General features: G+C 39.8%; 6 protein-coding genes across 21 annotated transcripts in view; 5 read left to right on the top strand and 1 right to left on the bottom strand.

Annotated features, from left to right (window-relative positions):
* The window catches only part of alpl (alkaline phosphatase, biomineralization associated), a 16340-nt gene extending 4228 nt beyond the window's left edge, over window positions 1-12112 (bottom strand). The window contains exons 1-9 of one of the 2 annotated variants that reach the window (XM_063473607.1): window positions 11949-12112; window positions 9724-9889; window positions 9158-9277; window positions 7470-7585; window positions 5057-5231; window positions 3620-3795; window positions 2308-2448; window positions 2082-2151; window positions 1814-1948 (exon numbers count right to left, since the gene is read on the bottom strand). In XM_063473607.1, coding sequence (XP_063329677.1) covers window positions 1814-1948; window positions 2082-2151; window positions 2308-2448; window positions 3620-3795; window positions 5057-5231; window positions 7470-7585; window positions 9158-9277; window positions 9724-9790 — 1000 coding nt within the window. In that variant the 5' untranslated portion in view covers window positions 9791-9889; window positions 11949-12112. Of the gene's footprint in view, window positions 1-1813; window positions 1949-2081; window positions 2152-2307; window positions 2449-3619; window positions 3796-5056; window positions 5232-7469; window positions 7586-9157; window positions 9278-9723; window positions 9890-10919; window positions 11203-11948 lie in introns of those variants that run through there. The other variant, XM_063473608.1, reaches the window with a different exon arrangement.
* Window positions 12113-23685: 11573 nt separating this feature from the next.
* On the top strand, window positions 23686-39952 carry ece1 (endothelin converting enzyme 1). The gene is made up of 18 exons (XM_063473605.1): window positions 23686-23814; window positions 26287-26422; window positions 30852-31064; window positions 31167-31291; window positions 31402-31548; window positions 31968-32033; window positions 32294-32482; window positions 33126-33268; window positions 33528-33642; window positions 35874-35984; window positions 36064-36162; window positions 36299-36376; window positions 36494-36597; window positions 36849-36959; window positions 37399-37466; window positions 37537-37727; window positions 38163-38258; window positions 38941-39952. Exons 1-18 carry the CDS (start codon window positions 23686-23688, stop codon window positions 39115-39117), a joined length of 2298 nt encoding a protein of 765 aa, XP_063329675.1. The 3' UTR covers window positions 39118-39952.
* Window positions 39953-41429: 1477 nt separating this feature from the next.
* Window positions 41430-110351, top strand: eif4g3a (eukaryotic translation initiation factor 4 gamma, 3a). Of its 14 annotated transcripts, none has more exons than XM_063473592.1 (35): window positions 41430-42037; window positions 55810-55882; window positions 60823-60987; window positions 63575-63667; window positions 66531-66563; window positions 71969-71989; window positions 74695-74874; window positions 76416-76527; window positions 76714-76874; window positions 79481-79606; window positions 80841-81099; window positions 81706-82473; window positions 83292-83380; window positions 85515-85803; window positions 86035-86159; window positions 88321-88440; window positions 89788-89943; window positions 90128-90325; window positions 90645-90791; window positions 90900-91136; window positions 94437-94541; window positions 96820-96958; window positions 97243-97355; window positions 100205-100295; window positions 101718-101835; window positions 101956-102179; window positions 103026-103138; window positions 103494-103666; window positions 104052-104177; window positions 104419-104500; window positions 104697-104837; window positions 105131-105277; window positions 106345-106426; window positions 106566-106712; window positions 109328-110351. In XM_063473592.1, the coding sequence occupies exons 1-35, from the start codon at window positions 41874-41876 to the stop codon at window positions 109507-109509; spliced, it is 5499 nt and encodes a 1832-aa protein (XP_063329662.1). In that variant the 5' UTR covers window positions 41430-41873; the 3' UTR covers window positions 109510-110351. The 14 variants fall into 14 exon arrangements, with proteins under 14 accessions (XP_063329662.1, XP_063329669.1, XP_063329666.1 ...); XM_063473599.1 differs by having other exon boundaries at window positions 41430-42049; window positions 60823-60927; XM_063473596.1 differs by having other exon boundaries at window positions 41430-42049; window positions 104739-104837.
* Window positions 110352-112309: 1958 nt separating this feature from the next.
* hp1bp3 (heterochromatin protein 1, binding protein 3) lies at window positions 112310-120400 on the top strand. Of its 2 annotated transcripts, XM_063473588.1 has the most exons (13): window positions 112310-112417; window positions 113367-113447; window positions 113980-114157; window positions 114770-114832; window positions 114938-115094; window positions 115180-115323; window positions 115422-115481; window positions 116325-116464; window positions 116875-116965; window positions 117377-117536; window positions 118242-118353; window positions 118520-118675; window positions 118870-120400. In XM_063473588.1, exons 2-13 carry the CDS (start codon window positions 113381-113383, stop codon window positions 119387-119389), a joined length of 1848 nt encoding a protein of 615 aa, XP_063329658.1. In that variant the 5' UTR covers window positions 112310-112417; window positions 113367-113380; the 3' UTR covers window positions 119390-120400. The 2 variants fall into 2 exon arrangements, with proteins under 2 accessions (XP_063329658.1, XP_063329659.1); XM_063473589.1 differs by lacking the exon at window positions 114770-114832.
* Window positions 120401-122420: 2020 nt separating this feature from the next.
* Window positions 122421-128183, top strand: sh2d5 (SH2 domain containing 5). Its single transcript, XM_063472871.1, has 10 exons — window positions 122421-122524; window positions 123229-123285; window positions 123362-123442; window positions 123521-123595; window positions 123689-123835; window positions 125175-125375; window positions 125626-125809; window positions 126210-126315; window positions 126406-126565; window positions 127266-128183. Exons 2-10 carry the CDS (start codon window positions 123235-123237, stop codon window positions 127437-127439), a joined length of 1179 nt encoding a protein of 392 aa, XP_063328941.1. The 5' UTR covers window positions 122421-122524; window positions 123229-123234; the 3' UTR covers window positions 127440-128183.
* Window positions 128184-128707: 524 nt separating this feature from the next.
* On the top strand, window positions 128708-140829 carry kif17 (kinesin family member 17). The gene is made up of 13 exons (XM_063473986.1): window positions 128708-128938; window positions 129146-129292; window positions 129424-129525; window positions 129761-129950; window positions 130264-130716; window positions 130875-130969; window positions 131073-131238; window positions 131289-131655; window positions 132138-132366; window positions 139364-139622; window positions 139753-139814; window positions 139896-140016; window positions 140430-140829. Exons 1-13 carry the CDS (start codon window positions 128708-128710, stop codon window positions 140597-140599), a joined length of 2592 nt encoding a protein of 863 aa, XP_063330056.1. The 3' UTR covers window positions 140600-140829.
* Window positions 140830-142151: the final 1322 nt, after the last annotated feature.

Here is a 142151-nt window from a genome sequence, read left to right as displayed (position 1 = left end):
TTATAGAAAAACTCTGGCTCACTGAAGTGTTCTCCAATAACTACAAATGGCGATCCAGCACAAGTGAACAAATCAAAGCTAGCACAGGGCAACAAAGCAGAAAAACAGACCTAACCCCCCAAATTCAGTTCTTCCTGTTTCACTTTGTAAAATGAATGGTTTGAAGAATGTTTTACTAGGAGCTAATAAGAGACTGACTCTGCTTCTGAAATCTCTTAGTATACTCTGTGTACTCAAAATATATGTTATTGTTCAGCATTTATGAATTCATTACTAGCTTCTACACTTCCTGAGAGCTGTACTGATGGTTAAAGATGGATAACATTTGCAAAGTGACCTGACCTCAATTGATATGAGCTACATACTAATAAGATTCTAAAATATAATATATGCCTGGCAAAGGGAAACCTCAGAAATATCAGCTACCTCGAATAATTTCAAACAGTGCAGACACAATGGTGTAATACTGTCTTGGAAACAGTATACAACCAGTTTTTAAGTACATAATAAGATTTTGGAAATGTTAAAAATACCTCACATACTGTTTCAGTTTACTAAATAGTAGCTTGTACGTTTGATGCAGCTGGAATTTTCCTCTCCAGGATTTGGTTTTCATGCTCCATGGATGCAAAAGCAAACCACAAACAAAACTATTTTTTCCTGATGAGGAGACAGGTATGGCAATGCGTCACTGTAATCACATTATGTCTTTCAGTAAAAGTTATTAATACGTTACCGTACTAAATTCAGTAACCGCACTGCAGATACAATTATGTACTTGCATTACAAATGTTCTGCACAATAGGCAGAAAAACACATCAAACATATCTTTTTCTTCTTGTGCACTTGTGCTACAATCAGCTGATGTTAGTTATTATATAAGGAGGAAGAAAAGGGTGGTGCAATCGGAGATTTGAGGTGTGGAGATACAGACATTACGTTTGCTTTTATTGCGCAAAAGGACAACTTGGTAAAGCTACAACGGTAAAGTTGAGCTAGCTAGTGTGTTAATGTCCAGTGTCTGTTAATGCCAGCCCAGCAGCCAAACTCTGAACTTCACCAGGTAACATTTTTGTTACCTGGCAATTATATGAAAATGCATTTCAAGTTATGTTATGGAATAAGGTGAGAGTAAAATTTACTTTTCCCAGTAAGTAATTAATGAACATACTTCATTACTATAAAGAAAAGTAACTAGAAATGTGTGAAACATTAGTTTTTGTAAATAATGACCCAAACACTGGTTATGAAGACCAAATCATATACAGTACTGCAACATACAGTCACAACAATGTATACCATATCTAAAGGATATTTAGTACAAAACTTTGACCTCCAGCTGCATTTTAAATGGAACCAGACTCAAATGCAGATCCTTTCATATTTATGAAGCTCGACGTTTCAAACAGTGTAAGATAACAAAAGTTGCAACAACAGAAACAGTTCCTAACCTTGCAAAAATAGTACATATACATGGCAAAACAATAGCTTAATACCATTCTGTCAAATATAATGGCACATGCTTTCTGAACTGCAATATACATGTCATGGTTTTCATCTGAAGACAGGATAAGTTACTTATAAACCCCTCTTAATGGTGAGAAATGCTAACAAAAGTGCTTCAAGTAGTAAGTAACACTTCAAAATAAGAAGATATTTCAGATCTCCCATTCACTCCCTTTTATAGTTAAAAGGGAGTGAATGGGAGGTCTTAACTACGTACAGAAGTCTGCTAAGTCTTGGTGAAATCAGCACAAGAACAAAAAAAACAACAACTGTGTAATTGTAACCATAACAGAGGCTTCAAACTCACCCTCTACAAGCAGGTAAAATCCACTGGGGTTCTTCTTTAGGATCTTGATAGCCACATCCACCATCTCTGTCAGTGAAGGATCACTCTCAGTGTTCCTCTCCAAGTCATATGTCATATCCCCAGGTTCAAAGAGACCTGGAATACCAGACGGCACAGCTCAATGTGTAACAAGGTATTACACACAGAAAATAAGCCTGCAGTAAAAGCAAACGCATATGGCTCTTTATTAAAACTTCAATGAAACTGTCATAACGAGACTGAGACTCACCCAGTAAGAAATCCACGTTGTTGGGGTTTAGGGATAAGAGCTGCGTCTTGTTCCATACATAATGTCCTTTCTGCAACAACAAAAAAAGAAAAAAAAAAGTACAGAACAGTTTTGGTGGTACAAATGGAGTCACTTTGAATTTCAGAATATGAAAATGCAATTAGGTAGATAAAGAGGAAATGAGGAAACAAGAAGAGCAAAGAGAAAAAAAAAGAGGAAAAATTACTTTGTTCTTCATTCTGTCAACCCACTCCTGCACCAGGTTTCTTCCATCTTTCCGTGTGCCACTGTGCTTCAAAATATTAGGATACTCTACATCCGACATGTTTTTGGGAAACATATACTTCCTTCCTCCACCCATAATCACCTGATTTTAAAAAAAAAAAAAACATAGATAATCTTAATCACAGTTTTTTTGGGGACCAAATAAAAACATGTCCTGTGTGAGAAACCATCATATCAAACATTTACTGTTGGCTTGTAAACACAGTGCTGATGTTCAACGACGCTATCAATTTGTAACTTCCTTTGCCTGACCAGAACTTCAAATTAAGCAGCATACAGGGGAGGAAGCTCTATGAGAATATTGAAGCACATTTCTAGCTCATTGCTAACATCCATGCAAATCTGAATCTTCAAAACAAAGAGCTTTATTTAACCAGGAAGGGAAATGTGCGAGATTAAGAAGGTCTTTTGCAAGCATGTCAAGCACTAGTACGAGATTACGCTAAAAAAGTTCCAAAAGTTTTAAATATCTTCGTGTAGATGTGTACATTGGTGTACTTGCTCATTGACAAACAGTGTATTTCCCGCAATAACAAAAGTATTTCGCCACTTAGTATTTCGCTTTTCATCTGAGGTAGCACATGAAAGTGCAACTGAAAGTCTGCAGCTGTAGCACATGTTTCCATTTTATCCAGGAATGCCACAAAAGACGCTTCGTTTTTATTCGTGCAAATAGTATAAATATTGCAAAACTTTGACAGAGACAAAGTTTTGCAACAAACAGAGAGAAGAGACTCAATCACCATCGTGTTACCTCACTGGCACGTCATAGGCATTTATTCAAATAATAAGTGTTATTTCTATCAGTTTTAGGCAGAGTTCCTTCATTTGGTGTGCATGTCATTTGTGTTGCAGCTCTTTGGTCACAGTAAAAACAGATAAAGAATATTTTTGAAATATCATAGAACAGTGCAAACATCAGTGATATTAGAGGATCATTGATGTCTCTTTGGGGGGATACTCCCACTGGGTTTAAATCTGGGACTCTCGGCCATTTGACCTTAGAACTGAAGAAGCTTCTCGGATGAGAGGTGAAACGTCTTCAAGCAACTTAAAGAAGTCCAGACGCTTTTCTTTGCAAACTCCTTTGACTTTCATGACAATCATTCAGTTGTTAGAAAAAATGTATTTCAGAGTGGAATGAAGTGATAAACCAACGAACCACAGTCTGGATACTGGAGCTGCTAATAACGTCCACAGACGGTCGATCAATTAATCTTCAGTTTTAATCTTAATCTCTACTTTTCACTTACATCAATGTTGGGAATGTTTTCAAACAGTTGTCTGGCGATATCCTTGCAGCCAGCTTGCAGTGCTTCTACTGGCATCTCATTGTCAGAGTACCAGTCTCTGTCCACACAGTGTGCGTACGCAGCACTAGGAGTCGCATGGTTGACACGTGTTGTTGTCACTATGCCCACTGACTTTCCTGTAAACAAACATGGATATTGAGAAACCCCTCAGATATGTAAATAACCTTTTAAGGATATGTTTCCATCTTTGTGTTCGGTGAGTCCTTTTAGTGCAGCAGTGGAATAAATTCATGGGTCAGTTGTTTTGTGTCTGCATTGGTAAAAATTGGATGCCACTATATTTGGGGGGGGGGAGAATCAGTGGTAAACAAATTACACAATTTACACCTTAATTATTAATTATGGTATAAAAAGCCATGGAAACAGGGTGTCAAATACTGCCTGTGATGTTCCCAGAGGAATGATTGGCTCTCTTATTGTCTGTGACCTGTGAACCATCCATAAACCAGTAAAGTATAGGTGATTAAAGTAAAACACAGAAATCAATGTCAATACAGAACAAGTATATATTGTAATGCCAGAAACAAAGGTAATAATATTAAGGCAAAACATTTGCAGCCTGATGAACAGCAACTGCATCCAAGCCATTTAAAATCACCTTAACTTCATTAAATTAGACCAGCTTATAAAGTTTTAGCTGATTCTGCGACTGATTCAGTGTGAACTATTGTTCACAGACAGAAATAATGAACCCTGAGACCTACAGGACAATAACTTCCCACACTTCGCTGATGAACATAAGTCAGTAAGTAAAATGGGATTAAGTCAAGAACAGCATTATAAATAAGACTTTACTAGTGGCTGAGTCTATGACATGACCAAGCAGACCAGCCAACCTAAGCATACACCATAGACTGAGTAAGAGCTTTAAACTTATCCCCACCACCGCCATACTGTAGCACTCATTCACACCTCACATCTGGCTCCTCTTCCGTGGTGCCTTTTTTTGTTTGGTGGCTAGTGTGAGTGTTGAGTGTTTGAAGTGCAAAAGTTAATACAAAATCTGAGCTTTGTTGGTAGGATACCTGGTAAAGGTAATCACTGATGAGACTTTAGACATGCTTCTCTAGGCTGATCAATATTTAACTTATTATGCAGGCGAAACCACTTAAGGGAAGAGAAAAAACTGCATATTTACTTTCTAGTCCACAGACACGCATGTTAGGTTAATTGGCGATTCTACGCTGGTTGTGGATATCAGAATCAATGTTTGCCTATGTCTTTGTGTTAGCGCTGTGGTGGTCCATGGTTTTCAATCATCCAGAAAAAAAATACACATGCGAGCCTAACACAATCCCCACTGACCCTTGTACTTAACACGGCTGGATGGACTTATTACCATGATCTGCATTTTTGAAAAGTTTGTTGTCACTCTACCTGCGTCCTTTGCCCATTTAAGGATCGAGGTGACTTCATTGCCCTGTGTGGTGTTACACTGGGAGCGGACAGCGGCTGCACTCACGCCCACTGTGCCCTCATTGGCCTTAACCCCGCATAGGTAAGCTGTGGCTGTGCCAGCACTGTCTGGCACCTGTGCATTGGTGTTGTAGGTCTGCAGGGACACAATGCAGGAGAATTTGTGTTAATATGATCTGACTTGTTTAAACTTGAGCATTAACTATGAGCACTGACAGCTCTATTTAAAAAAAACCAAATAAAAGTAAACCAGAGTGTCTACAATTCTAATGAGCTTGAAGGTCTCTTGTCTTGGGCTGCTGTCTTGTAATTTCTTTAAGTAATCTTCAGGAATAGTTCTCCAGGCTTCTTGAAGGACATTTAAAGCTCTTCTTTGGATGTTGACTGTGTTTTTTTCCGTTCCCCGTTAAGATGATCCCACACTGATTCAATAATGTTGAGGTCTGGGCTCTGAGGTGGCCAATCCATGACTGATAATGTTCCACTGTTATTTTTTTTATCAAAGTATGGTTTTACTGCACTTTCAGTATTAATGGTATCATTGTCATGCTAAAAAACAGTGTTGCACGGTGCATCAAAATCTGATTGTACTTTTCTGCTCTCATAATTCTTTCAATTTTAGCAAGATCCCCAAGCTGTAATGCAGCCCAGAACCACGACAGAGTCTCCACCAAATTTTACAAGTAGCTGTAGACACTCACTATTGCACCTCTCTCTGTAAATACTGAAGACTATTTGAACCAAAAGTGTCAAATCTGATTCTTCACGCCATCAGACCTGCTGCCACTGATTATCAGTCCAGCTCTTCTGTAATCTGGCATACCTTAGCCTTATCCCCCCAGCCTTTCCCTTCCTTAAGAATGGCTTCTTGACAGCTACATCCCGCTGAGATCATTCTATCTTCAGTGAACAGTACAGACTGAAAGGCCCACTGCATCTGTCAGGTCATGTGTCAGGTCTATGCTGGATTTTCGTTCCATTTCTTAAGAACAAGACTTATGAATTACACATACTGTTCATTTGCAATAAATATTGTTTTAGGCCTCCCACTCTCCTTCACTTCAGATTCCTCAAATTTCTTCCAGTTAACAGCTCTTTGGTTATCATCTTGTTGTTCTTTGGTATTTTTCATAGATTCAACTATAGAAATGTGAACAAATCATGTGTTTTTGTGATAGCCTGCCAGTACTAAAATGTTTAAAGATACCATTTTAAGTTGTTTTTCATTAAATAGTCATTCGTAGGCACATTTCTTGGGCTAGATGCCTAAATGTTGCCACGGTTAAGTGCAAGGACTGGACTGTAAATATGTGGAAAAGCAGCCAAAGGAAAAACATCTTTCTTGAGAAAGCCGGGAGAAAGATCTCTAATGACCACTTTAAAAATTACAAGAAATCTCGGCTCACAGGAAAGAAAACATATAGTAATTGTGGTGTGGTTCTCAAGACTTTTACACTTTTAACCCTCAAGCGACCAAACTATTTTAGCTACTTTATTGGGGTGACAAATAATTCTATTGGTTATATTTTAATGTAATTTTGAAGGCTTCTCATTATATTCATCACATCAATACTCTTTCTTTATCTGTGAAAAATATTCTAAAATGTTAAATAATTATGGTTTCCAATGTAATGCTTAGAGCTGGAAAATGAAAAATATCAAAGACAATATTGTCAAAACATTATGTAAAATATAAAGTAGGAAACAACTTGGTAATTAAAATGATCATAACGGCTCATTAAATGTTATTCAGGGTCATAAATGACCCTTCTTGGACACTTGAAGTTTAAAGAGTTAGGGCAAAAGGTTTTCGTTTTTCTTACTGTCATCATATCAAAAAAAGAACAGAACCAGTAATTCAATGGTACAATTCAAAACTGTCTAACTTCCCTTTGGGAGTTCTGTGGCTCTTAAGTCTAAACGGGTCAAAAATATATACTCAGATCTTTAGCAAATTGCTTGAGAATTTCTATGTCCTGCCATTTTTGGAGAATGTTACTGAAAGAAAAATATTTTTTTAAGACTCAGTGCAGGCAATTTCTCTCTTATCTGATTTCTTTCAAGCATGCATTTCTCAAACATGGAGAACTATGGCACAGAAGAGCAACATTTATCAGGTTAGCATATTAAAGGTATTTTTGAATTGAATACTAAAAGAATTACATCCTTTTACATTTTCTAGACTCTAAAACGAATAGTTTGCATAGTGAATTGTCATTGATGATTCAATGAGATAGAAATAATCAACCTATTTTTGTATATTCTTATATGTGACACACCAAACAGCCTTGTTTCCGGTCCCAGGCCTTTTCTGAAAGCCATTAATAGCCAAAGCACGATCAATACATTGTGTCATAGTGCACTTTAGCCAGACCTTGGATAAAGATACAAAAGGGAACTTGTCCATTTCCAACTGCGTCTCTTCTCCGCTCTGTCCATTCAGCTGACCCTTCAGTATGCGAGCAGCTGTCACCGTGGGAACACCCATCCCTAAACCGCAAAAAGCACCGAGTTTTATGACAGATTTTGACACAGCAGGGACAGAAAGGAAAACCCTGTGAAAATCAAAGATTAAAGAGTTCATTGTACTTCATTTGCAGCACATGGACATTTTTTTGTTGAAGCTGACATCCTAGAACAAAATGACTGCTGATAGGCAAAACATTTCTTCTGGATTCATATTACTTCAAAAGCAGATACCAAAAGAAAAAGAAGGTGAAAGAAAACAACTACACTTGCAGCAGATACTTTTTAGGTCACAGAGATGAAGGAGTCTTTTGTAGTTACAATAGAGAGAAATAATAATGTGCTCTACATACTCAATATATGTGCTATGGTCCAGCGTAGCTTCGTGCAAATAGACACTAAACACCTTTCCAGACACATTTCTTTATGCATTCACATCAAATCGAGAGAGTTGTGCAGTGGCACCATGTACTTAAACACTTAAAGAGGTACTGGAGTAAGATCTGAGCCGCTCTGATTACAATCCAGCATGGTCTGCTATGTGCTCAGCACTGCAGTGCCTTTTGGGACACTGATTTCAGCACAGTCCAGTACATGCAAGTCTTAATATTCCCCTGGGAATAGTAAGCACATAGCAAGCTGTTCGGTGCATACTAAGTTTTAACACATTAACAAGTTTCTTATGCTGTTTCACATACTAAATAGTATGCCAGTGTTGAATTCCATGAATAACTCCTAATGCATTTTGATGAATCTTTTACATTTTCAGTTAGAAAACTGAACTCAAAACACTTAATTGATCATTTCAAACACTCCAACATACGTGACCATTGTCATAAAACTCACATTTATAGTTTTCTACATAGAGAGCAAAACTAATTATTATGCTTTAGCCTTAGGTCTGGTTTTATTAGTTAGATTCATGTCAAAGGTTGCCCTGCATGTAGTTTAGCTTAGAGGTCCACAGAGGAAACAGCTGACTTTGGTGCTGAGTGTTGTTACTTAACAGAATCCTGTAATATTCCTGGTAAAGAGTAATCAGTAATCTCAATTCTTGGGAAACATTAAATAGTTAAACAATTGCGCACACCTTTTTTTTTTTTCATTTTATTAAGTTTTCTGTTATTCTATAACCCAGCAAACATAACTGTGAATGCAGCAGCATGCAAGAATGTCATGGTGTGCGCATAGAGCAAACAGAGAGGCTGAAAGCAGAGGCCCCCATGGAGGATAAAAGTTTTTGTGCAACCAGCGAGGAATCCAGCACAAACAGAACCCCAGTGATCCAGTGGCAGCACACTTGCTTTGTTTGCTCCCATTCATTCACCTCACACATTGGAAAAAATTTTAAAAATCTCAGTCATCTTCTACTGATCAACTGAATCCTCTGTAATATCGTTCAAGTCTAATTACAACATGGAATTACTTTTACCCTATCAAAGTGTCAAGGCTCTGCGCTGACCCCAAGTCTTTGGTGATGAGCCTATTGAAGAGCTAATGCTTTGGTAGCCGCAGTTGCATTTCACCTTTCATCTGCAGGCATTGATGTAACTTTATTAACATCTTGCCACAAATCTGTAATGACGTGTCGCTTACCATCTCCAAGGAAGAGGATGAGATTCTTTGCTTTGTTTTTATTGAGCTCTTGCAGCGTCAAAGCGTTCTTCAAGGTTTGCTGAGCCCATGCGTTCCAAAACTTTGGATCTTTCTCTTGCTCTGTGTATTGCAATAAACAAATCAGGTTATATCTGGATAGTCCTAGGAATCACCAGATGCAGGTCTGCTGAGATTTTGCATTGACACTGCACAAAATGCCAAAGGTGCATTGGTTCCAGCTTCTCCAGCTTAAATATTTGGGGATTTCTTTATTCTTTCAAGATAGTCAACCAACTATCTTTATCTAGTTATCAATCCATTATTTAAAACAATAATCATCGGATTTAAGATGAAAACACTTTCAAGCAATGTTAAAGCCAGAAAATTACTTTTTTTTTGTGGCAACACTAAACCAAACACAGCTTGATATAAAAGCTTCTTTTTAGGATTTTCAACCTTCCTAGTGTGTGTTGGACACCTACTGTCAAACTATAAACCATTAGACTGTTTCTGTTGTTCTATTTGTTGGGTTTTTTTAGCAGCTGACTACAAACACAGTGACTTACCCGGGAATTGTGGTTTCCCCAAGCTCCCCAAAATCAGACAAAAGCAAATGATTAGCAGGGCTGTCATCTTCCTGTTGTCGAGTGTGTGCGGGTGACACGTTACTCTAGACAGTCACCACATGCCACTTTGAGAAGCTGGAGAGGCCTGGCCACAGTCGTCTCACAGCTACAAGAGAACAAGGGCACAAACTAGTAATTTTGCATGTGTCATTTCATCATACACTGACTCTGACATACTGGTTTAATATTTATTTACTCCATGATAATGTGGCCAAGTGCAGCTGTTAATTGCAAGCTACACTTGTCTTTCTTCTGTGTTATGTGGAGACTGGAGTTATAGGCAATGAATACAGACGTTAAGCAAGAGAAAAAAATCTCATTTTAATTTTTCAGCCGAACCTCAGAATTTGCTTATTTTATTTGATCTTTACAATAAAGACAAGCTGATATGAAGCCAAGTCTTTTCAACATTTGGTCACCCTTCTATAACAAGAAAGTGTTGCGATGAAAGTCCTTTCTGTCACCGAAGCTTCCCCAAATGAAGAAACAGGCAAAAGGAGGCTGCAAGGGGGTGGGGGTGACACAAGAGGAATACAACCATCTGTGTTCATTTCATCTAAGCCACTTAAATGAAAGATATGTCTTTGCATTATTGATATGACTTGCTCAAAAGTGGAGCTTTCGGCCGCTGAACACTTTGTGGGCAAAACAAAAGAAGAGCTTGGAGAAGTTAAGCTTCAGGCCTCGCTGTGAATGTAAGTAGTCACAACAGGGGCCCTTATGGGTCCTGGCCAGTCAGGCTTTCAACTATAATTATCCACACCCTCTTCTTTCTTCTCTGCGCTTATAGTCAAGGTCATTTTAATGGGATTGCACTCCATGGCACTGAGAGGTTTAAGAGCCATGACAAAGCCGATTAACACTAAATGATTGACTGGACATGTCAACCCTTGAATGAAAACCTCAACATTAATACTTCTTGACACAGAAATCTTTACCTGGGGCAGCCTTATAATTACTTCAGTTACAATTATTTCACCACCTCCAAAAATAAGCTCAAACTTGAATCTGTCCCAGGTTCCAAATAAGAAAGATGTAAGTCTGAACATACCAGGTTAACTAAAAAGAAATTTCAACACCAACCAGGCAAAAAATCAGTTATATAATAATGTAGCATTGAAGCCTGTTAATTTTACCATTCCCCAGATGCTGCAGGCCAGTGGTGATTAACAGCCTCAAAATCTGCCAGGTCCACCCAGTGGCACTGAACCAGCCAGTCTGCAGGTAAAGTAGCAGAGCAGTGCCATAACTGCCACCAGCAGGATTCCTGTCAGCGCAGTGGTCAGTATCGCATTGGCTTCCGCTTCAGTCATGGTGTCACCAGACATTCAGATGCTCCAGTGTGTCCGAACCTGTGTCAGCTATAGCGAGGGGTCCCAGCACCAAACAGCTTCGCACCTCTCAGCCTTCTTAAGCTCCTATTGAAGCTTGAGGCAGGTCACGGGGGCACTTATATGTGTAATTCCAGCAGGCAGCTGCACCAAAGCATGGATTAGGTTTTTAATTCTGCTCAGAATTGAACGGCTGACAGATAGAAGCTATTACCTTCAAAATATTACATCAAAATAAGGGGATCAATGTGGTGGCAGGTTTTCAGACAGCAGAGATTGTGCTGTATTCTCTGTCTCTGTCACAATTTTAAAAAGGCAACTTGTTTTGCTTCTGACACCAAGCTGCCTCATGCAACCTCTTCTATGCACACAGAATAACTAACACTTCCGCTGCACTACACACAAATGTGGTGGAAAGCATTCGATTGCAATCTCTATACTTGAAATACTCAGACATCCACAAAACGAACTTTTGCAATATGTAACTTTCGGGGCTTTAAGGATTTTGCTACATCAAATCCTTTATTCATAAACGAAGTACCTAATCTCAGTGAAAATGATAGAATACGGAGCCAGTGTCTCTGCAACAGATGACCAAAAACATTTTTTATAATCCAGCACAAATCATTTTACATGGCTTTACAGCAAGCATTAACTGGCAGCAATGCCACAGCAGATGGACAGCGGGAAAACACGATTAAATAAAGGAGGGGGAACGAGCTGAACACCCACATTGCTGCTTGTACTCCGACAACGTGGTTTCTCCGAAAGCAACCTGTTATGTGTAGAAAACACGACCAAAAAAACAAAAAAGTTCATTGTAGTTTTACTTACTGCAGTTGGCTTCCGTGGGCAAAAATTACATCAAAATGTGCTTGCAGTCCACTCAGTCCTCCCTCTTGAAGCGCGTGTCCTGGTCGCTGCTTCCACGGTGCTTTTCAGAGGGCCACACTTGTTCGATTGAGGCTCCAGGATCTGAGAATAGCGGTCTGTATCCCACGAAGGGGAAAAAAAAAAACCCTGAGAAATAACGATGCCCTGCTGCTGCCATGGGAGTAAATGGACCGAGAGCTCCGCCTGCCTGGCAACCCTGGAGTTGCATCGAGAACAGAGCACAGTGGCACCATTACAGCGTTCAATATTCATACTTCTGCAGCAATCAGGGGCGTTTCCAGGGAGACCAACAACAAAGCAGTCCACAGGAAATCTGAAAATTTAATCAGAAATAAATTGAATATCGATAACTTTCGTAAAAAAAAAGACAATGGGCACAATTTTCAGGCTGTGTGCAGTACTAATACAGTTGCACTATGTGAAAAGTGGTACTGAAAAAGAGCCCATGGCCCTTTCCTAATACAGATACATCTATGTGATATGTTAATACATACCATAATATGTTTAAATGTAATCTCAAGTACTCAAACTTGAGAACAGCCTTTGTCAGAATTACTGATTCACTCCTGTGATTATCACTTTAGTGTTGCATGCTGTTAATCTTATATTACATATATATATTTATTTTGAAACTTGCTAAATAATACATGGTATGGAGTTCAAAGTACAACACTTGATACCAAAATATATGTGTATTTAAATATTAAAAAGGGATTTTAGTAAAGTACAGATTTCATCACTGAGCCATACTCTCATCCAGCGGTTCTGGGCAATTATTTTAGGTCTAGAGCAGGGGTGGGCAATCTCAGTCCACGAGGGCCGGTGTCCCTGCAGGTTTTAGATGTGTCCTCGAACCAACACAGCTGATTTAAATGGCTAAATTAGCTCCTCAACATGTTCTGAAGTTCTCCAGAGGCCTGGTAACGAACTAATCATGTGATTCAGGTGTGTTGACCCAAGGTGAGATCTAAAACCTGCAGGGACACCGGCCCTCGTGGACTGAGATTGCCCACCCCTGGTCTAGAGTGACCACATCCCTAAAGAAGTACATGTGGGACAAAGAGTGTGTTTGTGTGGGACACTGTGGATTACTAATGCTGAGGTGTGGTCTTAATTTTTTAAGAAACATGTACAAACTGTGCAGGGTAGATTTTTAGCATGTGAAAAACAAGTATGACAGCTCTTATAAACTAAGAGCGTTCTCCGTTATTTCGGCTGCTTTTCTGTTTGGTAATATTTTGGTTTAAGCAGTTACGCATCTGTATATGAGCACATTTCTTTTTGAGTCATGTTTCTTTTTTGGGCTCTTGTGTGTGCCACTTCACCCGCCACTTCATGTAATTATTATTCTTAAAAATTTAGGTATTATAGCAATATCATCATAAGAAAGGCGCATAATTATTTTATTATATTGTATAGGCACTTATTTTTGTTTAATCATATTCCAAAGAACTCTCCATATGTGAGACTTCATGGAGACTTTCTCTGTTGAACATAGGGATGGGTGATGAGGTGCAAATGCTGTGGAGACCCACATAAAGTGGAATACCTGCTCAGGGAGTATCAGTCACACTTATCATTTATGACATGAATGCCACAAAGCTAAAAACAAACAAACAAACAACAAATAGACAACCATTCAATTTAGAGTCACAAATTAACCTAACCCCACTAACTGCCTGTCTTTGGACTGTGGGAGGAAGCCAAAGTACCTGAAGAGAGCCTACAGAGAGAACATGGAAACTCCACACAGATGATGGAGTCTAACTCAGGACTTTCTTGTGCTGTTTAAAGTCGTTGGTAAGGAGTACTGCAGTTTCAGCTTGTGTGGTTTTATTTTGGATGTATGCTTCTTGCTGTTTACTGCGACCTCCTTTGGGTGTCGCTGTTAGACCTGCTTTCTCAATCACCATATGCAGTTACATTCTTTAACCAAATTTCCTAGTTAGCTGGTCTGTCAGGCTAAAAAAATAAATAAAATAAAATAAAAGATAAAAATCCATAGAGCCTAATGTAGTTCATACCCTTTCCTATCTTAAATAGCATTTGTTTTGGGGGTGCTTGGTGTATTTTTAGAGTATTTTTCAGTTTGTCAAGGCTTCAAAATGAACAGAGATATCGGTTAACATTCAAAGGTCATATATTCAGAAGTTCAATGTTGTGCGAATGTGTAAAATTTTAACTCTACATGTTAACAATTGATACAACATGATGTACATGTATCACTAAAGTAAAATACAATATGAGGACTACTGGGAGGAAAAAATGCTGGAACTGTTCTAGTTGTTACACCAAAGTGCTTCAAGGTGAGTAAAGCTGATATAAAGAGTACTTAATAATAATAATAATAATAATAATAATAATAATAATAATAATAATAATCACATTTTAAAAAATCAAACTTTTGAATTGGGATTTTAAAGTTAATGACGTTAGAAGAACAAGCATACATTTTGGTGGTTGTTTGAACTTTTGATACATTGTTACACGAGCTTAGTTAATTTATCACCAGTTATATTGATATCATTGCTCTGGCAAGTTCAGCATAACCAAAATGCTTAGTTAATGTTGGGTTAACTTAGTAATACAGGCTAATACTCCTTAGTGTTTATCTTTTACTAATCTATGTAGGCTACTGTGACAACTCGGATACGGGGAAAAAGAGAGAGGTCACTATTAAACCTTACGATTAAAAACCAATTTGATGTTTTTATGCTGAGAGAGCAGCTTCTTGCCGACGCCTCTCATTTCAGTTTGAGTGCTTCTATCGGAAACCTCTAGGCGTGAATGTGCCGATTTCCGGGGTAGAGGCGCAGTGGAGGAAAGTTTCAGAGGGACGTGAACTATCTTGACAATGAAGCGCAGGCTCTTTGGCTGTTTTAGCTGAAGATCGCTCACTGTCCGACGGTCAGAAAGCGCACCGGAGTCACGGCGGTGGCGGCAGATCAACAGAGAGCACGGTAAGACGTCCTCTGGCTACACGCGATACTGATTAAAAGTGTAATTACACAACTGGACTGTGCGCAGTAACGCATTAAGAGAGACTGATTATTACAAACTACTGTGAGGTTGTTGTCATTAAGGGAAGAAACCCTGTTTTTAAAGGAAATGTTAATGCAAATGTGTGGTTGTGCTTCCTATATAACTAAACAGCAGGCTGTATACAGAGCCTTGCATGGAGTTTAGTGGCCTTATTCCAGGTTAGCTTCATGCTGTGGGTTTTAATTTGACAGTAACTATCCAATAGAGACTTGGGGCTTTGCTGCCATATTCAAATATGTTGAAATAATAGTCTTGTTTGCAGCCTCTCAGGTTTTCACTCCTAACTTTGACACACATCACGTTTGAGTCATCAAAGTTATGTTCATAAATACCCAGGGGTGCGTTTAGTGAGTCAACCTCAACATCCTATTGTTCCATTTACCATTTAACATGCTCAACCGTCTGCACTGACCTGTGCAAATGTGACATTTTAGTCACCACAGCTGCTACTACTAGCGTATTTGAGATTAAATTTGTTAGAATTTATTATATAGAGAGAGGCAAAAAATTGATTGTTTTGTGCCTCTGCAGAACACAAAGAAGGGGCTCTTTGTGTTCTGTAAAGAACTAAATAGTGAAAACTATCTTTAAAAGACTATCCAGAATGTTTTCTGCTAGTGTTTAGGGACCAACGCGACCATAATAAAAGTTTCAAGTTATTACATCAAATTTATTGCAATTTCTTCCTAAAATAGATTGCTTCACCTTAACCTCAGCTTTAGGAGGAATTGGATTTCCTGATTTTCATATCCTTTTACTCTTTGCCACTTCCTTTTCCTCTCTGTTGAGGGCTACTTCTGCTTTTCACTGCTTTTTTCTTTCTAATTTATGAAGCAATTAACCAGTCCAAACTCAAGTTAAAATCAATAACTAGGTTGTTTGAAATACTGCTCTGTTGATTGCAGGCACAGAAGGCAACTATTTGTACAGTTTCATGCCTGGGTGATTGATTGCTTTAAAGATGTTTACAAGGCTCTGGAGGTGCTGCACTTGGGGAGCTTGGTTCACTCAGTTATTCATTACCTAGGTGTGATCAGGAGTGTGCTGCAGGATGCCATAACAACAGCAGGAACAGGTAATCTGCTGTTATCTGTTTGTGCTGGTGCAAGCTTCCATGTGCCACTCCTTTTAATCCTGACCTTATGCTAAAAAGGTCCCGCTTGGAGTGCTTTAATCATATATGAGAACTATATTGAAATATTGCAATATGCCATATTATATGTATCAGAGAAAATATTATTCTACCACGTTTAACTTGTGTGCATGCTGGGTCAGGATGACTGAACCTAATACTTTAGTTACTTGCAGCAGACACACAGCATGATGGCGAAACAAGACCTGGCTCACTGATATTTGATCACTGTACATACGTCAGAGTACCTGAAAAGTACACAGAATAATGAGTTGGAGTCGTACACTAACCAGGAATCTGAAGAATTTCAGAGCTGAAACCTGCATATTAAAAACCATGTGAGAGAAAATGCAAGCTCTTTATTTTGTCAAAGGAGGCATACACAGAACACTAAAAATAGGCCTGAAGTGTTATGATTCTCATAAAGCTCCTCAGCTTAGTTTAACAATCAGAGCTGGGAAAGCCTGGGAAAGTAGCTTTATTTCTTTTCTTTTTTTTCTTTTTTTTGGTGGGGGGGGAGGGGGGGTCATTATCAGGGTGTTTTCCCCAAAGGAAACATCGTCTCTGCACTGTGACAAAAAAGAAATTTCCACTGCTGTTTTGACATCAGGGATCAAGAGCTGCAGCCTGAGATGACTTTGTCTTATCAGCGGCCTTCAGGCAGAAACAGGAGACTGGACACAAAAGATTAAGTGGTTGGCGGATCCTTTTAGGAACAACTGCACCAGGCATTATTCCTAGTTTAATTTCTTTGCTTCATTTGCTACGTAAACATGCGAATATTAGGCGCAGGTCGAAAACTCAGCTAACAAGTTGAAGCCGCGAGCACTGAATTGCAGTACTCCAGTAAACACAGCCAGAGGCAGCTGCAGTGTGTTCAGCCAGTTTCTCATCAGGTAATATGTTGGACTGGATCAAAAGGTTTGTACTTGTTATAGTAGGATGTTTAGTCATGTTTATGTTTGACAGTGTGGTATTCCTGGAATGTTTTTCCTGAACTTTGGATTCACACCAATGGGTTAACAAAGAGCTTTAGGCTTGGAAAGAAGCCTGTTTTTTTCTCTGCTTCTTGCTGAAAGTCTTCTGAGATTCATCTCTGCATGACACAGCACAGCATGATTCAGATCTGATAAACAGAAGTCAACAGACACATGTCTCTTGCGCAGGATACTAGGCTTATATTGTAACTTGTTTCGAGCATGTAGTCATTAATTACTGATCTTATGTGGTCTGCAGCTGCATCCAGACCTAGCGTCTCGCTGGCTTACCACAGTGGTTGACCAGGGCACACTTCTTCCCGTGCCGAATGGGTGCACTGCCAGCTCATGTCAGACACAACTTTAAATCATCTCCCTCCTTCCGCTGACATTTTTTACACATTTTCTTTTTCCTCTCGTCCTACTCGCATTTGTTTCTTTGCTAATAAACTGTCAAACTCTGCACGCCACAGCGCATGCAGCACCCAATTCTAAACACAAACACACTGAAGTTATTATTGGAAGAATGCCCGAGCGCTACAAATAATCGTCTGGTTTGCAGGATCAGTGACGAATTACTGACGCATGGTTGAGGTTTACAGTCTCCCTCAAAGGCCACAGTCTCCCGTCATTTCCAAGAATTGGAGGATACTTACCTCGCATACTGTCGGCTTTACTTTGGGAAGACATCTTTGGGCCCTGTGGGACACCATTAGGGATTTCCTACAAAGTGTCCACAACTGACCTTGACCACAGACTGTTAGTGTAAGATTTGCATCATTTTATGTTTTCATATGCCTCCCACTTGTCACTTAGCGTGACTTCCTTTAAGAAAGGGCATCAACAGGAACTTGTGAGCAGGAGAGACCTAAGGTTCATATTTATAATTTATAACTCTTTCTTTCAGGTCTGTGTGGATGAGTGTATATTAGTATTGCATCAAGTATTAAAATTCACATTTCCTGAAATAAAAGAGGCCTTTATTGGTCACAAAATATTAACAGGAAAGGGGAAGTGGTATTGTGACTACGTAGTGATTCAGCTCATTAGGGGTCAATCTGTGTGGCAATCTGTGCGTACACATCTGCACAGACTCTAGCTGCCAGGAAAGTGTTCAGAAACAGTGAATGTGAATGTGCACAGGAATGCCTGTGCAGCAACAACATGGTCAGTGCCAGTAAATACTGCATTTTGTTATCCTGCACCGTGATCCAAAGCAGACTACATGATTAAACCAGGGTGTTTTTCTTTTTTGCATATAATTTTGTTGAGTTAAAGTCACTTTGTTTAATTCATGAGGCACTTTTTTTGTTAAATGGAACAGCTGTAATCCTTTAATGAGTTATAGGTCAAATATTGATGGAGCAAAATGTATGTGTGTCAAAAGAGAAAGTCAAACGTCAATGTCCCCATTAGACCTTTTGCTTTAAGCTATAGGCCATTCGAAACCATTTATATAATTGAAAGTGTATCTGTGCCCTCATATTCTGCCCTACCTCTTTCCCCTCATCATTTTAGTCTTCCATTTTTTCATAAGCTGATTGTATGACCCAGCAGGCCAGCTGCCAGCCCTTTATTGGAGTTCATAAACACACCAACACAGTGATGGTTTTTGCAAAGTATGTAGAATCGTCCTTTTTCCTTGTTTGTTTTTTGGCGTGCAACTAATCCTGCAGTGTTTGTCGCAGAAACACTCTGACGACTGCTACAACGTGGGTCTTGGTGTCAAATTTTCAAAACAAAAGCCCTCAGTTTCTTAATGTAAGCTCAATATGCTTAAAAATATATCCAGTTTCCAAAATAAAAGCCCCCGGTTAAATACAAAAAGGTATCAGTATGACCATATCTTTAGCTGTTGAATTTACCAGAATGCTTTAAAGTGTCACCTTTTCAGAATTAAAAAAGTTAGTTAGCAGATGTTAGAGATGCTTTACACTGAGTTTTGTTTTGTTTTTTTTAAAGAAAGTACTTTCCTTCTTAATGTAAGCCTGATATGTTTTTTTTTTAATAAAGCCCCTAGTTAGATCTAGGAAGTTATGAGGACAACAACAGCAGTAGTTGTTTTTCTGATTAAAAGCCACCAAACAGTTATTGGCTGGTATCAGTGTCTTCCCTAGTAAGTTTTATACTACTGATCAGAATGAAAGCCTTTTAATTTAATTTTTTTTTTCAGTTTTCTTCTGCTTCAGTAACTATTTCTTTTTTTTTTAAGTCGGCTTATTTATGTACAACTATTTAAGCAGCAAGCAGCCGACCAAGAACAGCAGTACCAACAAATCCAACACTCTTTCTCAACAAATTTTCAGTTTAACTTCAACTGACAGCTGTTCCCCTCCTCCCATTGGGGTTCATTTCATAAATCTCATCTAATAGAAACCTAGATTTAGTAGGAATCACAGGAATTTGTGCTCCTGGTTTGCATGGAATTCTCGAGGATTTTTGTGGTAGGAACATCAATTTTTGTTTATGAGAGACAAGTGGGAACTAAAAGAAAGGATCTGACCTTCTGGCTGTGCTTATGAGACAATCTAATAAAGTCTTAATCAAGTAAACATTTATTTCAGTCGCTGGTTTGGTTTTTGGTCAAAAGACTAACATGTGAACTGCCCAGAAGGAGAAAAACTAAGATTGGACAAAAGGGCTATTTTAGAGTCTGATTACATGCTTGATGATCAAAATACTCCAGGCAAAAATGTTTAATATTCCCCCTGTGGCGTTTTGCATTGTGGTGACACATTTACCGGGTTGACAGGCAGCTGAAGTTAATCATTGTCCTATTAACAGTGTTGAAATTGTAGCATAAGAAGGAGCTATATCTCTGGCCTCTTGTGCTTCAGCTGTTTACTAGTGAACTGCAGATATGTATATTTACTACCAAAAGTCTACAGTCTTACTTGTGTAAGACAAGCAAGATAACTTTTTGTGATGCGTAGTCTGGAGTCTTGCTGCAACAGAGTAGATGACTTTACACGTGGTTGCCTGGTTGGCAGAGGCAGGATGTAAACAACAACCAAGATGGCATTTAAAAACTTCCAGAGCATGTAATGTGTGTGTAACCGCACAGCTAGCAGTTCAATGTCAGAGCTGCTGAAAGTGTCCTTAATGGTAATGTGACCTGGGTGGCGCAGTTTGTTAATAAAAGTAGCAATCCATTCAACGCTTTCCTTGCCACTCTGATCTTTTCCTGTTACCAGAAACGCCTGAAAAGCTGTATCAATAGGAACCAGTAATTCCTCTAGCTCTCCCTGAAACAGTACACACAAGATTTATTGCAAAGGTTTTTTGTTTTGTTTTTTTTCTGTCCTCATTACTGAGGCAACAGGCTATGGGGAGTATTAGAAAACAAAGTTGTGTAATGTTAGTCGCTGTACTAAAAGATCTGTTTATGAATTGTAAGTGATAGGAAGTAGCTCCTTAGGTTTGGAAGTTTCAAATTAGCTCTTAAAAATGGATTGCACATTGCCTTTGAGAATAATCGGACCATTTGGAAATTGACTCTTTGAATTGCAAGCAAGAAACTAGATTGTGGTGTGTAGTTTAATATTCCCCAAAAATGATGTCCAATTATTCAAATATTTGAGATTTATTGTGAAATAGGCTGCTATGAATACATTCATAAACTCAGATGGGTTTTAAATTTTGCTTAATTTAAACACCATCACTAACCATTTTTTTGTGTTTTAGTTGTTTAAATGTGATTAAAGGTCAAAAATGTAGAACCCAAGAGACGGGTTTAGCTGCAACATTGACACCCAAAAAAAGAATTACAAGTCTAAACAAAGTCCAAAAGGCTTGTGCAAACACGACGGTAATACGGGAAACCACAAGGTGGGACACCAGGTGAAACAGCAGACAGCCTAACCAGTGACACGGGGCGAGACAGGAGTATATACACTCAGGGCTGATGGGGACAGGTGAAAATAAATAAGGACTGGTGAACCTAATGAGGGTGGGGCAGGGAATCACAAAAGTGGCAAAGCAACACACAAAGACACATATAACCACTCAAAAAGAGGAAGTGAGTGGTAGTGACACAGAGTGAAGAAAAAGGAAATACAGGAGACATGAGAAAGTAGTGCTTTTTAAGAAAATAAACGAGATAAATCTTAAAAACTAAATAAAAACCTAAACACTATATAAGCCATTCATGAAAGTTTCTTTATGTCCATCCATCATGTATCCAGTTTCGTTGACACTGTAGGATTTAACTGATATTCCATGTCCCCATTTGTGCACGTTCTACCAGGAGGAGCCATCCCACCCCTACCCACCTGGCTTGATTGGTGTCCCACTGGAAGAGGAGGTGGCTGGGGAGAGGGTGTTCTGGCCATCTCTGCTTAAATTGCTACCCCTGTGACCCCAACCTAGATAAGCACTGAAAAATGAAAGGATAGACAGTTATGGTTTAAATCTGTACCCTGCACCACATAATGACGTGCACCTTCACAGTAATATAACTATGTGTTTCTGCAACACAGACCACAACAGCTGTGATAGGGCTGTTTGGTAGCATTATATGGTATAACCTCAGTATATTGAGTAACACAGGGAGGATACCTCTGTGTAACAAAAGTTGTAACTGTCTCTTGCTTACAGTTATGCTAATAAAATAGCTAGTTTTCTGCATGTGTAGGCATTTTCTCATTTTCACAGTCATAAAAACACATGTATCAACTCAGCCTTCCTGCATTTTAGTAAAAGTAACTATTCCTGAAGTTTCATCAGCTCCAGATCCAAACAAAACCTGCTGGTAGAGCAATACACACAGATCAATACACACGTATAAATGCAAAAAATGACATCATCCAATTTTTCTTATTCAGTTCAGGGTCTTAGCTAGTCGCCAGTCCTTTAGAGAGACAGACAATCATGCACGCTGCCATTCACAACCACGGCCAACTTAGAATCAACAGTTAAGCTAGCATGTATGTGTTTGGACTCATGGAGGAGGCCAGAGTACCCACAGGAAGAACGTGTTCCAGCTGGGCAGCAGATTCAAACCTAGGCTACAGTGCTAGACACAATGCTATGAGAACCATATTGCTCTCCCTCCCATCATCACAGGTCAAAAATAAAGCAGCTGCTCGATAAAATCGAGCAGATTTTATCTTCTTCAGCAGATTAAAACGATTCGCAATATGATGTGTTGTCTAATAAACCAATGGATCCATGTGCAAGCCTCAGCTAATAGGGTTAAACTTCTTTGTCATTTGGTGACCAGCTTCCCACTCCAGCTCATAAAGAAAACTTTGAAGTGCTATTTCTATTCATTATTATGAAATATTCTTAGTATTACCTTACCTTTCAAGTTATTTTTCTTTTTATAATGGAAAGTTAGTGTGGTTGTGCATTATTGGTGTTTGTGTCGCTTACCCACTTAAATCAGCCAGACATTATACTTTGATAAATAGAGCCATGATACATTTTCTTTTATTTTTTACATATACTTCCCAAAGGAATTACTGCTGATGGTCAGTTGTAGATATTCTTTGTCTTATAACTATGTGTTTAGGTTATACCGGTGACAGGTTCCACTCACACGTCATGGTACAGGATTTCTGTTCTGTCACTTCCTGATTTATTTTGTAATCCTTGGACCATGTTCATTCCTGTTAGCTTTGCTTCTGGTCCTTCTTACGTTTCCCTCCAATTTTCCACCACACCTGTCCCCAATCAGATAATCACTCTTCCCAGCATATATACTCACAGCTTCCCTTCTGGGTGACTTCTTTTTAAAAATGCTTTTTCATGTTTGTGCCTTGTGCCCCTTTTTGGGTGAGGGATTAAACATGAGAAGAAGTGGCTATTATGACCTTCAGGTAACAATTGCAAAAGAAACTGAGCATGTATGTAAAAGATTTTTTTTTTTTTCTGTGCTCCTCCTCCCAGTCCATTGTGTCCTATAGAAAAGACAAAGGGCGTGAACTACAACTGCGCACTTGCCTCCCCAAATCTAAGTGAAACCACATTTGAGTATGTGCTTTCACACACACACTCACATAGACGCACACGCTCACACAATCAGTACCATACACTCAGTCTCAGTCATGTAAATTGCTGAAGTCAGAGCTGCTTCCCGTTTTTCAGTAGTTCCGGCTTCTCTGTTGCCATGTTTGCATAGACCGTGCTGAAAAGGAAGTCTACAGAAACTTTGCTCAGGAAGAGAGGGAGAGGAGAAGCGCAAGGAGATCGTACTTTCAGGAGGAGGAGGTTTTCCTACTGTTGTGAAGTTTGCTGCAGGGTCTCTCTGCCTGAAGCCATGGGGGCGTTTAGAGGTGTTGACAGAACTGGAGGGAGCAGAAAAGTGCTTTGAAAGGCAGACCAACACGTGTTGTTTTTTGTGTTCCATTTTTTTTCCCCCAAGCAGTTTTGCTGTGTGAGTGAAAGAAGTAAACCGGATCATTTTGTTTTCTCCTGATGGATTTTAGAGGGAAAGCCTACTCTGCCTTAAATTCCTGAAGAACAGACGCCGCACGCAAAAACTCTCACACACGTTAGTGGGATGTTATTAGATGCTTGAAGCAACATGGAAGCGCTGAGAGAGTCTTTTCTTAATTTGACTTTTCAGATGTCCGCATACAGGCGAGCCACCCTGGACGAGGAGGACCTGGTGGACTCCACCAGTGACGATATCTACCCATCAGCTCCCATGCAGGTAAGAATGCAAATGCCTGCGGCTAAAAATAAGAAACAGGTTGGTGCTGGTACTGGATTATTATAAAACGTGGGTAAGTGTGTAACTGTTGAGGTTTTGCACCTAGTGTAAGACGGCACTTTTTCTAAATTTCAATTACAGATGAACCAACAGCAGCTTAGGCTTATGATTAGATTTTTTTCTTTTTAATCAAGCTGTCCTCATTTAGTAGTTCAATAAAAGCTGCCACTCTAGCCATAGTATTAGTTTAGTATTAGTTTAACATGTCTATCCATAACTTTAAGATATCTAGTACTTAGAAATGTATTCCTATTCTGATTTATGAAGGAATTTGAAGTCTTCATGTAATGTTGCATTGGCCAAAACATCTAAATAGAGGCCTCATTCTGAACTGAGCCTGTGTATGAAATAGAAGATTATAAGATTAGTGAGTATATTTGCATGACAGTTGAACGAGAGATGGCCTAACCGCTAGTGAGCTGGGACATATCCTCCCCAGTGTCTGTAGTTCTCAAACTTAATTTGGATCCATTGGAATACTGTTAATGAATAAGTTTAAAAAAAAAAAAAAAAGACAGTGGGCTTTAAACTCTTTTTTTCTGAAGTCACCAGAAAAGGAAGACTGTGGTCACATCACTTGTGTGGGTTTCCTCCAGTTCTGTCCAGAGACAGCGTTTTGTTTTTGCTCAGTGATGGACGGGGTGCACCCAACTCTCACCCAGTATCAGCTGGTATCAGTCCACTGAAACTGGTTGGATAAGCAGTTAAGAAAAGGAATGAATTGATGGATAAATGCATAGCTGTCATTTTTATCATTTTCATACATGTTGGGTGCAGATTTCTGCCTCTTATTATTTATTTATTTTTATTCATGGTGGGGACAAAATAAAACACCTGTAAAATAAAATTGTCAGTGGTATAACTGAAAACAGTCTGTAGTGCAAACAATACTGAAACTTTACCTCCACTGTTTTGCTTGGCTTTCAGTGTGGCATCAAGCACAAATTAACCATGTCAACAGCAAAAATAATAAAGCTAGCTAAATTAAAGAATTCCCAACAGCATGTACTTGTATTTTACAGGAGCCTTACAGAAACATCCTGGAAATTTTATTCTCTGTAGTAAAAACAATGCAAAAAGCCATAGTCAAAACACTGTAAGAGTATGCTGTTGCTACTGCCCTTTCTTCTACTCATGTATTTGGTTGACAGCATTTTGAGATCATTTTACAGCATTTCTGAAATTTGGCAAATATTAATGTTTGGACAAATGTCTTAATTGTTACTTGTATAATTTAAAGATTTGTCGCCTGTGTCCTAAGAGAAGACCACAACGCAAGAATATTTCACAAATTGACTTTAGTTTTAAAACAGAATGAAATTGGTTGCTTTTTTCTCCCCATTGAGATGAAGTTGTCTTTATTTTTTTTATGATGGTTTTCACACAAGGAAGTTGTTGCGCACAGACACTGAAGCATTTAAGTGTGAAATCCTTTGTTTTTTCTGCTTTATGAAAGAACACAACATGTATAAAGGATTTCACTGAGACTGCAGATAGAGCATTTGGCCTCATTCCTTAAGTTAAACAGTCTGTTTAACTGTTCATGTCCATATAGTGCAGACACACACTGCTTTGTGCAGTTCATTCTTCAGTTCGTTCATTCTTTAGGTGCTTTATTTAACCAGGATTGAAACAGTGTTCAAACTGTGCCTAGATTCAAGTATAACGTGTCGGTTTTTTATTTTTGTGAAATGAAATGTAGCTTCCTAAGACTGTGGCAGACTACAGGTGAAAAAGTCTTGGCAGTGATTATCCCGATTGTGCTCAGAAATGCAGCTCTGCACCAAACCTGCTTAATTCACTAAGGCTCTGGGATTAAGAAGCCGTCTTTGCTTCGATCACACTTTAATTTGGCTTGTGAAAATGTCTTCTAATAGCAGCAAATCTGATCCCTATATTTATAGTTTGGGCATACCTGGCTTCAACACAGTGTAGTGTGTGGAATGAACAAAAGCCACCATTTATTTATAGGAGTCTCATTCAGACTGACCAGAGTTTGTAATGTGTCCATTGAAGGATATGAGTGACTCTTGGAGTCAAAGTCTTTGAGCCACTTTTCAGCAGATCGTTATCGGTAAACTCATCATTTAAAGGTGAACACCAAAAGCAGCAGATAAAGTTCAGCGTTGTCTTGTCTTATATTAGGCCAAAAGTAAACTGTGCTTTTATTAGTGAGGAAACAATGAAAGAATGCTTGACCTTTTTCCGTGTATGAGAGCTGAGGAGACTAATGGAGAAGCCATTGTGCTGTGAAACCATACCTGTCATCAAATCCCTGAGAAACTTTGTCTATACACAATATTTTCCAGTTTTTGTTCACAAGTAAATACACTCATTGTGTGTCATTCATGCAGTAGTGTCTGTGGCTTTGAATTTAAACAAGCCATCTAAAGGATTTGTGTATGTGTGTAGGTGAGTCTTCTGCATGGCCGTTCCTCATGTTGGCCGAGCAGGACACGGATGGAGAGCAGGCTAACGTGCTTGGTGTGCGTTTTGTCAGTGGGCCTGTTCATAACTCTCATCACAACTGGGATTTTCTACAAACAGAGTGAGTTCAAAGTTTTATTGACACCTCAGTATAACTATTATATTTGATCTTTCAGTGATTTTATATTTTTAATCTTATTTATTTTTTTCTGAAAGAATTAAAGAATCCTAGCCTGTAATTAACTTATACACTCAAGTTTTAAAATCAGCTGTTTCTAGTAACTAAGAAAATGATGCAGAAACAATCAAAATATTTGGATTACTGAAAATTTAATTTTCAAAATAAGTTTATTTCTAAAAAATAAAATAAATAAAAAATTGAATAAAAAATTACATTGAAAGGAGCCCAGTGCCTGTATTTACAAATTTCATAAATGACCCCACACAGCTTTCCTTTCTCCTTGCCACATCAACCATGTCTTGTGAAAGCTATAGGTGAAGTAGACAAATTATTGTTGGAGAAATTTTAGAACTGTCACAGCTACACTTACAAATATATAGATGGCTCAAAGGTGACCCTGCTTGATCCCTTGAAAGTTGAGGCCAATCAACAAATTTGTGCTTGATGTATTAGACACTCTTTTGCAATGTAGAAATGCAAAGGGTGACCTTGTGTCCACAAACCCAGAGCAAGACTCAAGAAAATCTAGCAAAACATACAAGCGCTACCCATTCATGCATTTTTCTTCCCTTTATCCAATTCAGGGTTGTAAGTGGGATTGGGAGATTCCCCCTGGACAGGTCTTGGGCTATTACAGGGTTAACACATGGACAATTGTTCATGCTCACATTTACATCTTCAGCCAGTTTACTGTAAAATCACCTAACCCTCTGAATTGTGGGAAGAAGCTGGAGTATCTGCCAAAAAACCATGCAGACACTGGGAAGACATGCAAACTCCATAGAGAAGGCCCAGACCCAGAATATTCTTGCTTTAAAGTGACAATGCTGACCACTGCTGTCCTAAGTGTTTTGAAAAGTCACCTCTGCAAAACATGAAATGGAAGGGATGCACAAGAATGGACTTGTGCATCACTTCCATTTTAATTACAGTAGTACCAGTTGGCCTCATTGCTTAATCAAAGAGACATGACTCCTAAATGTGAAGCTATAGCAAAAAGCTTACTTACTGCGCTTTTTTTCTTTCATTGTTCTGCACAAGGAAAGACTGTAAAACTGCAATTTGCTGGGGGGGTATTAAATAGGGAGTTGTGCAAAGTTTGTTCTTACTAGACTTATTAGATTCTTACTAGAATGTCTGGATTAAGTTTCTTCAAGTCTAAGCCAGAGACCTTATCGAAGAGTGAGGAGAGGCATGGCACTCAATGTTGTAAAAAAGTAAATATGACAGAATTCTATAATGGTCCAAATGAAGAGTGGGCAAATAAACTTCAAATTATATTAAAACTAAGTCTGTAAACTTTAAGCTTTTTTTCTATACATCTACATTTTGTCTTGGCATCCATTTAAAAAAATGTTTATGTTAATAACACTTCAAATAAACCCTAAGTGTTTGCTTGGGGGTATTTCCCAAGCCCAGAGCAAACCAGCTGCCAAGTGGCAAAATTTGTTTCTGGAAAGACTTTGGTATTGCAAAGTTAACTAAATACACTGAATGCAAATATAAATGCAACACTCTTGTTTTTGCTCCCATTTTTCATGAGCTGAACTCAAACATCTGAAAATTTTTCTACATACACAAAAGACCCGTGATTCTCAAATATTGTTCTCAAATCTTTATAAATCGGTGTTAGTGAGCACTTTTCCTTTACCAAGATAATCCATCCCACCTCACAGGTGTGGCATATCAAGGAGCTGATTAGACAGCATGAATATTGCATAGGTGTGCCTTAGACTGCCCACAATAAAAGGCCACTCTGAAATGTGCAGTTTGATCAAACGGCACAATGCCACAGATGTCGCAACCTTTGAGGGAGTGTGCAACTGGCATGCTGACTGCAGGAATGTCTACAGAGCTGTTGCCTGTGAAATGAATGTTAATTTCTCTACCATAAGCCGTCTCCAAAGACGTTTCAGAGAATCTGGCAGTACGTCCAACCGGCCTCACAACCGCAGACCACGTGTAACCACACCAGCCCAGGACCTTCACCTAGAGGATCGCCTGAGACCAGCCACCCAGACAGCTGCAGCAACAATTGGTTTGCATAACCAAAGAATTTCTGCACAAACTGTCTCAGGGAAGCTCATCTGCATGCTCGTCATCCTCATCGGGGTCTGGACCTGACTGCAGTTCGTCATTGTAACCGACTTGAGTGGGCAAACACTCACATTCGATGGCGTTTGGCACGTTGGGAAGGCGTTCTGTTCACAGATGAGTCCTGGTTTTCACTGTTTAGGGCAGATGGCAGACAGCGTGTGTGGGTGAGCGGTTTGCTGATGTCAACGTTGTGGCCCATGGTGGCGGTGGGGTTCTGGTATGGGCAGGCATATGTTATGGACAACGAACACAGGTGCATTTTATTGCTGGCATTTTGAATGCACAGAGGTACCGTGATGAGATCCTGAGGCCCATTGTTGTGCCATTCGTCCACGACCATCACCTCATGTTGCAGCATGATAACGCGCGGCCCCATATTGCAAGGATCTGTACACAATTCCTGGAAGCTGAAAACATCCCAGTTCATGCATGGCCAGCATATTCACCAGACATGTCACCCACTGAGCATGTTTGGGATGCTCTGGATCGTATACGACAGCGTGTTCCAGTTCCTGCCAATATTCAGCAACTTTGCACAGCTATTGAAGAGGAGTGGACCAACATTCCACAGGCCACGATCAACAACCTGATCAACTCAATGCGACAGAGATGTGTTGCCCTGCGTGAGGCACATGGTGGCCACACCAGATACTGACTGCTTTTCTGCCCCTCCACACCCCCCCCCCATAAAGCAAAACTGTGTACATTTCAGAGTGGCCTTTTATTGTGGGCAGTCTAAGGCACACCTTTACATTATTCATGCTGTCTAATCAGTCCCTTGATATGCCACACCTGTGAGGTGGGATGGATTATCTTGGTAACACTAACACAGATTTATAAAGATATGAGAACAATATTTGAGAATCATGGGTCTTTTGAAAATTTTTCTACATACACAGATGTTTGAGTTCAGCTCAATAAAAAATGGGAGCAAAAACAAAAATGTTGCATTTATATTTTTGTTCAGTGGTAGTTCCAGCTCCAGACATGGGCAGTACTGATATCTTACCTCAGGAATGGAAATCAACTTTGCTATAATGAGAGATAGTTTAAAGGAGAATTTTCAATAATACAATTCAATGATTTTTTTAAAAATAATTATAAATATAATTTTTTGTAATTATAAAGTAAAATTGCCAACTGAGGTAGAATCCCATGCTAAATTTTTACAAAAATCCTAAATGTATATTATTGTGGTCCTAATATTCCTTCACCAAAGTGCTGATATAGCTAGTGAAAGAGAAAAGGTAGTAAATAAGTCTTGCAACAGTGTGTTGTCGAATTATTCATTTTATTATTTTTGGCTAGTGGTGATTAGTTTCATGTATGTGAGAGATGAGGAAGAAAAAAGTCTAAAGTAGAAATTTGATTGTTAGATGCTTAAAAACAACCCTAGCTCTCTCTTGACCTTGTTCATTATGGAAAAAGGGGTTTATGGAATTGTATTGACATCCTGGTGGCGTCTCATCAATGGTAGCTTCCTTAAATTTACCATGGGAAACGTAATACCACTTCCTCCAATTCAGCACCACAAGTCAGATCACACTTTGAAATAATAAAAGGAACAAGGATGAAACCTCCTAAGGGTACTAACCTCATCACGGCACATATGTCTCAGTCTCTGACTCATACCTTATATGGACAAGCTGAAGGTCTTACAGGAAGTTTTGTAGTAGAGGTATTCACTGCTTACACTTCTGTAAATGCTAAAAGGTTTCTGTTCAACAGCTTTAATGTTTAGAACCGAGAATCTATAAGCCTCAGTGCTCTGCTTGATTCCTCTTTATTATTCTAGAGAACTAGCACATATATTCTGTATGGGAAAGTGTCATCTTAGATTTGGATGTTAAAACAGCTCAAAACACATGTTTGTGGTGTTTGTATAAAAACTGTACTTGACTCTTGAAATAATGAAATAATTGTTGAAGTAATCCTCAGTCTTCTGCCCTTTTCTGTTTAATATATTCATCTATTAATCAGACACTTTGATTAATAATTATTTATTAGTGGAACATGCCGCTTCCTCAAAAAGACCTGCCACGTATCACTTTTCAGCTAATTATTTCTAAAGAATATTGCAATACACAGTCCCTTCAGGTTGTATAAGATAATGGATTCCAGATGGTCAGAAAACCCTGGTTTTCTGATCCCACAATGAATTATTTTCAGATTATCCATTTTGGTTGTTTCCCACAAGCTGATAATGCTGAAAGTGAATTATCCATGAATTTAATATGTTTTAAAACTGTTTTTTGCTTTTTTTGTGCAACAGCACACCCAGGGTTGTGCCTAACAGAGCCATGCATTACTGTGGCCAGTGCGGTTCTGGGAGCAATGGACCGATCCGTAGATCCCTGCCAGGACTTCTATAACTTTGCTTGTGGGGGCTGGATAAAAAACAACCCACTATATGAGGGCAAGTCCCGCTGGGGTTCTTTCAGCAACCTGTGGGAACACAACATGCTTGTAATGAAGCAGTTATTAGGTAAAGATCCTTTATTTGAGTGCAGTTCAGTGTTTTTAGCTGCCTTTACCCCCATATTTTTAGCTTGTTTTTCACTGGTGTGATTTCATTGTATTTGGGCAGAAAACACAACAATGAAAGGTTTAAGTGATGCTGAAGAAAAGGCCCAGCGATATTATGAGGCCTGCATGAATGAGGCCAAGATTGAGGAGCTGGGAGCTAAGCCACTCCAGCAACTAATTGACCAGGTATGGTTATTCAACTTTAAAAGAAATCATTTTTATCGCTTTTAATAAAAGAATTGATTTTCTTGTCTCCATTAGTTTCTGAAAGTGTGCGTAATTCCTGTCTATTCCAGATCGGAGGATGGGGTCTGACTGAACCTTGGGACAAGGACAACTTCCAAAAAGTTCTGCGAACAGTGTCTGCCAACTTGCGTACTTCTCCTTTCTTCACTGTGTTTGTCAGCACAGACTCCAAAAACTCCAGTACTAACATCATCCAGGTGAGAAGAACAGAAGTTACAGGTTTTCATTGGCTTCATCTGTCCATGTTTTACTCATTTATCGAAAGCTATCCCTAAAGGCACTTCCTGAAGATCTATATAAAATCTCATCCAACAGAAGCATTTTTTAACAGCTTCCTCGAGGACAGGTTTTATCTGTTATTCTTGGACCAATTCCTTTGTTATTACTACAGTATTAGTCTGTCTGCTTTCAAAAGAATTCATTCCTTTTGTAGGGTGTCACAAGACCATGACAAAAAGGAAAAAGTGGGATCTCTGGCAAGTTTCTGCATTAGCCTGCATGCTGGTAACTCCAGCATGCAGGCTAATGCAGAAACTTGCCAAATGAAAACAAAAGGGCTGATTTTGAGCTTATACAGAGGCCGAACAGAGTCATAGGCTGTTTCTCTTAACACTAGGTGGATCAGACCAGCCTGGGACTACCTTCACGTGATTACTACCTCAACAAAACTGCAAATGAAAAGGTATTGTCTACAGTGTTAGACTGGTTTTAGTTATGAAAGTTTGCATGCAAGGGTGCACAGTAATTTAAACACACCCTGAGCCTCGTTGCCTTTTTACAAAAGGAAGTCAAATATTTAATATTCCTATTTTGGCCTCAGGGGATAACTCTGCGTAGTAGCATGTGGTTCCATAGTTTGAAATCTTTCCTAATTTAAGTTTATAATGCATTCAAACATTTTCTCCATACAACCCTGCCTCAATGTGCTGCCTTTCTTTATAGTATCTGACAGCATACCTCAACTTTCTAGTGGAGTTGGGAGTTCTTCTGGGTGGCACAAAGGAAAGTTCTCGGGCCATGATGGAGGAAGTTGTAGATTTTGAAACCACCCTGGCCAACATCACGGTCCCTCAGGAGGAGAGAAGAGATGAGGAGCTCATTTACAATAAGATGGAGGCAAAGGACCTGGCAGTGAGTGTCTCCAGAGATCTCTTCTTCTAACTTCAGGTTTAACCGCATGTTGCTGGGGTTCCAAAGCTGTCTCCGTTCCTACTGCAGACCTAACAGGCCCTGGAGCATGTCTTTGTTAGAGATTGTGTAAAGTCTTTCCCAGTTGAGTATCATCTTGAGATGTGGATTGCTACAAGACACATTTATACAGCACTCTTGTGTAACAACAGTACTGGTTAGTGAGAGCGATTCTGTTGCTTCAAGCTTGGAGTAAGCATTTCATGTTTTTCCTAATATTATAGGTTTCTTATGTCTAAGTTATGTCTTTGTTCTATTTGTGGCTGGCTTTATGCTGTACACTGTATGTTTGCATGTGATACCTCGTAGCTAGATCAGGAAATGCTGTGGTTTACTGAGAACCTTTGTGTGACTGCCATTTAGATTTTGGGGTGAGTGAAGTCAGATAGGCAAAGTATGCTGAACTTCCAGTGTTGGCCTTAGTTTTGATGGTATCGGCGAAGGGAAGAACAAATGTTTGCAGTATTTAAACTTTCTTCAAATGTCAACTGCACCGTGATGACCATGAATGTAAGTTTTTAAGATCACTATAAAGAAGCCCAGACTTTTCTCATCGTGCCTCAGTTGCTTGTTTTGTGTGTTGCAGAGTCTGGCTCCAGCAGTGGACTGGATGCCATACCTCAGAGAAATGTTTGCTTCTGTGTCACTTAATGAATCAGAGCCAGTGGTGGTTTATGCCAAAGAATACCTCCAGAAAGTGTCTGACCTCATAACTAAAACAAATAAAAGGTGAGATGCAAAGAAACTCTTAATCATTTTTTTCTTTAATGTGTCAAAGACAGGTTGTATAACGCTATGTGAACACAGCTATGTAAATATCTGTCCCCTTAGATTTATTATGCAGTCAAATAAATAAAATGGAGCAGAGGCGATCAACCGTCTACAATAAATCTTGTACATTTACATGATAAGACCCAACTGCTTGGATTTATTATTGTGAATTGCCCCTTCTTCAATTAACAGATATTTTTATCTTTTTTTTTGTAAGCCTTCTCAACAACTACATGATGATGAAAGTAGTGAGAAAGATGGCCTCAATTTTGGACCAAAAGTTCCAGGATGCAGAGCAGCGTTTCCTTGAGGTCATGTATGGAACCAAGAAGGTAAGGGATGAAGCCTTAGACCTTGTCACTATGATCAATGTCTTGCTGGTTATCTCAACACTCGAAGGGCATATTGGAATGCATCTGGGCACTGGCAGTTAAATTGGATATAAAAACATGTCAAACCAGCTTTAACTGGTGTTAATGTTAAATCTTTGCCAGATCAATTTGCATTTATTTCTATAATACTGCTTCTGTAGGGATGGGCTCTATCCTTTTGTGATCCTAAGTAAATTAAGTGGTTAAAAATGGATAGCACAAGTTCACATCAGTAATCAGAAGGCAGTTTATATTGTAAAGACTCTACAAATTCTAGCAATTAGACAGCCCTTATATGCGCAACCATTTCGCAAACAGCCACCAGACTACGGGAGAGGAAGACAAACGTGAAAGGCATAGGGGGTGGGGGGGTCTCTTTAGTGCATAAGGGGAAGTCTCTCAGTGGTGAGCCTATAGCAGCATAACTAGGAGATGGTTTGAGGTCACCTGATCCAGCCCTAACTGTGTAAGCTTTATCAAACAGCCTTGCATCTAATCTTAAAGTAGAGAGGGTGTCTGTCTTCAGAATCCAAGCCAACCTTCTCAGAAACGAGTGGCAGTAACAGCTAGGGGCAGAAGTAAGAATAAAATGAATATGTAAAGTGTTCACTTCATAAAATGCAGACACAGTAACAGGAATCTGCAGTTTCCTGTTCTGAAAACACTCCAACTCCAAACTGCATCCTTCTTTGTTTTTACTTGCATTTGAAAGTTTCTGGGTTGATTCAGAAATGACAGCTTGTTGAGTAATTCCTGCTTTAAGAGTTTGCTCAGTGACATAATGTAAGCATACAGTCTTGTGACATTTAAATTCAGATCAAAGGGTGCATTCACAAATATGACAGCAAGTTTGCTCACCTCACTCATTATGTTGAACTTTGTAGAGAGCTGAGTTAAACTGTCCAGGTCTTGAGTTGGTTGCTACATAAATACAGTGGCAGTAAATGACGTCACACCTCCCCAGAAAGAGTACAGATAATCTGCAGTCTTGTGAATGCAAAGTATTCACACTACTTTCCTATAATTAAAAAATAAAAAAAAATTTAAAAAAATGGCTGACATACAAAGAGCAGTTAACATTTTCAACTTTCTGGAGAGCAAAGGTTGATATGAAGTTATTTTTACAGTAAATAAAACCCAAATGATTTGCTCTACTAAACACAATGATACTACAGATTTTATTTTTATATTTTTCAAACAAAAATAAAACTTTATGAAAGGTCAGCTCAATCTCTAAAGTTGTGCTTCCTATTTGACTGTGAATACTCCAGTGACTTCATCCCTTATTGGAGGAAGATCCTGTTCCCTGTCTCATTACCCACTGGGGTCAAGCTGAAATAACAAACCAATACTCTGTGTGCGTCTTTGTTTCTGTTCCACATCTCATTTTCCATCTGTATGCCGAGCGGATTTTAAAGTTTTCTTGCTCTGAACACTTGCGTCTTTTTTTGCCTACAGCTCTGTCATTTTCACCTGAAGATAAACTTATGTTAGTCTAGAGGTAGCAAAATTAGACTTTGCAAATACAAGGAAAATCTTTAAAAACAGTTATGAGAAAAATTAATTTTGTAATTGCAAAATTTAATTTGAATAACTGAGGTTTGTTTTAAAGTGTATTTTAGATTTAGGGGAAAATGACAAATGTAACTACTTAACCAATGAAAGAGTTTCTAGTATCAGTGTCTTGTGACTCAGGGCAGCATCAAAAATTGGGCGTGGCATGTAGAGTGCTGTGAGCTATATACAATCGCTGAGCCTAGAGAGATGGCATTTAAAATTACAGCACAAAGGTCATAGACAAAGCAATTTATCAAGTATATGGTTCACTTTCTATCATAGAGCTCTTGGCATCCTTCATAAAATTGTTCCCAAAAATAGTAGTGTTACGTCTTAATTATATATTGAAACAGCAGGAATGCAATAAGCAGGATGCAGACCTCCACTTCAAAATTGGTGAATTTATTTCTAGCCATTTAGATCGGTTTATTGTAGTCGGGGTTCTATGCAATTTAAATGCAGCAAGTTAAAACTTATGAGGATTAGTCATGTGTAATCTGGGAAATCTAGGAGGTGGTGACTAATCTGAAGCAAGCAAAATATGGCAGCCTAAAAAAAACACTCCAAGGCAAATGACACCTAACAACCAGTGAAGGGTGCATCGTTTTCTTTAACGTGTCTTGGGTTTTTTGCAGAGCTGCACTCCACGCTGGAAGCTGTGCGTCAGCGACACAGACAGTGCCTTGGGCTTTGCTCTTGGAGCTATGTTTGTCAAAGCCACCTTTGCTGAGGACAGCAAAGCCATTGTAAGTGTTTCAAGGTTCTTCCTTCAAAATAGCATCTGCGAGAGATCGATTGACGTCTCTTTGTCTTCCTGTGCTTCAGGCTGAGAAAATGGTTACAGAAATTAAGCAGGCATTTGAGGATGGATTGAAGTATGTGAGCTGGATGGACACAGAAACAAAAAAGGCAGCAAAAGAAAAAGTGGGTATAAAGCATCCCGCTGATGCTTTATGGTGACATCTGTGCATGAACTGTTTTCTGTGTAGAAGTGGCAGAGAAATGCAGCACTGCCATCTGCTGTGAAAATATGTCTCTTACAAATTGTCATCTTTCACAGGCAGATGCAATATACAACATGGTCGGGTATCCTGAATTCATCATGAATGGCACGAAACTGGATAAAGTGTTCAATGATGTAGGTAAATGCAAAAGTGGATTACCTGTCCTAACTTCTCACTTTTGTTTGTCATGGTCTCTTTTGCCTACTTAAAATGCTGAATTTTATTTTCTGTTACTTTGATTCCTCTTTCAGTTTGCTGTGGTGTCAGGCCTTTACTTCCAGAATGTTATGCAGTACTACAACTTCTCAGGCAGAGTGACTGCAGACCAGCTGAGGAAACCTCCCAACCGAAACCAGTGAGTTCCTCAGTTTTAACCCTCTTTCCCACCATCCTTCTCACAGGGGAGGTAGCACACGGTTATGGGAGTGAATTTCTATTGGCGCGTGTGTGCATTGCACTGACGTAGCAGAACCAAACTTTGTCTCTAATTGAGCTATGGAGGAGGGGTTTAAGGTTCCCATTCGTTTCAAACTGATCTGAAGTCTGTGTAGGAACAGGAACTTGATGTTGATCTCATGAGGTGCATTCTTGTGCGTTGTTTTGCAGGTGGAGCATGACCCCTCCAACAGTAAATGCCTATTACAACCCAACAAAAAATGAGATGGTTCTGCCTGCAGGAATCCTGCAAGTTCCATTCTACAGTCACTCTTGGCCTAAGTATGTCCTCCATGTTCTATCGGAGTTTGCTAAATAAAGTAATTAACACTAACTTTATTCTGCTGTGAAAGGCATTTATATTTGGCTGACAAACTGACAGTCACATTTACTCACATTCGTATACTACTGAGATTCAAATCCAGAACTGCTGCTTTGAGGCAACAGTGCTAACAGCTGTTCCACCCAAACACAATTTTCCACCTTTTCAGTCTTTGTGTTCACTTGAAGCCAGTGGCCACTTAGATTAACGTGAAATACAAATGACTTTCTCACACTTGAGACCAGCACCTACACTATTTAAGCCCCTGAGGTCTGAGTCATCATGGGTGATGATATCATAGGCGATCAAAAGTTGTCAGTTTTGGCTTTAAATCATTGTCAGTGACTTAAAACTCAGCAAGTTTGTTTAACAACCCTCTAAATTTTCTTTATTGTGTAGAGCTCTCAATTTTGGTGGAATTGGAGTTGTCATGGGCCATGAGCTGACTCATGCATTTGATGACCAAGGTAAAAATCTTAATTTGTATTTTCAAAGTGACTTAAACTTGACCTAAACTAATAATATTTGTATTCAAAGGCAGGGAGTATGATAAAGATGGAAACCTACGCCCTTGGTGGAAGAACTCTTCTGTCGAAGCTTTCAAGAAGCAGACCCAGTGCATGGTGGAGCAGTATGGCAATTACAGCATCAACCAAGAGTCTCTGAATGGAAGACAAACGCTGGGAGAAAACATCGCTGACAACGGTGGACTCAAGGCTGCTTACAAGGTCTGTCAGATAAGAAGCACGGCTCACCTTGAAACCTCCTGAAATATTTAAATGTGCAGAAAGGGGCTTTCTGTGAGCAATGCTGGTATAAGACTGTATTTGGGTTATAACCAAGTTTTGACACATTGCATGCTTACAAGGTCAGAAGAGCAGTGCACAGATTTGCCATTAAGCCCCTGTAGCAGTTTATCTCTCAGGCCTGCTGTGGGTCATATCCATTAATCTGTATTGGAAAAAGGTTGTCTAGTTTACAGTGAAGCCTGGAAATGCAACAGGTGGCTATGAGTGGCCTTGTCAGCCTCTAGTTACTACTTCACATGCACACATTCTTTCCATGTAATGAAAGGTCATAAGCTGTGAGGCAGATGACCAAATGCTATAGAAGCAAAAGTGATGCCCTAGAAGTAAATGGAGGTGCTTCTTTTTGTTTTGAAGGCTTATTTAAACTGGATTAAAAAGAACGGTGAGGAGGCCACACTGCCAGCGCTGGGAATGACGAACCATCAGCTGTTTTTTGTGGGGTTTGCCCAGGTTTGTACCAACCATGCTGCTTCTGCTTTAAAGCCTTAAAGCACACCTCCAGATGTGTATTGAGCTGTAAACTGTTCAGAATAACAATTTGTGGTTACCATCTTGGCTTGGTTCTCAGCGTCGCATTTACCACACTCAAAGGATACACAAGTTTGCCACACTTGTTCTTGTTTGTTTCTGACAGGCTCTAAGAAAGCTGGTATGTCACAGATCTCGATTGTATGCTTGTATGCAAAAACATGGCTGTAGGAAGACAACAAGACCTATTATAAGCTTTGTAGTGTAAAACTCTGTAATAAACACCAATGCTAAAACACTGCTGTGAAAATAAGATGGGTGGTGGAGGGGACAGGTTTGAATAGAGAGATTTTGATCTTAAAGTCTGTCAAGATATGCTGCTCAAAAATTAAAGGAACACTTAAATCACACACTGGATCTTGATGAATAAAATATGAAAGTTGGAAAGTACATACTAGTCTGTGGAACTGAAAATCACTCCAAAAATCAAAGTGGGAGGCAAATCAAACTTTTTGGGCTTGTCTTGTTGTTGCCTCTCAAATGTACCTGTTGTCATGGTAATTTGCACCAAAGCAAATTATTCTCAACAGCTTTTTGAATAACTCTGAAGGATTAGGTAGAAAAAGAACTCATCCTTTTTGTCTCATCTCTGTTCCTCTCACAGGTATGGTGCTCTGTCAAGACACCTGAGAGCTCGCATGAGGGCGTTATGACAGACCCTCACAGTCCTCCGAGATTCAGGGTCATCGGCACAGTGTCAAATTCACGTGAATTCTCAAAGCACTTTGGATGCAAAGCAGATACTCCCATGAACCCAAATCACAAGTGTGAGCTTTGGTGATGCCTTGTTGATCACGGAGTTTAACAGGAGTGAAACTGACACTGGGGGTGGGGGTTGTTTAAGATACCGACAAAGCCTCATGAGACTGGGATGCAGGTATCACTGAAAGTCCCCCCTTGATACTTAGTGCTTATCAGGCTGTTTATCGGGACAAAATGTGGCTGCGGTGTTGGAAGGATTGCAATCTTCACTACTTCTATGCAAAGACCGTTTTAGCAAACTGCATTCCCTGAAACTGAGATTTAATGTCGCTTTATTTTGTTTTTGGTTTGTTTGAACGCTTTGAAAAACCACCTGATAGTTACGATGGAGGAACCACTCTTCTGGCTTCATATTTTCAAATGAGCAGATTAATGGGACTTTTTGTTACTTTCCACTGAGCTTTTATCTGCTGCTTTTATTGAATGTTATATTTAAAGTTTTTGTTCTTTTATACAAGTGAACCAGGAATTTAAAGATTTTTAACCTGAGGAAAGTGCAGTTAACACTGTTTTGTTCTTTTTGTTTTTTAAAGCCGTTAAGGGGTAAAAATACTGTTTTAATGATGTAAGTGTTTGCCTTTTAACACTTAATATTCCAAAAATATGTGTACAGTTTGGTCAGTGTCATTCAGAACTTGAGTAAGCAAAGCCACAATGTGCCATACCCATTTATACAGTTTGTCACAAATTTTGTACATTAAAACCAATCTAGAAACATTTCCCTTGTTCAGTTTATTTGATTCATGCATCACTTTAATTCACAGGCAAGATTCTGACCTGACACACGGTGACCAGAGGCCCAGATTCTGCATAGGTTTTGTTTGGGTCCAGTGGTCTTCCCTGGGCTAATTTTGGGTGTCATTTGACTTTTTGCAAAATATTTTCTGCATCAGTTTCATTGAAGTGTCTATGAAAAGAGTTGGGCACAGGTGACACCTGCCAAATTCATAGACTAGAAGTTAATGCTGTAAGGTTCTTCCACTTTGGTGGGGTTTTTTTTTTCTTTAGCAATACAATCCTCAAGTTGTTGTACATTATCCCTCTTGACTAAACTTGATAATCTGGCTTTCTGTTATCTTCCATTTGCCTTGATTCAGTGTAATCTGAATTTCTGATATTGGGTTACTTTGTCTTTTACAGTAGTAGGTTATAGGTGTAAATGCATATGTTGCCTGATCATAAATCAGATTTTTAATGGCTCAGACATGTTCAAAACCTTTGCATTCAGAACATTTCATGTAGACCGGTTTTGATTTTTGTCAAACTAGTGCAAAATATGATTAGACAAACTAGCAACAGTATGGGGGGGAAAATTGGCTCACAGCTTGAGGTTTTTGTTTTTTCTAAATGTTCTGGCTCCTTCATGGTCATTACCCTGCCTATGCGTGCAGGGTACTAGAGGATGAAAGGAAGTACAGCTGCTGCATATATCAATTTTTCTTAAGTCCTCTAATTCTATTGTTTTCACCACCTCCCAACTTAAAGTACTGCACTCAAGTCATTAACTACTGAAATTTTTCAATAAAATGTACTGCTATTCCTTTTAAGGTGATGCAAGATGTAGATTCCTCCTTGGACTATCTTAAAACATATTGGGCATCTGTTTTGTAAATGAATAGATGATTGAATAAGGAAAGCAATAATCTCAAATTGTTTTCCTTATGTCTCAGATTTTTAAGTGGGGTAAAGGGTTTTTCACTGGCTCACTTTAAAAAAAAAAAAAAATAAAGAAAAATCAGTGCTGTGTTGTAATGCTGGTATTCCCAGGTCATAATGCACAAGTTTGGTCGATTTGGGTTGCATTTAGTCCAATATTTGTTTGATATTCGTGCACTTAAAAGGGGTGAATTAGGAACAATGAATTAGGATCTTTTAATTCATGATTAATTTCACTGGTCTTGCCTACTTGAGATCACATTAGGATGTGACTTATGAAGTAAATTAGTTGGGCATCCTTGATCTAAGGGAAATGCCTTGCGACGCAAACGCGAGAACGGTAGATGGCAGTGATAACACACAAGTGTTAACGCACAGCGCTGGTACTTCAATAGCCGAATACGTAAGATGATTATTTTTGTCCATACGGACACCTAATTTACTATAAACACCTGTGCAATCTCATTAATTTATTTTAGTAGTAATAAAAGGAGCCGGGTTTGTTACAGTTAGCAGTTACAGTCGTGATGAGACCGTTATTAATTCTAATTTCAAACTGGATTTTAAAATAGTGAAAAACTGATTTGGAACACATTTGGGGAGCGTCAGCCACGCCGTTTTCGTGTTTTGATTGAAGGTTAGTTGATTACCCGAGCGATTCCGTAACTGGCCGAGGATTGCCGAATCATCTGTCCTGCCCGGACTGCTGGAAGCGGCCGCAACGCCATGTTGGCGAAGTCTCTCATCTATGTGCGAAAAAAATGATAGAAAACACACTTGCCGAGAAGAAAAGGTAGATCGCCGAGGGAGGTTGAAGATCGCGGCGATTGTTTTTTTTTTAAACAGAAACGAACCGAGCCGGATCCGCAGAGGTTCCGGACGGGTGAGGGAGGCTAAACCTCCCACCGTCCCCATGAATAGCACCGCTGATCCTAACAGCGACTTTCCATGAAAAAAGACGTTTGTGTTGCTATTCGAGCTTCGTTATCCCAGTTCGTTAAAGGGATTTTGGGGCCTGCTTCAAGAATCCGCAACGCTTGCTCTATGTATGCAGGCTAGGCGCTGTTTGCATCAGTATTTATTAAGATATTGTTTTTATTTGTTATTGATTTTTTTGCGATGAGTTTGCCACCGAAAGTGGTCCCCAAACCCGCCGCTGTCGCAGTTAGCGGACCTGGAAGTGGCCCCTCTCCGTCGAGCCAACTGCGGGCTACCCTGACCTCCGTGTCTCTGCCGCCGGGAGCCCCAACTGCTCCTCAGCCCGGCGCTGTTCAGCCACCTCAGTATCCTTTGACGTGGGTAACGCAGAAATTACTTGTGTTTTCATGCATAATTTTCCCCTGTGACTGTAGCACATACAGATGTTTAATTAGTGATTAATAGCAGAGGTTGGACGTGGGGACGATGGTTTCGTTTGGAGGGAGCTGGGAGGGGAGGGGACAATTAGCTAGCTAACTGTGCTAACGTTAGCTCCCGAAGCCGGTTGTCAAAGCTAACGGAGATGCGAGTTTAATTTTGGGGGAAGTTGACGCCACACCACTGATTATCAGATATAACTGGCATGTTCCAATAAAAGTGGTGGTACATGATAATGTTAAATAAAGAGGTACTATTAGGTACAGTAAAGCTTTATCACCGTATCTCAACACCGGTTACCGGCTTTGTTCAGCTTTGGTTGTTGACTAGCAAGGTGCAGTTATTGCACGGTGCCAGCTAGTTAATGCTAGCAAGTGCCCAAGTCCGTCAATGCAGCGTCGCAAAGCAGTGCAGCTTCCTGTGGCTTTATTATATGTAACGGAGCTAATGGTACTTGCCTAAGATTTAGGCCCGGCTTGTGGGAAATGGACACAGCTTCCAGTTTTACATTAACGTTTGGTTTATGTGTGCATCCGGAGAGGCCTGTCAGTGCCAGGGCTGAGCTGTCACGGTGACAGCCGTCAGAAAGATGCTCGCTTGTTTTAATGACCGTCTTGACTCTTATAATGAGGTCTGGTTTGGTATGATTACAGTCAGCTGAGAAATCTCTTTAAAATTCCTTCACAACCATTTCTGTTTGTTCTCCTGAGAATCTGTCTCCAAATATTTAACAGGCACTGTGTAATTATATATATATATAAAAAAAAACGTTTATAATAATAATAATTATTACGGCCTTGTGCTCTTACTCTCCTTTGGGTGTACTAGGGGATGGCCCAGTTTTAATCTCTACCCTCAGTTTGGTGAAGTCATAGTGGTTATGTCAGCTTGTGTTTTATTTACAGCATGGTGTCGGTAGTGTGTGTGAGAGAGGATTAAGTTGATGTCTCCTGGCTGCCAGTGGCAGAGAGATGTATCTGTTTTGTGATCTGACAGCTTCTGCTGTGGCTTTGGGGTGTGATGGCTCAACCTGATTTCCTGCCTCCCACAGTCAGAGCCGCCCTGTGTTTATGACATCTGTAAGGGGCACCAAGTTGCTGATTGTAGCAGGTGGTAGTATAAAGGTCCCTCTTGAGTTGTTGCATGTTGTTTTTTTTTGATTTGTCTGTCAGTAAACCAAACACAACAGAAAAGATTAACATTCTCTTTATCTGCTGTGCCATGGCCTCTTTTGACTCTCAAGCTCTTTGTAATTGGTGCTACATTTGCTTAACCTACTTTCAGGTGCATGATAGTGAGGGCCTACTGACTGAGTACAGAAATACACCACCTCCACTTATCCATTTTAAACTTTGTTTAAGAAAGACTGATAAGAGGAATTCACTTTTTGCGTGTAATTGTAAGTTATGATTATTAAAAATTAGCTTAACCATGCTGCCTTATTTGGTATGATGTGCTATTGCTCATTTTGCTTGATGAAGTTGTGATTGTTGTAGGTGTCTCTGTGTCTTGATATAATGCCAATCCCTATATTACATAAATGCTGGTTACTTTATGAGATTATTTGAGATTAAATCTGGGGTAAAACTGACTTGAATTAATGTGATTTTTAGAGGGAAAAGATTTTATAATGTCCCTGTAGCTAGTTATGGCAACCAGAGATTAAACTGCCAGGACCTCTCTCCCTGAGTGGCGTCCACTTTGCACTGAACCCCAGTGGCTCCTCTGGATGGAAGGCTCATAGAAGAGTGGGTTCATGTGGCTCTTTCTGGCTGGGCCCACCGAAGGTCCCCTTATAGGCCTGATTCCTGCGTGGGGCCCCGGAATCCTGGGCAGGGCAGGGCAAATGGCTTCACTGAATTCCTTTTCTTTAGCGGGGTTTTCTGAATCACACTTAGTCTGGTCCCTCACCTAGGATAAGTTTGTCTAGGGAGATCCTACTAGGGGCAAATAACTCATGACAACAAAGCTTCTGGGACCACTTGGGCATGGAGACCCCACCCACACTCCCCTACGTATCCCATGACCCAGCACCATGGTAAGGTAGAGTAGAGCCCTTCACATAGATGAGCGACAAATGAGATGGTTCAGGCACCTGACAAGGAGGCTGTCCTTGGCACCTTGGTGTTTTGGGTTTGTCCATATTAGGAGGAGACCCAGAGCCAACCTCAGGACACTCTTGAGAGATTACCTTGGTGTCCTCCTGGGTAGAACTGGCAGAGGTGACTGATAAGGGACACTACTATACTGTGACCCTATAACCCAGATCAGTGTCAGAAAATGGATAGGGTTCACAATGAGTATTACTTTCACTGAAATTCTGATCATTACTTGTTCTTTTGTTATTGATTGATTTAAAAAAAAAAATGCCTGGTGTGGTACGTTAACTTCTTTTCAGCTCTTAAGCAATAAAAAAGACGCTGTGGGCGCTCTTCAAAAGAGAAATAATCAGACCAATGATAAACAAATATTTTCAATTATTTTTATTTATTTTTGATTTAATTTAGTGAAGCATAAAATACACTTTAGTCTATCCAGAGAGCAGAAATGCAATTGTCAATTCACTTTGACAGTGCACTATTTTTAAATACATCATACACAGCAGGAAGGTCCCACATGGTACAGATTTTTATTACTCTTTTGTAGTATTTTATATACGTTATCATTATTATTATTGTTATTGAAACCACTCAGTTTAGTGTTGGGCTCTAAAAACAACTTGGGTATATTCAGAAAAAGATTATTTTACACCTGTTGCCACTTCAAAGCCCTGTTTTCTTGTTGTTTTCAACATGTATGCTGCAGACAGGAAATACAATTTCTTTTGAAATCTATAAGTGTCAAAGTCATGCTGGCTGATGTCATTCAGCAGGATAAACAAACTCAAGGAGACGAGTAAATGTTGGTTCCGATGTTTGACCGATGAATGTGGGTGTGTATTTGTTGATGGTGTAGGTTCAAGAGGTGATCACCTCGGTAGTTATTTTGGAGTCTGCATTCTGCAGTGGTTTTGTATTAAATTTTATCAGGAGGAAATAGCAGTCTAAATTAAACTGTATCTGCATCAAATTAGTGAAGTTAACAGTAAAATAAACTAAGCCAATTTCTTCTGGCCCTTCCCTGTTACTTCACAGATTCCTGTGAATACACTAGACTGTACAGCGTTTGAGTTTTATGTCTGTATGTAAACAGACCATCTGAGTGTTGCCACTAGGCTGACCTCTCACTCTGTTGTGACCTCTAAGGTCAGGAGAGTGGGATCATATTACTCTCTGTCTGGCCTTGTGTGTGGGAATTTCTTCTTTGGCGAAGTTGCTGTGTGTCATTGTGGTTCCTGTGGGGGAACATGTGTGTGATGGAGGAGTGGGGGGGGGCAGTTTGTCTGTTCCTGGTTGCCAGAGAGACCCCGAGCGCATGCGTCTGCTGCTACACTTGCCAGACAATGGCACTGCTGCTTAGCATTCAGAGAGAGAGAGGCCAAGGTGGCGCTTCCCACCATCTGCCAACAAAGGCCCAGGTCACCCAGCCTGCCTCAGCCCCCCCTCATTTCCTTCCATCCCCCCTCAACTCACCTCACCCCACTGCTGAGCCAGCTGAGAAAACTGAGGGCTTCTCCTCATTTTTTTGCCCCCTGATCTTTTTTGTTGGTTCCCCTATCTAACTCCACAATTTCTAGACTTGCTCCTTTTTGTCCTTAGAATTTTAATAGTTTTTAAAATAATCTTTAGTGGTTGTGCCCTTAATATAAAAAAAAAGAAGCGTCTTGAAAATTCCTGTAGAAGCCACTTGACTGCTTTCTTTATATGCCTCTGGGAACTTATTTACTTAGTTATTTTGAAGCAGGATCTAAAATCAGCTGTTATTTCAGTGGTCAGCAGGAGATGAACACTGAATATGAAGACGATTGAGCGTGCGTCAAGGCTGCATACAAGATTTACTTTATTTATCCGAAAGATGTGAAATACATGTTACAGCAGTCTGAACAGTGGAATATGACATTTAAAAAGCTCATAAATACACAAAAGAAAGAAGCACAGGGTAAATAAAAAATAATAATTATAGGAGGTCATTTAAAAAGGTAAAAATAATACAACTCAAATAAGTCAAAACAAATATATACTGGTATGTGGTGTAAGGTAGTCCTGTAGTGTAGCTGAAATAGAGGGTGCTTCTGTGCCCAGTAACTCAGTGGTGTTGAAAGATTTTATGGCAAAATTTCCTGGTGCACATGTGTCAATATTTGCAGAAAATAGCCTATATGTCATTTAGAGTGTCGTTAGCCCTTTTTTTTGTTATATGTTGTCTTTTGATAACACCTTTGCAGCATATTGACCTAACATGGTACCTACAGTTTAGCTATCTGTGATTTGTTCTGCTCTGGGAAGCGATCTGCTTACATCCTCTGTATTAGATCAGATCCTTTGATGTGTACCAATGTCTCAATAACTGGTTTTTATTCAGTTGCAGTAATAGTGTTTGGTTGATGTAAAATTCTAAGGCACACTTGGACTTGCATCAACTACCGCAGTAAGGGGTGCAGAGGGTGATTATTTCAGTGACCCACTCTTTATGTAGAGAATCAGTAGTATAATTTGATAAAAACCTGCTGAAAGGGTTTGCGGACTTTGCCACAGCAAGGTTTTTTCCTCCTGGGATTTGTACGTCTGTCACCATCTTTGCTGTTGCATAATCCTCCCATAAATTTCCAAGGATTCTTTGAGTGGCATGTCTCTCTCCCTTAATGTGGCCAGGCATGCAGTCACACTCAATGCTATGCACCTATGTAATGTATGTACCCAGCTGGTGGTTCTCACAGAACAGGAGTCCTGTATTTCAGGACAGGTGTGTGCAGCCTGCATGAGAAGATATTCTCATGAGCTCACTCACTGTGGGATGTTATAAATAAACTGCTGAGTTGTTATGAGCCAGCATTCAGGGCCGTTCTTTCCAAAGAGGCGTGGCCTGTTGTAGAAGACGTCCTGTCAGTTCTCTCCCGGCATTACAATCTGAAGTGACATTTCCACATCATTGTGTATATTGTTTCTGTATTTACTTCTGCTAGAGCATTTCAGACACATCCTGGAATTAGTGGAAAACTGATATTTTCTTGTCATGGACACACTGCTTTCAGCTGTTCTTATAGTACTGTGCTTGGAGAGCCATCTCACCCACATGATGATGCTCTAAGGTCAGTGATGAAGTTGTTTATGTACTCCTGTCAGCAGGTAGTGCTATTACTTTTTCCATTAAAATTTAGATTTTTGTGTAGGTGCAAGAATTTAGACTTTGCCCTACAATTGTACAAATTCAGTGCACTACAGCTAAATAATTGCTTAATTTGTGTGAAGTTGAGAAGGGCTTTTTCAGCGTGTAAGATCTGGGAAATTGTTGTTTGCATACTTTGTTGATTTTGTGCTAAGCAGATTGAGTATTTGAGGACTATTTGGTAGCACTTTTTGTTTTGAGAGCACAAATCATCCTGCTAGTTTTTATGGGTTACTTATGGGTTTTCATATGAAAATTCATTACTGACAATAAAATTAATCAAAATACATCACATCAAACAAATTCGCATTTCCTCAATTTTCACAGAAAATAAGTGTTGCTGCAAATAAATGGTTACTTGGTAACAGTAAGTAAGGGCTGTAGTTTTTACCTTGGCAGCATTTTAGAGAGCTGCCTTTCAGCTTATATACAGTGTAGACGTACTGTTTAAAATTCCTCTTAAAACACAGCCATGTCTTAGGCTTTAAAATTATTATTTAAAGTTTGAATGACAGCCTTGACCTTTGCAGATTTTATGTTAGGATCATATAACCTATATAAAAGGTGGATGTAGTTTCCGTGTCTCAAAAGTTAAGCCAGTGCCAAACTGAAGTGTATATTTCTTTTCGTTGGCTAGCAGGAAGTGACTATTGTGGTTTCAAAAAGAAGCACCTTTTTGGAAGCCTATGGGAAAACTGCCCTTTGCTTCAATTGATCTGTGGCCTCAGACTTTACTGATAAGTTTATGTACTCAGTTGCAGCTTGTAAGGCTCATTGAATACAACATAATATATTTTTGGGGGTCAATTGTTGTCCTCCAAAAGTTTTAAAAAGTAATTAAAGCTGAGGCAGGCCTCCTGCTTATGTCATTGACAAGTTGTTATCATATTAGTGTGCTTTGTCTCATCACTCAGTGTTCACATTCAGTTTTAAACACTAAAATGCTGACTGCATAAACCAATGCCATGCCAAGAAAACCACATCTGTCTTTTATCTTCAGTCTATCATATAGTGCTAAGTTATCAGCTAAAATTAGGGAGCTTGGTTTGTAAAGTGAATCCACAGATTTTGTGGGTGTATTGTATAGATACCTGCTATTTTAATTAGGTGTATGTAACATACAAAAAAAGAATTGCACTCACCCAAATTGGAGAACACATTTCTTGGAAATTCTGTTACACAGTGGGCCATATTATTTGTTAGATATTTGCAGTTTTTCCTTTAGTTCAGTAGCCCCAATAATGAATAATGTAAAGCTTTAATTTTAAGAGCAAGTTAATGAAAATTCACCCTTGCGACCAAAACCATTTTTATACCAGGTTGTAAACATGCTTATTTTTGCCCCAACTGGCCATTCAAGGAACTGCATTTTTTAAGGTACATTGTGTAATGACTGACTCGTCAGTAAATATAAATAACTCTTTCTCCACCAGCATTGCGTCAGTCCTCAGAAAGTGTCATGAGAACTAAGTGCTTTTAGTTGGTGAAATTCATAGTTAGCTGTAACTTACCTAATGTAAGTCTTTGAAAGGCATGTAGTGACAGTTATCGTGGCATTATTTCACTCTGTTAGAAACATAGCTTTTATATAAATGAGGGTTAGAGCTACTGAGAGATGCTACACACTCATGATAGCCATTTGTCAATGGCAGTCCCACCTAAAAGCCGAATCACAGAGTAATTTGCTTGACATCTTTTCATTTGGTGGTTGGTCACCAGTGGTCATTTTAAGCTTGGTGACAAGCATCGCCCTTTATTGTATATACCATTCACTCATGGTTCAGTGAGTGCAGTGTAGGAAATGTTACTTTTAAAATGTATTCCATTACAGATTACAGAATACGTGCCCCAAAATGTATTTTGTAACGTATTCCGTTACGTTACTCAATGAGAGTAACGTATTCTGAATACTTTGGATTACTTAATATATTATCATGCTTTTTTACAACTAATGAATGTCCTATTGCTGTGTGATTTATTACTATTACTGAAGGCTACTCGCCATACCAATAGCAACTAGATTTTTAAATCTTAATATAAAATGAGTAACAGTAGAGTGGACTTTGGTAAGGCTGCACTTTTTGCAGCGATCTCGTATAGAAAACTATTCCGCGCGTATATAAAAGAGGTCCGTGGCTCCGAACCGTAGTAAAGAGACCTCTGGCTAATACGTCGGGTTCCGTGTCGGGCTCGTAGCTGAAAACTAGCTTTACTTTGTTGTCTGGGTCAACTTTGCTAGCGAGAGACAGAGAGAGGCGTTGAAAGGCTGCTCCAGCGGAACTTATTGTTTCGGAGGAAAACAGGAACACAGTGTACAGTCGAGTCTTAATAGCTTACTTACAACTGGGCTCATCAGGCACTCTTTTTGGCTGCAGTGGTTATTATTATATTTACATGCTTCCAGCTCCTGTTTCTGCTCGGTGACAAGTCGTACTTTTCGACTCTCCTTTTTCTCCCTCCCTCACTCACAGACACATAACGGGTATGGCAGTCCATTCTCCCTGCAGCACGGACTACACTGCCCATGAGGCTACATTCTTTAGGGCTATGCCTGTAACACTCTGCTATTGCCTTCATATTAAATCATTTAAAAAAATATTTCTTCACGTCATTATGAGACGCGAAATTGAGACACGGGCATTTGAGCCTCTTAATGCGTGTTTTGTTTGGGTTTCCACCGGCGTGGAATTACCAAAAATAGAGACGGCATAGCCTAACATATGAAACAGGAAAAGACCGCCGTGTAATCCATTTATTTCAACAAAGTAACTGTATTCTAAATACCACCCTTTTAAACGGTAACTGTAACGGGATACAGTTCCTCATATTTTGTATTTTAAATACATAACGGCGGTACATGTATTCCGTTACTCCCCAACACTGAGTGATGGGATCAGTACCTCCAATTAGTTGTCTCTTTAAAGTTAAAGAAAGTTTTGCCTTATGTGCATTTGGTAACTTTTGGTAGTTGCTGATGCATGTCACTGAATGTCAGTCACCTTCTCTTTATGCCCATCACCTCCTTCGCTTGCTACCTGCTACTACATAAATGTGATGTTTTGCTGAATAAAACTTGAAACTAGCTAACAAGCAAAAAGGCAAAATTAAAATGTTTATTGAGGTCACAAATAAAGGCAACCGACTGCCATTTTCTCATAGACTTATTTACTTTATTTTTAAACTAGATGAGCTTCTGGCCATTGGAAAAGAATGCAGGTTTTAATGGTAGATCTGCATTGGCTTCACTTTCCAGGCACGTAATGGCTTTTTTTTTTCTTTTCTTTTTTTACAGTCTGTGGCTAGAAGTGGAAACTTTTCTGCCCGTTAATTTAAAATTAGTATCTTTATAAAGAAATACAATTTGTGTTATAGAGATCCACAACCATAGCTGCTTAAGATATGGTTTGTTACAGTCAAATCCAAAAACCTACCACCCTATTGTTCATACTGTAGTGAAAGAGCAGTCTCAGCAACAGCAGTGAGAGCTTTGTGAGCTTCGCTTTTATCCAACTGTGTGTGTGTGTGTGTGTGTGTGGCCAGTGTGCCAGCAGGGAGGAGGGTTTGTATCTGCACCATCTGGGTCGTCTCCACTCGCTTCCTGTATGTCCACTTTGAGAAGGTACAGGAAGTACTCTGAAATTTGCAGGTAGTCTACATCATTCAGACGAGCCTGTAGGACTATCATGTAATTTAACATTTTTGCCCAGCAGAATTTCCATGATGTTTATCAGTCATTGCACCACTCTCATTTCCATTAGACCCTCTCTTGCTTCTTTGTTTTGGATACTTGTCGTGATTTCTTGAAGTTGTTAACTTTATAGCTCTGATTCATTCATTTATTCAGGAACAGCATTTATTCAGGATTAGTTTATTGAGCTGTATCATCCTCCTGATCAGACGTTTACTATGTGTAAAGCTGTATCTCCTCCTGTCTTCCCCTCTCTGCCTCTCGCACGTTCAGCACTTAAGTGGCTTTCCAGTAAGCTAATGATGAAGCAGGGACCGCTGCAGCTTTTCCTTCCTAAATGAAGCTTATAGGTCACTGGAGGGGTCGAGGACAGGGAGTAGTGTTTGATGCTACTTTGGGATCTCAACAAGAAAGATGCGTCTGTTTGTCTGTTTTAGACCAAAAATGTACCTCCCAATATAAGAAACTACACTTTCTTTTTTCCTTTTTCTGAATGAGCAACTTTTATGGCAAATGTTACTATTTCGTTATGGTTTTAAAAAAAAAAAGTTATAAAAATGTGGTCACTATCTTCAAGTGTCCTTACAGCTGCTTGAGATACAGGTGGTTTGTGATTATATATCCTCAAATATTTCTTGAATCGGTCCATGGGTCAAATGTGAATCCCCCCCCATTGATGCAATTCTGATCAGCTTGATGTTATAGGTTATATTTCAGCAGCACTGGCACTCTCATTTTTGAACTGTAAGCCTGTGCTTGGCCTCCTTCCCAAAACAGACAATTAATGGAGATTAAAAAAAAAGGCTAATGTCTAATTAGTGCAGTCATCTACTGATATGGTTATGCCTGATGCACGCAGTAGAGCATGACTGCAAAGTGTCTGCATCCATCTGGTTGCTCGACCACCCGCATGGAGAGCTTGACATGAATGATGTTTTGTCTGAGGACAGTTTGGTTTCCCTGCATGATCACCTTGATATACCACTGCAGTATTAATTTTCTTCTACAGACTCAATAAACTTAAAATAAACCGGAAGAACTTTTAATATGGAAGGAAAACTAAGAATGTGTGAAACCACCATCATTTCTAGTTGCAGATCTAGTTGCAGGGCGGTTGTGGCTCAAGAGTTGGCAGTTCGTCTTGTAATCGGAAGGTTGCCGGGTCGAGCCCCGGCTCTGACAGTCTCGGTCATTGTGTCCTTGGGCAAGACACTTCACCCGTTGCCTACTGGTGGTGGTCAGAGGGCCCGGTGGCGCCAGTGTCCGGCAGCCTCGCCTCTGTCAGTGCGCCCCAGGGCAGCTGTGGCTACAATGTAGCTTGCCATCACCAGTGTGTGAATGTGTGTGTGTGTGTGTGAATGGGTGGATGACTGAATGTAGTGTAAAGCGCTTTGGGGTCAGGCCATTTACCATTTACAGATATAGAATTTGGCAAAACCAAAAACTTGGCCAGTTCTCTGATTAAATAAGTGTAATGGAGTATAATAATCAAACGCTCAAATTTACTCAAAACATAACAATTAAAAAGTGATCAAGCTAAAGAAATGACTCATGTTTTCCCAGCAGCAGGAAAGCAGCATTTATTTATGTGTTGCCTTTCACAGAAAGAAGAGCTTTGCAGAAAGCAATTAAATTTTTTAAATTTGCATATTATCTTAAAAGAAAATGTATAAAATAAAAGCAGAATGAAATATACCATGCAAAACTTACTTTAAACTTATTCAGAAGCAAACATGTAACAGGGTTAAGAGTAGCAGAATTAAAAGACCAAAGTATATATTTCATAAAAGCTTGTGTGGCACAAAGCATGTTACAGAAAGGTATATCTTGAACTGACTTTTGGCTGCAGGTGATTTCCTTCTCAGACAACAGAAATCTGTGTGCTGCCTTTGAGCCATTTAAATAGTGACTCATTTTTATAATTTGGCGACTGTGGTCAAAAGCTTAGACCTGCCAATTTTTGGTTAGTTAGTGTGTTTTTTTTCTTACCAGGTGTATCTGCCTCGTCTTCCCCAGTTGTCTTTTTCTCCCTCCTTACAAGGGTTTGGAATTAAAATCTGCTTCCAAATTGTCTCTCAGACTTGATGGTTTCCAACCTCATCAACTCCTTTTATTACTGCTGGCATGGCATTACTGGCAGATGAATTGATAACATCAAACCTTTGCACACCTGAGTCACACATAATCTTTTCTACACTGTGGGCAGACTTGGATAATCATACAGTTGCACTGACAGAAATCTTGAATCTGAAAGCAAACAATGTTGTAAGAAATGTGGCGTCACTGTTTTCAAATTTCCTTCTGGCTGAAATAGCGACATCCTTTAGATGCAGTTGATTGAAGATTTAGAAATGGCATTTGTGTCAGTCATAGACTGTTAAAAAAATAAATAAATAAAAAAATGGATGGTGTTTGTTGGAGTAGTTAACACTAGGAAGCTTTGTTATCAGCCTATATTCATGAACTATATGGGTGTGATGTAAAGACACACTACCTTCTATCTAATAATACTAAAAAAAACACACATAAAAACAGTCTGGCACAGCACTTAAATTTTAATTATCACAACTGAAAGACAAACATCTTGGATGGCCTTTATCACACAGCCGCTATATTAATCACACAATTCCATTAAAAATGCTCCAAACTGCAACAGATAAATATGGCAGAGGTCCAAATCAGTGACGTCAATAAATGAAGGTGAGGCTTCGCAGATGGCGATCTGCTACAGCTGGCCGTGTGTGCAGAACTGTCATTTAGGTGTCCACGCTTCTAAGTTTAAAATCTCAACACAAAGGGAGGTTAAAAAAGTAACTATTTTCAAAAGGATTGCCCTGTTACAGATTTTATGAAACAGGGAGCTATCCACAGGGGCTAACAGAGTCTGTAAACACACTTTAATGCTGTAAAGTTGGACATTTTACCATGCAAAATTATGGGGGTTGACTCGGTTTTGAACCAAGCCTTCAGGGGCTGTTGGAGGAACTGCAGTTTTTGGCACTTCCACAGTTTCATTTTGCGTGCTATGTTTCAGTATGTTGACTACCACGTTTGACTTCCAGGTGAACTTGCACCTGTTGCCCTAGTATGTTGAACCCTGCTTTTGCGCCCCACCCTCTGTTTACGGTCTCCACGGCTGTCTGGAACCCAGCAGAAATACTTTGAACTAATTTTTACTATTGCAACTTAGAAAATATTGATGTTAGTCACATTTCCTAGAACACTGAGTAATATCATTAAAAATGTAAGGACAAAAGATTCAGTTTCTGTGTATGGTGGTATAAAACGAAGAGAATCCTCTCACGGGAGAAGCGTGACATATTTGCTTAAAAGTACTTTGTTTCGTTCTCTGTGTATAGTTCATATTTTTCACCTACTTTCGAATGCTGCATTTCTTGGATGTTGCTTTTCTAGCTATCATGTGTAGTCTGCAAATCATTGAAGAAACCTGTCTTATATTAGAGTCATGTGGGAAATGTTTGCTGTCTGGCTCTCAAAGCACCAATAAAAAGAAGGTGAAAACTGTAAATGCCATCTTCCACGTAGTTTTTGTACTCTTCCTCACATAGACTGTCAAATCATTGTGACGGGACCGAGCTTCTAATTACTCCTAATATCTTTGTATGTGTGTACTGTGTAGTGTGGGTGGGTGTGTTGTTTTTTTTTTTTTTTCTTCTTCTTTTTTTCGTCTTCCTTCTCCAAATTCCTCGGTAATGAAACTGATAATGCTTCCTGCTGTGCTTCCGTGTTTTGATTCGCAGCCTTCTCTTTAAATAATTCTTTTCACTCTGTCTTATCTCGTTACGAGTAGCAGTGCTGGCAGGGGTCCCAGAGAGATGACGGGCCCTGCAGGCAAGAGCAGGACTAAGGAAGAGAGTTTAGGGCAAAGGGAGGTGTGATTTGGGTGAAAGGAAGAAAGCCAGACGTTCGGTTTCCCTTAAATCATGTGATCAGCAGTGTGTGTGAGCCTGTCTGTCGCACACAACTGCCTGAGCAGGTTACTAAACACAGGCCTTTCCTTTTCTGTATGGATTTTACACATTCCCCCTTTTATCTCTTCTAACATCTCAGTGATGTCTTGATTTATTATGTCTTTCCTAAGCTTTAAAGAAAGTGATCACATACTCTGGTTTCGCTGCAAACAATTATTAAACTCTCGAGTGTTATAGATTTTCTTTTGTGTTATGTTGTAGTTTTTGTTTAACCGCTTATTCTTCACAAAGTTGAAGGTGAAGAGAATTAATATTAAATGTATTTTTCGCTGTGCTGCCAAATAGTTGTTTCAGTCCTCACTCTTGTGCTCCAGCTGCCCCCCAGCCTGAAGTAGCGCAGAAATCCATTTCAGATTTTCCCTTTAACTCTTGCAAAATGGTGAAGGTACATAGTGTACTCTCAGAGATGGGGCATTTTAGGCGGGGTTTGTGTGGTTGGAGGGGGGGATCCTTGAAATTAAGCTACAGGACATGGGGTCTGAGGGAAGCCCTCTGATGATCTGAATGTATTTAATTAAATTAAACAACTGCAGAACATTTTTCAGTGGATTTGTGTTGGTTTTGTGGTTTTTTGTTTTTTTTTAACTCTTAAACATAACAGATCAGTTCTCTTTGCATGCTTTAGTAAGCCATATTTAGACTCAGCAACACCTCTTCTAAAATATGACAGGAATCTTACCTGTCTGTGACTTAGCAGGATGCCAGTTTTTATCTCCTGTTGCTTGAAGAACTTCCCTTAACATCCTCTTTCCAGAATCCCACGGGTTCAGCCATCACTGGACGAACGAATCTTCCCTACACAGCCTGGAGTCGCTGCAGTCTACAGCGTGAGTCACTGCATGCAGCCCCTCTTTTCAGACACTGTTACATTCATATCCACCTGTATATACTGTATGCTGCAGTGCATATGCAGGAAGGTTACACTTTAAGTAAAAACACACACTGAAGACTCAGATTTGTTGTACTGACTTTATGCTTTTGCACACACTTTTATTATGGTCACATAAGTCACACAAATTATTGCTTATTTTAATTTGGTTACTGAATTTAATGCGATTGTGTACAACCATTCATTCATGAAGGTAAAACCTGAAAACATGTAATAATATTTTTGTAATATGGAATTATGTCATTCTATTTGTTATGTATTATGCCATTGTAATTTTGTGGTGTAGTGGTTAACACATGGAGGAGACGCAAAACCCGGCCTCAAAGCTCACAAGCTGCTATACTACTAGGATTGTGCCAAATTAACATGTGGATGCCTCTGCTGTTGTGACCGCTTGGGAAATAAAGGAACAGCTGAAAATATCATTATGTATCATAGTTGATAAAAGAAAATAATCATTCCATTCTGCTGATGTCAGTATGTTTTCATAAAAAATATTCTGTATTTGTTATTTATTGCCAAATTTTGGTGCCTTTAACCAGTGAGCTAGAAGAAGCAAACTGATGGCTGACCTCCTGGCCCCTCTGTGTGTTTTTACCAAAATGCTGTTTTCCTAGGTTTAGACACCAACATTAGTATGGGTTGTTGGGAGTTTAAATCTGAAGCTTTACAGGTATCCCTGAAAACTAGTAAAATGTTCCAGGTATGTATTACAGGAAGAGAAAGACGTCCTGCTGACTCAGCACTCCTCTTTGCCTGTGAAATTAAAGTGAAAGTATTTAATATGTGTGGTAGCAAAAAAGGGGAAAAAAAGATACTTAAAATTAAGGATGGACAGATCCAGAATTTTCCAGTTGCTGTACAATGTTGTTATCATGGCCTCAGCTCAATACTAGAGTTATTCACAGCCCAGTACCGCATTATTCAAGTTATTTGTACTAGTTGGAGTTTTTTCAGCTCGGTGTAAGAGCAGTAGGCTGCTTCATACTCCTGTCTTACAGTTGTACTCGTTTTTCCTCTTCCTGATCTCGCTCTGTTTCACTTTGAGTGCAGAATGGAGCTGAATTCCTGTCGAATTGACAAGAACATGTCATAATAAAAACTTTCCAAAATGGACATAACATAAATGAGAGTCAGAAAGACAGACAGAGATAGCATTCCTCTCCTTGTTGTGTGAGCTTTGGCCGTGTAAGTGGACATGACTGCACAGTTTGCAGTTAAGTACAAAAGTGGAAAAGTTTTGTAAACACATGAAGAAAATCTGTTGCTGCTGCAGGCGTGAAGTACCTCCACACTGCTGCCTTTTGCTGTTAGCATCCTCATACTATTTATCTCCCAGCTTTATGTGGCACAATAAACAATTTAAAGTTAAATTGAGTAGATTGGTTTGTTGTTACCAAAAGCTGTTGAGTAGGTTAATTTACCTGTCAGTTTGTCATTTTATAATGATGGTGCTACAACATCGCACAACATTATTTGTAACAATAACAAAGAGAAGGCTTTATGCTGAAACGCAGCAGCAATTTCGTCAGCATGGTGACTGTAAACACTTTCTAACCAGAAATATTTTTTACTCTTTTCGATGTTAAGATTGCCAAAGACTATAATGGTGGAGATCCTGTTTGCTGTCAGTCCAGTGTTTGACATTAGGATTGTTTGGAACTGGGCAATAATAATACAAACTGTGCAAACATGCATGTGTGCTTGTAATTTAAAAGAGCACATACATGTAAGGAAATTCTTTTGTGATCAGATCACAGCAGGCCTGATCTGCAGATTGGTTCCCTCAGGGTACCTCTGCCATTTACTGACTCCTTCAGGAATTAATTAACATTTTCTTCATCATATCTTTGTCATGATAATATTTACATAATTTGTAGTATGTAGTATGCCTGGAGCATAAACATATGAGTTAGGAGGATTTGGTAGACAATTAGATTTGCCTGAACTTTAGAGGCTGCGTATTGCCTGGTAGTCGGTGACCAGTCACACCCACTGTACCTCTCTAAAGACAAAAATAAGCCCAGCGTAGCAATCTTAATGAGGCGAGTAGTTAGCAGAAAGAACAGAAACTGTTCAAGGCGAAACCACCTGTGCCTGTTGTGACACACCTTGTGAATGAACAGAATAGGAATAGTTTTTTTGGTTTTCAGCTTAGATATGAATGATGATTTTCCCAGTCTCCCTTTTTGTCTTTCATTGTGTTTCTTTTTTCAGCTTAATTTTTGTAAAATGTTAAACGGAACCACAAATCACCAAAATACACCAACATCAGTGATAGAGTTGATGCATTAGGTATCTGAGATTTTAAAAAAAGATCATATTATCTTGCTTGTTCGCTTGTGCGCTTAACATTACCAGTATTGCTCTTGCTGAGCCAGATGGAGGACTGGGTCAGAACTTGGCCTCTTGCACTTGACGGAGGTGTAGTTATATCATTATCAGCAGCAGAGTTGCCAGTGCTCTGACCAGGACTACGTGCCCTGCTGTCAACAACCTTTATTGTACTAACAGTACAATTTTATTTTACTTTCACCTGTCCGCTCACCTCTTGCCCCCCTCGCCCACGTACTCAGTGAAACAGAGAGCAAACCCAGGATGACTGGCGTGACCACAAATATCAGCAAAAAGCATTTTTGCTAGCCCTGCTCGATTCTACTATAAATATAATCAATATGTGGCGAGCAGTGATTAGATTTGTTAGAGCGCTTTCTGAACTATTCAAGGCAAAACCAAACCACCTGTGCCTGTTGTGCAACACCTTGTGAATAAACAGAATAAAATTTTCTTTTTCCTTTTTTTTGGAAAATGCTTGAAAAATACTGCAGATCCAGGAGCAAGTGCTGAAAATAGACAAAGAATTAATGTATAAAAATCAGCAGTGTTTGCTTGTTGCAGGCTGCAGGGTTTTGAATGTTTTTCTATGTTGTCGCATGATCTAGTCACATGACTGTTATGTCAAAACCAATTAATCAGCCTGATATTGATTTAACAATTTATATAAAGATAGTAGCCATTATAAAACGTGATGCTTTTTTTTCCTGTAATTAATTCAGCTAAATATTGATGTCTCACGTAGACTCAGTTTATCGTTGATTTTTACATCATGCACTCATGCAGTTTTTAACATTGGATTTTCTTGAATTGTAAATATAATTCAACAGAAAATGGAACAATAAAAAGTGATCTGAACTAAACCTTGGCACAGCCGGCAGGGAGTGAATTTAGGATTTTTTTGGGTGGGGCAGCTAAGTCTAATGGTACATGCGTTGAATTTAAAACTCAAGACAGTGTGTCATCAATCATTATCATTAATTAGAGAATCACTGTAAAAAACAAATGTGGCATGATTATTCTTTCATCTCAGTCTTGTTTTCATAAACTTTGAAAGCTGAAACGATCGCTGAAAATCAAATTTGATTAATCGCATGCCCTCGAATAGACGTTAACTGATACTTAATGAAAGGAGGGCACATAAACAGGGTAAATAACAAAAAAAGGGGTTTTTTTTAACCTTTTGATTTATTAGGGGAAAATGTGTCTATTTTTACAGGGTCTGGCATTTAACAGTACGCTAGAATTGACCTTTTTTTCTGACACCACACTGAAGATGTTTCCTGCCCTGATAACATTTCTGAATTGTGGAAGGTACAGTAAGTAGCTGCACATTAGACGAGGAAATGCTGTGTGCTTGGAGATGGGCTGTTCAGCTGTGAGCTTTGTTTATTCTTTGCAACCTAACAACACTGAAAACATTGGAGGCTTTATGAGATTTTTCAAGCTCTCAAGAAAGTTTGTGGGGTTTTTTTGGGGGGGGGCGGGGGGGGGGGGGCGTTAAAACTGCAACAATGATGACACTGGTGGAAATAAACGGCACTCGTTGCATGAAGCCGTTGCTCTGTATGGTGATAGTGGGGTTTACTCAGCCGCTCTTTCTTCTCTTCCCCCTCATGTACAGCCCCCATACAGTTGCTTACCTCCCCTCCCCCATCCCATCACACTGTATGTCCTCAGAGTCAGTCACTTGCCTGAAGCAATGCAGGCTCCTCCCCTGGTAACAGCAGCTAGATTAGTTGCTTTATCCCAGGTCATCTGAGGGAAGTGGGCCACACAGTGGAGATGCAGAGATACTATAGAGACTGTGCAGAGTATTGGCTATAAAGGTTACAAACATTTGAAGTTGAGAGTTTGTAATTTTAGTAGCAGAGTTTTTAAATCTCTCAACATAGAAAAGCAGCCCTTGTTAGAGGAGAAAATAAGAGAAGAGGGAGGCTTGCCTAGCTTTCCATTTCCCCTCCTTGTCTGCTTACTGATTTCTTCCTGCAGTATCCTGTCTCATTCCCTGGTGTTTTCAGGCCTGCTGCAGCAACAAGCAGCACCTGCAGTGGGGCCAGCCCATAGCTACAGCTGCCAAGGCCCATCCTGCCACACCACAGAGAGCTGAATAAAAAATCTCAGCCTTGTCTGATACTGCTCACCGCCGGTACCCACCCTGAACCCTTCCCTGTGGCTCAAGCCTGTTTGACATGACTCACTTCTATCTGTTGCACAGGATATTCTCTATCTATCACAGATTATTTGACCCAGTTTTGCCATATGAGGCCCAGACATACTTGCACAGCAGGCTACAGAAGAGGCCGCAGTCGAGTTTTTAGCAAAGTGCAGCAGCCTTCAGCAGCCATGCATGTTGAAGGTCTTCACCTCTCTGCATAAATACAGGGGCTAATCCTGCTGCTTGAGCGCTTAATTTACATCCCTCAGCAGGAGGGAGGACTAATGACCTGTGGAGCCCCGCCACTGCTGTTCCTCCTCTGCACCAGCCTGGCATAATATATCATTTTGTTTAACTCTTTAATTTTACTGCTTCATTTCATACAGGTGTCCAGGCATGGTCCTTCTTACCCTGCTCACGACATCACAAAGGGACACACTAATTTGCCGGGCACCCCGCCTGGTCATGCCCATTCCCCGGCGCTCTCTCAGGTATCAGTACCCACAGCTTCCCCATATCGCTACCCTAAGGGCTGGGAGGCAGGCGGAGGGGTGAGTTTGTCACTGTGACCGCCGTCATCCTCTCTGCATTTTCATGTTGTTCTTTCCATTTGTCTGCTTTCTAAAACATATAATGACAATTTTTTTTTAACCAGCAGATTTAAAAAAATTATCAGTTGTGTGTACAAAATATAAAATGATGCTGTCATTTTGGCAAAAAAAAATCTATTACAGGGTGTCTGCGAGTCCTTTAAATCTCTTAAATTCACATTTACTAGTAAAAAGCCTTGAAACTCCAAACCATGTACAATTCGACTGTATTGTTAAGGCTGTTCCTTATAATCTGACTGACTCTTTCAAGCTGCTTATTTGATCTAAAGCTCTATGAACTTTTATAGAGGAAAAAGTCATAGCTAATTTTAGCTTATGCCTAAGAAAGCATCCTAAAAACACAAAGTTCCCCATGAATAGTCTGGTGAGGGTCAATTTATTACCAGTGGGCTGCTGGGTGACCTGAAAATGATGATTAAGGCATTGCTAGCCAGCCTGCTCATTAGTCTATAGAGAGAGGACGATGTAAGTTTAATGACAAATGGCTTGAGAATAATAATTACTCTTGGTGCCCGGAAAATTGTATGCTTTTCTTTCAGATTAGTAAAACGTTTAGTCAGTGCATCTCTCTCTTTACCTTACTATTCATTGTGAAACGGGTTCAGTGTGTCCACATAGAACAACTATATTTCCACATTTGATGTGTGTTAAATTGTATTTATTTATTTTTTTGTACCTGTAGACACCCTGTATTAGTTTTGGTCATGTTGCCTACACCTACCCTTTGTTCTTTTGTTCTCCTTTCTTACGTCAGCCTTCATTTTCATGTTTCTCACTTCTCTAATTTCACAACATTTCTAATGCAGCGCTAAGTCATGTGTGCATGAGTGTCTTCTTTTAATGAAATTCACATGATTACATGATGAACACCGCCACAAAATCTAAGAGAGCAGTTCTTGTGCACTGCTGCCTATAGGAAAACATCCATCCACTGTTTTCTACACACAGTACCTGCTTAATCTTGACAAGGGTTCCAAAGTGAGCAACCTCAGCATGGATCTGGCAAAAGGGAGATAAACAGTCCAGCCTGTTGATTTTTCCAGTCTCCTATAGGGCTTATGCGTACTTAGAAAGAATGTTTACTTGACCTGTAAGACTTTGTGAAAGAATTAGAACACAAACTCAACCTTATTATGAGAGTATTATTAAGTTATGTTGGATTAATTCACAGTTTTATACTGATAATTATGTTTAGAAGCTTAAATATTAGTTATTTGACATTTTGTCCCACTGGTCAAGTAAGCAGTATAAAAAGCTGTTCTATAAAGTATTTGATTGGGGTTGGGAGCTTGTTAAAGTGGATGTATTGTCCTAATTTCCAGCTCCATCTGTAGAGTAGATGCATTATTTGACAGGGTTTATCTTATGGCAAGCCTTAGTTCAGCTCCTCAATTCACCTTTTGTTTGAAAGCAGTTTTAGCTCCATCCACTTTAAGCAAACTGCCCAACACAAACAAAAGGTTTAAAAAGCTGGTGGGTGAGGCGAGATTAAGGGCATACCTTATGTGGATCGCATCGTTTGACACTTTGGTCAGTACTCTATTTGTATGACAGGAAGGAAAACAAAAAGCAAATAGATGCACTTTAAATCGAGATATGCATGTGTTTATGAATCCATATATACCATGATCACAGTAGACATACTGTGACCGATTTTATATTTGAGATGGTTGGGTTTAGGCATGGGATAAATATTGGGTAGAAATCCAGCAAGGACGTTTTCCTCTCTGTCTGTAACTACAGTAAAATCCTAACCCGTTTGATGGAGATTGGGTGAGGCTATGACAGAATTTACAAGGGCAAAGCAGAAATAAATCAGAGTTGAGCATTATGAGAAGATTCACACGCTTGTCGCTTTTTAGTTAGGTACTGCATCCAGGTGCTTCCTCTTTTCATTTTGAAAAACACCTAGATGTATAAAGGTAACTTTGTGAAAGGTCAGTCTATTAATCACAAAGACATAAACAACAACAAACAGTGACACTGCTGCTGCCTTGCTGCTTTCACTTTAAAGCATGTAGACTCTGTGACTCAGCTTCTCTGGAAGAATGTGACAATGCTTGCAAGGAATCCAGTTCTTCCTTTTTACCGTGATAAACTAATGGCCCACTGCCTCACCCTAAAGCAGCTCTAGTCACTCACCAGCCTTTCTATAAATAGTTTTGTCAGCCAACACAAACTTAAATTATCACCATCGCACCAGCAGCACGATGAAGAAGAGTACGCAGATCTGCTTAAACCCACCTCTGCTTAGCTCCACTGCACACTAGATGAAAAATAAAGGAACACAGGATTTGCAGTCCTTGGGGATACCAATTATCTTTGCACAGTACATAAACCCTGATTGAAAACACTTTCTCCCAGCTACACCCAAAATTATTTAGTGCTGTGTTTTAGTGTGTTGTCTATAGTTTAGGTCCTTTGCAGTGCACTTTCTCTTAAATGACTAGGGACTGATTGCTGCACATTTTTTGCTCAGTATACATTAAGCCTTCTTTTTTTCTGTTTCTATTTCTTCTTTTTGCAGTCTCCATACAACCCTGGGCAAAATGCTGGCTCCGCACCTTTAGTGTACTCTCCCCAGACGCAGCCAATGAATGCACAGCCACAGAGTCGCCCGGTGAGTGCCACTCTGGTGCTGGATTTACAGCACACCTGCCTCCAAGAACCCAAACAGTTTTGTGTTTTAGTGGAACTCTGTTTGATAGCTTTACGAAGTAAGAAAATTTTCACTTTTTAGAAGCTAGAAAATCCACGTAAGTTGATGATTGATCTTAGCTTGATTGTGGCACTGAGGTACCTCGATACAGGCTATATTTATTTAATAAGGTCTCCCTCATTGTCTCCGTAGAGGCTGTTTATGGGCTTGTTGTTGGTGGTAACATATTGGAAATGAGTCCCTTTTGGTGTACTTTTTTTCCGCCTTTCATCTGCATTTAGTACTTTATACAGTTACTGACAGTGAGAAATAATATAAAATTAACTTTTAGCTACAGGAAAGAGAATTCAGATCAGTCCTGGGATCAGTATTTTTTATCATGTTTTGAATAATCAGAATTCAGATGTTGCAGTTAGTGAGTAGCTGGAAAGTAAGAGCTGTTCAGGTGTTGTCAGGTGTGTCATCATGTTAAATTCAGGCTTTTCGATACAATTCTTGTGCAGAATAAAGGAATGTAAATTGTAAAGTGGCAATTCTTTATCTAAGCTTTACTCACTTTCTAAGGGAACCTTAAAGTGGACCTGTTGCGCTCATTTCTAGTTCCGTTTATTTTATTCTTTGACTTTCCTACAATGGTTTTGCATAAAAATGATTACTTGACTTATACTGGGTCCCATAGTTCTGACTGAAATTAATGATTTCACCTCCTTTCGCTTTAAGGTCAACCTCCTTTTAAGCTAAATTTCATCTGATTGGCTGCGTCTCACAAACAGAAGATTTAAAAAGCATATGAGTGGCGTTTCTGTTTTTCTCTTATAGGGATTACTTATGGATATGCTTACCTCATTAACAACTATGACATGTTTAATGTGAACATCCAACACTGTAAAAAATATATACACAAACTCCAATTCCAAAAAAGTTGGAATTTATTTACATTTAAAAAAAGAGCACAATGATTTGCAAATCTCAAAACCCATATTTGATTTACAAAAGAAAATGGAAATCATATCAAATGTTTAAACTGAGATTTTAGAGTTTGATGACAAATTTTAGCAGCAACACATTTCAAATAACTTGGCTAAAAAAGCAAGTGGTACATAAAAGAAACCGCTAGAGCTAAAGTGGAAAACTGTTTGCAATCAGAAATCAAAATTTGAATCTTTTTTTTGGAAAACATTGACGCTACATCCATCAGATTAAAGAGAAGGACCATCTGGCTTGTTATCAGCACTCAGTTTTAAAGTCTACATCTCAGATGATTTGGGAATGCATTAGTGCCTATAGAATTTGAAGCTCGCACATTTGGAAAGGCATCAGAGAAATATCTGCTGTCATCTAGATGATGTCCTTTTCAGCAAAGCCCTTGCATTTTTCAGCAAGACAATGCTCAAGGCTTTGTAGTAGAAGAGTCTGATTGCTGAACTGCCCTCCATGCAGTCTAGACCTTTAAATAACTGAAAACATTTAGAGCATCATGAAATGAAAAAATAAGACAAAGAAGACCCAGAACTGTTGAGCAGCTAGACTCTTTAGAGTAGGGTAACATTGTCCTGTCAAAACTCTAGCAACTACTCTCCTCAGTTTCCAGACGTTTACAGGTGGTTGTAAAAACAAGTCCCAAAATTTTTGAGACGTGTTGCTGCCCTCAAATTCAAAATAAGCTCAAATTTGCTTGTTAAAAGTTAAATTTTCCCACCTTAAATATTTGATATGTTTTCTGTATTGTATTGTGAATAAAATACAGGTGTATGTGGTTTGCAAGTAGGGATGGGACATGATATGAATTTAGCTGTGTGGTCAAATGTTTGAGCATGTTGGAGGTATTTCCCCCCTTTGCTGTGATCAAAGCACTGCTTGTGTTGCAACTGGCCCTCGCGTCATCTTTTTTTTTTTTTTTTTTTTTTTTTTTTTTTTGAGCGCTTCTCTTGATGCCACCTTGGATACTTTCCAAACCAAAATATGGAGCGTGTACATGACGGCGTAATGCAAATGCATCACACGTCAGTGGAACAGATAACCAGGATCGTTAGGCAGGCAGATGAACAATTCCAAGGAACTGAACTTCTAGATTGCAATCTCTATTTGCAAATAACTGCAATTTTTCTTTATATTTTAGAAATCGTTCCAACTTTTTTTGAATTGGGGGAAAAAAACAGAAAACCATCATAGGTCCACTTTAAGCTTGATATTAACTACCAAGCAGTTTTTTTTTGTTTTGCTTGTGGTGTTGCTTCTCTTTGCCTGAAATTTAAATGCCTGAAATGTTCAGTGTAGTTGAAAGAAAACCTTTAAAGCGGGAATGATCTTTAAAAAAAAAAAATCTTACCACAAAAAGCCTAGAAGAAAATATTTCAGTGTAATATTGTCTCATTTACATTGTTGTAAGTCTTTCTGTATCAGAAGAGCATAGCTAACAGGAAATAAGTCAGTGTCCAGTAAGCCTTGTTTTAAATTCTGCCACTTAAGACACTTTATTTCACTGCAGTATGCCTTATACGATCAAATTTATTTTTTCTGCATTTGACATTTACTCACTGTGTCTTTGCTGGCCTTAAAATCTGTTATATTCAATGTGGTAGTTACAAGTAAAAATTGCAAGCTATTATTTGCAAATGCATGCTGTGACTGAGAACTAGTGTTGCATCATGTGCCATGTGTCTCTAAAGCTTTGTAGCTCTGTGGTTTTGTGTTGTACTTCCAAGCGTCGGCTTCCATTGCTCATCTTATACTGTATCTGTGTCTCTCTTATGCTCTCTCTTCTCCCCGCTTTGCCATCACTGCTTCAATCTCCTTGCTGGACCTCTCCTCCCTTCCCCACCAGTTTGCTACGGGCCCTCGACCAACCCACCATCAGGTAATTTACCCCTGCTGTACGCCCCTCCTGCTCCCTCTCTTGCATCATCATCATCAAAGCAGTTTGCTGGGCCTTGTTGGCAATGGCCTGTTTGTGGGGCGTCTGCTGTTCCTTAGGAGAAAAAAAGTCTCAGATTTAAAAGCCTTCAAGAATCTTGGAAACAGTTAAAGAGGGTTTAATTGTCATGGGATGTTTCCGTGCTGCTAGTTATTCAAGATATCCAGTCAGGTGCACCGAGCTGTTTCCTGATTCTTTTTTTGAACTATTCATGTTTATTTTTATGTTGAGGGTGAAATTAGTTCCTTCCAGTAACTGTTATTTGGCCTTTATCAGCTTTTAATTTATCGATGCCTTTGGGTTCTAAGTGGAAAAAGTAGGATGTTTTGCACAAGATTTTGCAAGAAACCTTTTTAAATTATATAACTTGGTTAGTTTATTCAGTTTCGTATTTACTCAAACACACATAGTCTACAGCAGAGTACAGACCAACCAGTGTTATTCATTATATTGCCAGTTTTGAAAGCGAGTCTGTCTGCATATTAATTATTGTTTTACTTTATGCTTTAAATTAGGAATTGTGTTTAGCCACTTTGTTTTAGCACCTTCAATTTAAAATAGAAATATTGGACACTGCATTCAAATTTACAATTTAGGTTTATATCAATACAGAAAGGACTGTGTGGTAGATGAAGACCTTTTAAATCAGTTATTAAAGTTTAGGTGTTTAAAAGTAATCAGAGGGAAACTCATCAAGTCAGACAAAATTCTCATACTTAACGGTTTGCGGCAAATGCTTTTCAGTCAACGACTGCTTGAAGTCTCGGGCATATAGTCGTCATCAGACGCTTTGTGTCTGAGAACACAGACTGCTTTTGTATACCTCTGCATTCATCTGGTTGCTTCCATCAGTAGTGAAATCATCAATAAATGCCAGTGTGAGAGCGCTGTTAGCAGCCATATATAACCACGTTGGCAAGCTTTGGTTTATAAGTTCTACATTTTCCTCTTTTCATAACTTTGATGGAGATGTTTTGTTGGTTCATACAATTTTATCATAGAGCTGCTGTTATCCTTCTTGGCTTACTTGGGGAAACCAAACAGCAACTCTATAAACCCATGGCACAACATGGAAGAGCCATCTCGATAGGAAAAGACTCAGCTGTACATCTGCATCTAAAGGATAAAGGGCACTTTTTCGAGAAATCCCAATGTTCAAATTTTAGAAGAGAACTGAATAGAATAGAGACAGAGAAGGCTGATTGTTTGAAAGAGGAGTGAAAGAAGCCGTCTACTGTGAATAACCATCCTTGAACAGAGGAGGTGGCTTACCACACCAACTGTCTGCCACCTACAATGCAGTTTTGAGATCCAGTCCCAGGTGCCTTAACGCCCACTCATGTCTTGCATCAGGTGATCACAATATGTCATGTGACAGGGTGAGGCAAGGTCTGACAATGGTTTCACCTGAAACCTCTGCTGATAATGATCAATACTAGGTCAATGACCCTCTTAAGGGGCAACTCCCACTAGGGTTTAAATACCTGGGACTCTCCACCATTTGGTTTTAGAACTGAAGAAGCTTCTGGGATGAGAGGTGAAACGTCTTCAAGAAACTTAACAAAGTCTAGTTGCTTTCTTTCCAAGCTCCTTAGATAACCAAGCAACAATAAGTGGTAGTAAAACTGGAAACGGAGAATGTTGGTCTTCAGGGTAAAAGTTCTGAGTCAAAACATTCCAGAAAGCTCAGCTTTGACTTTGAAAGAAAACGTTCTCAGTTTTACTCTTTACTGTAGTAGGCGAGTCTTTGCAGACAAGTCAGGGTCTTCCACGCAAACCATGCTCAGCCGCAGCAGTCTGCCAGCAACCAAAGCAACCACAAGGGGTTTTCAGTACAGCACTGTATACCTCTTTGTAACCAGTTTCACCAGCAACCATTCAGCAATTGGTCAGGAAATATACATTTTTCCATAGTGACCTGTGGTGGCCAGATGATTGGGTCTGGGCCCGTGTGACTGCGGCCTAAGCCAAGTGTCTCTTTTAATCATTTCATTTGAATCATTTCATTTGACACTTTCAGTATCCATTATTTTATTTCTAATTGAATGGGAGACAATTTTTTTTAGTTTTCATAGTTTGGATTCAGTACACATTATGTTTAAAGTATTCACTCTTCCACTCAAGTGCCTTTAAACAGCAGTTGTACGACTTCTAGTTTTATTAGTGAAATTGAACGGGCCTGCTTTTTTAAATTAATTTGTTCAAGTGTTAATCAAACAGGTAATCCGAGGTGCATGTCAATTCTTGCTCTTCTTTGGAGCAGACATCAATCTGACACCAAATTACTAGTTTCATAGTAGAGAATTATTGTGATAATCTTTGCCTTAGTTTTAAGGCATTTCTCCAGTTTTGTTAATGCAAACAGGACAATTATGATATGCCACCTAAGCTCTTGGATAGAATATATTTCCTAAAAACAGAAATGGGAACATTCAATGCTCATATGGCTAAATCTGTCATATTTTTGGAATTCGTTTCCACTATAAATACCAAGATATTGCTTTTTTAACTTCTTTTTCAGTGTTAAAGAAGGTGCTGTTTTAAAGGCTAGGCAGTGGTCAGGTAGGCTGCAGTCAAGAAAAGAGCCTAGAAAAATTGTGTGTGGATTGGCCCCATCTTCCTGTGGTGATAGCTGATACCTGTGTAAATAACACTGTGGATCCTGTTAGACTGTGGACACTGTGTAAACCAAAGTCAATAGGAGGGCATGTTGATGTGTTCATGTCTTGCAGTTTGGGATTTATGATGGTGTTTGTATATTACCTTGTGGATGCTAAGAGTCTTAGACATGTCTGGGTCCTGACATTCAATCCATGTGGCTCGCTGTTATCTTTGTGTTTGTTGATTCACACCACTATGATTCATGCAGCTGCCCGTTTATGAGGTTGATGTGTTATTCACACCCACTGGTCCACAAGATGTGCCCCCTGTCACTTGCTGTGTAACATCCTCACCTTCTGGTTGCTTCAGTGTAGACAAATTTCATATAGTCTATTAATAGGATGGTATCAAAGTGTAACCAGCGTGTTTACTGGCACAAACACAGACGCACGCACACATAAACAAGTGCATGCTCTGGCTGTCACAAATTGGTGCTGAAATTTCTTGTGCCACCACGGAAGTGGAATCGGAAAGAAGAAGGAGACAAACAGTGGCCTTTTATACCAACAGAGAAAACAGCTATTGTTTCAGTGAAACACACTCAATGCACTGTAAAGTGAGCATAGAGATCCAAACATTTATTTGGCCAGAAGATAAGTCTGTCTACAAGTAAGCATGATTTTTACTTGCTGTTATGATTTTCAGCACAACTTCTGTCTGTATGTGTGAGAACCAAAAGAGCAGAGTTATTGGAGATTAGTTACCACTAAAATAAACATTTGTTTGCTTGAGAGTTTCTCACTGTAAGTGACTCTGTAAACCTGAATTTTAAGTGTGAATTTGTCCTATTTGCAACCCCAGAGCTACTGTATTTTATATTCACTAATCAGAGGTTTTATTTGTATTATTTATTTATTAGATTTGAGCTGTGAAGCATGTTGATCTCATAGCAAGAAGGTCCCGAGTTTAAATCCATTGGCTCCTGGGAGCTTTCTGTGTGGACTTTTGAGTTTTTATGTTCTCCCTGTGTCTGGGTGGGTTCTCTTACACTCCAGATTTAATTTAATCATTTCAGTTTAGTTTTTATTAGTATGATTTTGTTTAAAATTCATTAGTTTTAGTTATATTTTTTTAAATCATCATACAGGGGTTTTTTGTCAGGGACAAGATTTAGGAAAATCAGAAAAGATAATACGACATAACGACAGCACTTTTTGAAAGCAGTTGACTCACTGTCATGCAGATATCTTATATCTCATTAAACATGCACCAAAGTCTCCTCAGGCATGTTGTGTTGATAAATTTGACCAAACCAAATCCAAAAGATGAAAATTAAGGACATTTCCTCTATATTTTTAATTTAGTTTGTTTTCTAAGTTTGAAAAAATGTTTCAGTTTTTTCAGTTAACTCAAATATTTTGTCATAGACTAAAAACTAAAGTTAGGTAAGTTTAAATAACCCAGTGACCCTAAATGGTATGAAGATACTCACTTTCAGCATTTTCTTTTGAGTTTGAGGAGTTTGTTTTAGCAATATGTTAAAAATAGAAGTATCACAGTAAAGTAGTTATGTTAAGAGGGAGACGCAGTACTCCTGAAGTAAAGTCTGTGGGAGAATTCTCCAGAGAGACAGCAGTGGCGAGAAACGCTATTATTAGAAGGACTTTGTTAGCAAGGTGAATCTATTGAATGTACGAATGCATTCTCCAGACACAGATACCTGCTAATTAGTGCTAAATAGCACAATTACTGATACAAACCATATTGGAAATAAATGCCAAACAAACTGTGGTCAAAAATACGTATTAGGGGACTAATTCAAGTGGCTGCTACTTAACAATGTGGTAGCTGCAAAAAAAAAAAAAAAAAATTATTAATGGCTAGAAGAAAAGAACATTGTCATACACATCCTGTGCTTTATGTTTATTTCTTTGCAAACTAAATGAATTAAGGAATGGTAGGGAATGGACCAAACCACTGCGAGGCATATCATCTGCAAGGATGAGTACATTTTTTAACTGTGAAACGTGTTGTTTTGCATCTATAATTAACACCAGAACTGTTATAATTATCGTTGTCATTGTTTAGCATGTATATATTTGATTAGTGATTTGAATTAGCTGAGGTGAAGCCTGCTGTTTTTGGTAGTTTTGCTTTGTTTTCGTATTTCATCCCAGGAGGTTGTTGCCTGGGTTTCACCTAAACTCTGGTGGCAATTCTAGCAACATATGAAGGTCAGGGGACTGAAATGAAGCCCATCTGCTCCATAATATAGACATGTGTCTGAAACTCATCGTTCATGCAGCCCGTAACACTCCCTCCTCTTGCTGAGCCAGTGATTCAGGTGACAGTGAGATCCCTCTGGTGCAGAGAAGTCCCACTTCATTGTCATGAGGGTTTAATCATCCCAATTGGCAAAGAAACCCTTTCTAAAATGCATGTTTAAATAATAGTTATGTGCATGTTACATTGGGTGCCACATGGCAACAAGTGAAATACCGATCTGACATTTTGACTGTGACTTTTGAGTCTTTCCTGCTCTACTGCCCAATTATTACCCATCACATTTTCTGAGATTATTTTATATATGTTAGTTATATATATTGCCAAAGCGATTCCGAACCAGGTACTGTGTCATTTAGATAGAAGTAATGGGACAGCTTTCTGTTGATGTGTGTGGCCGCTTAAATCTCACCAGTATGGTCTCCTATTGGCTTTTCTCTTTTTTCCTGCTTTCAATACCCAAGGGAGGATTCAGGCCCATCCAGGTAATTTACCTCTTTGTCTAAAGTCTCTGCAGACCTGCATGGCATGATGAGGATCATGCTCAAATAATCCCATCCCTCCTGACTTTTTACCCTATACACCCCTTCATCTTCACTGCAGTGTACTCTTAGTACGGTGGACTTTTATCATCATTTTTTTCCCCCTGTGTCCTGTCTTTTATCCCGTGGAGGATCATTAGTGGAATTTTCAGTTTATAATTTTTTAGTTTTCTCCCCATTCATTACTCATCCTTTATCACCTTGCACAGTTAAATGAACAGCATGCACAATTAGAGAGAAACTGTATATTCCCTCCCAAGTATTTGTTCTTTTAGTTCATTTTATGTCCTTTGTGAAAAGAAATGTGTTTGCTGCCTTGGAAATATGTTTTATGTTATATAGGTGACTAATTTATGTATATATGGTTACAGTCTTGTTGGGGGAGTTGTTTTAGTGATTGTTCTAAGCCTGTTTTTAAGTGACAAAGCTCCTTTGTGTTAATAATGTTCTGAATTTTTTTTGTCTGTGTCTCGTTCTCTTGCTTTGCCAGCAGAGACTGATAATGACTTTTCCGGTAATTTCCCAGATTTTCACAGAGCTATTTACAATAAAGCCATTGAAGTTGATTTATTATGTTAAAGGTGATTTCCCTCCTGGATATTTTTAGACTGTTTTACAGCATTGTTTATTCTGCTCTCCATTCTGTTCTTCACTGAGGCACTCTGTGACTGTGGTTGGGTATTCCCAGCTTGAGTCCCGCTTATTTGGAAGTCGGTCACAGCTGTTGGTGGTGGTCTTTCTTCAGGCCCGGCACACAGAGCTTCAGCATATTAAATTCATTGAGCTAATCAAATACAGACCCTCTCTGATGTTTAACTTTTAAGTGATTGTGACATGTATTTGAAAAGCCACTGTAGCTGGAGTGACTGTGAGTATTGTATGTTTTTGTTTTATTTTTCTGTTCTCTTTGACACACCAGAAAAGGCCATATTTCTGCATGACGAGCAGGTCAGTGGCCTGTGTCGCACATTCTGTACAGCTGCGAGATTGGCCAAAACAAAAACCATAGTTAAGGGCTCTTAAAAGTCTGAGCTTTTACTTTTTTCTAGTTGTACATTCCAGGTAAAAAAAAAACTGGAAACTTAAACTTTGGCTTTCCCTTCAAGTTTTTAGGGCCTTCTCCAGGAAACCATAACCAGGTCTATCTCCGGTCTTGTGATTTCTGGCAGGAGGATAGCAGCAAGAGTGAAAGTGAAGTTTTACACGACAGTATTGAGACCTGCTATGATGTATGGTTTGCAGATGGTGGCGCTGCCAAAAGACAAAAAGCGATAGAGAAGTCCACAGAGGTTTTTGGATGTAGTGGGTTGATGAGATAGAAGAGGATACAAGGTTTGGGGTGGGATGGAGGCAGATGATATACTGTGGAAACCTGTAATAGGAGCAGTCAAAAGAGGAACAGTTTTATCTCTCGCCTCCAGGTTGCTTATCCAGCTATACCGTGATCTTACTAATATTCATACCACAGAAAATCTCCATCTGTGTATAAATCCCAAATAAAACTGTGATTAAAAAAGGCAACAAGGGACGGATAAAATATCCGGAAGTTTGACTCAAAACAGTGTATTAACACACCAATGTTTATAGTAAATAGTTTAATCTATCCCATTCATCTTGGTAGCAAATGGCAACAGGATATATTATTGACAGGAGAAACATCATGGCTGCTTGATGGAAAAAGTCACAGTGATACTCTATTTAAAGAGGTTCCATCATTCCCAAACAGGAAAATCACCAGAGTTGTGATAAAAATATATTTATACCCTGATTGTGTTACATTCATGAATGGAAGTGGTGTAAAGACAGTAGCATACACAACAGAACTGAAATAAAGCACAGAGAAAACAATCTTTATTTCTTTTAATGCATCTGTGCCTTGATTACTTTTTTCACTCTGAATTGCTAGAACAACATTTTGTAATGAGAAAGATATGACAGCAGTCTCTTGACTCAATTCTGATCTGGTCTTGGAAATACGATCCTAAACTAAATGATCCACCACCTCAATCGTGACCATGTCGGACACTTTAACAATAGAAACATTGTGAAGCTGCCAGGGATCACGACAGCAATGTACACATGAGGTTTGACCGAGTCGGATGATTGCAGTTCTTTGCTGTGGGCTTTTTTTGTACTCAAATGTCATCTCTGTTTGAATGACTTAATCGTGCTTTTAAGGCTGCTGGTTAGATGTTTGTGGCAGGATGAAACATTAAGGACTTGAGTGTGTAAAGTGAGCTAAATTCAGACTGGTGCCACTACTTTGTAAATATTCATCTGATTCATCACATTTCTTGCCAGCTAAAATATATAATCCAAACTTCAGAGAGATGTTTAGTAAATAATTCAAGGAAGAGATTATTGGTTATTTTTGGAGGAAAAGTGGCGTAAAAGTGTTTTTGACCTTCAGAGTAGGTCTAATGAAACAGTCTGAACTGTCTGCAGCATTGCTTTCAGGGAAAGTTGTGGTCATTGGCCTTTTTTAAGCTGCTGATAAAAACCAAATCTGGAGTAAAGGTCTAAAAAGTCTACTTGCTTGTAGTTTAGAAAAAGCATGACAGCCTGCTGAAATGAGACTTTGTATCTGGGGTAGTATTCAATGTCTTCTGCTGTTTCTCTCTCTATTTTTTCTGCCTTGTTATCTTCAGTTTTTTCAGAGGACTCAAATGCAGCCTGCAAGGCCCACCATCCCGACGAACACGCCCTCGATACGGCCTGGCTCACAAGCTCCCACAGCAGCCGTCTACCCCACTAATCAACCAATAATGATGACCATGGCACCCATGCCTTTCCCTTCCCCCCAGGCTGCACAGTACTACATCCCACAGGTAAAGAAGTCACCATTATAGGTACAATTAAGACTACTAAAATAGTTGCTCTATCTATTTATCAATACCATTCTTCAACTCTGATTGGGCCTTACATTTATTTTTAGTTTTCAGCAAAAACATGTATCGGAAAGTTTCCACCAAGAGTATTAAAATCAACTTTTCTGTGTTATTTTAATTTGAAGCTCCGATAAGAATTCAAATAATATATAATATGTAAATTAGAGCACTTCAGAGGTGGTGTTAGAATGGTTTTATTACCTTTGGAAACAGCTAGGCTAGTTGTTTTTCTGTGTTTCCATTCTTTGTGCCAACCTCATCCAGTTATATGGTGGCTGTATATTTAAATATTCAAACTTAAAGTGTCAGGAAAACATTTTAGACAGCACCCAGCAATAAAAACGAATGGTCATATTTAAGATTAAAGTTTTTGATTACATTAACAATTGCTTTAAGTGGCCCTAGTGTGCTTTTTGTTATTTTCTGTCATATATATTTACACTGTCATGTACCAAGAAATTGAGCTGTGCTAGTCTGTAGTGGTTAAGAAAGAGATCTCTCAAATAGAAGTGACGTCCTCTCAAGTGTATGTGGTCTCTTCCACAGAGTAGGGCAGTTACTCCTTTGCATCGAAAGCAGCTGCTTAAGTTGTTTTCAGGGCGTTTTTCTGACACATCCATGCGGGAGAAGATCTTTGAGCTGACCGAGAGCACACTAGATAGAATGTATTTGTCAGCTAGTTTGGGAATGCCTTTGTATCCACCTGAAGGCATCTCTGCTTAGACTGCTGCCCCCATGACACAGAGTCAGAAGTGTAAAACTCAATGGATGGCTATACTATAACAGTAGTGGATGCTTATATAAAAAGTACCCAAAGTTTCAAATAACAAGTTCGGTGAATGCAAATTTTCAGGTGAGAGCCAAAAGCCCAAGCTTCAAACTGTTCCAAAAAGTTCTGGCTTAAAATAGAGAAGCCCCTCCCACCTGCTGTTGAAATCTTCTGTTTGCAAATGACAGCCAATCAGAAAAGAAGTGGGCCAAAAGTAATCCGAAAGGGAGGGAAAATAGTTTATTTCAGACAGAGAATGAACAAGGGGATTACTACACGCTCTGGTGTAACATAAATGAGAATTATTTATGAACTGTGCAGTTTAATTCATGCAGAATTATTCCACTAGCATCTAAGAGTAAAACCACATGCTAGGTCTTTATGTCTTTAGCAGAGTATCAGCTAAACTCATAGCTCCACATTAGATGTATAAAGTTTGCGCACCAGCAGCATTGCCCTTTGTCTTATGCACAAATATTTTGCGTATCCTCTGAACAACCCTTAAAGATTCCTAAAAGATCATAATAAACTGGTCTAGACAGAATTCAGTGGATTATTCAAAGGATCATCAAAAGGACCATTAAAACCCATAAAAACTCCCACAAATGCTAAAAATAAAAAAAAAGAAAAAGGACCCAAAAAATAAAAGACTAAACCGGTCAGTACATGTCTTGTTTTCATTGGTTGTCTCTCTCTTTTGTCCTCTATACAGTACCGCCCCAGTACACCCTACGTGGGACCTCCTCAACAGTATTCTGTACAGCCCCCAGGGTCTGGCACCTTCTATCCTGGACCAGGGCCAGGGGAGTACCCAGCCCCATATCGTGAGTCACTAATGCAACACAGATACACATGCAGTGGTAGTCCTGTACCCATAAAATCTCAGTTAATGACAGAGTAGCACAAACACTCACTAACTCTCTTGTGTGCCTAAAGTGCTGTGACTGTAAGGTTTAACTAAGATGTCCTTTCTTCTGCTCTTGTTTGTCTTTTCTTGCAAATTCATTCAGATCCCCTCAGGTACCACCCACCTGTCTCACCCTCTGTCCCTGCTCCCGTTCCCACAGCTGGTCCACCCTACTTCCCAGGACAGTCTGTTTACCCCCCCTCACCCCCTATCATAGTGCCTACACCACAGCAACCTCCACCAACCAAGCGTGAGAAGAAAACAGTGAGTATCCTATTAATTCTGTAATTTTTTTTAAGGGAAAAGTTGACACAATACTTATTTCTTTTTCTTTTTTTTGGACAAATTTCACCTCTAAGTCAGTTCATACAACATAAAAATAAGAATTTCAACGATTTCACAGTGAAAATTATTTCAGCCAAGGCTGAAATTGTTTTTCTTTTTTTTATTCACCTGCATGATTTTCGTTCAAAGCCTTTGAAGAAGATTTTGATTCATCTGCAGAAAGATACATTACCTATCACAAATAAAGAGATGACAGACTACTTCAATAATCTGACATCATTCAGTGGGCATCCTTTACTTAAATATTAAAGATATTTTGTACAACTTTTACAAAACCTTTGTTAGTATTCACACCTATAACTTTTAAGTAAACTGGAATTAGCATCCTGTTGCGCACTTTTGTATAGGTGGGCATTGGCCAAAACACTCTGGTGACAAGGCTGTAGTTTGACTAAACACTGTTTCCTTTAGGTATGCTTACAGTGCCATTTATTTGTCTCTTTGTCAGCTGGATATGCTTCATTTTTTGTCTCTGGGGCTGGAAACTGGTCATTTGTTGACGTTGGCTGGCCCCTAGCTATGACATTAGCTTGTGTTGTATCCTGTAAAGTAGCGGAAGGGAGGCACCCCGAGGATAGAGTGCTGTGAAATAGTATTTGCCCCCTTTCTGATTTCTTAGTTTTTTGCACATGTCACACTTAAAGGTTTCAGATCATCAAGCAAGTTTTAATATTAGACAAAGATAACTAGAGTAAATACTTCCTCTTCACAGAATAGAATCGAATAGCCTTTTAATGTAATTTTACATGTACAGTGAAATTGTGGGGACTCATACAAACTGTGCAGGAAATACAAATAGTAAGACAACAGGAACAAATAAAAACAAGAGGAATATATACAAAACAAGAGGAAGCCACACAAAAGAAGTCACACGTTAAAGGGACTTTTTAATTTGTGCCTTTTCATGCTGGAGAGTTGCTGTTTTTAAATGATAATTTCATTCATTAAGGGGAAAAACTGACCAAACCTACCTGGCCCTACATGAAAAACGAATTGGTAGATTTGCATACCTTTTTTCCTCTTAATCAATTAAATCATCATTTGCAAAAGATTAAGGAATCTGAAAGAGGCTGGATACTTTCTCGTGGCACTGTAAATACCATATGACTTGGATTTTCTGGAAGCTGAGACTGTTTTTTTCCGTATTTACCTGAAAATCCACTTAGTGGTAACCCGCTGATTCAGTGTTGACTCCAGATTGGTCCTAAGCCTGGGTATTTTTTATTTATTTTTTTTATTAAGGAAACACTTCTACCCCTAAGCTAGTAGTTTGGGACAGTTACTTTTTTGTCTACTGTTCCTACTTAATTGCGTTTTAATTTAAGGTAATTAAGGTAATTCATTCATTCTTATATGCAAAGAAGGTGTGTTTTCTCTTCATGGTGGAAAGTTGGAAAGAAACTCCTCACTGTTTCTTTGGCTACGTTCACACTGCAGGCGAAAGCGCATCAAATCCGACTTTTTTGACCCTATGCGACCCATATCCGATCATGGTATGACAGTGTGAACGGCACAAATCCGATATTTTCAAATCCGATCTGGGTCACTTTCGTATGTGGTACTGAATCGGATACACATCTGATGTTTCAGAAAGCGACTGCTGTTTGAATGGTCATGTCGCATTAAATCCGTCTTTTACATCACTGACACAAGACAGACGCCAATTATCAGCGCCGGAGAAGCGCCCGATAAGACATCGCGAACGCTTCCTGACCATCCCGTGTAGATGTCAGTGAAACTGTTGGGAAGACAACGTTGGAGAAACGTGAACATTTTATTTGTACTGTATAATCTGCAGATTCTGACAGAAATCTGCAACTATCCTTTGAAGCACCGCTCCTCTAAAACAGCAATAAGGATAATTATTAGGCCATATGTAAATAACAAAATAACTTTATAACTTAAAGCAAAATTGGGAAACGTAAAGTCCGAAACAAGTCTTTATATTAAGGGCCATCAGTCAAACAATACTGTTTGGTCTGGGTCTAAAGCGTGTTGTGTGTGACATCTTCTTTTGCGCATGCGGGCCGCTTTGAGGGTTCACACTAGAGAGCGTTTGCTGTCACATTTTATTTGTAGTGTGAACAAGCAGACAAAAAATCGGATTTGATCAAAAAATCGGAATTGAGCATTAAGACCTGCAGTGTGAACATAGCCTTAGTTTCCCTCGTCTCTCGTGTGTGTGTGTGTGTGTGTGTGTGTGTGTGTAGAAGTTCAGTCTACACAAGTCCACCCAACTTTTGATGGTGAGAATTATGTTGAAAAGTACCAGATATTACCAATATAACAATTTTTCTAGCGTGTATTCTAGCGTGTACAACATACGTGTATTTGTTGAATTAAAAGCTGGTCATTATATCATCATTTACAGCCAATTTGAGTGTGAGATTCACTCCAAGTCTGATTCCTTCCTTTCTTAGCTGATAAAATACATCATCTACTGCTGATGCAGGATTGCTGTAAGACTTAAGTGCTTTAGTAAGGTCTGATTTTTTTCTTCTTCTTTTGTGCCATTGTCCTCCCAGATCCGTATCCGTGACCCCAATCAGGGTGGCAAGGATATCACAGAGGAGATCATGGCAGGGGGTTCAGGGAGCAGGAATTCAACGCCTCCTGTGGGTCCCCCCTCTTCTACACCAACCCCACCACAGGTATGGCTTACTCTGGAATACCCTCACTCACCTCTCACCTGCAGTAGTTACGTAGAAGTATTTAGAGAGGTGGAAGGTTTCATATTGCTTGATTGCAGTGTGAGCTCTCTGCTCTAATCTCCTCTCTACCACTGTGTGTGTCAGACAGGATCGGTTTATTCAGCCATCTTGCCCTATCATAAGAAATTCATGAGGGCTTTCAGCCTAGAATGTTACATGCCTGTTGTATTTTAATCAGGGCCAATATTTAAAAGTAAATCTTCGCACATTTATTATGTTCATTCCCTTGGTTTCTTAGCCTGTTTCTGGGAGCATAGAAGTTCAAAATCCCACATAAAGATAATAACCAAGTTACATCATTATTAAATGCCACATACAGTATGTGTAGATATGGAGGTGGTTCATAACTTGTAAATATCACTCTGCATGTGATAGTCTCATAGCAATAAGTAAGTTTGTTGTAATCTTGTTTAACAGCTCTTGTTAATCTTACACCTGCTTTTCTTCCTTTCACTGTTTCTGTTCATTCACTACCTTTTACAGTAGATTGCATATGTAATTTCTTTATACTCCTACTCCTTCCTCAGAATCCACTCAGGTTGCAGATTCTGCTAACTCTGTTCAATCTATTCTTGCACAAACAAACAAAATAAAAAATTGAATTTGTTTGGCATCGTGCTTAGATAAATATGGAAATGTGTTGGTACTCATTCCTGATCTTTACATCGCCGACTACTCATACTGCTGCTTTATAAAAAAAACGAAAAGTAGCCCTTGTTTTATATGGAAAATCTAGTGTTCTAATTCTATTAACACATTTTAATAAATGGTAAAAAGAAAAGCCCAAATGAGACAGATTCCCTGGATTCTGAATTCTGAGAGGGATGTTAGGACTTCTTCCTCCCTGTGTCTTTCTGTGGATGTTAACAGTGTCTTTCCTCTTTTTCTCTGTCTTTTTGTGCCCCCTCCCAATTTCATTTTTAATGCATCTACCCCCTTTTTGCTGTGCTTTAATTCCGCAACGTCCTGATCTTCTCCACTCCTCCTGCCATTCCTCTCGCATCCCTCATTCTCCGTCTTTCTGTTTCTCCTGTCTTGTCTTTCATCTCTCCTCTTATTCTACCTCGTTGGACTCCTTATTTTTGCTTAATTCTGCATTTGGGCTTGTTTATTTGTTTGTGTGCGTGCTTGCCTGCATCTTTGTGCCTCTCTTTCTGGTTTTCTGTGTTGCTAGTTTTTATGGCCGCACCCTCATTATCCTCACATTTTCTACCTCAAATCGCAGCAGCCGAGCAGCAGCCAGACTCCGGAGCAGCAGCAGCAGCAGCAGTCGCAGCCTCAGCCTCAGCCTCAGCCTCCTCCGCAACAGCAAACCCATCCTGGAAGCTACACGTTGGAGTCACCACAACCACCGCAGTCCCAACAGTCTCAACAGCCCCAGCAGCCACAGCAGCCGTTGACAGCTGTGGCTTCAGACACCAAACCAGGGCCAGGTCTGCCCCAAACGCTTCTTTTGTCCTTAAAAGTCATCTAAACCTCCCCAACACATAGGGGCCCAATCCTATTATACTACATAATACATACATGCATATGTAACTATAGGTACGTACATATGGCAAAAAACATGCCATTAGGTGCTCAAAAAAATAAGTAATGTAATTGATGAATCAATGATTTTACTGTTTCATGCGTAACAGCAACCAGTGTTTCCCTCTAGCTGTATTTCTTTTGATCTTGGTGATTTTCAGATATTTTAAAGATCACTTTGACACATTGCACATTGAGTGCTTTCCCTTTCATTTCACATTCAAATGAGTATTGAATCAACAGCGCCTCCTGCTCTTCCTGTAAATACCTGTAAGATTTGACAAGCTTTCACGGGAATTTCTCTGTTAACAAATGGTTGTTGTGGATCTTGCAAGATCCATTTGCACAAATGGATCTTGTGCAAATGGTTGAACTTTGGTCTCTCTGGTTTGGTTTTTAATTTATTTATTGGTAATGTTTTAATACAAAGGCGTGTTAATACATGATTCTGATTGGAAAAACCTTGAGCTTTGCTAAATGCATTCTGAAATCATTTTCCTTCCTCTTCTTAGATGACTTGCCAAAATTGGAGCCAGTTGCCCAGAAGTCTTCCTCACCTGGGCTTGTGCAGCCTGACGCTCCCTTGGAGAGACTGGAGGCCAACACTCCTGCATCTGAGCCCTCTCCTGCTCCCGAGCCCGAGCTTCCCTTCCCTGCTTCTCTGGCACGCCCCGTCACTCTCCCAGTTGCAGTCGCCAACACTAGTGAACGTCCCTCAGCCAGGGAGTCCACTACTTCAGCATCTTCTCACAGCGCCGCCTCCTCTGCTGGGGAGAGCAAGCCCTCTTTGGCACCACCTCAGATGCCCAACACAGACAAGCCTCTTTTAGATGCCCCACGAACTTTAGCTGCCTCTCCATCGCTGGCTCCCAAGGCTTTGAACGGCCTTGCAGACTCTGGGACTGAGCTGGACACTCAAGCTCATGAGCCTTCTCTCCAGTCCCAGGCATCTGCTCCTGCTTACAGAGAGCTCTCCTCCTCTCAAACGTTGCCCTCTGATGTGAGGCCAGAGGTGCCCATTGCTGCTACGCTCTCCCCTATGGCACCTGTGGCTGTGGTGCCAGTCACCCTGACCTCAAGCCCCGTCCCAGCTCTGCCAGTTATGCTCCCTCCTGGCCTTCCGCCTCTAGTGCAGGCCACAGCAGAGGCTGATGAGCTGAGCAAGTCCTTAGACACTAAAGACCTCATCTCTAGAGGAGGGGCAGAGGCACACGTTGGTGTTACTGACAGCAAAACAGAGTCCCAGCAACAAGCACTCACCAGGAAGAGTCCTATTACGGGTACTGTGTCTGTTTAAGTTCTTGATTGCATGTGGCATTTTAAAAGCGTGCTATAAACTAAGTGGCAGTGACAAGCCAATGAGTGGCTGTTTTATGAGTCCATTACTATTTTATGATGTTATACATAAATAGCTGAATTAAGTGGTCCTGTTGGGCACATCCATAAGGCACGTTTTTGCAGATAATCTCTTTTCAAACACTGTGCTAAAATAGCTGATCCTCAGTAGTCCACAATCAAACAAAACATAACACAGGAAAAGGAAAGGAAGTCAAGTCATGGAAATTAGAGGAAATATTTTTTACACTTTCTTGTTTTTACTTGTTTGGTAGCGAACACGGGCTTTTTATGAAATCTTCATTCATTTTGAGTGGCTGAATAAACTGAGGGTCATGTTCGTGTCACACCATCTCGACATTGCACCCACTGAATGTCGACCTTTTATTTTCATTTCTCTCTATGAATTTTGTTTGTTTTAACTGGATCTGGATGCAGACCTTTAGCTGAAATAAGCAAATTTAGCCCGTCTCCCTTTAACTCAGTTTTCTTCTGGTTGTCAAAATGTTCAAACTGAAGGTTAGAGCCATATTAAGGACAGCTCCTCTCTTTGAAATCATAGAGACAGTAGTAAAAACTGTCTGAAATGGAGCATTGATTGATAGATTGATAAAACATAATGGGTTTGTAACTTGAGTAAAAAGATGCTTTTCTTGCCATCATTCTTACTAAATCAAATTTACCTTTTAAATCCCTCATGACTTGCTTGTTTACTGACTGGCTGCAAGTGATTTTAAGTTCCTGCGTTTCTGTTTCCCTGTAGTTAATCAGACTGCTTCTGCAATACCAAAGACCCGGAGAAAACCAAATGAAGGGACCTCTACTGGAGATGCACCTCAAAATGTGGATGAGGTAAGAAGTTGGCCTCTTAACTCATAATTCAGGATGAAGAGAGGAAAGAAAACCTAGGTATTGAGCTTGACATCAAATTGTAGATTATTTTTTATTAGCCTCTGGAGAGAAGTGGCTTATAGTCTGTGGACGAATAAACAATAATTTTTTGAGATATTGTGATAGTTTTTATTGTGTCTTAATTCATTTTGGAGTAGTCCTGCAAAGTGTTACAGGAATGTGAGAGGGAGAGAGGAGGAAAGGCACAATTTGGGCAATAGTTCAAGTGGAAAATGTTTCCACATGTGTGGTTAGGGAAGCAGACATAAATGACTTTGGGGTGTTGTTATCGTCAGCAAGGAGTTATCCATCATCTCCACTGCTAAGCCAGCCCACTGCATGTAAAACCATCTCCGTTCCACTCTCGTTTCCTTTCTTTTATGGTTTTGCACAGGCTTGTTGCTGTGGCGGAGTTCTAACACCGCCAAATACTGGCCAACAAGTAAAGGGCTTTAAATAGCTTATTTTTAGTCTATGCTGAACAGGTTTTATGAGCCGTTTTATGCAAAAAAACAAAAAGTCACACAGAGAGGGTTTAAACATAAAACCTTAGGAGTGTAGATAATAAATAAGCCTAAAAAAGTTCATTATCTGTTTCTGCTCTCAGCTCATCTCAGTGCTGGAAGCCAGAAGTTTATATGTAAAAATAGAAGGTTTAGTAACAGATACATTAGTATAGTATACACAAAGCACACTTGGAGAAAAACACAAAGAGTCAAAAGAGGAAAAAAAGAGAGGAAATCCTTTACACTGACTGAAAATTTTGTGGTGTTTCAGAGTGGTGTTTCCCTGCCATGTATAAGTGGTGTTTCAGAAAATATCTCCACACCTTTGGTACTGTTTGATTTGAATTTATTTAGGTCTCTGATGAAGGTTATACCCTGTGTGTAGCTGTCTTGTACCATGTCCTAGCATTATTGTTTTCCCTTCCCATGCCACCTGCTGGGCTGCGCTCACACTGCACTAAGCTGTCTGACTACACTTCAGTTTGTTTCCACATCTCAACTTTTGTCTGGCACCTTTGCTCCTTTTCTTTCCTGGTCAAGGTTTTTTAAGAGCACGGTGAGGTTGATTTTAGAAATTTAGTTTAATTTAGACAATTTTTAGAACTGGTGGCACACCTTGTTCTAGATTTGTAAACTTTGATGAAGGTAGCTGTTAAAGCATATGAGTCCCATTCTCATGAAAAGCAGTCACACTGCATACATACCTTGGTCAAGTTCAGCTGAACCGCTTAATGTTGTTTGGGCTCTGCATGCAGCAATCACACTAGTGAAATGAGATATATTGTCTGGGTGAAATGTGCTGTTATTCCCTAAGACTGCATAACTAGCCAAAAGAAAGGTGAAGAATACAGCGGGTTGTTTACTAAACAAGCTTTTCCCATACATCAGCCAAAAGTAAAAAGATTGGTTATTATATAAGGATGCAATGGGAATTTATATTATAATACAAGTATTATAGTTGAGTTGATGGTAGACTGTATTTGTATTTTAATTGTTCTGCTGTATTACTCAGAGGAAGTTCAGTGTTTCCTGTTGTGCTGTTTATGTGCATAGATGGCGTTTGAGTCTCCACGATGAGGACTGCTAAAAGCACTGGGCTATTCAAATTCTAGTTAAATGACTGTGGGGACAGGGTAAAGGGGAATAAATGATACCAGCAGGATGTCTTTGAACTCTGTCACCATTTGATGCAGTCTGTTAAAAGCAGCATGTTGTGCTTCAGTTTTTACATTTTCTTTTTTTATGAACTATCGTTTTAATGTGTAATATGTAAGGGACTTCCAGATCTTTATTTTACAGTAAATATGTATTTTTTTGGGGGGGTGGGGGCAGTTGAAACCTGTGAAATAATTTCAGAGAGAGCTGCAGAACAGTGGCTTCTCTCAACAGATTTAATATACTGCTCTATCCTGAAAATAAACAGGTAGACCTTAATTTAATCAGTGAATACCCATTTCAAAGCTAAGCTTTCATGTACAAGTGTGCCCTGCAAGTACGTTACAATTACACCTTAAAAATATATGTTTAAATGTAACCCTAACCCTAATTTGAACACGCTCGGACCTTAATGGAATCTTGCCTCCTCATAGGATGAGTCTAAGCCAGTAGATCAGCCTGCTGGAGACCAGGCTGTGCAGTCAGCTCCTCTGAGCAGCAGCCCAGCACCCCTACCATCAGCCTTCACCTCTACCCCTGCTCCTGCTTCTGGTAGCAGTCCAGAAGCTGATGGAAAGCCCACTGCTCCAGAGGAAAATGGTGAAGCAGAGTTGGAGCCAATCAGGAACGGAGCAGGCCACATCTCGGAGACGGAGAGCAGCGACAGCGGAGCCACCCCTGGAGACAAGGAGAACTCCACTGGAGCTCCTCCAGACATGGAAGGTGAGAAGGACCTCAGTCTGTGTGAACAGTGTTTTCAAATGACCCAAGGCAAAACTGAAATCCAGGGAGCGAAGGATGGAGTTCTGCATTTACAAATAAAAATATTTGTCTTTATATTTCTATATTTAGAGCTGCCTCTAAATGAAAAGCTCAGCACTTCTGTCTGTTTCTCATATCTGTTTATCCTTTTTTTCCCCTTACTTTCCTCTTAAATCCTGCTTGGCTGTCCAGACCTGACTGAACCCAGTGGGAAACGTCAGTATAACAGAGAGTTTCTGTTGGGCTTCCAGTTCATGCCTGCCTGCATACAGAAGCCTGAAGGGCTCCCACCGATCAGCGACGTGGTGCTGGACAAGGTAAGCTACAGATAGCCCAGCAGTCTTGCAGAATTCATAAAGCTTTAAACAGCCTGACATCTGTGTAGATACATAGATTGTTGAAAATGTTGTCAGGTTTTTATTTTTTATTTTTGCAGATATGTGGCCTTGACAGGCCCATCTCTGTTGTCTTGGGCTAACCCGTCCTTTATTTTTTCCATTGTTGTTATTTATTCCCAGAGCCAGACTTCTTGTTACCAGACTTCAGCTGACATTTAGCTAAAATCCCATATGTATCACCACTCTCTTCACACTTAAATAATTCAGTGACAAAAAAAATAATAGGTTTTGGGCATCTTTGTCTGAGGAGGGGATATTGATGTGTGCGTTATAAAGGTGCTCAGTGAGTCTTCAGGCCTCAGAACAGTAAGAAGCAAACAAAACAAAAGCAGTGTCTCATTTTAGTTGGAGGACTTTGATGGTGCAATTATTAGTATTCACCTCACAGTAAGAAGGCTCTTGGTTTGAGCCTCCATGTTGGTTGGGGCATTGCTGTGTGGCATTTGCGCCTGCATGAAGTCCCTGTGTTGGTTTTTCTTCCCACACAGTCCAAAAATATACTTGGTCGATTGGTGTTTTTAAACTGGCATCAAGTGCGTATGTTAGCATGTGGTTGTCTGTGTTAATGCTGTGATGGACAGGTAACTTATCCAGGTCATATCCCCCTGCTTGGATGAGGAGCTAAGAAAATGAGTGGATGGTCTTCTCTCCTCCTAAAGCAGGCTGTAGTGTGGTAGCTGGAGGCCCATGGTGGTCATGAGGTGTATTAAATTTAGCTCTCGCTTTGGCAGTGCTCGAAGCAAGAGCTGTCCCTTTCGCTATCGATGGACTTTCGGGTGATCTGCAACTCTCCTAAACCGTACGAAGGAAATAAATGCAGTATGATGTGGTTCTGCTCCCTTCAAAGTCACCAAATGACTGCAGCAAAATCCAAAAGACTGGAGTTTAAATAGCTTACACCAGTGAATGACGAGTCTTGATGGTCTCCAGCAGCATGTATTTGAAAATAAGCACAGTTGCACTCACGGCAGGGGCTGGAAGAGGTGTGCTGCTGACCCCTGATCTGAAGGTATTAACAAATGTTCTCCATGATGTAGACTAATTCCAAACAGTCAACTCTATCTAATTGATCTGAAAAATATTTGTGGTTTCAGCTTCTCAAACGTGAAGTTTAAAGCGTTGTGCATTTATTGTCATTTGGGTTTTAGACTGTTGGTCGAGGAAAAAAGAACAAACATAAAACACAGAAATCACAGCAGGCTCTGGGCATTATTCATAATGCCATTGTTTTTAAAAGATTAAAAAATAATGGTGCTGAAAACAATCATTAATTGTAGCATTAGTTTCAAATCGACCTTTTTTTGTGAAATGGATGAAAAGGATTTTTTTTAACCACATGTCAACAGGCAACAATAGACGTTGTTTTAGTTTGTGAGTTTCTGCGCTGGATCAAAGATACAAGTTCGGTTTGTTGCTCCGATCCACACATATGTATGGGTGGAGCATATGGCCTGCAGAAATGCTGTTTTGATTAAAATCACATTGCTATTATGTCACACTTGGCAGTGTCAAGAGCACATGCCCCTCCCCCATCTCTCAAAAAAGAACAACCAGGCCGGCGAACAGTTGATTGGTACAATCCCAAAGTCTCATTTTCTCTGTGGGAGAAAGTGAAATCTCACTGGAAAAGAGTCAAGAGGAAGTCAAGGACAGCTGAAAGACAAAGAGCTGGATTTGTTCTTCTCTCCTCCCCCACAACTATCTCGCTCTCTCCTGCGTTCCTTTCTTCTGTCCTCCCCTTCCACATCTGGTTCTGACTTTTCTTACTGTGCGGCCCGCAGAACAAGCCGAGCATAATTTATTACCAGTGCTAGAAGAACACATAAACCATAGACTGATAATGTAGTATGACTGTCATTTATTGGAGGCCACCTTTAAAAGTGACTACCGGGTTAGAAATTCATCCTTCCACACACACAAACACACTCACGCACGCTTATTAGGCTCATCTTGCCCTGTTGCCAATATTACCAGATTACCAGGGTATCACTGCTCCCCCTGCTGTTAGGGTTACCTTGTGTGTTTATGTGTGTCTATGTGTGCGTTTGATGGCATATTCTGTATGTTATGTTTCATGCAGATGAACCAAAACAAGCTGCCGTCTCGAGCGGTGGATTCCAGGGTGATTTCCAGAGGACCCGATTTCACACCTGCTTTCGCAGATTTTGGGAGACAGATGTCTGGAGGACGAAGCTCTGCGGTGAGTCACACATGTACTCGCACAAGCTGCCACAGTCATTCATAAAATCCCACTCACACTGCTTCTACTCCAGTGTACAGTGTAACACAGTTGTACACTTGTCAAGACTGAATTAAGCTAATCAAGTGTGCCCCTATTAATAATCCATAGGGTTAATACAGTGTTTCTTACAGGTTTGGGTTGCACCCACGTTTGTCTGCATTCTGTGTTAACGTTCACTGCACCATGAGTGATTTGCTTAAGGGCAGGGTTTTGTAGCCACAATGGAAATCTTAAAACAGAAAACCTATAACTACAAGATCAATATATGAGACTCGATATGAAAGGCTAACATCTTCAAGTAAACTATGGATGTTGAGCATGTGGCTAAAATGTAACCTAACTGAGTGGTTTGTCAGTTAGCTGGATGTTGAGAAGTTAAAAGAATACAATATTTTAGAATCTATATAATATATTTGACAATGTTTTTTATTTTCTTAGTTGCAAATATTTAATTTCTCCATTACTTTATGATAAATTAATCATTCTTAATTTATAGTAATTAAACTTAGTAATTATAGTACGGTGTTAAATCAATGCTATTTATTGATTTATTGATATATCTATTTATTGATTAGTAAAAGGGTAATACTTCTGAAACAAAGTGTAATAGACTGTAATTTGATTTAGCACGTTAATACATGACACTGGCGGAATATAGGCTTAACATGCCAACACAAAAGTATATATGCAAACAATACCATCAGCCTCTACTGTGGGGATTCAGTGCAGTATGCATTATAATCAGATGCCTCTCCCATGAGTCTCCCATTCCTCGATACACTCCAACTTCACTATCTTGAGATATAATTGGCAGGAACCAGCTCTCCACCTGCTGCGGGTCCTCTATTAACTGTCACTAGTTGTGTTTGAGTCCATCCGATTGCAGGATAAGATCCTCTCTGGAAAAGCAGCTGAATGATTCAGAGGATCGCCACAATAGCAACCTGGCCAAGAAGCTAGCCAGCACTAGACAGGAAGTGGTAGGGCTAGCTGGTCAGGTGCATTTGAACTTTCAAAATAACAATGGGAGGAACTTCCACTGGCAAGTCAGTCACAATCAAACAAATAAAAAAATGCTAAAGAGAGTCACGGAAAATATTTGGGTGGTTTGTAGCCACCCGACACACTGCAGTCTATTTAAACAGAGCTGGAATAATTTATACTTCTATGAGTGCCTCCTGGTAGTCGTGTTGTTTGTGTCCTATTATTTTTCCTATTTCCTATTATTTTTATTATTTTTTATGTAATTAAGTCATGTCATTAGCAATGTTAACTCTCTCTTGATTTCTTTCATTATATTCACAGATAATGAGCATTGGGCAACGACGGCCTCCACCCAGGAAGATCATCATGAACGTGGTGGTGAATGATGATGTTCAGCTAAAAAAATCAGAGAATGCCTGGAAGCCTGGCATGAAGAGAGAGAGCCTCGCAGAGGATCCAGAGATTCAGAAAACACAGGCAGGGCCAAATATACCATACACAGCCAGCAAAACACACAAAATAACACATAAAATAATACAGCAAAAATTAGCCGCCTAAATAATTAAACCTACCACTAAATGAACTCACTCAATATACAGTGTCTGATTGATAAGCTGAGTTATTAAGTTCTATTTATGATTGCGTGATGGCTTCCCTACAGGAGCTCTTCAGGAAAGTAAGGAGCATCTTGAACAAGCTGACGCCTCAGAAGTTCAACCAGTTGATGAAGCAGGTGACAGACCTGACCATCGACACAGAGGAGAGACTCAAAGGCGTCATCGACCTGGTCTTCGAGAAGGCCATCGATGAGCCCAGCTTCTCCGTGGCTTATGGAAACATGTGCCGCTGCCTCGCCACGGTAAGCCAATCACTGTCTCAATGAAGACGCAGAGCTGTGGTTGTGTTATGCTTTAAATTATACCGTAGGTATATTCATTCTAAGTTACTATTATACTATGCTATTATATTGTTAGTATTGTAAATATTGCATATAAATAAAAATGGGTTTAAAATGACTTTTTACATCTAAAAGGGTGTGCTTTTGTATAATTCTTTTTTCTTTAGTATAACATGAAAACTACTTCAGTTGTTTTGGTCTTGACTTGAGTCTTAAAAGATTCTTAGGGATGTTGTCTTTTCTCTAATTTCTCTTTACTACAAACTTTGTTCACGTACAGCTCAGAGTGCAGATGACAGACAAACCCAACACCACAGTGAACTTTCGCAAGCTGCTGCTAAATCGCTGCCAGAAGGAGTTTGAGAAAGACAAGGTGGACGATGTGGTGTTTGAGAGGAAACAGAAAGAGCTGGACTCTGCTGCATCGGTATGTCATCTGTGACTTCAGAAGTATTACTTTGGATTTTATTTGGACTATATTCCATTCCTGGAAAGATAAGATTTTTAAACTTTGATGTTTCCTTGTTTTCTTTAGGTGACTGAGCGTGAGCGGCTTCAGGAGGAGCTCGAGGAAGCAAAGGACAAGGCCCGGCGGCGTTCAATCGGCAACATCAAGTTCATCGGCGAGCTTTTCAAGCTCAAGATGTTGACAGAGGCCATTATGCATGACTGTGTGGTCAAGCTGCTCAAGAACCACGATGAGGAGTCCTTGGAGTGCCTGTGCAGGCTACTCACCACCATTGGCAAGGACCTTGACTTTGAAAAGGCAAAGGTGAGCTGGCGGAGAAGGTTCTTTTATTAAGTTGTTAATATATAGTTTTAGTTAATAGTTTAACTATTATGTTTAATAGTGAAGTTTAAGTGTCTTCAGTGTTTGGGGAAGTATTTAGTTACCTGCTGAGACTTCAGATGAAAAGCTAAGACATGAAACAGGAGGAATTGCTCTCAAATAGTGATAAACAATTAGCATAAAACACCTCGGAAGCTGCAAATTGACAATGTCAAGTTTTGCAGAGAAATTTACATCCAAGGTGTAAAAATGTGGTTTTATGGTCATATGGACTAGACCAGGGGTAGGGAACGTTAGTCCTCGAGAGCCGGTGTCCTGCAGGTTTTAGACAAGACATGTTGAGGAGCTAATTTAGCCATTTAAGTCAGCTGTGTTGGATCAAGGACACATCTAAAACCTGCAGGACACCGGCTCTCAAGGCCTGGAGTTCCCTACCCCTGGACTAGACTGTTTTTGGTTTTTGTTTTTTTTTTGTGGGGGGGGCGGCTGCTGTTTTTTTTGTTTCCTGGAGACAAGCATTGAACCCAAGGCATTTTATTTTGGTGTTATACAAGTTTATTAATAGTTAGCTTACAGATGCTGGTATGCACATTTAACTTATAGACATAATCAGTTAGCTGTCTCCTGTTTTCCAGTATTTATGGCAAGATCAGATAAGCCTCTGCTGATAATTGGTACAGAATTTATGCTGCGTGTTGTATCAGACTCAGGGCAAGAAAGTGAATCGGTGAAGGTAGATGTGATTGACACTTACAGTAATGTTACATTTACACTGATTCGTACATACTAGCACAAACCTGAAGGCTGTTGTTGTAATGTGCTACACGCACAGTCTTGTTCATTACATATTCAGAGGTGATTTGACATTGCAGCGAGACCTTGAACAAACCTTTTATCTGAGGCTGTGTTAAAAACTTAAAGCCAGACTCGGAAATGAAAGTGAACGAGTTCAGACAATATTTGGATGGATAGAGTCAAAGGTGAATCAATTTATATTTATGACACAGGCATAGCACTTTGACATCATTATGCCTGTGCTAATATCCACCAAGGTAAGCGTTGGCTGTGCAGCAGTTAAGTGAATCTGAATAGGTGAGGTGAGATGAGGTGATTCTGGTTTACAGCAGCACAAATTCGAGAGACATAAAAAAGAAGTTCTGGTGGGATTTGATCCTTCAACAGTTTGGCTACATTCAGTTCCAGAGGCAGCAGAGAAGCTGTTTATATAGGTTATGAGGAAACGGGGATATCCCCAAAGTGTCTCTGCAGTCGATGCTCTGCTTTGTTCTGTCTGACTGGCTCTCCTGTAGATATCAGTGACTCTCAGCTGGTCACAGAAAGAGTCCTTAGATGCTTGGAGAGACATAACTGACCTAAAGCCATACTGCTCTCTGCTGCACTGTGATGTGTGGTTTGATCCTTGTCATGTACCATTCACCCCATTAAAGACCAGTCCTCTGTCCAGCAGGGAAAACATCTAGGACTGTAGTCAACCAAGGAAAATCTTAACAGACTGACATCATACCTACTCTTTAACCAAAAAGATTGTTCACTGCAGGGGAGAGGGTTGTGTGTTTTTATGTGAGTCACAAACAGACAAATAAAACTGGTGTTTGCAGTGTATTAAATCATTTAAACCTCGCTATGTTAAAGTGAAATTACAACAGCAGATGCTGGAGCTGGTGAAGCTGTGGCTGGATGCCTGTGCCATTACAAAACTATTATTAGGTTAAGCGTATTTGAAATATGCCTGTTCTGATATGTTCACAAAGCCTGAAGAGGTAATCAAGGAAGCTCGAAGCTGGAACATTCAAGCACAGACAGCTTGTGTTTCAGCTTAATGAAAGCTGAGCTGTGATTTTAAAATTACAAGATTTTGCTCACCAAAACTGAAGCCCAAAATACAAATCTTAAACTTCCATCTGATTCCATCAAATTAGAATGATTGCATGATTATTTTTTGGTTTTGCCATTTTGTGCATTTCTTTGAATTAACAAAAAGTTCCTGTTTTGTAATTACAGAACAGTCTCTGCAATGACTTCCCAGAAGTTTTTCTCTAATTTTACATATTTACATATTTAAGCCTAAAGACTTTCATTTCTTTATCACGAAGAAAAACTGAGATGTACTGTTGAAACCACACTTGTTTTTCTTATGTTGAGATATGTCAAGGATTAAATGTGTAATTAAACTTAACACTAACAGAAAGGGGAGTTTCACTGGTCTGGCACACATAAGCTCAAGCAGGGCTGTATGTGGCCCACAATGTAAAACGAGTTTAACATCCCTAATTTAAAACATCAACATCTGTAAAGTTGTTATATAGGGGGGAAAGTCTTTATAGAGGCCTCAACCAATTTATGCTAGGTTGTTAACATGTTTTTAGTGCTGTGAAGTTGGGTATTTTAACATGGGTTGTCAGCAGTGAACAACACAGAGGCATTTTTGTTTTTGGCACTTTAGCCTTGGCTTCATGTTTCAGCTCCAGAAGTTGCTGCTTGGTTTTCTTTGACATGGTTTCAGTACATTTGTAGCAAAAGTTCAGTAAATGTGAACATTGGCTTAGTTAGACAAACCTAATGATGACAGCTGAGTCCACAGTTGTGATATTTGGGTCTTTGTTTGTCTTTTTTTAACATGTAGTGTTTTCCTCCTGCTGTCAATAACCAGCCCCACAGTGCCACTTCAGCCTGCTGATTGAGCAGTGAAGTTGAGTCCAACCTGTCGCCCTTTGCTGTGGGTGCTCCTTCGCTCTTCCCCCCCTCTTTTCTATCAGCTCTGCACTACTGGACTGTTACTGTAGATAGAAGCAGAAATTCCTCAAAAAGTTACCAAAGAGCCAACCAATTGGCGCAAAGACTGCACCTTTACAAAAATTTTATGAACTCAGCGTAGCCACTTAAATCTGCTTTGTTTGCTTCTGGAATATGTTGAGAGCCATAAAATCCTAAAGAATTTGATCATAAATCAGCCATTGTTCCCTTTTTTGATGAGTTTTATCTTGTTTAATCTCATTATTTTCAGAACATTTCTGTACAGTGGCAAGCTATTACATCGAATTGAGTCCATTCATCTTGGGTTATTACAGTTTTTGTTCTGCTGCGTCCCAAAATGTTCCCATTTAATGTTGGTTGGTCAGGGCAGCACCCGCTCCACGTAATAAACTGAACAATCAGTCAGTAGAATGAAATAATGTGAATCACTCAGACCTGCTGTCCATTAAAGAAATTGAAAATTTAACCTTCGTATCTCAAATGAACCTTGTCTGTCTCTTTCATCAGCCCCGGATGGATCAATATTTCAATCAGATGGAGAAAATCGTCAAGGAGAGGAAGACTTCATCTCGGATACGGTTCATGCTACAGGACGTTATAGACCTGAGATTGGTGAGTGTGTGCATTTCTGATAATTGTTTTCAGTGGAGAACCCAGCCCATGTTTAGATGAACTAATAATGCATTTCCCCCCACGGAGGTTTATTTCATTGATTTTTCCGACATGTTTCTCTGAAACATGCAAGATATCAGTGTTTTGATCTAGTATTTCTCAAATGATATCTACTCCACCATTGAATCTTTACACCTTCTGGTAAAATACACAGTAAACAGTAACAAACCTCAAACAAACATGACCCTGGAGTATTTAAATACCTGACCTTGTTTAAGCTTGTATGTGCTGATCACGTTTTAGCTGTACACTTCTGTTTTTACGAATGAACTGATGAAAACTTTAGAAAAATCCGGTCAGGATATTTTACTCACATATTGCACACAGCAGAAAATAGTCAGCTTCAAATATGTTCCCACTACAGGTGAGCAAGCAGTCTGGATAGAGAGTGTAAGATGCAGTGCACATGTCACATGTTCAGTGGCAATAAATGCATCAGGTTACACGAGCTATTCACACATCAGCACAATCAAATATCACATAGAGTTTGGAACTGGCAGATTCAAATCCAGCTAATGTCCATTCTGTCTGCATTTGCATTCTCACAAATGCCTGCATGCATGACTCTGACTTTGGTAAAGTATTATTTCAATTTAAAATCTCAGTCTTAAAGTACGGTGGCCAGTTAGCTCAGAATAAATGTATTGTTGGCTAACAGCAAAATCAAGATGGGGAAATTTTACTACAAAATTCTTTAACAAAATACCTCAACTATATCAAAAAAGCTAACAAGTTTCATCTCTAACCCTGAGGAGTTGATGTGCTTTTGTTTTTCCTTCAGTCTTGGTTGTTAAGTGTGTTTTAAATTTAATTCCGAATGTGGCAAAAAAAGTTGTAATAAGTCTTAAATCTAGGTTGTCTTAAGCTGTGGGAAATCTAGAAGAGAAGCTTTAGTAAAAAGCTGCTGGTGTTTGTTGTCTTCTAAATAAGCATTGATATTTATCCACTGCAGTGCACAAAAACATTAGACACTACCATAAATACTACTGTGTATATTCCATTCAATTTTGTAGATATAGCACCACTTACTATGCCACTATGCCCAGTTATTATTTTATCACAGTTTGCAATAACCTCTGAAGAAATTTATGTGGAGTCTGGTGTGAGTGTCAGTTACCAAATCAGTTAATAGGAAGTGGGGTAAAAACCATTCCCAGTGATTCTGACTTGCTAACAAGGTGCCACACAGTTTTTAAAAAATATATCTGTGCATCGACTGCTTTATTTATTTTATAAACTGATCAGATTGAGATGTTTAATTATATAGACGTCAAAAACCTATAAACATGTCTAGTTTAGAAATTGGAAGTTGTTGATTGGAAAACACCTTCATAGTAAAAATAAGAAGAGGTTCACAAGTAATAAATCCACCTGTAAAGCTTGAGTATGCGGTTTATTTTTCCCTTGTTATTTGCTGCTGTCTCTGGACCCAACCAGCATCTCAGTGACGGGTGCTTCATTCATCTGTATGCATGACACCAAAACCATCTATGCTAACATGAAGTTTGAGAACGGTCAGCTGTCTCCACACAAAGATTTTAACTGTTCTCACTCAGTCATTTGCAGTACACACATATCCATGCTCCCATTTATACACTGGCTTTTATGGGTTTTTGTGTTTGTGTTTAGCTGTTGTAGCCTGAATGTAAAAGCCTAATGAAAATGAGACAGAATTGTCGGTTCAGCTTTATGCATATATCAAACCTCATCTGTGGTGTCGCTGTTAAGGTTGATATTGTGTTTTTCCTGTAGATGCATCTGCATTGATTAAGCTGAGATTGCTCCTTAACTCTAGCCTGACACAAGTTGTTTGAATCAGCGTCAGCATCTCATACACAAAGGAGGAAAAATTCAAATCCCTGCTGTGCTACGTTCCTGTCAAATTTGAAATTGAAATGAGCAAGAACCTACTTTGTTTAAAAACAAAAACCTTCATTCTCAGCGTCATAGACACACACACGCAGATATTAATAACAAATGATGGGCTGTCGCAAGTTGAAAACCTTGTTAACACATCTTCTGTGAGGTGTGGTCACTCATTAAATTATTAGTGATTTTCTTTTGTGACTGACAGCTTCTCATATGTGATCTGGTCTGTGTGTCATGATAAAACAAGGGAAATACGGTAATTACTCTGGCTGTTGTTTCAGTTGGTTTATATCTGACTGACACTGTTCAGTGTATTTTATGAATCTAGTTTTTTTTCTCTCTTTTCCAGCACAACTGGGTTTCCAGGAGAGCTGACCAGGGCCCGAAAACAATTGAGCAGATCCACAAAGAGGCTAAGATTGAAGAGCAGGAAGAGCAGAGAAAAGTGCACCAGCAGCTGCTCTCCAAGGACAGCAAGAGGCGGCCAGGTCAGGCCTGCAGTCTAAATCCTCTTTAAGGCTTAGAGTCATATCGGCACAGCTACAGTGACTCAGGAAGCCTGCAAGTATACAGGCAGACTTCCTGTCCCTATAGCCTGCAGAGATGCTATTGTGCCCAGCAGCAGAAAGGAAGCCCCCCTACCCCCTCCCATCTGTCAGCTGACCTATAATATTTCATCATGTGTTTCATGCGTGTCTGAAATGATGAAAAATGTTCAGAATTGTTGCTGAATTCCCACAGAACTATATTTTTCCTGCTTTATGCCCCTTAGATCCACGAGATCAAAGAGATCAGCGTGGGCAGAGAGAAGAGACCTGGAACACTGTGCCTATGACGAAGAACAGCAGGACCATCGACCCCAACAAGATCCCAAAGATCTCCAAGGTGAGACATGCTGCCCATGCTGGTCGTAGCCTGAGATGAGCTTCAGCCATTAGTTAGAGCGCCACCAGCTGGAAAGACAAGAAAAACCTTTAATAAATCTTAAAAAGGTTCAATATGCTGTAAGTGCCCTTTTTCTACTGGAAGAGAAACCCCTACAGAGAAACTGCCTGCAACTTGCTGTTTCATTTGAAACTCCAGGCTGCTGCTTTTTTTACCCACAATAGTTTATTTGCTCAGATGGCTCTCAAAAAAAGGAGAAAAAGAGAAACTTATAGCGTGGTCTGATTTTCACCTAAGTCAGAATTACAGACAAAACTTAAACTAATAACACAAAACCTTTCTGTCTTTATTGAACATGCAACAAGTAATCAGAGCAGCTTAGAAAAACTGTGGAAAAACCTGTAGGATTGTCAGGATACTCGAATTCCAGACTCTCTGCTGAAACAAAAAGATTTTTAAATATTTTATTATTCTATTTACAAGTACAACGACAAAACTAATAACATAAATATATATATATATATATATATATATATATATATATATATATATATATATTTAATTATGGTAGAAGAAGAAACTAATTGGAAAGATCAGCCTTTCTCTCCTCCTCTGTGCACATTGTTCGGCCTCAGTCTATTTCTCACAACAGAAACACATTCAATATGGCTGCTCCGCTCTCAATTTCACTCTTTATTTGCTCAGATTAGTGCTCTACACTCTGGACTCTCTGTTCATTTCAGCTATTGCTCTGCACAACCAGCGATCCACGTGGTTTTCCACATACTCCAAATTCTGTCTGTCACCTGACCAGCATCCCGCCATTGCTTTTTTAAAATTTTTTATTGATTTAAGTATTTCTAATGGCGTTGAAATAGAGTCCTTGGTGGTTTTACGTTTTGGGTTTTTTTGTGGGGTGGGGTGGGGGGGCACACACAGCAAAATTCACTATGTGACTAATAAACTCTGTGATGTCAAAACAATGCTCTTTCAACTGAATTTTCATATTCGGCATGTGGGCAGTGTTGCAGGAAGGCACCTGTGGCCGGTGAGCAAAGATTTTGTTGATGTGGGCATGAAATCCATCCGTTTTCTTTGCACTTTTAGTCGATACAATGGCAATCGAGTTCATATTGTTTCCTGTGAATACTCCCCCTCAGATCACTCAGGACATTACACTAGAACTCCTGGCTGACAGTCTCACCCCGAGGGACAAATTCAAAGTGGACAACACGATGAATGTTTCTTTTTCTTTTTTTCTTAAAAATGAACACGCACCAGGTCTCACTCCTCACCTGAGACCATGACTTTGGCCTGAACTCATCAAATGAAAACTGTTCAATCATAACTGGAGGTGTAGCGGTCAGCACCAGTGATGACTGTCCCTCACATGAAATTGGGGTCAGTTTGAAACAGAATTGATGTTTGCTCTCGGCACAGGTTTGAGCACGCAGAACAAGTGGTCAGAACTTCCAGAGTGAGATCTAAAAATAGCAGACTGTCTAAACAGTTTTTGTTTTTTAAGAAAAAGCATCATTATGTTGATTAGTCCTTAGAGGGTCCCTTAGAGCAGCGGTCCCCAAACCCGGGGCTCGGACCGGTACCAGTCCGTGAGTCGTTTGGTACCAGGCCGCGAGAGTTAAGGCTCAGGTGTGAAATGTATGGTTTTCAGGGTTTTTATCGGTTTTCAGCGTTATTTTGTTATCGTTTTTATCGTTAACTCTGTTTTCCTGGGTCTTTTCACGTGTGTTATGAATAAATCTTCTGTTTTTTTCGGTACCGGTTCTAGTTTTATTTTGTTGTATTTATCCGCGACACCTTAAAGGCTGGTCCGTGAAAATATTGTTGGGCATAAACCAGTCCGTGAGGCAAAAAAGGTTGGGGACCGCTGCCTTAGAGGTCCCAGCAAAACCCATGCATGCTGCCTCCTCATAGTTAGCTAAATCACTTGTTCTCAGACTGAGGAGCTTGGAGCACCGTGGGAAAACTAAGATAAAATAATGTAATTTTGGAGGGCAGAGTAGACGAGATTGTTGTACAGACTTTTTGTTTCTCACTAAAATTAAAATACTAAAATTAAATTTAATAACTTTGTTAATAGTTATTAAACAAAATTGCAGGGTATGGGTTTCAAAACTCTAATTAGAAACCTGTCACAGACGGCGACAGTGTTTTGTTGCAGCATGTTGTGTAATGAGTCTGATGGTGTGTGGGTAATGTGCGGCTGCTTTGTTCTCTCAGATTCTCAGACTTGGCTGAACTTTCTCAATTCTGCATTGTGATATAAACAAATTGTGGGGTGGTTTTCATGTTGTGACAAGTTTGTTTTCCATTCAACATGTGTTTGGTTTTTTCATTTCATGTTAAAGCACTTTTTCAGCTGGCTGGTGTTTTTTTGTACACAGAAGATAACTGTTTACGCAGACTCAAGATGACTCTTAAGGATAATCATAACTGGGCCGAGTACATCAACGTCCCCTGTTCCCATCTACCTAACTCTACATGCTCAGTTATGCATATACTGACATCCTGATGGAACTATAACTATTGCTGGGTAAAATAAGTTAGTTCATTTTTGGAGCGCCCTCTGCTGGAAGCACTCTGGCAGTTTTAACTGTTAGTCGATATGAGAGAACCGAATATCCCAGAAGCTGTCTGGTATAGAGGCAGCATTTTAGGTGCTATCGTCATTTACAGCTGCATTTAACTTGATGCTTACACTCACGTTACATTTTTCCTTTGGCCTTATAGCTGTCAGTCTTCCTTGTCCTTTTAAAATACTGCTCCTCTCCAGCTTAAAAGCAGAGATTCTGAAGCTTTTTTTTTTTGTTATTATTGTGTTCCCGCAGCCTCAGATGGATGAGAAGATCCAGCTCGGCCCACGGGCTCAAGTCACGTGGGTGAAGGGCAGCAGCGGAGGAGCCAAAGCCAGCGACTCAGGTAAGATGCCACAACAAGCTATAACATCATTAGCAAAACTTGGAAAAACAGAACTGAGTACGCTGTACACACTGTGGTCATCATAACAGTCTTTTCATCTCGAGTCTCAGAGGCTCATTAGTTGTACTAAAACACCAAAATGGCAAAGTTTGGAGCATCCCTCAGCTTTCAGCTGCTGATTTATTGACACTAAGTCAGTTTTGGCAATTTACAAACATCTTTCAAATACGATAAATGGCTGTCAGTGAGACTCGATGGCATAACATCAGAAATTATAAGAAATACATCTTCAGTGCCTTGTGACTAGCCCCCCAAAAATGTTGAAAATCAGGTCTGATGGTGAGATTGTAGCTGCAGCTGGCTCAGATGTGTCACAGTTAAAGCATCAGGATGCACGAAGAGCAGTTACTGTGTGAAATTTTTGAAAACAAAGACTGCTTTCTTCCACACTCTCCACGCTCTGACCTGTGGCTGTTAGGCTCCGTCTCCACAGGAAGCATCAATTTTCTATACAAATCCTGTGAAGCTCGGCGTTGACAGCGCTCAAAGTCCTCAGGGCAAAAACTCCCCCAGTGCAATGCACTCGCAGCACTTTTAGTTCAAAATAATTCAACCTTTGGAGCAGCATTGCTTTGCAGGCTTAATAAACACTTCTCTCCATAAATTGAGATTTATATTTAAAAAAAAGTTCAGCTTGTGAGTTCAAGGCCTTTGGTGGGTGACAGTGTGCATCAGCATGATCGGTTCACTTTCACACAGATGTCTCAGTAACCATCTGTAGCAATGCCTAGTTTTAGTTTAGTTTAGATTTAGTGACAGTATTATCCTCTTTGTATAAAACCTCTTTGGGGAGTGCCAAACATTTCTGTATGCAGGAAAAACTGTGTAGCTGTGATTCCCAATGTGTTGCTTTTTTCCCCTGGTAAATTGGGAAGGTGTTGCTGTTTGACCTGGAAAGGTCTTTCAAATAACCATAAATGTTTTATTATGAATTACTTACAATCAAAAGTATTCAAAGCTAATGAAAGAAAGCTGTGATTTTACATTTTTTCATATGCTTTATGTATCTGAATAGCTTTTGATCCACTGCTGTTTTATTTCTTTTGGTTGTTGGGTAGTTAAAGTTAATGGTATGCTCATTAGTTCCTGAGTAATGGAGCAGTAACTCTCAGGCTCTCTGGAGTTTACAAGTGTGGGACCTGCAGATGAAAACCATGAAATGATAAGTATAGGTGGGTGACAGAAGCTTTTCAGGGCCGAAGTGGATTGTGGCATTCATAAGTTTGGGGGTTGGCTGGACTTTTAAAGCTGCTATGGACAGATTATGCTGCATAGTGACTGAGACGAATCAGCACTCTGGCTGATTTGACACCAAATCTAATGATCTGTGATCACTCCTCATTTTTCTTCTTCCTGTTACAGACCTGTCACGGACAACTGGCCTGAACCGTTACTCTGCACTGCAGCCGACACTCTCACCTCAGCCCTCCACTACACCTCCCCAGAACCCAGACTATGACTCCAGGAGAACTCTGGGAAGGTACAAAACAACTCCAGCTCTTATTTGTGCCTCCTGATTTTCTGTTGATTTCTCGGATATCCTTTTATTGAGCAACATCCTGTTTGACTTCGATTTTTTTTTCTCCCCCCTTCACAAAAGTCGTGCCAGTACAGGCAGAGAGCGCAGTGACAAGCCACTAATCTCTGCACCGCCATCAGCACGGCCCGGACCGTTCATCAGGGGAGGAAGTTCTAAAGAGCTGCTAGAAAGTCCGAACCCAGAGGAGCCGCGAAGAGACCGTGAGCGAGAGGGAGCCGAGCCTCGGAGACCAAGTGTTACTGAGGACAAAATGGAGATGGAGCGCAGTAGAGTCAGGGAGCCTGGTGAGAACACAGCTCAGCCTCTGCAGTTTACATATTTCATTCAGTTTTCAGGTGAAAACAAGCAAAGCCCTGGGTTTTTGGTATTAACAAGGTAGGCCACTTCTTACCAGGGTACATTTCATGTACAAAAACACCATCAGTCAAATACCTATCATTCCTGGACATTGGTACTCAGATAGTGAGAGAGTCTGAGGTCTCTGCCTCTTTTAAATGAGCATTGGTAGGAAATTTAAATTCTCAGGAACACCTGATTTGGTGCATTTTATAGAAAATTTGTAGTTTTGTATTAAAAGAAACCTGTTTACATTTTTAGGGTTGTATTACCATATAAACCTCGCTTGTTGACTTTATATAAAAGTAGTAAACCTACTTACCAGTTTGAATTATTTACTTCAATATTTCTAAGGTCATCTAACACCTCTTGATGTGCTTTATGGTGTTGTAGGCTAATGTAGTCAGATTTTCCTGTGGTTTAATGATCAGTCAGTAGTAATGAGTCTATTAACTTGCACAGCCAGCTTTCCTTCCTGGCTTTAAGTAGATTTTATTTATAAAGCACTTTTTCAATTCGAATGAAAACTTCAAACACTATAAGCACACACAGATATTCATTCTGCACTTTTTAACACTATACTGCTATATGGTGCTTAGGGTTAGAAATCCCTGGGTATAATTGTCTATTTGCCAATCACCTTCGTGTGACTGTTTATCCTGATTGCCAGTGTTTATGTAACTCAATCCAGATAAGAAGAAGATTTGCTGGGTGTGTTGAACTTACTTTTTAGAGCAGCCATCAGTTCTTTCCATCAAAAGGCAAAGTTGGGACTTGTGTTTATATGTTTACAGTGAAACCTGAGCCAGTGGTCCAGACCCCAGACAGACCAGCCCTGTCTGAGGAGGAGATTGAGAGGAAGTCCAAGTCTATTATTGACGAATTTCTACACATAAACGATTACAAGGTATGACATTCACGAGCAGTAGGTGAAGTTTACGGTGCACAACTTCTAATACACGTCAGCAAGCTTCTGCTTTACATGAATATTAGCAGTGATTTTTCCAGAAGATTCATTCATGATTAAATAAGTTATTTTCTTTAAGGCAAGCATGCATTTTGTATTTTTCATACCCCTTTAAGATATGTTGTAAGCTTTAACCAAGATTTGTTTGAGTTTAAATCCACCAGCAGGGTAAGATAATGAACCGTGTTTGATATTTTAATGATTTATAATTGCTAGAATGGAAAATTTCAGTATTTAAATGTTTCAATAATTTCCAGCTGAGTCAGTTTTGACCATATTACTTCATTTTCTGCAGGAGGCTATCCAGTGTGTGGACGAGCTTGACTTGGGCTCCCAGCTTCACATCTTTGTGCGCGTTGGGGTGGAGTCGACCCTAGAGCGCAGTCAGATCACACGGGACCACATGGGCCAGCTCTTCTTCCAGCTGGTGCAGCAGGGAACCGTGCCCAAGGCCCAGTTCTACAAAGGGTCAGTTCACTTGCTTAGTGGCCAATAATCAATCGATATCTTGAACTCTTCTATTTACTTTCTTCTTAACCGTTTTTTATTATTTGATTTATTTGGCACTGAAATTTTGGACCAATCTTGCAATGGAAATACACATCAAAGTGAAAGTAAATCCCTTAAAAAGCACATGGGGGGGGTGCTTTTCCACCAGTCTGATCTAGCAACTTCAGAAGTAATTGATATTTTCAAACCTTTTGAAGAAGAAGGCTGGCATCTTCATCTTCAGGGTTTCTACCACTGTATTGCCCACTTGGCTTAAGAATAAGAGACCCCCCCCCCCCCCCAAGTTGGGGAAAAAATGGCATCTAATCACTGCTTGGTCTTCTCTTTGTCTTTGTTTTCTCAGGTTTGCAGACACGCTGGAGCAAGCGGACGACATGGCCATCGACATTCCTCACATCTGGCTGTACCTGGCTGAGCTGCTCAGCCCTGTGTTGAGGGAGGGGGGCTTCTCTATGAAAGAGCTCTTTAGGTACAAATAACTGAAAATAATGAAAGATTTGCTGCATTTGTTCAGAAATAAATTCACCTCTGCCACCAATTTATCTACACTTTAGTCTCAGATTACCTTCTATCAGACAGGAAAAAAACCATGAGGGTTACATCTGCACATGTGTTTAAATAATTGGTCTGATTGCACATTTGCTGTAAACAAAGCTGTGTGTGACAGGGGAAAAAATGTATACTTCAATTTCTTTCGTCTCTGTTTGCAGTGAATTAAGCAAACCCTTGCTTCCTGTGGGAAGAGCTGGGATCCTTATATCTGAAATACTGCACTTACTATGCAAACACATGGTAAGCAATGCTATATATGTTATATTGTTGTTTTTTATGATTATTTTTACTTTTTTTTGTTTGTTTGTTTTAATCTGTTCTCATGACCTCAGTAACATTTAATCAATGAAGATTAGGGACTAATGAATAATATATCTGTGTATCTAAGTATCTATGCTCCTTATCCTCGCCTTCAAAATGTTGAAAATGCAAGAAGATGTGTGTGAGGGGAGAGGTTTGTGTGGTGGTGTTTCCACAGAGCCATAGGACTGTAGGTTCTTTATGGAGGGAATCTGGCCTCAACTGGACTGACGTTCTTCCAGAGGGAGAGGATGTCCAGGCCTTCATCTTACAACAGGTTGGTTAGTGTCAGGCTCAGACTTGACAACATTTTTATTTCTTTCATTGGTCACTAGGTCAGATAGAAGTTAACATTAGGGTCCAAAAATTTAGCTTTTTTCATTGTCTGATTACACATTGCTTCCTCATCATTCATGTGTTGCTGTTTTTTCGTGATCTGTATGATGTCATCAGGTGTTACCTAGGAATTATATAGAAAACTATGTAAGCAGACAACAGGAGAACCTTTTTTTCCCCCCTTTTCATCACCTTTTCATTTCTTGTCCTCTCCTGTCATTTTCACATCAACAGAAACTCCAGTTTCTTCAGTCAGACAGCTCCAATCCTGAGGCAGCTCTGCCCGAAAGGATCTTGTCTCCTGAGGAGATGAGCCAGCACCTGGAGAGACTCCTCCTGGAGGATATGGCCAGTGACGAGCAGATTTTTGACTGGGTGGAGGTATGACAAGCGACGTTACTCAGGAGCTCAAACATCACACAAACTGTGTGACCGAGTGGCTAAAAGCAGGGAGGAACGTCAGGCCGTCGTTTGCTGTGTTGCTTTTTTTTTTTTTTTTTTTTTTTTTTTTTTTTCCGTTAATTAAAAATATGGAATGAGAACAGACTTTGTGTTTGCATTTTTTATTCTTCCTTCGCTTTAATTTTTTAGCTATAGGATGCTGAAAATGTGCCTTTTTTCAATGCCTTTGGTGCAATTAAACAGAGACATAAATATAAGGACTGAACATTTTTGTGACTTTTCTGCCTTCCACCGTCTTTCTGTTCTGTTCTGTTATGCTGAGCGCTGCACCTCGTGGTGCTTCATCATTGTTGTTCAGTTGTATTTTTTTTCTTACTTTTCCTGTTTTCATCTTTATCCTGTTATGTTAATACATGAATAGGATGATGTGTTAAAGATGTCTGAGGAGAACAAGCTTGAGGCAGCCAGCTCGAATGACGATAGAAGCAGAAGCCATGCCAACTGTTTTAATTTAGCCTGCTCTTATAGTACCCGACTCTACAGAAGTGGACAGCTGGACAGCCTCAGAAGTCCACCAATACCAGAGTTTGTGGTTTGATTCCTTGACCCCAGTTACTCATGATGGTCAGACCAGCAGCATGCCTCCTGGCTTTCAGCCAACAGTGTGTATGAAATTACAAAGCTCTCTGGATAAAAGCACTACATAAATGCAACCCATTTGCCACTTACCATTGTACAGCTGCACTCACTACTAAAAATGTCAGAAAATAACTCAAACACTGTGCAAATATGGTGAACAGTGGAACAGAGTATCAGATCATTCGTGGACAAGTAGGTGTTAAGTGACGTGTTGATACAGAGTGTAATATAATCCTGGTGTGGTTGAAGTTGAGTGTTTGAGCAGAGGACGCAATCCAAACATGGTTTGAAGGGGAAAACATAGTTAAAACATATCCTGCTGCAAAGTTATGTGAGGTTGCAGAGTATTTTTTACCTGCTGAGTGGAGTCATGTGACATTGACAGCTAGTTCTGCTCCGTTTCCCAGGCAAATCTAGATGAAACACAGATGAGCTCGTCTCCCTTCCTGAGGGCTCTGATGACAGCTGTGTGTAAGGCAGCAGTGAAAGGTAAGCCACTCCACCACCTGGAGAAGACACTTCTCTGTTCTGCTTAAATTCCACCGCTGATTGCAATATTTACACTCTGCCAAATTGCGAGCGGGCCGGCTCGGCATGCACTCACTCTGCCTCCTGCTTTGCTGTACAGATGATAACACCAATTGTCGAGTGGACACGGCCATGATCCAGAGGAGATTGCCTGTATTACTCAAGTACCTTAACTCAGACACTGAGCGACAGCTGCAAGCACTTTATGCACTTCAGGCGCTGATCGTTGCCCTCGATCAGCCTCCAAGTAAGTTCTGCATCATAGTTTATAAAACTAATAAAACCTGCTACTCTTAGCTTTCCTTACACGCGCCTTTCTTTTGTTATTGCTGATTAGAGCTCAAATACTGGCTACAAGCGGCCGTACATGTAATGATTAAGACATTTTTTTTATTCATTTAAAGAACATGATCTCACCACAGAGTTCTTAAAAGTAAATTCTTAATAGTTAGTGGCTGTTTCCAAGGTAAAGAATGATTGAACTAAAAGTCTCAGTATTTCTCTGTGGAGGATTTACATAAATAAACTTAATGAGAACTTCACTGCAGTTTAGTTCTCAAGGTATGAGAATATAATGTGTTTCAAGGAAACATATCTTGCAGTTATGTAAACGTGGGTTAGGTAGGGTTTGCAATAGACTGCAGGGCTCGCAAAATTTCAAAATCCCTGGTAGCCCTTCGGACAGGCACTCTTCAGTTTTTGGTAGCCCAAAATAAATTTAAGTAGCCCGAATTAAAAAAAAAAAAAAAAAAAAAAAAAAAAAGAGGACAATTTTTTGATTGATGTTTTGTTTCCTTTACAATATTATACTTTAATGTATAATATTAAAGTATATTATATTAAATATTATACTTTAATGTATAATATTGTAAAGGAAACAAAACATCAATCTAAAAATATTTAAAACACAAATTACAACAACAATTTCAAACATCAACTCAAATATTTGGTTCTAATTGAACAGAAATTTCTATGAACTTGCAAGAACTGTGTACAACATGAATCAGTCTGTGTCAGATCCTGAATTTGAAATTTCCACTGAAATCACGGGTAAGAGGCAAGTGGAACCAAGATCTAGGACATTTGCTTTTTGAAGTTTGCAAAGACTGCTAAATTTTGCCAGTGGTAGTTCACTCTTTGCAACATAGCACGCTATTCTAAACAGATTTTTCAGGACTTCTTGTTATGCTTGGTTTACTTTTAGTATGTTTTTTGCAATTGGTGTTTGTTCTGGGAAAGATACTGCAGACTGAGCAATAATGTATTTCTTGCATTTCTCATGGGTTCTGATGGGGTCTTTCTTAAAATGACTGGTCCCAGTAACAAAGGCGCTTGTCGACTCAGAAATCGAGGGAAACTCACAACACACCCGGCAGAACATTATGTTATTTAGCTCGTCATATTCCAGCCACAGAAATTCTTTTGTCCATGAAACCAAAAAAGCTGCGCTTTCTTTTTCCCTCATTGTCTGATTTGTCATAACTTTTCCGTTTTGTGGAAGGCTTTTCTTTGGCTGCCTCTTCAGCCTGACCTCTCTTGTTTGGCTCTGCAGAACTAAAATACCTGCCTAAAGTCATCTGCTCTTACACACATACTTACATAACGATCAGCAATTCTCTGCGCGATCAACCTCTATCACATGTTTAAGCTTGCTGCAGGAGATTTCACTTGTCATGTTTGATAGTAAGCTAACGATTGATAAGACTATGTCAGAGGAATTGGTGCGCAATTAATCTGTGACTTACCAATTAGTGCTGCCGCTCTCTACACACAGTTCGCGCGATCGCAAAGTGAAAGCAAAAAACAAGCGCAAATTCAAACGCGATTTCAATGTGTCACATATTGACAGTGGCTCATCGATGCCGATGACATAATTACTCAGCTACATTTGTGAAAGAATGCAAAAGCATTGACATATCTTTCCTTCCTATGATAGCCCGACGGGCAGGGCTGAGATGGATTTTGGTAGCCCGACTGGAAAAATCGCTAGCCCCGGGATGTCGGGCTAGCGATTTTGCGAGCCCTGGACTGTATATAAAAGATGACAGCATTTTAGCTGCTTCTATGTTGATTTTATGAAAACTAGTAGTGACTGTATTTAGACAAGAGGTTAGAGTGTCAATTTGTCAGCTAAAGCATATAAAGCTGCATTCATAAACTACATGTACAGGTGCACAAACACTCACAGATAACCAAACAAGACCAAGAACAAAACACTAGACTTCAGTAGCATTCTACTACGGCCATAAAAAAATATTTCCATCTATCTTGTTTTATATTTTTACCAGCAAACTTACGGTCTCGTACCATTCCATACACTCTAAACAGAGCAGTGACAGAAGATAAGACTCTGATTAAGTCTGAAACAGCATGAAAAAGGGAACTGTGTAATGACCAGCAGGGGGCGACTTCTCTGGCTGCAAAAAGGAAGGGTTATATAGAGGTCTATGGGGAAAAAATGGTCTTCAGCTGACTGTATTTGTGACGTCAGTAAAAGGTTTCCTGATTAATTTCTGTGCCCATTTGCTGGTTTCAAGTCTTGACAACTAAAAAACGAATTAAATTTAGCAAAATACACCAATTCTTTAAGTCACAAAGGCGGATAAGCTTATTGGCTACAGCCTCAACTGTGTGTGTGTGTGTGTGTGTGTGTGGTTCAGTGTAGTTTAAGTTGCCTGCCTGAAGGCTTCACTGCATTAATGTAGCTTTTCAATCATTCTTGCTATCTTTTTGGCTGGTTTTAAATTTATTTTCGAGTTCCTTTAGAATGAAAAGGAACAGGGTTCAACTTTAACCTAATTTCAAAAAAACTTGTAAAACAAGGTGACAGTTGAACATTTGCTCTCTTCGTCTGTCTTCTAGACCTCCTAAGGATGTTCTTTGACTGCCTGTATGATGAGGACGTCATCTCGGAGGACGCTTTCTACAAGTGGGAGTCGAGCAAAGACCCGGCCGAGGAGCAGGGCAAAGGTGTGGCCCTGAAGTCCGTCACGGCCTTCTTCACCTGGTTGCGCGAGGCAGAGGAGGAGTCTGAAGATAATTGACGAGGGAGACACCCGGGGACGCGACTTAGTAGAACTGTATCCTCGCAGCAGAACAAACTTTCAAAATGGCTGCGTGGGCAGGACGACATGTTTACGGCTGGAATTTTTTTCTGCGGTACGGTTCTGAAACATGCCGCCATTTTGAGTTTGGATTCCAACGGTGGAAGCACTAAATACCTGTATTATACATAGAAAATATTTTTGTTTTAAATTTTAACTTACTTTTCTTTTGTTACTTTTTAAGAAGAGACTTAAAAGATACATAGGTTCTGGACTCTTTAATTTATTATTTTTTTAAGGACTGCAAATATGAAAGTTATTTAACATTTGCAGATGCTCACAATGAGAACAAGACGGCAGAAATAACAATATAATTAATTATAATAACAAAATAATAATTGTGAAATAAACAGCCTCCCCGGATTCCACGCTGTTTGGTTTAAAACAGAGTAAAGCAAAATTATTTTGGGATGAAGGGGAAGCAAAGATTAAAAAAACAACAAAAAAAAAGAGGAGTTGAATGCACAGGAACTATTAACATTGTCCAAGGTCAAAGGTTATCTTGTAATAACCAAGAAGTGTCTCCCTGAGCCTTGGCTTGCTCTGCATTGATATGTACATACACCTCATGAGAGGTAGAGGTATGCATTCAAGAAGCGATGCAAGTCCGAACTGTCACACAAACGTAGACGAACAAACCAGATTCATTCAGATGGAATGAGCAACTTCAAAAGCAAATGGCCAGAGTCGCTGAACATGACATGCTTGTAACACTTCAGACCTACAGAGCAGATTAAAGCTTGTAAATACATTAAAGACAAAAAAAGGTATTTAAAAAAGTGCTTATTCTCGTGGTTTCGTCTCTTCTTTTTTTGGGAAAAAGTGGGTCGCCAGATTTTTAACACGTGTGTGTGTGTGTATATGTGTGTGTGTGTCTAATAAACTGAGCCAGTGTTTGAAGAAAAGCATTTTTAAATCCAGGAAGGAGCAGCTGGAATCGCCTGGAGCCACCAGGTTTGATCTGCTGAGCCGCTGAAGTTGAAATCATTGCAGCGCTTCTTCTCATGCTCGTATTCGATGCGAACGTTCGTACGTTCATATTTAACGTCTGTTACATCACGCACCCATCATCACATGTGCTTTTAGGGCTTGGGTTAGATTTACAGCAGCAGGCGACACTCCTAGCATGAATGACTTTGACACACGTCTGTGAAGGTTCTCAGTCATCCAGGGCATCGTAGTCTAAGGAGCTTGGAAAGAAAAGCGTCTGGACTTCTTTAAGTTGCTTGAAGACGTTTCACCTCTCATCCGAGAAGCTTCTTCAGTTCTAGGGTCAAATCTGGGACTCTCCACCATTTGACCCTAGAACTGAAGAAGCTTCTCGGATGACAAGTGAAACGTCTTCAAGCAACTTAAAGAAGTCCAGACGCTTTTCTTTCCAAGCTCCTTAGACGACTTGACACACGTTCACCGATGAGGTTGATTCTCTTGTCACTGTCACAGAAAGGTTTCATAGGTTTTTGGACAGTTTTTGCCTTTGAACACCAGTACTGGATTTTAAACACTCAAGATGGGATTGAAGTGAGGGGTTTAACAAAAGTGCAGCGTTAACTGTGGCGGAATTACAGCCATTTTTCTTGGTATCCGTCAATGACAGTTTTTTGGCTGCTATTCTGGGGAATGGTTTATCACTTGAGTTTTGTCTTTTTTTTTCTTGCAAAATGGTGCAGTTTAAATTAGAAAATGTTCAGCTTATTTGACAAAACAATTTAAAGAAACCCCGGGGCTTTATAAAACTGACTGATATAGAGAAAACAAGCAATTAAGAAAACGATCTGCGGATTTTACAGCAGCAGCACATTGTAATGCAGCATCATGAAACCATTAGCTGTAATAGAACGCGTTTGTTTTTAGCTGTTCACTTTCCCCTGAAGGGTTTCTTTAGTCTTTCTGGGTCGTCAAAATCAAAATACTGTTCTGATTAAAGTTGGATGTCTGCCACTTGGATGGAGAGTAAACTTGGAGCTTTAATCAAGATAACCATTGTCATTGTTCCCTTCAAAAACTACAGATCCCACAATTTATAGCTTTGTGCATCCAGGCATTTTAACATGGCACCTGTGAGCAACACTTTCTCTGATTTCACTTTTCAGGATTTACCTGTGTGGCCAAAACTGCTCTTGAATTCCAGGATATCTCAGCTGTGAAATAAGAAACATCTTTCATGAAGTTTTGGACTTCATGAAAGATGGAAGAAGAAAATTCACAAAAAAGCAGGAAAAACAGCAGAACAGCATTCTGACTTAATAATAATTAAGTAATTATAAAAACAAAAATCCTGAATGATATAATGATGTTATAACTTTTGTCTTGTAGAACTATAATGATTATAATTGTTTGTTTTGTTTTTCTTAACAAGCTAGTAGTTTATTTATTTTTGTTAAATTTTTCCTTTTTTTTATTTTTTCTTTTTTTTGGTGTTGTTTATTTCTTTTAAGGGGATTAGATAGAAATCTATTACACAGCCTTTTTTAAGGTGTTATTTTTGTTTCGTTTTGGGGGTTTTGATAGCGATCATAGATTTTTTTTTAAATTTTTTTTAGGTTTTTTGTAGTTTTTATTATTATTATTATTATTATTTCTACGGTTGTATCAAGTAGTTTCGTCTTGTTCTTTTGAGATTTTTCCTTTTGTTTTGGTGTGGGTTTTTTTTCTTGCTTTTTGTGTGGGTGGAGAAGGGGGATAGAGGTGGAGGTGGGTCAGCCTCGACGATGGGAATCCTTCGCTGTGCGTCGTGACGCAGCACGTTGCGGTCCTAACGGGGCGGGGCTCGTAAACAGAGGAATCGAAATAAAGGATCGTGCAGAAATTTAGCCCAAAGTGTTTCCGTTTTCCCGTCGTGTTAAAGGTAAGTTTGGCTCGCGTGCTGAGAAATTGTTTGCTAAACATGCAGTTGCACGGATACGGTTCGGGAAGCAGCCGGGGGTTTTCACTTTGTGCAGCTGGAATGAATTTCATCTGCCTTGTGAGACGCCATTATTGTGTGTATAAACCGACGGACAAAATGGCGAAAACTGCTGAAAAATCCTGGCACTTCGTCCTCTGGCTCCCGTGGACGTGGTGGAAATCTGTTGGCAGAGGCTGACCCATCAGCGGGGCAAGCTTTGCGGCGTTTTGTAGGTGCTCAGCGTTTTGCGTAATGCAAACAGCACCTTTTCTTCAGTTGGGGGATAAAAGGCCTCAATGAATGAAGGGGTTTGGCACCAGCGGCAGTTTTAACCCTGTGCATACACAAAATGGGCCTCAAACCAGTGAAGCCAGTTAAACGAACAGTCCTATTCAATTTCTAACAAGTATTAAATTCAATTTCTAACAAGTATTAAGAGCTGTAATAATTGTACATGTGCAGTGTGAAATTTATAGATCTTTATTGTATTTTTTACTCCTCAGAACTCATACTGAAGATTTAAGTTTAGCATGTTTTGTTTACCTGACGAACATGAAGATATTACCTGAAATAATGATATATGATATAACTACTCGAACATACACCTTTAATACCGTTAATAACACCTCTTGAATCCTAATAATTTACTTGTAAAATAAATAAAATCTACTGGTGCAATAATTTATAAAATGTGAACTTCATAGCACTTAAAAAAACAAAAAAGCTATTTGTCAGGTAAATATCAGCTACTGACATTGATCTACAGGTACAGTGCTGTTTATTGTTTATGTAGTTGGGGAAGTTTGGCGTTTTTTGCTAAGTGGTTAAATTTTGCATATCAAAAATTTCCTTTAGAGTCACTCAGAGAGCCAAACAATGGTTGTGCTCATGATCTTTTCTGGTTCTTCAGGTAAATCTCCTGTGATGCCGATTCGCCGAGCAGCAGCGACTCCGACCCAGGAGAAGACCCCCTCCGCTGCAGCAGAGAAAGGTAAGGGTGAGGTAGCCCTTCACCTGCACCCTGTCAAACCCTGGCCCCGCCCCCTGCCAGCCGCATGTGTCGCAATGTTCAACTTTAACAAATTTATACATTTATACTCTCAACACAGAACGAACAAAATTCATCTCCAGTTTTTTTTCCAGCAGTATTTATTAGGAAAATAGAGTGCTTTGGGTTTCATTGCTAAAATGTTTTAGTATTAGTTTTATCTCATAATTCAAAATATATCATCTTAATTGTGTCACTTGACTCATAATCCTGCAGATTTATCACACATTTGCACCAAAGCCTCATTATGCTTTTACGTTGTTTTATGTTCCTGTTTATTTTTATTTATTTTTTATAAAAATAACATAAAATGTTGCATTTTATGTAATTCAGTATTTCCCTTCCAGTTTTATTTTTTCATTAAAAACTTTAAACACCTCTAGTCATACTTTAATAATATCAGCTTTACACTATGAAGAAAAATAAAGGCAGTAAAGTGTTTTTAAGGGAGGTTTCATTTTTAATGCTTTCTCAGAACCTGAAGCCTCCTCGGAGGAGTCGCCCGCTGCTGAGAAGGAGCAGGCCGCGTCATCAGCCGCAGCAGCCGATGGCGACGAGGGCAGCGCTGCGGGCAAGACGGCGCCCGCGGAGAACGGGGAAAAGGCCGACGGTGCTGCAGCAGAAAAGGAAGGAGAAGGGAAAGAGAAGAAAGAGTGAGTTTCACCATAAGATAGTCTGCAAGTGTGAACAGTGCGATATTTCACTTTGATAGCACTTTTATCTGTTTATATTATCCTTACCTCTGCTGGATAACTGCAGACTGCTCCTCTCGTGGTTGCAGTGTTGCATTTCTAAAAGATGTGAGTTGTCACATCCACATTCATTCCCTGCATCATAGCCATCAGACAGATGTGCGCAGTCTTGGAGGAGTCCAGGAGGAGAGGACAGTGGCATCGTAACAGTGTGAGGATTTTCTAACGCCCCAGTCCAAATGATCAGTGATATATACTCACATTTTGCCCACTAATAAAATCTAGCACTTTAGTTTAGCTCTGATGATCACGGTTTTTGGGCTGGTCGCAAGCCTTTATGGACTCTTTTCTTTTTCTTTTTTTCTCCCCATATAAACTTTAGCTTTTGTAACTTAGAATTTTGGCCTCCTCCTCTTCTTCTCCCAGACCTTGCCAAAACAGACCTTCACCTTTTTTTTTGCACATTAATCATTAGCGCTGCAATTCAGTGAGGGTCAAATTACCATGGTGGTCATTAAGACAGATGTTCTCAAATTTCATTTTGTCTTTCCCGTCGGTGACAAACGGACAAAGTGACAAATGCAAGGACTGCGCGGCTGGACAGTGCGCAACACACTGCTATGTTCTCCTACTAAGGTGAGGATGTGATAAAGATAAGGGTGGTAACGATCACAGTGAAATATCGCTTCTAAAGAATCGACCGTCATGACTGAATTTGTGTCTTGCTGCTTCTGGCAACAGGTTGAAGGATGGCTACAAGTACGAGAAGTCTAAAGTCAAGAAGGTGAAACGGACGATTCCTGCGTGGGCTAGCGTCACTGCGAGCAAAAAGGTCCCTGTTACCAACTTTGCTGGCACTCAGAACAAAGTGGATAACATCCTCATTGAAGCCATCACGGTGTGTGCAAACACTGTAAATGAATCTCTCGGCACACAGCCGCTCTCTCGATTATTTATTTATTTGTTGTCCGTGTCCTTTGTAGTCTTGCAATGACAGGTCTGGGGTTTCATACCAATCTGTCATGAAATATATCGTGAAAAAATACCCAGGGATGGAGCTTGACAGGAAGAAGTTCCTCATCAAGAAGGCCATGAAGAAACATTTGGAGAAGGGAACCATCAAACAGGTGAAGAAGCCAAGAAACTGGCAGAAGTGCTCTGTTTTTCTCAAGGATTTGTGGTTTCAAGTCTGCTTACTTGTGCTTTAACTTTCTCTCTCATGCAGTTAAAGGGGAAAGGTCTTTCAGGGACCTTCACCATTGGGAAGCAGACTCCCCTGTCTAAGGTACGTCACAACAACACGCAAAATGCTCAGTCTTAATACTTTTTAGGTGCTGGGAATTTCTTAGGGTTGAGTGTTAGCAGTTTCCCCGTGTTTGAAGTCCTAAAGTCAAGCCAAGCATCTGGCTGTAGCATGTATATGATTGCTATAAATCATTTCAGTTGTGAGATTTGCTCATATGCAGTACAGCTGGTAGGTAAAACAAAGGTGACTACACCTTCACGGTCATCTTCTGGTACTCTTCTGCATCACAAATGCTTGTTAGAAGCCCTGATCTGACAACTTCCTAATTTTTGATGCATATTTTTCTCATTCTCACTGTCAAGATAGAGACTGTTCAACAAGTTGGGGGGGGGAAAAAGAAAATCCAGTGTTTTTAATCATCAGCACACTTGTATATGCCGCAATTAATGTTGAAGGCATTCTCCCAACAAAGCCAGAGGAGATTGACACTCTGAGAAGGACAAATTCTTGGTCTGTAACTTGCGACTGGATGACTATGAAGTGTGAGCATTAGCTGATTTGTCACCTTGAGATGTGGAGAAGGTCTTCTGCTGAAATGCAGCATGAAAGTTGTCATTTTGATAGAATCACAGACTTGCACATACAAATCATCAGAGACTTCCAGGGTACAATGTTGAAGTTGGCGACTGCAAAGGAAGTGGTCCAGATGTGCACAAAGAGACGCACTTGCAGGAGATTTAAGCTTTTTTTTTTTTAAATTAAGGTAAAGTGTTTGAAATGGGCCTAACGTGTAGTGTCAACGTTTTCCTTTTCCCCATTTTTCCACGAGACTGGGATATGTTTGGTTGTAATTGTGATGTCTGTAAATGGATGTTGTTTTAGAAAGCTGCTCAGAAGCAGGAGTCTCTGGGAGACGCTCTTCCTCTCATCATCACTCGGCTCTGTGAGCCCAAAGAGGCCTCATACAACCTGATCAAGAAGTACCTGGAGCAGCACTTTCCCAGCTTTAACATCGAAAACAGGTGCAGTGCATCATCTCTTCTCTTAGAAGATGCAAAATGCTCTTTATCGTTGACTCGTTTAATTCGTATATGAAAGGGGATGTAGGCATAGACTGTAAATAAAAGATGGTGATGTCATTGTGGTCACAAGTTGCCAAACATCATCTCGGGCAGGAATGTCATGGTAATTTTGGGCTTTTAAATATTTAAACTGTTTTTCCAGAGTGGAATGATTGTACAGCATACATCTTTATTTTATTTTATTGGGATTTTCTCTCATCAAAATTATGACTACAAGCTCAAATTTATACATGCATCCAAATTATATTTAGTTAAACGTCCCTTGATAAATTTCACCTCGACCTGACGTACCAGTACTGCTTTAACTGTATTGTTTAAAAGCTGTAAGCTGAAGATGATTTACTCCTCAGGCCAGAAGTCTTGAAGTCCGCCCTGGTGAGGGCTGTTGAGAAAGGGCAACTGGAGCAAATAACTGGGAAAGGCGCAAGAGGGACTTTCCAGGTAAACATTCTCAACACTTTATGTTTTGCTCAAAAATGAGGGATGCGTTTGTTTTTAATGGGGAACAAACATTTAAGTTTTGGTTAAGGAAAGGCCTCCTTGGACAAAAAAATGACATATATTCTGTTAACAGAAAATGAAATAGCAGACCAGATAATGTCTTTTTTTTTTTTTTAAGTCGGACCTATCTCAGGTAGTCGTGTAGCAGTTGCCACCAGTTACTAACACCTAAACATTTCAGGACCCGCTTTGTTTCCATGTCACAAACAGGACAGGACCACAGAGCCAGTCAGTGTGCCAGCTCGGGCTTCATTGTTCTTTTATACTTTTGCATAGAGGTAAACGACAGGTTGTTTCTTTGTATGTGAGAGAGCTGCAGACTTTGTTTCCTAAAATGCTTATACCCACCAGCTGAAGCGTACCGGCAACAAGGTCCTGCTCAAGGGTGGCACCTTGGAGGACGCCATCACAGCTGCTATCACAGCCATGAATGAACCTAAAACCTGCAGCACCACAACTCTACGGCGATACCTTTTAGACGCCAACAAGGACAGAAAGGAGTACCAGTTAGGTAAGTTAGGTAATCCTACGTGGCTCAACAGGATTCCTGAGGCTGATTGCACTACATGGACATAGTAAGGGTGCCTTATCTACACATGCTGCACCATCTGAAACTACAACTAGACACAACACTCGCTTTCTCTTTAAACAAATCACAAGAAATGCAGCAGGTGACCCCTTTAAACCTGGTTCTTATGACTGAGCCCTTCAGCCTTCTGCAATGATTTTGGTTTTTTGCTAGTAAACTATCCCCTCACTCTTATTTTGAAAGTTAATTTGCTGCTAGCCATGTTTCATTAACAGCAGACTGACGGGTCGCTGTTCTTGAGGGTCTCAGTGTCATTCTGCGGTCTCTCTGTTTTGTGTGGACTTAAACTCTTTCACCATGAACTGCAGCTGCAGACGGTAGTTCATGTTTTCTTCCATATTATCTGAGACCCATTCAGAACCTGCAGGCGGTGGAGAACTGAGCTGAGTTCATCATCATCTGCACAGAATATCAAGGACTACCGTCACCAGCTGCTGTTCAGGATGATGGAGGATCTGCACGACTATCTGATATCTGCAGCTGATTATGACTATAATTTCTTTCTTTTTATTAATTAAAGAAATAGCCAGCAGCTCAAACACACATAGCACAAGTTTTAGTTAAAACTTTTTTGCATCAACAATGGTGTCACTAACAGAATTTTTTTTTTCTCTCTCTTCTCTTTAGTGGCCAATCTTCGGAGGACCCTGACAAAGTGTAAAGTACTCGGATGGATGGAGCAGATTACTGGTCACGGCTTCAACGGGACCTACCAGCTGTCGTTCCCTTTCTACCCGAGGTATTTCACTTGCATCTGGAAATCCCCAACCCTTTAATACTTTATTTATTTTTCTTTCTGTCTGATAAAGGAGCTTTGTCTGTGCAGCTTCTGTAATTCTTTGTTCTTTCTTTACTTGACATCTGATCTTTTTTTCTTTTATTTTTTTTTCTTGTCCGCTCCTTAGTCCCACCATCCTGTACCCAGACAAGTTCAAAGAAATTCCAAAGAAAGATGCTGCACCTCCGACCAAGCGAAGGCGAACAGTTGAATCTTCAGACGAAGACGAGGAAGAATCAGAAGAAGAGGAAGAGTCTGAGGATGAAGCCCCGGCCCGTAAGAGGTGCATATACCTGCTGCAGCTCGACTCCTAATTACATGCTTGTAGTTAAACGTTTAAAGATGGGTCCTACTCCATATATCAGTCCACTCTTTTGTAATGACAGCCATCCATCCCACAATGATTAACAATTCAAGTGGAGAATGATTTTTATTTATTTATTTTTAACAACTGCTTTTTGTTAAAACGACTCTTAGGAAACCTCAGAAGAGGCCTCCACCAAAGGCTCGGCGTCCTCCTCCAACCAAGAAATCTTCGAGCACTAGTCAGTCAAAAGCTAAAGGCAGAGGACGTTCACTCGCAAAGAAGTCTCCAGCCAAGAAAGCAGCATCTTCGGCCAAGAGCTCGGGAAAAAAACAACCAGCCCCTAAGAAGGAATCCGAATCGCCATCTAAAGCCACACCTGTCAAGAGAGGCGCCCCTGCAAAAAAGCCCAAGACACCAGCTGTTAAAAAGCTAAACAAAAGGGGGGCCAAGCGACCTGTGTCCAAGGAGTCGTCCCCCAAGGAGCCTACAGCCACAAAGGAGACGACAAGGAGCGGGTCCAAGCGCTCCAAGGCCGAAGAGTCGCCTCCTGAGGCGCCTGCAGCTAAAAAGCAGGCGGCCAAAAGTGGATCCAAACGACCCGCAGAGTCGTCCGCTGCAGAGCCCGCAGTGAAAAAGGGGGCTAAGAGCAGCAAGCAGTCTGCTCGCAAGTCTAAGAGAGGGAAATACTGAACCCAGGAACGTCTTCTACAAACTGGGCTGAATATCCAGCAGTCTGCCGCTTTAGTTTCAGTGCGTTCTCTCTCTTTATATCATTGTTTTCTCCCTCTTTATGGGGCAGTAGGGTTTTGTTTTTTTATTTCGATTGTAGAATAAGAACCTTATCCTACCAGTTAATTGAACTTTGAGAGTTTCTGAATTTTATTTTTTAATCACAGTGTGTAGAAAAGCTCCGTTAGTGTTATCGGTGAGGCTGCCATCTTGGGAGACTGTAGGAACATCAAGCATACTTTAAAACTAGAGCCACGTAGCGACTTCGGTTTTATGTTTTTCTTTTTCGATTTTTTGTTTTTTGTTTTGTTTTTGTTTACACATGTTCCTCGTGTACTCTGTAGTTGCTGGCAGCACACATTCCTAATCTCAAATCAAAGATCAGTGTTCTAGAAGGGTGAAAACAGTGTCAGTTTTATGTTGAAAAGTGGGTTTAATGGTTCAAAAGAGTTACTAATGTTGTTAGTACTTTATAAAACACAGAAATGTGAAATTTCTGTCTTTTGTCCCGGGATTGAATCAAAATTTGGTCATGCAACTAATGCATCCAAATCTAAACTGTAATCTGTGTTCCTCATTTATGTAGTTTCCTTCTTAATTATTATTATTATTAACAATAATTTATATTTGGTTATTTAAACAGATATAGCCCCCCTGGGAAAAAAAATTAAACCTGCAGGTGCCAAGTTGAGGATAAAATACTGTTAGTATTCAAGTCACACTGAGGGGAAAATGTCTTTTTGAGGTGTGGGTGTGTGTGTGTGTGTGTGTGTGTGTGTGTGTGTGGGTGTAAACAAGCATATACACAAATTGATTTTATCGCTTCACATCTGTATTCAGTACCAAACTGTAAGAAATGTGTGTTGTGGATAAGAAAAAGGAGGATAATAGGATAATAACTTCCCTGCATGCATGTATCCCTTGTGTTGTTAAGCTTTTTTCCAAGTCATTAATAAAATGGCTATATTTGTAGACTGTTGCAGTATTTATTTTTTTATTTAGTGGGCAATGAAAATGTCACATCTCATAGAGTGCCTTTGTCCCATTGATGATGAAAATCTAATTATTACAGCAGGAAGGTAGACAATTCAGAATAAACAGATGAAACTTATAACTAATGTTTTACAGCAACAGAAAAAAAAATCTATATACGGTAGAAGAAATGTAATTTAAATTTATGTACATATGATATATTTTCCCATCTTTAAATGCATAGCAGCAGTGTTGCACTTTGATTTCAGTCCCCAGTATGTGCATATGGTCTCCTGTTTGTAGAGTCTGACAGCAGCTTAAAGGAAAGGGCTCTGATGTCTCATCTTCAAGGATGCAGTGGCCTGTCACTGAAGGGCTGATGATTAGTGCTGTCAGAGTGTGCTGCACAGGGTGGGAGGTGTTCTTCAACAGGACTGACAGTTTAGCTGCCATTATCCTGTCACTCACCACCTCCACTGGGTCGAGAGGTCGTCCCAGAACGGCGCTAGACATCTGAATCGGCCTGCTTCTGTCCTCAGCAGAGATGCTGGTGCCCCAGCAGACCGCAACTTAAAAGATGGCGGATTGCCACCAGAAGAGGTTTTCAGGAGCTCCATCTGAACTCCAAAAGTTCTTAGTCTTTATAGCAGATACAGCCCCCTCTGTCCTTTGTTGTAAAATTCAGCAGGTTTTCCTCCTGATTGTCTTTGTCATTAAAAAAACCCCCACAGGAAATGTAAATGGTTAGCATAGCTGTGGGGACGGGCTCAGAGAGCATATGCACTACATTTAATTAAAGTAATTACACCAGGCCATTGCTAGCACACATCGAGCAAAAATCTTCAAGACAGAAATGTTTTCCACTTACTTTAATTCCCAGTTATTTTTAGATCTTTAATAAAGAAATGCTACATCATATACCCCTCTTGCATGTCATACATGCAAGTATGCATGTATGCAAAACTTTTCTCCACAGGGCATTTGCTTTTCTATGTGGGCAGCTGTAAATTAAAGTCAAGCTTCACGTTGTTGAATTTGGAGCAGGGGCTTCTTTCTAGGTCAACACTCTCTGTCTGTGATGCTGGGGTTCCAAGAGTTTTGACTTCATGGCAGGCTTGAGCCTTGGTGGCTACAGGTTGTTGCTCAACATCCTAACCAATTTCCTCTCATCTGAGGGTGACAGTTTGGGTCTTCTTCCAGACCTTGGCAGTGTGACAATGCATCCAAATAACTTATACATATGTACAGCAGTTTGAACTGATGATCTTGTAATCTGCGGTTGCTTCAAATTTGCTCCAAGAGAGCTTCCCAAATCCTATAAATTTACAATCTTCACTGAGTTATTGCTTTCCCATTGCTCTGAGTGTTGGTCAGTCCAATTATCCTGTCAAAGAAATCCTCCCTTTTAAGGAGAAACTACTAAAAGTAACTACATTAAAAATGACCGGGCCCACGATGGGTGTATGTCAGCTTTTAACATGTATAACCAGAGTTATAAACTGTAGATGAAAAGTGGGGAAACAAGTATTCTGAGCGTTTACTTCAGCAACATTTATATTCCCACGTATAGAGGTTTTAAAATACTACAGAATCATACTGACTCATTGTGTATCGTTGTAATGTTGCTGCACCTTAACTTTTTGTATTTTATATCTGTATCTAATAACACAACATAGCATAAGTGCAGATACATATGATAAAATCTGCAAAATAATAAAATGGCATGGAGTACAAATTACAGTGTTGTGACTCTAAATATCGTTTCTGAAGTAAAAAACGAGTACTATCGGGAGGAGGTGTGTGTGTGGTGGTGGTGGGGCTTAAAATAGTCTACATTTAACTTTTGGTCCCAAAGTTCATCTAGACACAAGTTTTCCCATGCAAGCTGCCATCTTGGTAACGCCTCCAGTTATTTCTCGCAGTTTTTACCCAGTGGACTTTCAGTGCACAGCTTTTAACTATAAATTAATATAGTATGATTTTTAAATACTTTTATTGACACATACTTTTATTTTTGGTTTTGCTGCGTGAGCTTGAATTCTTGCGCGCTGTGTGGGAATGTCAGGCGGAGTGGACAGAAACCGCTTCAGGGGGAGGGTGGTGTGATTCATTGAGCCATCTTCCGTAAGTTTCGTGTTTTGGTCGATTTAGTTCTCACGTACACCCTCTTTTCTTTCTTCTCCTCCTCCTCTTTCTCCGCCTTTCTTCAGCTAAACTCCGCCTCGGAATACCGCTGCACACCTGGGGGTAACGGCTGCAGGTAAAAGTGTGACGGTGGGGGGGCCTCGGTGTGCGTTTGGTCGGCGTACCAAGAAGACGCAGAGCGGTCCGAGGGTGAGGAGGTGGATGAGGAGGGTTTAGTTGCGACTCTCAGAGTGAGTTTCTGTGATATGAAGGTGCTGTTGTGACCTGTGCGCTCAGGTTGAGACGCCCCGGTGTAGCCTGCCGCTGCTGCTGGACTCCACTGAGCGAAAACCCTTCAAAAGTTTTGTCTTTTCACGCGTTTGTGTCTTTCTAGGTTTCGCCCGCTGTTCTGGGCATTTCGTGGCGGATAATCTCAACAAAACAATCGAGCCTCTCGTAGCAGCAGGTTTATCTGCGACGTTAATGCGCCCAAAGAAGCGTCTTCAAAATAAGGCTCTTGCGACTGCTACGCTTATGTTTAATACCGACTCATCTTTCATGTTTTCCTGAGTATCAAGAGGATAGATAAACGCACATTAACTTTAGTCCCCATGTTTTCAACTTGGTTTTAAATCTCCTTCACTCTGCTGCTTGAAGTCCTAAATTCTCGGGACTTCAGGTGTTGAAATCTCGGATTTTCACAGGGCACGATGGGTGAGGCACCGGTCAGAGAAGATAGTACAGTGACACGATCAGCAGAGGTATGTCTGGAAATATGACTTTACGTTTGTGTGTCTGTGTGAGTGTTTGTTTAACCTCCTGTCTTCACTGGTGAAGTATGTAGGCTCATTTCCTGTGGATGACAACTGTTTGGATGACCAGATTAAGCAGCTGCACACACAGTTGAAGTCCCTTAAAGTGAGTCTTTATCTTTCTATCTAAACCTATGAATGTGATGATAACGACTGTATCTAATGCAGTCCTGTATTCATTTAGGCATGCAAGACAAGACGGCCAGTGTCCCTAAAGTTTTCCGTTAAAGGTTTGAAAATGTATAATGAGGATGAAACGGTAAGTAGAGAAAATGACAGTTAATTTGTTTTGACCTGTTTACGTCGCTCTCCTTTTCGTGCCTTATTGCTCGCGACCCGTCCCTGTGTGCAGAGCCTCCTGATGGCCCACGCTCTGCGGAGAATCTCTCTTTCCACGGCCCGACCCGTCGATTCACAGTTTGCCTTTGTCGCGCATAACCCAGGCTGCCCAGACACCCAGCTCTACTGCCATGTCTTTAAAGCAAGGCACGCCAGAGCAGTAAGAATTCTCCATTGTTCTGTTGTAGTTAGAGCTCGCAGTAAATATGTATTTAAGGCTTTCTGTTTACTCACAAATAACAACCCTGCCGCTTTCCCATGCTGGACAGAAAGTCCTTCTGTCAAGCACAGTATATTTTAAAGTGTGTGATTAAAGGTGTTCTAACTCTGCTCATAAAAAGCAGAAACAATGACTGATTATACTTTAGCTGCAACCCCATTCAAGATTATTTCTTTGTGCACCTATGGACTGCTTCTGGCACTACTTGCACTCGGTGGAAGGCCTGTCCTGACTGCTTGAACATGTGTGTTTTGTGATATCACCATGTTGCTTACCAGCACAGCAAAGGCACACATGCAAGTGGTTAAAACAGAACTTCCATCAAGCGATCTAAAAAGAGTTAGCAGCATTGTGATTTTGCTTTTTACTTGTGTCGTACTTAGCAGTTTGTCTTCTTTCTATTCTCTGTTTTTCAAGTCTGTTATCATAGAAAGTATCCAAGCTATATGTTTGCATAGTTTTGGTCCGTGCTTGAAATAGTTGCGGGGTTTTGACAGCGATGCTTTAAAAGGATTAAAATGGTCATGTGTTTTAATGACGTGAGAATGAGAACAACCTTTTAAAGTTTACATTAGAGGTTTGCGTTAATGGTGTCACTGAAACTGAGTCTCCATATTTCCGTTCTCGTTATCTTGATAGGCAAACTATTTTAGAGCAGCCCAGAGTAGGGAAGTAATGCCGATATAATATAAAGCTAACATTTCTGTTGTTATCAGAAGCTTTTGTCACACTTTGTTGACCTTTTGACACATTAGAGGAAATTAAATCCATTAAATGTGGTCAGTACTGATCAGTTTGTCATGGTAACTCCAAATAAAACCCTCCAGTATCACACAGGTTTGGGCTAGAGAAATGTGCTTATTGATCTTATGATAACAAATTCCTTTCTGTGCTAAACTCAGATCTGATCCCAACCAACTGTTGTATCTCTAGAAGTCACCCTTGAAGCCATGCTTCCTGTGTGACACAATAATAGGTGCCTCTACTGGTGGATCTGGTAGCATTCAATTGTTTTGAGCCAGTCTCACCGCATTGTAGTTAGCTGCGAGACTTGTTCCAACATGGAGAGGTCGGCAATATTATGACACTGCAATTGCCTCATCTCTGTGAGATGCCTGTGCTTGACTAAACGTTGTCAGCTGTGGTGTTGAAGCACTAAGCTTTTATCAGTGCCGTTGTACTGTTAATAATTTACTTGATGAATTACTGCAATATGACACAGAATAACACTGTTTCAGTTTAACTGCTAGGTTTTCTGTATGCACCCTTCCTCCTTTAGGCCCAGTTCCTGAACCTGCTGCTGTGCCGCTGCTTCCAGCTGTCGTACTTGGAGAAGCATCCAGAAGAGGCCCAGAAAGACTCTGCTGGCTCACTGCCTCATCGCAAGCCTTCACTGCTCAATCATGGCTTTCCTCTTAGTGTCAGCGCCCTAGTTTCATTCAGAAGAGCTCCTTTTGGTGGATTATTACCTGGCACTAAGGTTTGGCTATTCTCTTTTTTTTCTTTTTCTATTTTTTTAACTTCACCCAAAATCTCATGGACTAATTTAAATGTTAGTTTGTTAGTAAATGTTGCAATGTTTTTGCCTTTTTATATATTGTATTTCAATGTATGTTTTCCCATGTCTTCAAAAATTACCGCACCCAAGTTTTTGCACAGCACTGCAGTTTCAAAATGTATGCCTCAAAATTTAAATTATCTGTACCAACTATGTGATGTTTTCTCTACAGAAAACTCCAAAGTCTTCAGATGACCAACAAAGCAGCCAAGATGAGGTCTTTCCCATCTCCTCTCCCTCCCTGATGCGCAAGAAAGTCATACGCACCAAAGTGCTGCGCTCCGGTGCTTACCGTTCCTTCACTTTCACGCCACGCAAACAGCGCACCATTCAGGATCAACTGAGTGTAACTCAAGGTGGGCCGAGTGTTCACAGAGCGCTATCGAGGTTCAAAGAATTGATTAGGTAAAGCGACTTCATCAGTATTTGGTGAAGGGCAGTCACTGCTGTGGTGTCAGGGTTTTTTTTTGTTTGTTTGTTTGTTTTTTTTATTTTAGTCTGCATAATGAAGTGATTTCATCTCATATGGGTAATTGTGCATTTCTACAGCGCTTGCATTTTATTTCTGTTACTAATGTTCCTTTTTAAAGTTGAATATGTTTCTTTGTTTTTGAGGGGTTATTTCATCATCATCACTGCATAGCTTCCACTGAGTTGAGATCATCTGGGATGCTTCTTCCCCGTCACATGGTGATGCAATATTCCACCTTTATAAAATCTAACTTTACATTATTTCTCTTATTATATCAAAACCAGAAAAGGATCTAGACAAGTCGCCAGCGAGGCGATCCCGGGCTCCAAGCTTGTCTGAAACAGAAGAGGCACTAGCTCAGGCAGTGTGGTGTTGGGCTGGTATCGCAACGTTAGTATATCGCACATCAAATACATCTTTACATTCATAAGTGTCACTTTTCTGTTACTATATCTGTGATTTTCCTTCTTGGTATTGCAGTGAGAGCAGCTATTCACTGCTTGCAGATGATGTTCTGGGATCCTACCTTTTGTGCCAACATCCAAAAAACCCTAAATGTGGCTCTCTAATCATTCGCTTCTCCTCTGGCCCGATCACCCACCTTATTGAAAACACCCGTAAAGGGAAATTCGTGCTGGAGGTAATTCTTTTGTTGGCTCATATACATGATGTAAAAACCGGATTATTATTAAACCTAATCTCTTTCACTGGTTACTTTATTTTCACAAGCTCTTATATTTTTCATAAATGATAGAAAAGGAGGGGGGGGGGGAATATTGAAATATCTGATTTAACTCGGAGGTGCTTTAAATACGCATTCCCTATAATGGCCAGCAGAGGGCGGCAAGTCTGGTTGCGGAGACTTCCAATTAAATTGAGGTCTGTGGATAAAATTGCCGTCAGCTCTTTCACTCTATGATGTCAGTAAGAAGAGTTGGGGCTCAGTTGGTAGTTTCAGTTCACATTTACTGAAACATGGATTTTTTACCTTTTATGAAATGTTGATATTAGGAGTGCGGTGAAAAGCAAGGGGTGTTTGTTTCCATGTGATGTTAAAATGTTATGGTCAAAACCACTAAGCTTGAGGCTATCCTGTACATCAGGACTTTATAGTGGGCGACTTCCAAATTTTATACAGTCTGTGTTTTTAACTCTAGCCCTCAAGTGGCTTTTTGGGGAACTGCACTGGAGGTTTCCACTTGGCAACCACCTTAATTGACAATATTATTCTCTAAAACCAGAATAATACAATTGTTTGTATTTGATTAGAAATGTCATAGTTGACTCATAATCATGTGTAACTGGTGTCCTTTTTAATTTATTTCTTTTTATAAATGTAGAAATGCAAGACTGAATTCAGTTCCATGGCTGAGCTGATTGAGCACTACACAGAGACTGAGGACGAGCTGCCATGTCTGCTGAGCTATGCCCGGGTGAACCACTGCTATGAGTGGGAGGAAAACGTCAGCAAACAGCAGCCTGTAAAGCTTCAGCCCAAACGAAGCCGAAATTAAAAGTACCCACAGAAACGAATGGGTGTAAACCCTGGACACTGGAACATGTGGACTGCCAACCTCAGAGGGCACAAAATAAGCAACACTGAGACACTGATCATTTCTTTTGCACATTTATCTTTTAATCTGTGTTCTGGTGTGGGAAGGTTTAACTGTAAAACAAAGTCACTGTTTAATAGTGTTGGCACTTAATGTGAACAGTATCCATTTCCTAAGAAGGTACTTGTGTGTTAAAGATATATTTTGTGGTTTCTGATTTTATTATTTTTATTTCAACATAAGCTTTTAAAAATATATTTTTTATTTGTGCCTATAAAACATCAGAGGGTTTTTTTTTCCTTTTTTTTTTTTTTTTAGACATGAAACTAAGAACCTGAATCTGTAAAGGGGAATTAATCACTGATTACTGCACCTGATGGCAAAGCCACACTTTTTCTTCTTGTTTCCTTGTCTAGTAACAATGTTACTGAAATATAAAACTTTTACTCCTTTTTACTCATATTTTTGTATGCAGTTTGTTTAGCTGATAATGTCATATCTGTTAATATGACTAAATTCCTGTTCAGAGTTTTCATTGGTCGAGTATAAATGGTACAAAATGATTTCAATCATTCTCTGGGATTGTGGTTATCATGTTGTGTCGTCTTGACTATAGTTGATTTGTTCATAGCTTACACACCATCTACCTGCACCTCCTTCATTAGTTTCACATCAGAAGATTGTGATTATTAGCAAAACATTAAATAACAACTGAACATAACGCGCATCTCTAGTCTTTCTTTTCTCTTTAAACGTCTCAGTTTGCTTTATTTAAAATATGTTTTCACTTTTAGTTTCTTGACAGTAACACATTAAGCATAAAGTAGACTGTTTTTCGCCCTTTGACCTCACTCCGTCCTCACTGAAATGGCCGCAGGTCTGGGCCTGTTACATTCCTCAATGGTTACTTATGGTTGCTAAGCAACCTCAAACGCCTCGGGGAGAGGAACAGAATGGGACAGGACCTGAAGCAATACCTGACGAGATCCGTCCACACTGTACCGGGAGATATTTCTGCTGATCGCTTCTTACTGAACCTCACTGGGGATGTGGACCGTTAGTCAACTGCTGCTGTCATCTTGTTATTAAGGTGAGGTTAGCCATCAAGGTCCTGCTGTCGTACTTCTAAGTAAACGTTGAATATTTGCGAGGGAGACCGGAGCGGCTTTGTATTTTACATTAATTTTATCTGTTAAACCTGCCAGCTGCTGGGTAGTGATTGTTGAGACATGGGGTCAGAGTCGGTGAAGGTGGTGGTCAGGTGCAGGCCCCTGAATGACAGGGAGAAGGCGCTCAGCTGTAAGATGGTGCTGTCCATGGACCTGCAGCGCTGCCAGTGCTTCATAGAAAAGCCAGGTGCAGTGGATGAACCACCTAAACAGTTCACCTTTGATGGGACCTACTATATTGATCAAACAACTGAGCAGATGTACAACGAGATCGCCTATCCTTTGGTTGAGGTAAGCTTGATTTTATTACCAGCCTGCAGAGCTGGGGTTTACAAAAGAAGCACGCTTGTCACTGGACACCTTCAGCCCAACATCAGTAGCCTATATCTAATTCCTAATGAATGCAGACGTCATTGTGAATACCCTGTGGTCACCTCAAAGTTTATCACAGCCTCGTGGTAAAAATAAATAAATAAATAAAAAATGTCACTTTTACAGGGTGTGACTGAGGGATACAATGGGACAATTTTTGCCTATGGACAAACTGGAAGTGGAAAGTCTTTCACCATGCAAGGGGTGTCTGAACCTGCAACCCAGAAGGGTGTCATCCCGCGGGCCTTTGAACACATCTTTGAGAGCATTCAGGTATGTCTGTTGACCACAGTGATCTTGTAGCTTGCAACATGCATACGTAATATTATGCTCTTGGTTTTTGTCTAGGCTTGTCTCAGCACTGATAGAATAATTATATGTTTTATCTCGTGTGTGCAAGCAAGTGTGCAGAAAATACGAAATTCCTGGTGAGGGCCTCCTACTTGGAGATTTACAATGAAGAAATCCGAGATCTTTTGGGAAGCGATGCCAAGCAGAGATTGGAGGTAAGTCCCTCCTTTTTAGATAAACAGGCTACACTGCATCAGAAGAAGCCAAATGGATTATTGTTCGTTGGTTAGTACAGCAAGGTGAGTGTGCTGTTTTCTGCACAGTATTGTACATGTTGCCATGGTGATTTAAACGCACAGTTGATTCCTTAAAGGTCAAGGTGTTGTAACAGGGTGACAGACTAGCTGATTGTGCGTATGTGTGTGCTTTGTGTGGCTGATGAATGCCTAGCTGAAAGAGCACCCAGAGCGTGGGGTATATGTACGGGACCTTTCCATGCACACTGTGCACAGTGTGGGAGAGTGTGAAAGAATCATAGAGAAAGGCTGGAGGAACCGGGCGGTGGGCTACACGCTGATGAACAAAGACTCCTCACGCTCCCACTCAATCTTCACCATCCACCTGGAGATCTGCAGCACTGGTGAACTTATAATATCTTTGCCTTCACTATATCTGTTCAGTCTGTGCTGATATTCTTCTTTTGAATGTGATCCTCTTATATCTCATAATGTCATCAGCACTTTACCATCAGAGTTGTTTTTGTTCTGTGGTGCTATATCTTTAAATTTGATAGTATATGAATCTCCTTGTTAATAGTTTGCATATTCTGCCTGTGCTTGCATGTAGTTTTCAAACCATTGAATAAAACATACCAGGTTAATAAAGGTAAATAATAAGGCTTTGTAACAGTGTTGAATGTTGCTTGTGTTTCCTGTGTCAACTCAAATTCTCAGATTCATCTGGCCAGGACCATCTACGGGCAGGAAAACTCAACCTTGTGGACCTGGCAGGAAGTGAGCGTCAGTCTAAAACTGGTGCTACCGGCGAGCGACTCCGCGAAGCCACAAAGATCAATCTTTCCCTCTCGGCCCTGGGAAATGTCATCTCCGCCCTGGTAGATGGACGCTCCAGATACATCCCCTACAGAGACTCCAAGCTGACCAGGCTGCTGCAGGACTCTTTGGGAGGAAACACCCGCACCCTGATGATCGCCTGTCTTTCGCCCGCAGACAACAATTATGAGGAAAGCCTAAGTACACTGCGATATGCAAACCGGGCCAAAAGCATCCAGAACAGGCCTCGCATCAACGAGGACCCCAAGGATGCTCTGCTCCGAGAGTATCAGGAGGAAATCAAGAAGCTGCGGGCGCTCCTCACAGGCCAGCTGAGCACTGCTGACCTTTCAAGTAAATTTTTATAGAAAAACAGCGTGCTTTTCTAGCTTAATATTCCTAAATCTACACATAGCCTCTTCTAGATGCAGAGAAATATTTTATTTTCTTGCATGTTGTCTTTCTTTAATTACCAGTGCTATAAAAAACAACAACTTTTATTTAAAATGCAGCTCTGCTGGCTGGTCAGTTTTCTGAGTCATCCCCTGCTGTGCCCTCAAGGCCACAGTCCACCCCCACTGAAGAAAGGAAGGAAAAGATTAAAGAGGCAAACATGGACAAATCCCACACAACAATTTATCACTTCAACTTTAAGCATGCGTTGTATAAAGACCCTGTGATTTATGATCTGTGTTCTGCTGTCTCTGCAGGAGTACGAGGAGAGGCTGGCCAAGTTGCAGGCTGAATACAATGCAGAGCAGGAATCCAAGGCGAAGCTGCAGGAGGACATCGCTGCTCTGCGTTCCTCCTATGAATCAAAGCTGTCCAGTCTGGAGAAGGCCCAAGTCAGCAGGGGGAGCTCTGTCCCCAAGAATGGTAACAGAACATCCTGTGCCAACAACAGAACAAAACTTTTCCGCTGTTGGATTCTCCCCATGTATGCTTCTTTGTATTGTGCCACTTCTCTACATTAGTGGGCGCCAGCTGTACATCCCAGGTTGCTTTGGAAGAACTCTGCATGAGCACTGATCCCATGTGCCACGGTACAGTTGAGGAAACCTCCCAGACTAAGGTAGTGTCCAGCCCCACTTTCCATAAAGATCACTCCTCTTCAAATCATATTCGTATCCTGAAACAAGGTAACAAGGCAATCTTATGTAGGCAAAATGTTGAATTTTACTCCCTCATGTTGGCGAGCAAGCTTTCCGAAAAAGATCCAGATAGAGCTGGACTCTTGGAGTCTTCTGATGCAACTGCACCGGGGCCTCTAGACCAGAAACACGTCCTGGAAAGGTTTGTAGGCTTCTATTCTCATCATGGAAACTTTCCTTAACATGAAGACTTCTTCAGATTCATAGCTGTGATTTTATTATTATATATGATATGTCTTAATCAGCCGATCCATCTAATTTCTACTCCTTATGGGTCTGGGTTGTGAGCATTTTCAACACTGTTCACAGGATACTGAACATATTGTTATGATGGTATCTACAATCTTCTTATCACACTCCATGATGAATGTGTCATACTTATGCTTTTGGCTACAAATGGAGTGGATAATCAGATTCCAGCTGTATATTTTTCTGTATGTGCTTACCCTTGCATTCTTTTACATCATTGCATTCTTCTGTGTTATTACCATAATCCGGTAATTAGCAGAACAGTTATGTTTAACATATCATACATTGATGGGTACACTAGAACTATAATAATATAGCAAGAATTATACTAAGCACGCATCTATGCGGTGTCCTTGGTGTTCAATCTTTCCTCAGACTGCAGCAGCTGGAACAGGAGGTGGTAGGAGGGGAGCAGGCCAGGAACAAAGAGCTGCAACAAAGACAACGGCAGAGAAAAAAACTTGCTGACCAGAGAAAAGCTCAGCTTGTCCATGCTCTGTCAGAGAACAGCGAGGAGAGCGAAAATGTGCTGCTGAATCTCTACAACTCTATCCAGGAAGAAATCCATGCCAAAAACCAAATGCTGGTCAAAGTTCAGGGCAAGGTGAGTGGAAGCAGTTCGAAGGAGCTTACAGCAGATGCAAAATGCAATCTTTCTGTTGGGAGAAAGCATATGTGTTAAGGGGTTTCTGTACATTTCAAGGAGCGATCAGAAAGTTTGGGTTATCCACCCACAGAAATCTATTTCTCCTCCCTAAGATCTCCTTTTCATGCACTCCTGCTCTTGACAAATTTTACTCCTTACAAGTCAAATTTTGACAACGGTGCAATTTCACCAGTGGGATTGTACATTGCGAATTCATACCACACTTTCAGACTATAAATGCAGACTTGTGCGTTAACATCCTGGGGCATCTGTGGGAGAACATCCAGTGGAAGGAGCCTTAACAACAGCATCACCACACATTGAAAAGGCAACAGTTTTGCGGCCACAAAAACCCAGTCTTTGCTCACCATCTTTTCTACGACTTTGTACAATTCTCCAAAATCAAGTTAAAGTATTATACTGCCTGTTTTGAAACACTGGGCAAGATCCAACACTCATTGTAGAGGCACAAGTACAATGGACTTCCAAAATAGTGATACCAAAATAAAAGCAGCGGTCTGGAGATGTATTAGAAGGTGACTTTGACTAAATTTAACCCTTGGTAGAACCTCGGACCATTTCGTGGCCTTTGCGTTTTTTAAATCCACGCCATTTTCACTGTGTTTAATGGAATATAGCCAAATTTTCAAAAATGTATTTTTTTTTCATTTTATTTTAAAATTTCAGTCTGAGTTTCTGAAATGAGCTTAAATGTTTTTCATATTTCAAACAATGAACGAACTTCAGCCAAAATTACAGATTTTGAGCGTGTTGTTCTGCAACAAAAAGTGAAAAAAATTGGTGTTGTGTGTCACTATCAGTGTTGAACAATGATGTTGGATAACAGTTACTGTGCTTTTTAAAAAAATATAAAGGCCTTTATGTCTAAAAAAGAAAAAAAAGACACACAAACACACTTTTTCTTTCAAAAGTATTTTCTCTCAGACGGCCACACTGCAATATAAACAAATTAAATAAAAGCAAGGACCAAAACCAAATTAGAGTTTATTTTTCCCTTCAAATACAATTTTTAAAAACTGCTGCGGTTAAATCACCTTTGACCCGGAAGTAGTCACTGACGGAAAGCCATTTTCTGCGTTTGTAAACAATGCGCCTGGAACAGACGCATGGAAGAGGGACACGGTTTTTTTTAACTCCAACGGTCACAAATCGGGTAGCGATACAACTATCTGCAAATTGTGAGCGAAGAGGAGATCCAAGGGAACAGTCACATAGTGCTGGGCGATATGACGATATATATCGTGTGGACGATAGAAAAGTGTCTATCGTGCCATTTGTCTTCTATCGTTTCTATCGTTTCTAACCCAAATTTTATAAATTATTACATAAAATATATAATTAACCCTTTACAACCGGTCGGAGCAGGCACACTCCATTTTACCTAACTATTTTTAAATCCCTGTAGAACTACAACCACGTAAGGTAGCGCAATAATTTTTTTTGCATGTGAAACCGGAGGAGTTGTACTTACATCTAATGCCATTAGCTTGCCCTAGGTCACGGTTTCCTTCCACATACAGCTTTGCAAAAATTGCATAAGAAGCACTTGCAGCAACAAAAACATAATCTTCCAAATTTGCAGCAACAAAAAGATAATATTCCAGAAACACGCTTTGCCGATGTTCATAACACTTCCTACGTTGGCATATACGTCAGCGCCCGCCATTACCTGCCCGAAACCGGAAGTGACATCATTTTCGCGAAAGGGCCATATAAGCCTATGTTGGTGTTTTTAAAAGTCATGTTTGACTTTATGCTTTTCTGTATCGTTTCTGGGATGCTTAGAACTCAAATTACACTGTTGGAAATGGTTTATTTTGATGCATTATAATATTTATTTTCATTTTTCCTGTATTATATAAGAATTAGTGTATCTCAAAAATAAAACTATGAAGACACTCAAAATAAATTTCTCGTGGTTGGAAACTATTTTTTTGGATTTACAGTTTTGAGGGATACACCTCTTAAATTTTTCTAACTAGAAATATATGTAAAAAAAAGACAAAAAGATTTTCAATTCTTTTGTAGTTTATTGCACTACAATCTTTTGCAATTTATATAGTTACTATGGACTTAATGCATACATATTATTAAAATTTGGGCTATAACGGTTGTATTGATATATGGAAACTTGAAATGCTCTCACAAATGGCACTACAGCATGTAAAAACACAAAGATAAGCTCTGGCGGACTTGGTTCTATGGTAGGTCTTAAAGGGTTAAATAGCCTGTGGCAAATATATTAGTGTTGTCTTCTCACTATACATGCTCTCAACTTTATGCAAGAGAAAATAAAGTATTAAAAAAATTATATTTTTTGCAAAGAAACTCCGTCTTGTGGTTTGCGACCTGGTGCTGCTGTACGTGCACCCGGATTTGCGACATACTTTACGGTAACTCAAAACAAAGACTGCACCTTCGGCACTTGCTGTTTACAGACTGCGTACTTTCTAGATGACGTCAGGTGGTATATCGTGATATATATCGTTATCGTGATATAAAATAATTCATATCGTGATAAATATTTTTTCCATATCGCCCAGCACTACAGTCCAGGGCTCTAGAGTGCGACCAATTTGGTCGCAAATGCGACCAAATTTTTCAGTGGTGCGACTAAAAAAAATATCTGGTCGCACCGGTGCGACCAAATATTTTCGGGTAACAAAAAAAAAAAAAAATCTCTGCAACTCTCCGTGTGGTCAACAACAGACACACATTATGCCCTATCGTGGACTAAACCAATCAGAGATGGTCAGGGGCGGGACCTCTCTGATTGGCCGTGGTCCAGTTGGAAGTGCAGGTAGAAGAGAGAGGTGAGTAGCTTGAATAAGGCGATATCAATTCATTAACGGATTCCACACAATGACGTAAACACAGAGCGGACCCGACGCATCAGAATCAGCTTTGTCTTTCTTGGCTTTCTCACCCGATGGCCCGTAGACGGACACGCTGTCGGAGCTCACCGAGCCCACCGTCCGCGCTGTGTTTCCGTCTTTTTTGCGCTGATTCTGAGCTGCAGGTTTTGTCTCTCTCCAACCAAAATTCACCGAGCCAGCAGCAAAAGAAACAGCAAACTACGCTTCACATTTGATCAGTGTCGTCATGAATTCCCTCTTACTTTTGCTGTTTTGCTTCCATAACGATAAAAATCACACTTCATGCACAGCTCTCTCTCTCTCTCTGTGTACTTCAAGAACAGTTTCCCGTCTCAAATCTCTGTTTTCTGCATTATCCATTCGCTTATTACCCACCAGTCTACCGTTGTTTACAGCGCTGTCGGCCGCTGTCTTTTTCTTTTTTTCACTTAAATGACCTCGGACAAGAAAGCCTAGTTTCTGCTGTTCAATACTGAAGAAATGTAAACTTTTTAAAATTGTGCAAAATTACAGAATATTGCAGAATATTTTTAAGGTCATCTGCTATAAAAAGCCAGGCCAGAAAAATCTCCTTCATGTTTTTCTGTGTTTTATTTTCAGTTACTTTCACACAAAGGCATCTGCTGTGATGTTCACAATTCTGATGAAGTCTCACATGTATGATCAGTGCTGATAAATGATCAGAATTATAATATTTCTGACTGTCTGAGGCTAAATTGAATCGAATCAGGTCTTTGAGAACCGGAATCGAATGGATTATAGAAATCAGTGATGATACCCAGCCCTAGTGATCAGCCTAGGCCTGACAGAAGTTGATGTAGCTGTGGGTAATAAGAAAAGATGAAAAAAACTATTGATAACTTTTTTTGTTAAGGCCTGATCCGTCTGAAATTCATAGCCAGCTCTGACACGGTGCCATCAATCTTTGAATGCTGAAAAAGCACAGTGTATCCAGAAAACACATTATATGCTGTGATAAATGCACTGCCCAAGTGTCCCCTCTCCCCACTGCCTTTTAGCAGCAGGCAGCAGCAAACAGGTCGTCAGGCCAAGATGATGATTAAGTTTAACATTTTCTACAATATTGACAAAGCACTTTAAGCACAAGTTTGTTAGTTAATAATTTAGAAATTAATATTGTCTGTATGGACTTCCCCCCCAAAGAAAGTGCACATGTAAAACTGCGGTGTTAAGCGATGCAGTTGAAAAATTTGAGTGCGCCTAACTTTTGTGCCGGTACGCCTAAATTTTTAAAGTTAGGCGCACCGGTGCGCCCATGTCAAAAAGTTAGTCTAGAGTCCTGCAGTCACAGTAGAATTTCGAAAAACTGACGAACAATGGCAAGACTGGGCACCGTACTCGGTGCGCACAGGTTAAGACTCCGTGCCGTGCCAAATGGCAAAGTCTCGGGAATAAACACCCCGCTCGCAGTCAGATGTATGAAAAATGCTGATGTTTTCGTGAAAAGTAAGTATTGTTACATTACCATTTAGTTTGAAAGTTACAACAGAAAATTATATTTTTAAATGTTACGATGGCCGTGACGTCCTTCCGGTCTATGCCTTTTTTTTATTTGTTTACTATGCGCGTTTTTATTTGTTTACTTATGTTTTGCTCTTTTTTTACATCCCAAAATCCTCTAGTTTTATTGTCTACGACAGCAGATCACTTCTAAACGTTGGTGATAAGGTTGCGCATGTAATCTTGGACACTTTGAAACCCGACCCAGCCTGATCGGCTGCCCGACCATTGTTGTCCCCACGGCGCGGGCGCGCAGCGCGGGCCAGGCCGCTACTCGACACGGGCGCATAACAGAGAAGCGCCCCGGGGGAAAGCGTAAGGAACTTTTTTGATAAATTTCACTGCATGTTGTACTTGTGTAACTATGCATGTGCCAAAAAATAATCTTGAATCTTACTATTCTCATGTGCTATGTCGTGCCAAATTAGACTGCACTGGTTTGCGAGTATGCGCAAAGTATCTTTGTTTTGCGAGAAGCAAAAAGAGTGAAAAATTAGTATCGTTACATTCAGTTTGAGGGCTATGATAAAAAATTGTACGTTTGTTTTCACATGGTATCGGAAGTGTCGTGCTGGGGAGACTGACACCAAGACCCAAACACCATCCCACCGTCGGAGCTACTGATAACGGGCAATGGTCATTCTTGAAGTGGGGACTGGTGCTGCTAGTGCCGGCCTCTGGAGGTGTTCGCAACGGCCCCCGGACACACAACTTTCTCCGATTCCCAGTAACCTAAATGTTCATCGTTCTAAAATAAATGTTTTTCTGGTTCAAAGTGATCTTGTATTGTTATTTAGACAATTTTTATTTTATTTTAGAACAAAAAAGTAATAAGCATTTGGTGTATGCAAAAAATGATAAGCCTGACATGGCACTATATGACATTTAGTGTGCTCCTGCACAAAAAATAATAATGTATCAAAGTGAATGTTGGTGCCAATGTTTGGACCATCTAAAGGCCTAATTATAATAACAATCAAATATTACTTCAAATGTATTTTATGGAAAATATTTAAGTTTTTATTTTTTTTCTGTTAAAAAACAGGGCGCTCATGTACCCAAACTGGGATTTAAAGTGTTAAAACAATGAAAATATAATTAAAACTTGATATGGATATTTTAAGCAGAAGTAGTTTTAAAAGACTGACTAATTTAAAGTGGAAAAAAATATTAATATATAACATTTTTAGAGCACGTTTTGGGGCGGGACCATTTTTGGTCCCGAGGACCACGAAAGGATGGATTTTTTAAAATGTGCTCTTGCAGAAAAAAATAATAATGGATCAAAATGAATTTTGGTGCCAATCTTTGGACCATCTAAAGGCCTAATTATAATAACAATCAAATATTACTTCAAATGTATTTTATGGAAAATATTTATTTATTTATTTTTTTTCTGTTAAAAAACAGGGCGCTCATGTACTTAAACTGGGATTTAAAGTGTTAAAACAATGAAAATATAATTAAAACTTGATATGGATATTTTAAGAAGAAGTAGTTTTAAAAGACTGACTAATTTAAAGTAGAAAAAAATATTGATATATAACATTTTTAGAGCACTTTTTGGGGCGGGACCATTTTTGGTCCCGAGGACCACGAAAGGATGGATTTTTAAAAATGTGCTCTTGCAGAAAAAATAATAATGGATCAAAATGAATGTTGGTGCCAATCTTTGGACCATCTAAAGGCCTAATTATAATAACAATCAAATATTACTTCAAATGTATTTTATGTAAAATATTTAAGTTTTTATTTTTTTTTCTGTTAAAAAACAGGGCGCTCATGTACCCAAACTGGGATTTAAAGTGTTAAAACAATGAAAATATAATTAAAACTTGATATGGATATTTTAAGAAGAAGTAGTTTTAAAAGACTGACTAATTTAAAGTGGAAAAAAATATTGATATATAACATTTTTAGAGCACTTTTTGGGGCGGGACTATTTTTGGTCCCGAGGACCACGAAAGGATGGATTTTTAAAAATGTGCTCCTGCAGAAAAATAATAATGGATCAAAATGAATGTTGGTGCCAATCTTTGGACCATCTAAAGGCCTAATTATAATAACAATCAAATATTACTTCAAATGTATTTTATGGAAAATATTAATTTTTTTATTTTTTTTTCTGTTAAAAAACAGGGCGCTCATGTACCTAAACTGGGATTTAAAGTGTTAAAACAATGAAAATATAATTAAAACTTGATATGGATATTTTAAGAAGAAGTAGTTTTAAAAGACTGACTAATTTAAAGTAGAAAAAAATATTGATATATAACATTTTTAGAGCATGTTTTGGTGCGGGACCATTTTTGGTCCCGAGGACCACGAAAGGATGGAATTTGAGGTTCTACCAAGGGTTAAATTGGGTAATTAACTTTTTAAACCTGAAAAATTAGGTTATCTCTTCAGGGATTTACTAATTTGGTGTGTTAAAACGGTTCTCTCTTTGCACGTCAAACCCTAAATATGACACGTTTTCAAGAAGTGGTTTTAGCTAGTTTCCCCATGAATAACATGCTCCATCATTGTTGCAACAGCTGAAAGCAGCCAAACTGGAGATCCGTGACCTGCAGGCAGAGTTTGAGGTTGAGAGGAATGACTACCTGGCGACTATACGCAGGCTGGAGAAGGAAGGGCAGTTCCTGCGCAGCCTGCTGGAGCGGATGGTGCCTCTGGTGCGCCGTGACTGCAACTACAGCAACCTGGATCGCTTGAAGAAGGAAGCTGTCTGGGACGAGGACAACGCCACCTGGAGACTGCCAGATGTGATGGTGCAGAAAACAACACTGCCTTCAGGTGGGGTATATTATGTAAAAAAAAAGAAAAAAAAAAGTGAAAGCTTTTTTTTTTTTGACAAGACAGTAAATCTTGTTTGTTTTGCAAATTACTTTCCTTAAATGTTTATTAATCACATTCTTTTTCTTAGCAGTGACTCCAAAAGCTTCAGCTCGCAGAGGCTCAGGTTCTGATGCTGGAGAGGCATTTATGGTGTGTTTGCATTTCATTCATAGGCTTTTATTTGACATACACACATTCTAGCAGGATTAGAGGCCATTTCTGTTTTAGCAGGTGGAGGAGGACAGGTACAAGCAAATGCTGGACAGAAGTGACAGTGAGAATATTGCCAGCAGTTACTTCAAGTCAAAGAGGGCGAGCCAGCTCCTCGGAAGTGACACCGCAAAAGCCCACGGTGAGAAAAGAAACTGCAGGCTTCTAATAAGTACATATTACTAGTTAAATTAGTGAATTAGCTCTACTGTTGAATGTTATTTCATTTTTATTTAGCAACAGATTTGTATGCTGTGATCTTGTGTTTCTGCTTTTCATGAGATCCTGACTGGCAGGAACAAAAAACAATCACGTACTACACTTAATACTGTTACAATAAACTTTTGTATTGCATTTGGGAAGCCTTTTCATTAGGTTATCTCTCTGAGCATTTTAAGTTTTGGCTTCTTTTTTACCTTTTTTGTATATTTTTACTTATTGAGACCATTTAATTTTAGATTAGTTTTATTTTTCTTCTTTTTCACTTTCTTACTTTTGTTTAGTTTTTACTGTTGTCTGTCTTTTCTCCTGCTGCCGTCCCCTCTCCTCCGCTAGTTAACGTGGCAGGCCACCTCTCTGTGAGCGGCTCTAACATGAATCTGTCTGTGAGCTCAGACGCCATCCTGCCTCGCCCCTTCCGTCTGGAGTCGCTGGATGCCCCAGTGTCCAACGGTAAAGTGAAGCGCAAAAAAAGCAAATCTCACATCCATAATGAGGCGACTTAAACGGACTGTGGCCCACATATTTGCAGTTTTCTACAATGACACTTTTGATGACTTATCAAAAAATAAGTGTTGTATATGTATATCTGACTGTGACTCAGTGGTATGTTTTTATGACAGCTGCTATCTAGATTTACACAGGACCCATTTATTGCCGATGTTACAAGTCCATTTGCGTCATGAGTTTTTAATTATATTATTAATGTTAATTTTTAACTCATTGCTACCTACTGTATGATGCTGTCCTTGATTTTTCTTTTTTTTTGCACAAGACATAGTTTAATGTTTGTGAGAGTTAGGTTCTTTAATATTAAAATAATTGCATTGTAATGTTGCTGATTTCCTTTTTTTACCCAGCATTTAAAATTCTGTACATGTCAAGAACAGATGACATCAAATTAACTGATGTCTCATGTGTTTAATTGTGTGGATGCTTAAGGCATCCACACTATTGAGTTCCTGTTTCTCTCTATTCTTTATTATTATTCTTGGGACTTCCGTACGTTTTTCGCCGTGGAACTACTTCCACAATTTTTGTGCTATTTTCACCGTTCAAATTTTAAACTATTCTGCTATTTTTGCTCTTTCCGGCTATATCTTTTGGTATTTTTAACTATTATACTTTTTAAAATATTAAGCTTTTTTCCTTTAATTTGTCCCATTGAAATGAATGGAAAACTTCTGCAATTCTGCTAAAACTTGCTTGTTTTTGAAACTTAACTACTTCCTCATATTTTCACGTAGAACAACCATTCAAACTTTAAAATGTTCTCAAATTATTGGGCTATTCAGGTATAAATCAGCTTTTTCAAATCTTTTACCGTTTTATTTTTATCCCTCTTAAAGTTTTGAGTTGCAAAATTGTGATTTTTCAGAAAATACATGTGTTGTTATGGTTGCTATGCACTTGGCTTTCAGTGTGCCACTGTAAGTTTCGCAGTCTTCTCTTCATCTCCGCTCAATTTTCACTCAACCTCCACAAATTATACATCAAAACGTAGGTATTTTTGCTGGCTTTTAGAAAATGTCATTATCATTGTTGTGGGATTTATAGAATTTTGGCAAATCTCCTCAGACCAACACAATGTCTGAAAACTCTCCATAGAAAGTCAATGGAGAGTTTGTTAAAAATCACCGCTGGATTTCTGTAATGAGAGGCATATTCGAATCGTCATATCTCCTTAACGAAGCGAAGTTAAAACATGAGGCTTGTGCCAATATATCTTCAGACTATCCTGATGCTCACAATCCAATAAGTTTTTTCTCACCTATTACCGTTCTGAGATGAGTCACATTTGTTTGAGGGTAGGAAATTCGTCCGTCACTCAGATTTCTTCAGATTTCAAACTCTGGAAATGAACCACTTTTTTCTCTCGTCATATCTTTTTGTTGGATTTCCACAGAGACCTGAAAATTTCCATGACTATTCACCAAAGCCTGCTGTCTCTTACGGTGAAAGAATGATATTGATACTCCAAATAGATTTAGAGTGCATTGTTCGAGGGCAAGTCAAGGCAGTTTGTGCTGCGTCTCTACTCAGTTATGGTGCATTACA

This window comes from Pelmatolapia mariae, linkage group LG5, assembly GCF_036321145.2.
Source record: "Pelmatolapia mariae isolate MD_Pm_ZW linkage group LG5, Pm_UMD_F_2, whole genome shotgun sequence".
Taxonomy (NCBI): domain Eukaryota; kingdom Metazoa; phylum Chordata; class Actinopteri; order Cichliformes; family Cichlidae; genus Pelmatolapia; species Pelmatolapia mariae.
The sequence above is the reverse complement of the archived record's forward strand: the minus strand, read 5'-3'. Positions and strand labels throughout refer to the sequence as shown.

Bases quoted from the DNA above. Each gene is read 5' to 3' on its own strand.
- ece1 (XM_063473605.1), top strand. From the start codon at position 23,686: ATGGAAGCGCTGAGAGAGTCTTTTCTTAATTTGACTTTTCAGATGTCC. The intron at 36,163-36,298 runs GTGGGTATAAAG...CATCTTTCACAG, and splicing joins AAAAGGCAGCAAAAGAAAAA to GCAGATGCAATATACAACAT. The intron at 36,960-37,398 runs GTATGTCCTCCA...TTTATTGTGTAG, and splicing joins TACAGTCACTCTTGGCCTAA to AGCTCTCAATTTTGGTGGAA.
- kif17 (XM_063473986.1), top strand. From the start codon at position 128,708: ATGGGGTCAGAGTCGGTGAAGGTGGTGGTCAGGTGCAGGCCCCTGAAT. The intron at 128,939-129,145 runs GTAAGCTTGATT...TCACTTTTACAG, and splicing joins TCGCCTATCCTTTGGTTGAG to GGTGTGACTGAGGGATACAA. The intron at 140,017-140,429 runs GTGAGAAAAGAA...CTCCTCCGCTAG, and splicing joins TGACACCGCAAAAGCCCACG to TTAACGTGGCAGGCCACCTC.
- sh2d5 (XM_063472871.1), top strand. From the start codon at position 123,235: ATGGGTGAGGCACCGGTCAGAGAAGATAGTACAGTGACACGATCAGCA. The intron at 125,376-125,625 runs GTTTGGCTATTC...TTTTCTCTACAG, and splicing joins GATTATTACCTGGCACTAAG to AAAACTCCAAAGTCTTCAGA. The intron at 126,566-127,265 runs GTAATTCTTTTG...TTATAAATGTAG, and splicing joins AAGGGAAATTCGTGCTGGAG to AAATGCAAGACTGAATTCAG.
- hp1bp3 (XM_063473588.1), top strand. From the start codon at position 113,381: ATGCCGATTCGCCGAGCAGCAGCGACTCCGACCCAGGAGAAGACCCCC. The intron at 113,448-113,979 runs GTAAGGGTGAGG...ATGCTTTCTCAG, and splicing joins CTCCGCTGCAGCAGAGAAAG to AACCTGAAGCCTCCTCGGAG. The intron at 116,465-116,874 runs GTGCAGTGCATC...TTTACTCCTCAG, and splicing joins AGCTTTAACATCGAAAACAG to GCCAGAAGTCTTGAAGTCCG.
- eif4g3a (XM_063473590.1), top strand. From the start codon at position 41,874: ATGAGTTTGCCACCGAAAGTGGTCCCCAAACCCGCCGCTGTCGCAGTT. The intron at 55,883-60,822 runs GTGAGTCACTGC...CATTTCATACAG, and splicing joins GAGTCGCTGCAGTCTACAGC to GTGTCCAGGCATGGTCCTTC. The intron at 88,441-89,787 runs GTGAGTCACACA...TTATATTCACAG, and splicing joins CTGGAGGACGAAGCTCTGCG to ATAATGAGCATTGGGCAACG.